This window comes from Aquarana catesbeiana, linkage group LG03, assembly GCF_042186555.1.
Source record: "Aquarana catesbeiana isolate 2022-GZ linkage group LG03, ASM4218655v1, whole genome shotgun sequence".
NCBI lineage: Eukaryota > Metazoa > Chordata > Amphibia > Anura > Ranidae > Aquarana > Aquarana catesbeiana.
Window position 1 is genome coordinate 181,652,895 of NC_133326.1, and position 144,179 is coordinate 181,797,073.

Consider the following 144,179-nt stretch of genomic DNA (forward strand, 5'->3'; position numbering starts at 1 on the left):
CCATCACATACAGCCACTTGTACCCATCAAATGCAGCCACTTGTGCCCATCATATGCAGCAACTGGTGCCCAATTAAATGCAGCCACTCATGCCCATCAAATGCAGCTACTCGTGCCCATTATATGCAGCTGCTTGTGCCCATCATATGCAGCCACTTGTTCCCCCTAATATGCAGCCACTCGTGCCCATCACATGCAGCCGCTCGTGCCCATCAAATGCAGCCACTCGTGCCCATCAAATTCAGTCACTCTCATCCATCATATGCAGCCCCTTGTGCCCGTCATATGCAGCCATTTGTGCCCCATCATAAGCAGCCACTTGTGCCCGTCATATGCAGCCACTTGTGCCCATCAAATGCAGCCACTTGTGCCCCTCATATGCAGCCACTTGTGCCCATCAAATGCAGCCACTTGTGCCCGTCAAATGTAGCCACTCCTGCCCATCAAATGTAGCCACTAGTGCCCATCAAATGCAGCCACTAGTGCCCATCAAATGTAGCCACTCGTGCCCATCAAATGCAGCCACTTGTGCCCATCAAATGCAGCTGCTTGTGCCCGTCATATGCAGCCACTCATGCCCATCAAATGCAGCCACTCGTGCCCATCAAATGCAGATACTCATGCCCATTATATGCAGCACATACAGCCACTTGTGCCTGTCACATACAGCCACTTGTGCCCGTCACATACAGCCACTTGTGCCCGTCACATACAGCCACTTGTGCCCATCACATACAGCCACTTGTGCCCATCAAATGCAGCCACTTGTGCCAATCACATACAGCCACTTGTGCCCATCAAATGCAGCCACTTGTGCCCGTCACATACAGCCACTTGTACCCGTCACATACAGCCACTTGTGCCCATCAAATGCAGCCACTTGTGCCAAACACATACAGCCACTTGTGCCCATTAAATGCAGCCACTTGTGCCCGTCACACACAGCCGCTTGTACCCGTCACCTACAGCCACTTGTGCCCAACAAATGCAGCTACTTGTGCCTATCAAATGCAGCCACTTGTGCCCATCACATACAGCCATTTGTGCCCATCAAATGCAGCCACTTGTGCCGTCACATACAGCCACTTGTGCCCATCAAATGCAGCCACTTGTGCCCGTCACATACAGCCACTTGTGCCAGTCACATACAGCCACTTGTGCCCATCAAATGCAGCCACTTGTGCCAATCACATACAGCCACTTGTGCCCATCAAATGCAGCCACTTGTGCCCATCACATACAGCCACTTGTACCCGTCACATACAGCCACTTGTGCCCATCAAATGCAGCCACTTGTGCCAATCACATACAGCCACTTGTGCCCATCAAATGCAGCCACTTGTGCCCATCACATACAGCCACTTGTGCCCGTCACATACAGCCACTTGTGCCCATCAAATGCAGCCACTTGTGCCCGTCACATACAGCCACTTGTGCCCATCAAATGCAGCCACTTGTGCCCGTCACATACAGCCACTTGTGCCCGTCACATACAGCCACTTGTGCCCGTCACATACAGCCACTTGTGCCCATCAAATGCAGCCACTTGTGCCCATCACATACAGCCACTTGTGCCCATCAAATGCAGCCACTTGTGCCCGTCACATACAGCCACTTGTGCCCATCACATACAGCCACTTGTGCCCATCAAATGCAGCCACTTGTGCCCGTCACATACACCCACTTGTGCCCGTCACATACAGCCACTTGTGCCCGTCACATACAGCCACTTGTGCCCGTCACATACAGCCACTTGTGCCCATCATATGCAGCCACTTGTGCCCATCATATGCAGCCACTTATACCCATCACATACAGCCACTTGTACCCGTCACATACAGCCACTTGTGCCCATCATATGCAGCCACTTGTATCCGTCACATACAGCCACTTGTGCCCGTCATATGCAGCCACTTGTGCCCGTCACATACAGCCACATGTGCCCATCAAATGCAGCCACTTGTGCCCGTCATATGCAGCCACTCCTGCCCATCAAATGTAGCCACTAGTGCCCATCAAATGCAGCCATTCGTGCCCATCAAATGCAGCCACTTATACCCATCACATACAGCCACTTGTACCCATCAAATGCAGCCACTTGTGCCCATCATATGCAGCAACTGGTGCCCAATTAAATGCAGCCACTCATGCCCATCAAATGCAGCTACTCGTGCCCATTATATGCAGCTGCTTGTGCCCATCATATGCAGCCACTTGTTCCCCCTAATATGCAGCCACTCGTGCCCATCACATGCAGCCGCTCGTGCCCATCAAATGCAGCCACTCGTGCCCATCAAATTCAGTCACTCTCATCCATCATATGCAGCCCCTTGTGCCCGTCATATGCAGCCATTTGTGCCCCATCATAAGCAGCCACTTGTGCCCGTCATATGCAGCCACTTGTGCCCATCAAATGCAGCCACTTGTGCCCCTCATATGCAGCCACTTGTGCCCATCAAATGCAGCCACTTGTGCCCGTCAAATGTAGCCACTCCTGCCCATCAAATGTAGCCACTAGTGCCCATCAAATGCAGCCACTAGTGCCCATCAAATGTAGCCACTCGTGCCCATCAAATGCAGCCACTTGTGCCCATCAAATGCAGCTGCTTGTGCCCGTCATATGCAGCCACTCATGCCCATCAAATGCAGCCACTCGTGCCCATCAAATGCAGATACTCATGCCCATTATATGCAGCTGCTTGTGCCCGTCATATGCAGCCACTTGTGCCCCATCATATGCAGCCACTCGTGCCCATCATATGCAGCCACTTTTGCTCGTCATATGCAGCCACTTGTGCCCATCAAATGCAGCCACTTTTGCCCATCATATGCAGCAACTGGTGCCCAATTAAATGCAGCCACTTATGCACATCAAATTCAGCCACTCTCATCCATCATATGCAGCTACTTGTGCCCGTCATATGCAGCCATTTGTGCCCCATCATATGCAGCCACTTGTGGTCATAAAATGCACTTGTGCCCGTCAGATACAGCCATTAGGGATGAGCTTCGAGTTCGAGTCGAACCCATGTTCGACCGTTCCTCGAAATGCGAACGATATGGGCAGTTCGCACCAAATTCAAGTGGCGCGTCACGGCCCATAATTCACTGTGGCATCACAGTGCATTGCTGGCTGATGATTGGCCAAGCATGCACTATGACCCGCATGCTTGGCCAGTCACAGTGCCGTCTGTACAGAGAGCTGTAGTTGGCCAAAGCCAGGGTGGCTTTGGCCAATTATGGCTCAGGGGGTTTAGTACATGCCCCACACTATATAAGGCCACCTGCACGTCGGCCCTGTGTAGTGTGTTCCGGCGTTGAGAGAAAGATGGAGAGAGAGAGACGATGTCATTTGATTTAAGTTAGATAGAGTAGGCAGGCGAGTCAGTTAGCTGCACTTACAGTGTATTGTGTATATACAGTCGTATGCAAAAGTTTAGGAACCCCTGACAATTTCCATGATTGTCATTTATAAATATTTGGGTGTTTGGATCAGCAATTTCATTTTGATCTATTAAATAACTGAAGGACACAGAAATATTTCAGTAGTGAAATGAGGTTTATTGGATTAACAAAAAATGCTCAATATGCATTAAAAACGAAATTAGACAGGTGCATAAATTTGAGCACCCCAACAGAAAAATCACATCAATATTTAGTAGAGCCTCCTTTAGCAGAAATAACAGCCTCTAGACGCTTCCTATAGCCTGTAATGAGTGTCTGGATTCTGGATGAGTATATTTTGGACTATTCCTCCTTACAAAACATCTCCATTTCAGTTAGGTTTGATGGTTGCCAAGCATGGACAGCCCGCTTCAAATCACCCCACAGATGTTCAATGATATTCAGGTCTGGGGACTGGGATGGCCATTCCAGAACATTGTACTTGTTCCTCTGCATAAATATCCGAGTAGATTTTGAGCAGTGTTTTGGGTCATTGTCTTGTTGAAATATCCAGCCCCGGCGTGTAACTTCAACTTTGTGACTGATTCCTCAACATTATTCTCAAGAATCTGCTGATATTGAGTGGAATCCATGCGACTCTCAACTTTAACCAGGTTCCCAGTACTGGCACTGGCCACACAGCCCCACAGCATGATGGAACCTCCACCAAATTTTACTGTGGGTAGCAAGTGTTTTTCTTGGAATGCTGTCTTCTTTTGCCGCCATGCATAACGCCCCTTCTTATGACCAAATAACTCAAATCTTTGTTTCATCAGTCCACAGTACCTTATTCCAAAATGAAGCTGGCTTGTCAAAATGTGCGTTTGCATACCTCAAGCGACTCCGTTTGTGGTGTGTGTGCAGAAAAGGCTTCTTTCGTATCACTCTCCCATAAAGCTTCTCCCTGTACAAAGTGCGCTGAATTGTTGAAGGATGCATAGTGACACCATCTGCAGCAAGTTTATGTTGTAGGTCTTTGGAGGTGGTCCGTGGGCTGTTTTTGAACATTCTCAACATCCTTTGCCTTTGCCTCTCCAATAATTTATGTGGCCTGCCACTTCTGGCCTTAACAAGAACTGTGCCTGTGGTCTTCTATTTCCTCACTATGTTCCTCACAGTGGACACTGACAGCTTATATGTCTGCAATAAATTTTTGTAGCCTTCCCCTAAACCATAATGTAGAACAATCTTTGTTTTCAGGTCATTTGAGAGTTGTTTTGAGGCCCCCATGTTTCCACTCTTCAGAGGAGAGTCAAAGAGAACAACAACTTGCAATTGGCCACCTTAAAAACCTTTTCTCATGATTGGATGCACCTGTCTATGAAGTTTAAGGCTTAATGAGCTCACCAAACCAATTGTGTGTTCCAATTAATCAGTGCGAAGTAGTTACAGGTATTCAAATCAACAAAATGACAAGGGTGCCCAAATTTATGCATCTGTCTAATTTCGTTTTGATGCATATTGCGCAACTGAAATATTACTGTGTCCTTCAGTTATTTGATAGATCAAAATTAAATTGCTGATCCAAACGCCCAAATATTTATAAATGACAATCATGGAAATTGTCAGGGGTTCCTAAACTTTTGCATACGACTGTATATGCATCCTAGGTGTTGTACACATATATACACTGTAATCAGTTTAGCTAGATCCGTTCCTGTTATTCTCTTCCTACTGACAGGCAGACAGGTGTTTTTACAGTATTTACAGCTACCTGAAGAAAATTGCTGGTGTTCCTCTGATCCTATTAGCTACGGTATTTACAGTTAGTGTAGTGCGTCCTCTGCACAGTGTGCACCTAAAGCTACCTGAAGAAAATTGGTGGTGTTCTTCTGATCCTATTAGTACCGCAGGCAGCTGCAGTATTTACAAGTTAGAGTAGTGCGTCCTCTGCATAGTGTGCACCTAAAGCTACCTGAAGAAAATTGGTGGTGTTCTTCTGATCTTATTAGTACCGCAGGCAACTGGAGTATTTACAAGTTAGTGTAGTGCGTCCTCTGCACAGTGTGCACCTAAAGCTACCTGAAGAAAATTGGTGGTGTTCCTCTGATCCTATTAGTACCGCAGGCAGCTGCAGTATTTACAAGTTAGTGTAGTGCGTCCTCTGCACAGTGTGCACCAAAGCTACCTGAAGAAAATTGGTGGTGTTCTTCTGATGCTATTAGTACCACAGGCAGTTGCAGTATGTGCAGTTAGTGCTGTGCGTCCTCTGCACAGTGTGCACCTAAAGATACCTGAAGACAATTGCTGTTGTTCTTCTGATCCTATTAGTACCACATGCAGCTGCAGTATTTACAAGTTAGTGTAGTGCGTCCTCTGCACAGTGTGCACCTAAAGCTACCTGAAGAAAATTGGTGGTGTTCTTCTGATCCTATTAGTACCACAGGCAGCTGCAGTATTTACAAGTTATTGTACTGCGGTCTCTGCACAGTGTGCACCTAAAGCTACTTGAAGAAAATTGGTGGTGTTCTTCTGATCCTATTAGTACCGCAAGCAGCTGCAGTATTTACAAGTTAGTGTAGTGCGTCCTCTGCACAGTGTGCACATAAAGCTACCTGCAGAAAATTGGTGGTCTTCTGATCCTATTAGTACCGCAGGCAGCTGCAGTATTTACAAGTTAGTGTAGTGCGTCCTCTGCACAGTGTTCACCTAAAGCTACCTGAAGAAAATTGGTGGTGTTCTTATGATCCTATTAGTACCACAGGCAGCTGCAGTATTTACAAGTTAGTGTAGTGCATCCTCTGCACAGTGTTCACCTAAAGCTACCTGAAGAAAATTGCTGTTGTTCTTCTGATCCTATTAGTACCGCAGGCAACTGCAGTATTTACAAGTTAGTGTAGTGCGTCCTCTGCACAGTGTGCACTTAAAGCTACCTGAAGAAAATCGGTGGTGTTCTTCTGATCCTATTAGTACCGCAGGCAGCTGCAGTATTTACAATTTAGTGTAGTGTGTCCTCTGCACAGTGTGCACCTAAAGCCACCTGAAGAAAATTGGTGGTGTTCTTCTGATCCTATTAGCACCGCAGGCAGCTGCAGTATTTACAAGTTAGTGTAGTGCATCCTCTGCACAGTGTGCACCTAAAGCTACCTGAAGAAAATTGGCTGTGTTCTTCTGATCCTATTAGTACTGCAGGCAGCTGCAGTATTTACAAGTTAGTGTAGTGTGTCCTCTGCACAGTGTGCACCTAAAGCTACCTGAAGAAAATTGGTGGTGTTCTTCTGATCCTATTAGTACCGCGGACAGTTGCAGTATTTACAAGTTAGTGTAGTGCGTCCTCTGCACAGTGTGCACCAAAGCTACCTGAAGAAAATTGGTGGTGTTCTTCTGTTCCTATTAGTACCACAGGCAGTTGCAGTATGTACAGTTAGTGTTGTGCGTCCTCTACACATTGTGCACCTAAAGATACCTGAAGACAATTGCTGTTGTTCTTCTGATCCTATTAGTACCACATGCAGCTGCAGTATTTACAAGTTAGTGTAGTGCGTCCTCTGCACAGTGTGCACCTAAAGCTACCTGAAGAAAATTGCTGTTGTTCTTCTGATCCTATTAGTACCGCAGGCAACTGCAGTATTTACAAGTTAGTGTAGTGCGTCCTCTGCACAGTGTGCACCTAAAGCTACCTGAAGAAAATCGGTGGTGTTCTTCTGATCCTATTAGTACCGCAGGCAGCTGCAGTATTTACAATTTAGTGTAGTGTGTCCTCTGCACAGTGTGCACCTAAAGCCACCTGAAGAAAATTGGTGGTGTTCTTCTGATCCTATTAGCACCGCAGGCAGCTGCAGTATTTACAAGTTAGTGTAGTGCATCCTCTGCACAGTGTGCATCTAAAGCTACCTGAAGAAAATTGGCTGTGTTCTTCTGATCCTATTAGTACTGCAGGCAGCTGCAGTATTTACAAGTTAGTGTAGTGTGTCCTCTGCACAGTGTGCACCTAAAGCTACCTGAAGAAAATTGGTGGTGTTCTTCTGATCCTATTAGTACCGCGGACAGTTGCAGTATTTACAAGTTAGTGTAGTGCGTCCTCTGCACAGTGTGCACCAAAGCTACCTGAAGAAAATTGGTGGTGTTCTTCTGTTCCTATTAGTACCACAGGCAGTTGCAGTATGTACAGTTAGTGTTGTGCGTCCTCTACACAGTGTGCACCTAAAGATACCTGAAGACAATTGCTGTTGTTCTTCTGATCCTATTAGTACCACATGCAGCTGCAGTATTTACAAGTTAGTGTAGTGCGTCCTCTGCACAGTGTGCACCTAAAGCTACCTGAAGAAAATTGGTGGTGTTCTTCTGATCCTATTAGTACCACAGGCAGCTGCAGTATTTACAAGTTATTGTACTGCGGCCTCTGCACAGTGTGCACCTAAAGCTACTTGAAGAAAATTGGTGGTGTTCTTCTGATCCTATTAGTACCGCAGGCAGCTGCAGTATTTACAAGTTAGTGTAATGCGTCCTCTGCACAGTGTGCACCTAAAGATACCTGAAGACAATTGCTGTTGTTCTTCTGATCCTATTAGTACAACATGCAGGTGCAGTATTTACAAGTTAGTGTAGTGCGTCCTCTGCACAGTGTGCACCTAAAGCTACCTGAAGAAAATTGGTGGTGTTCTTCTGATCCTATTAGTACCGCAGGCAGCTGGAGTATTTACAAGTTAGTGTACTGCGTCCTCTGCACAGTGTGCACCTAAAGCTACCTGAAGAAACTTAGTGGTGTTCTTCTGATCCTATTATTACCGCAGGCAGCTGCAGTATTTACAAGTTAGTGTACTGCGTCCTCTGCACAGTGTGCACCTAAAGCTACCTGAAGAAAATTGGTGGTGTTCTTCTGATCCAATTAGTATCGCAGGCAGCTGCAGCATTTACAAGTTAGTGTAGTGCATCCTCTGCACAGTGTGCACCTAAAGCTACCTGAAGAAAATTGGTGGTGTTCCTCTGATCCTATTAGTACCGCAGGCAGTTGCAGTATTTGCAAGTTAGTGTAGTGCGTCCTCTACACAGTGTGCACCTAAAGCTACCTGAAGAAAATTGGTGGTGTTCTGATCCTATTAGTACCACAGGCAGCTGCAGTATTTACAGTTAGTGTAGTGCGTCCTCTACACAGTGTGCACCTAAAGCTACCTGAAGACAATTGCTGTTGTTCTTCTGATCCTATTAGTAGCGCAGGCAGCTGCAGTATTTACAAGTTAGTGTAGTGTGTCCTCTGCACATTGTTCACCTAAAGCTACCTGAAGAAAATTGGTGGTGTTCTGATCCTATTAGTACCACAGGCAGTTGCAGTATTTACAGTTAGTGTTGTGCGTCCTCTGCGCAGTGTGCACCTAAGTCTACCTGAAGAAATTTGGTGGTGTTCTTCTGATCCTATTAGTACCACAGGCAGTTGCAGTATTTACAAGTTAGTGTAGTGCGTCCTCTGCACAGTGTGCACCAAAGCTACCTGAAGAAAATTGGTGGTGTTCTTCTGATCCTATTAGTACCACAGGCAATTGCAGTATGTACAGTTAGTGTTGTGCGTCCTCTGCACAGTGTGCACCTAAAAATACCTGAAGACAATTGCTGTTGTTCTTCTGATCCTATTAGTACCACATGCAGCTGCAGTATTTACAAGTTAGTGTAGTGCATCCTCTGCACAGTGTGCACCTAAAGCTACCTGAAGAAAATTGGTGGTGTTCTTCTGATCCTATTAGTACCGCAGGCAGCTAAAGTATTTACAACTTAGTGTAGTGCGTCCTCTGCACAGTGTGCACCTAAAGCTACGTGAAGAAAATTGGTGGTGTTCTTCTGATCCTATTAGAACCACAGGCAGCTGCAGTATTTACAAGTTAGTGTAGTGCGTCCTCTGCACAGTGTGCACCTAAAGCTACCTGAAGAAAATTGGTGGTGTTCTTCTGATCCTATTAGTACCGCAGGCAGCTGCAGTATTTACAAGTTAGTGTAATACGTACTCTGCACAGTGTGCACCTAAAGCTACCTGAAGAAAATTGGTGGTGTTCTTCTGATCCAATTAGTATCGCAGGCAGCTGCAGTATTTACAAGTCAGTGTAGTGCGTCCTCTGCACAGTGTGCACCTAAAGATACCTAATGAAAATCGGTGGTGTTCCTCTGATCCTATTAGTACCGCAGGCAGCTGCATTATTTACAAGTTAGTGTAGTGCGTCCTCTGCACAGTGTGCACCTAAAGCTACCTGAAGAAAATTGGTGGTGTTCTGATCCTATTAGTACCACAGGCAGCTGCAGTATTTACGGTTAGTGTAGTGCGTCCTCTACACAGTGTGCACCTAAAGCTACCTGAAGACAATTGCTGTTGTTCTTCTGATCCTATTAGTACCGCAGGCAGCTGCAGTATTTACAAGTTAGTGTAGTGCGTCCTCTGCACAGTGTTCACCTAAAGCTACCTGAAGAAAATTGGTGGTGTTCTTCTGATCCTATTAGTATCGCAGGCAGCTGCAGTATTTACAAGTTAGTGTAGTGCGTCCTCTGCACAGTGTGCACCTAAAGCTACCTGAAGAAAATTGGTGGTGTTCTTCTGATCCTATTAGTACCGCAGGCAGCTGCAGTATTTACAAGTCAGTGTAGTGCGTCCTCTGCACAGTGTGCACCTAAAGCTACCTGAAAAAAATTGGTGGTGTTCTGATCCTATTAGTTCCACAGGCAGCTGCAGTATTTACGGTTAGTGCAGTGCGTCCTCTACACAGTGTGCACCTAAAGCTACCTGAAGACAATTGCTGTTGTTCATCTGATCCTATTTGTACCGCAGGCAGCTGCAGTATTTACAAGTTAGTGTAGTGCGTCCTCTGCACAGTGTTCACCTAAAGCTACCTGAAGAAAATTGGTGGTGTTCTTCTGATCCTATTAGTACCGCAGGCAGCTGCAGTATTTACAAGTTAGTTTACTACATCCTCTGCACAGTGTGCACCTAAAGCTACCTGAAGAAAATTGGTGGTGTTCTTCTGATCCAATTAGTATCGCAGGCAGCTGCAGTATTTACAAGTCAGTGTAGTGCGTCCTCTGCACAGTGTGCACCTAAAGATACCTGAAGAAAATCGGTGGTGTTCCTCTGATCCTATTAGTACCGCAGGCAGCTGCAGTATTTACAAGTTAGTGTAGTGCGTCCTCTGCACAGTGTGCACCTAAAGCTACCTGAAGAAAATTGGTGGTGTTCTGATCCTATTAGTACCACAGGCAGCTGCAGTATTTACGGTTAGTGTAGTGCGTCCTCTACACAGTGTGCACCTAAAGCTACCTGAAGACAATTGCTGTTGTTCTTCTGATCCTATTAGTACCGCAGGCAGCTGCAGTATTTACAAGTTAGTGTAGTGCGTCCTCTGCACAGTGTTCACCTAAAGCTACCTGAAGAAAATTGGTGGTGTTCTTCTGATCCTATTAGTACCGCAGGCAGCTGCAGTATTTACAAGTTAGTGTACTGCGTCCTCTGCACAGTGTGCACCTAAAGCTACCTGAAGAAAATTGGTGGTGTTCTTCTGATCCTATTAGTATCGCAGGCAGCTGCAGTATTTACAAGTTAGTGTAGTGCGTCCTCTGCACAGTGTGCACCTAAAGCTACCTGAAGAAAATTGATGGTGTTCTTCTGATCCTATTAGTACCGCAGGCAGCTGCAGTATTTACAAGTTAGTGTAGTGCGTCCTCTGCACAGAGTTCACCTAAAGCTACCTGAAGAAAATTGGTGGTGTTCTTCTGATCCTATTAGTACCGCAGGCAGCTGCAGTATATACAATTTAGTGTACTGCGTCCTCTGCACAGTGTGCACCTAAAGCTACCTTTAGAAAATTGGTGGTTTTCTTCTGATCCTATTAGTACCGCAGGCAGCTGCAGTATTTACAAGTTAGTGTAGTGCGTCCTCTTCACAGTGTGCACCTAAAGCTACCTGAAGACAATTGCTGTTGTTCTGATCCTATTAGTATCGCAGGCAGCTGCAGTATTTACAAGTTAGTGTAGTGCGTCCTCTGCACAGTGTTCACCTAAAGTTACCTGAAGAAAATTGGTGGTGTTCTTCTGATCCTATTAGTACCGTAGGCAGCTGCAGTATTTACAATTTAGTGTACTGCGTCCTCTGCACAATGTGCACCTAAAGCTACCTGCAGAAAATTGGTGGTGTTCTTCTGATCCTATTAGTACCGCAGGCAGCTGCAGTATTTACAAGTTAGTGTAGTGTGTCCACTGCACAGTGTTCACCTAAAGCTACCTGAAGAAAATTGGTGGTGTTCTTCTGATCCTATTAGTACCGCAGGCAACTGCAGTATTTACAAGTTAGTATAGTGCGTCCTCTGCACAGTGTGCACCTAAATCTACCTGAAGAAAATTGCTGTTGTTCTTCTGATCCTATTAGTACCGCAGGCAGCTGCAGTATTTACAAGTTAGTGTAGTGTGTCCTCTGCACAGTGTGCACCTAAAGCTACCTGAAGAAAATTGGTGGTGTTCTTCTGATCCTATTAGTACCGCGGGCAGTTGCAGTATTTACAAGTTAGTGTAGTGCGTCCTCTGCACAGTGTGCACAAAAGCTACCTGAAGAAAATTGGTGGTGTTCTTCTGTTCCTATTAGTACCACAGGCAGATGCAGTATATACAGTTAGTGATGTGCGTCCTCTGCACAGTGTGCACCTAAAGATACCTGAAGAAAATTGGTGGTGTTCTTCTGATCCTATTAGTACCACAGGCAGCTGCAGTATTTACAGTTAGTGTTGTGCGTCCTCTGCACAGCGTGCACCTAAATCTACCTTAAGAAATTTGGTGGTGTTCTTCTGATCCTATTAGTATCGCAGGCAGCTGCAGTATTTACAAGTTAGTGTAGTGCATCCTCTGCACAGTGTGCACCTAAAGCTACCTGAAGAAAATTGGCTGTGTTCTTCTGATCCTATTAGTACCGCAAGCAGCTGCAGTATTCACCAGTTAGTGTAGTGTGTCCTCTGCACAGTGTTCTCATAAAGCTACCTGAAGAAAATTGGTGGTGTTCTTCTGATCCTATTAGTACCGCAGGCAGCTGCAGTATATACAATTTAGTGTACTGCGTCCTCTGCACAGTGTGCACCTAAAGCTACCTGTAGAAAATTGGTGATTTTCTTCTGATCCTATTAGTACCGCAGGCAGCTGCAGTATTTACAAGTTAGTGTAGTGCGTCCTCTTCACAGTGTGCACCTAAAGCTACCTGAAGAAAATTGGTGGTGTTCTTCTGATCCTATTAGTACCGCAGACAGCTGCAGTATTTACAGTTAGTGTAGTGCGTCCTCTGCACAGTGTGCACCTAAAGCTACCTGAAGAAATCGGTGGTGGTGTTCTTCTGATCCTATTAGTACCGCAGGCAGCTGCAGTATTTACAATTTAGTGTAGTGTGTCCTCTGCACAGTGTGCACCTAAAGCTACCTGAAGAAAATTGGTGGTGTTCTTCTGATCCTATTAGCACCGCAGGCAGCTGCAGTATTTACAAGTTAGTGTAGTGCATCCTCTGCACAGTGTGCACCTAAAGCTACCTGAAGAAAATTGGCTGTGTTCTTCTGATTCTATTAGTACCGCAGGCAGCTGCAGTATTTACAAGTTAGTGTAGTGTGTCCTCTGCACAGTGTGCACCTATAGCTACCTGAAGAAAATTGGTGGTGTTCTTCTGATCCTATTAGTACCGCGGGCAGTTGCAGTATTTACAAGTTAGTGTAGTGCGTCCTCTGCACAGTGTGCACCAAAGCTACCTGAAGAAAATTGGTGGTGTTCTTCTGTTCCTATTAGTACCACAGGCAGATGCAGTATATACAGTTAGTGTTGTGCGTCCTCTGCACAGTGTGCACCTAAAGATACCTGAAGAAAATTGGTGGTGTTCTTCTGATCCTATTAGTACCACAGGCAGCTGCAGTATTTACAAGTTATTGTACTGCGGCCTCTGCACAGTGTGCACCTAAAGCTACTTGAAGAAAATTGGTGGTGTTCTTCTGATCCTATTAGTACCACAGGCAGCTGCAGTATTTACAAGTTAGTGTAGTGCGTCCTCTGCACAGTGTGCACCTAAAGCTACCTGAAGAAAATTGGTGGTGTTCTTCTGATCCTATTAGTACCGCAGGCAGCTGCAGTATTTACAAGTTAGTGTAGTGCGTCCTCTGCACAGTGTGCACCTAAAGATACCTGAAGACAATTGCTGTTGTTCTTCTGATCTTATTAGTACCACATGCAGCTGCAGTATTTACAAGTTAGTGTAGTGCGTCCTCTGCACAGTGTGCACCTAAAGCTACCTGAAGAAAATTGGTGGTGTTCTTCTGATCCTATTAGTACCGCAGGCAGCTGCAGTATTTACAAGTTAGTGTACTGCGTCCTCTGCACAGTGTGCACCTGAAGCTACCTGAAGAAAATTAGTGGTGTTCTTCTGATCCTATTATTACCGCAGGCAGCTGCAGTATTTACAAGTTAGTATAGTACATCCTCTGCACAGTGTTCACCTAAAGCTACCTGAAGAAAATTGGTGGTGTTCGTCTGATCCTATTAGTAACACAGGCAGCTGCAGTATTTACAAGTTTGTGTAGTGCTTCCTCTGCACAGTGTGCACCAAAGCTACCTGAAGAAAATTGGTGGTGTTCTTCTGATCCTATTAGTACCACAGGCAGTTGCAGTATTTACAGTTAGTGTTGTGCGTCCTCTGCACAGCGTGCACCTAAATCTACCTTAAGAAATTTGGTGGTGTTCTTCTGATCCTATTAGTACCGCAGGCAGCTGCAGTATTTACAAGTTAGTGTAGTGCATCCTCTGCACAGTGTGCACCTAAAGCTACCTGAAGAAAATTGGCTGTGTTCTTCTGATCCTATTAGTACCGCAAGCAGCTGCAGTATTCACAAGTTAGTGTAGTGTGTCCTCTGCACAGTGTGCACCTAAAGCTACCTGAAGAAAATTGGGGGTGTTCTGATCCTATTAGTACCGCAGGCAGCTGCAGTATTTACAAGTTAGTATAGTGTGTCCTCTGCACAGTGTGCACCTAATGCTACCTGAAGAAAATTGGTGGTGTTCTTCTGATCCTATTAGTACCGCAGGCAACTGCAGTATTTACAAGTTAGTATAGTGCGTCCTCTGCACAGTGTGCACCAAAGCTACCTGAAGAAAATTGGTGATGTTCTGATCCTATTAGTACCACAGGCAGTTGCAGTATTTACAGTTAGTGTTGTGCGTCCTCTGCACAGTGTGCACCTAAATCTACCTGAAGAAATTTGGTGGTGTTCTGATCCTATTAGCACCGCAGGCAGCTGCAGTATTTACAAGTTAGTGTAGTGCATCCTCTGCACAGTGTGCACCTAAAGCTACCTGGAGAAAATTGGCTGTGTTCTTCTTATCCTATTAGTACCGCAGGCAGCTGCAGTATTTACAAGTTAGTGTAGTGCGTCCTCTGCACAGTGTGCACCTAAAGCTACCTGAAGAAATTTCGTGGTGTTCTTCTGATCCTATTAGTACCGCAGGCAGCTGCAGTATTTACAAGTTAGTGTAGTGCGTCCTCTGCACAGTGTGCACCTAAAGCTACCTGAAGAAAATTGGTGGTGTTCCTCTGATCCTATTAGTACCGCAGGCAGCTGCAGTATATACAAGTTAGTGTAGTGCGTCCTCTGCACAGTGTGCACCTAAAGCTACCTGAAGAACATTGGTGATGTTCTTCTGATCCTATTAGTACCGCATACAGCTGCAGTATTTACAGTTAGTGTAGTGCGTCCTCTGCACAGTGTGCACCTAAAGCTACCTGAAGAAAATTGGTGGTGTTCTTCTGATCCTATTAGTACCGCAGGCAGCTGCAGGATTTACAAGTTAGTGTAGTGTATCCTCTGCACAGTGTGCACCTAAAGCTACCTGAAGAAAATTGGTGATGTTCTTCTGATCCTATTAGTACCGCAGGCAGCTGCAGTATTTACAAGTTAGTGTAGTGTGTCCTCTGCACAGTGTGCACCTAAAGCTACCTGAAGAAAATTGGTGGTGCTCTTCTGATCCTATTAGTACCGCAGGCAGTGGCAGTATTTACAAGTTAGTGTAGTGCGTCCTCTGCACAGTGTGCACCTAAAGATACCTGAAGAAGATTGGTGGTGTTCTTCTGATCCTATTAGTACCGCAGGCAGCTGCAGTATTTACAAGTTGGTGTAGTGTGTCCTCTGCACAGTGTGCACCTAAAGCTACCTGAAGAAAATTGGTGGTGTTCTTCTGATCCTATTAGTACCGCAGGCAGCTGCAGTATTTACAAGTTAGTGTAGTGCGTCCTGTGCACAGTGTGCACCTAAAGCTACCTGAAGAAATTTGGTGGTGTTCTTCTGATCCTATTAGTACCGCAGGCAGCTGCAGTATTTACAAGTTAGTGTAGTGCGTCCTCTGCACAGTGTGCACCTAAAGCTACCTGAAGAAAATTGGTGGTGTTCCTCTGATCCTATTAGTACCGCAGGCAGCTGCAGTATATACAAGTTAGTGTAGTGCGTCCTCTGCACAGTGTGCACCTAAAGCTACCTGAAGAACATTGGTGATGTTCTTCTGATCCTATTAGTACCGCATACAGCTGCAGTATTTACAGTTAGTGTAGTGTGTCCTCTCCACAGTGTGCACCTAAAGCTGCCTGAAGACAATTGCTGTTCTTCTGATCCTATTAGTACCGCAGGTAGCTGCAGTATTTACAAGTTAGTGTAGTGCGTCCTCTGCACAGTGTGCACCTAAAGCTACCTGAAGAAAATTGGTGGTGTTCTTCTGATCCTATTAGTACCGCAGGCAGCTGCAGTATTTACAAGTTAGTGTAGTGCGTCCTCTGCACAGTGTTCACCTAAAGCTACCTGAAGAAAATTGGTGGTGTTCTTCTGATCCTATTAGTACCGCAGGCAGCTGCAGTATATACAATTTAGTGTACTGCGTCCTCTGCACAGTGTGCACCTAAAGCTACCTGTAGAAAATTGGTGGTTTTCTTCTGATCCTATTAGTACCGCAGGCAGCTGCAGTATTTACAAGTTAGTGTAGTGCATCCTCTGCACAGTGTGCACCTAAAGCTACCTGAAGAAAATTGGCTGTGTTCTTCTGATCCTATTAGTACCGCAGGCAGCTGCAGTATTTACAAGTTAGTGTAGTGTGTCCTCTGCACAGTGTGCACCTATAGCTACCTGAAGAAAATTGGTGGTGTTCTTCTGATCCTATTAGTACCGCGGGCAATTGCAGTATTTACAAGTTAGTGTAGTGCATCCTCTGCACAGTGTGCACCAAAGCTACCTGAAGAAAATTGGTGGTGTTCTTCTGTTCCTATTAGTACCACAGGCAGATGCAGTATATACAGTTAGTGTTGTGCGTCCTCTGCACAGTGTGCACCTAAAGATACCTGAAGAAAATTGGTGGTGTTCTTCTGATCCTATTAGTACCACAGGCAGCTGCAGTATTTACAAGTTATTGTACTGCGGCCTCCGCACAGTGTGCACCTGAAGCTACCTGAAGAAAATTAGTGGTGTTCTTCTGATCCTATTATTACCGCAGGCAGCTGCAGTATTTACAAGTTAGTATAGTGCATCCTCTGCACAGTGTTCACCTAAAGCTACCTGAAGAAAATTGGTGGTGTTCATCTGATCCTATTAGTAACAAAGGCTGCTGCAGTATTTACAAGTTTGTGTAGTGCTTCCTCTGCACAGTGTGCACCAAAGCTACCTGAAGAAAATTGGTGGTGTTCTTCTGATCCTATTAGTACCACAGGCAGTTGCAGTATTTACAGTTAGTGTTGTGCGTCCTCTGCACAGCGTGCACCTGAATCTACCTTAAGAAATTTGGTGGTGTTCTTCTGATCCTATTAGTACCGCAGGCAGCTGCAGTATTTACAAGTTAGTGTAGTGCATCCTCTGCACAGTGTGCACCTAAAGCTACCTGAAGAAAATTGGCTGTGTTCTTCTGATCCTATTAGTACCGCAAGCAGCTGCAGTATTCACAAGTTAGTGTAGTGTGTCCTCTGCACAGTGTGCACCTAAAGCTACCTGAAGAAAATTGGGGGTGTTCTGATCCTATTAGTACCGCAGGCAGCTGCAGTATTTACAAGTTAGTGTAGTGTGTCCTCTGCACAGTGTGCACCTAATGCTACCTGAAGAAAATTGGTGGTGTTCTTCTGATCCTATTAGTACCGCAGGCAACTGCAGTATTTACAAGTTAGTATAGTGCGTCCTCTGCACAGTGTGCACCTAAATCTACCTGAAGAAAATTGCTGTTGTTCTTCTGATCCTATTAGTACCGCAGGCAGCTGCAGTATTTACAAGTTAGTGTAGTGCGTCCTCTGCACAGTGTTCACCTAAAGCTACCTGAAGAAAATTGGTGGTGTTCTTCTGATCCTATTAGTACCGCAGGCAGCTGTAGTATATACAATTTAGTGTACTGCGTCCTCTGCACAGTGTGCACCTAAAGCTACCTGTAGAAAATTGGTGGTTTTCTTCTGATCCTATTAGTACCGCAGGCAGCTGCAGTATTTACAAGTTAGTGTAGTGCGTCCTCTTCACAGTGTGCACCTAAAGCTACCTGAAGAAAATTGGTGGTGTTCTTCTGATCCTATTAGTACCGCAGGCAGCTGCAGTATTTACAGTTAGTGTAGTGCGTCCTCTGCACAGTGTGCACCTAAAGCTACCTGAAGAAATCGGTGGTGTTCTTCTGATCCTATTAGTACCGCAGGCAGCTGCAGTATTTACAATTTAGTGTAGTGTGTCCTCTGCACAGTGTGCACCTAAAGCTACCTGAAGAAAATTGGTGGTGTTCTTCTGATCCTATTAGCACCGCAGGCAGCTGCAGTATTTACAAGTTAGTGTAGTGCATCCTCTGCACAGTGTGCACCTAAAGCTACCTGAAGAAAATTGGCTGTGTTCTTCTGATCCTATTAGTACCGCAGGCAGCTGCAGTATTTACAAGTTAGTGTAGTGTGTCCTCTGCACAGTGTGCACCTATAGCTACCTGAAGAAAATTGGTGGTGTTCTTCTGATCCTATTAGTACCGCAGGCAGCTGCAGTATTTACAAGTTAGTGTAGTGCGTCCTCTGCACAGTGTGCACCTAAAGATACCGGAAGACAATTGCTGTTGTTCTTCTGATCTTATTAGTACCACATGCAGCTGCAGTATTTACAAGTTAGTGTAGTGCGTCCTCTGCACAGTGTGCACCTAAAGCTACCTGAAGAAAATTGGTGGTGTTCTTCTGATCCTATTAGTACCGCAGGCAGCTGCAGTATTTACAAGTTAGTATAGTACATCCTCTGCACAGTGTTCACCTAAAGCTACCTGAAGAAAATTGGTGGTGTTCATCTGATCCTATTAGTAACACAGGCAGCTGCAGTATGTACAAGTTTGTGTAGTGCTTCCTCTGCACAGTGTGCACCAAAGCTACCTGAAGAAAATTGGTGGTGTTCTTCTGATCCTATTAGTACCACAGGCAGTTGCAGTATTTACAGTTAGTGTTGTGCGTCCTCTGCACAGCGTGCACCTAAATCTACCTTAAGAAATTTGGTGGTGTTCTTCTGATCCTATTAGTACCGCAGGCAGCTGCAGTATTTACAAGTTAGTGTAGTGCATCCTCTGCACAGTGTGCACCTAAAGCTACCTGAAGAAAATTGGCTGTGTTCTTCTGATCCTATTAGTACCGCAAGCAGCTGCAGTATTCACAAGTTAGTGTAGTGTGTCCTCTGCACAGTGTGGACCTAAAGCTACCTGAAGAAATTTGGGGGTGTTCTGATCCTATTAGTACCGCAGGCAGCTGCAGTATTTACAAGTTAGTGTAGTGTGTCCTCTGCACAGTGTGCACCTAATGCTACCTGAAGAAAATTGGTGGTGTTCTTCTGATCCTATTAGTACCGCAGGCAACTGCAGTATTTACAAGTTAGTATAGTGCGTCCTCTGCACAGTGTGCACCTAAATCTACCTGAAGAAAATTGCTGTTGTTCTTCTGATCCTATTAGTACCGCAGGCAGCTGCAGTATTTACAAGTTAGTGTAGTGCGTCCTCTGCACAGTGTGCACCAAAGCTACCTGAAGAAAATTGGTGATGTTCTGATCCTATTAGTACCACAGGCAGTTGCAGTATTTACAGTTAGTGTTGTGCGTCCTCTGCACAGTGTGCACCTAAATCTACCTGAAGAAATTTGGTGGTGTTCTTCTGATCCTATTAGCACCGCAGGCAGCTGCAGTATTTACAAGTTAGTGTAGTGCATCCTCTGCACAGTGTGCACCTAAAGCTACCTGGAGATAATTGGCTGTGTTCTTCTGATCCTATTAGTACCGCAGGCAGCTGCAGTATTTACAAGTTAGAGTAGTGTGTCCTCTGCACAGTGTGCACCTAAAGCTACCTGAAGAAAATTGGTGGTGTTCTTCTGATCCTATTAGTACCGCAGGCAGCGGCAGTATTTACAAGTTAGTGTAGTGCGTCCTCTGCACAGTGTGCACCTAAAGCTACCTGAAGAAAATTGGTGGTGTTCTTCTGATCCTATTATTACCGCAGGCAGCTGCAGTATTTACAAGTTAGTGTAGTGTATCCTCTGCACAGTGTGCACCTAAAGCTACCTGAAGAAAATTGGTGATGTTCTTCTGATCCTATTAGTACCGCAGGCAGCTGCAGTATTTACAAGTTAGTGTAGTGTGTCCTCGGCACAGTGTGCACCTAAAGCTACCTGAAGAAAATTGGTGGTGTTCTTCTGATCCTATTAGTACCGCAGGCAGTGGCAGTATTTACAAGTTAGTGTAGTGCGTCCTCTGCACAGTGTGCACCTAAAGATACCTGAAGAAGATTGGTGGTGTTCTTCTGATCCTATTAGTACCGCAGGCAGCTGCAGTATTTACAAGTTGGTGTAGTGTGTCCTCTGCACAGTGTGCACCTAAAGCTACCTGAAGAAAATTGGTGGTGTTCTTCTGATCCTATTAGTACCGCAGGCAGCTGCAGTATTGACAAGTTAGTGTAGTGCGTCCTCTGCACAGTGTGCACCTAAAGCTACCTGAAGAAATTTGGTGGTGTTCTTCTGATCCCATTAGTACCGCAGGCAGCTGCAGTATTTACAAGTTAGTGTAGTGCGTCCTCTGCACAGTGTGCACCTAAAGCTACCTGAAGAAAATTGGTGGTGTTCCTCTGATCCTATTAGTACCGCAGGCAGCTGCAGTATATACAAGTTAGTGTAGTGCGTCCTCTGCACAGTGTGCACCTAAAGCTACCTGAAGAAAATTGGTGATGTTCTTCTGATTCTATTAGTACCGCATACAGCTGCAGTATTTACAGTAAGTGTACTGCGTCCTCTGCACAGTGTGCACCTAAAGCTACCTGAAGACAATTGCTGTTCTTCTAATCCTATTAGTACCGCAAGTAGCTGCAGTATTTACAAGTTAGTATAGTGCATCCTCTGCACAGTGTTCACCTAAAGCTACCTGAAGAAAATTGGTGGTGTTCGTCTGATCCTATTAGTACCACAGGCAGTTGCAGTATTTACAGTTAGTGTTGTGCGTCCTCTGCACAGCGTGCACTTAAATCTACCTGAAGAAATTTGGTGGTGTTCTTCTGATCCTATTAGTACCGCAGGCAGCTGAAGTATTTGCAATTTAGTGTAGTGCATCCTCTGCACAGTGTGCACCTAAAGCTACCTGAAGAAAATTGGTGGTGTTCTTCTGATCCTATTAGTACCGCAGGCAACTGCAATATTTACAAGTTAGTGTAGTGTGTCCTCTGCACAGTGTGCACCTAAAGCTACCTGAACAAAATTGGGGGTGTTCTTTTGATCCTATTAGTACCGCAGGCAGCTGCAGTATTTACAAGTTAGTGTAGTGCATCCTCTGCACAGTGTGCACCTAAAGCTACCTGAAGAAAATTGGCTGTGTTCTTCTGATCCTATTAGTACCGCAGGCAGCTGCAGTATTTACAAGTTAGTGTAGTGTGTCCTCTGCACAGTGTGCACCTAAAGCTACCTGAAGAAAATTGGTGGTGTTCTTCTGATCCTATTAGTACTGCAGGCAGCTGCAATATTTACAAGTTAGTGTAGTGTGTCCTCTTCACAGTGTGCACCTAAAGCTACCTGAAGAAAATTGGTGGTGTTCTTCTGATCCTATTAGTACCGCAGGCAGCTGCAGTATTTACAAGTTAGTGTAGTCCGTCCTCTGCACAGTGTGCACCTAAAGCTACCTGAAGAAAATTGGTGGTGTTCTTCTGATCCTATTAGTACCGCAGGCAGCTGCAGTATTTACAAGTTAGTGTAGTGCGCCCTCTGCACAGTGTGCACCTAAAGCTACCTGAAGAAATTGGTGGTGATCCTCTGATCCTATTAGTACCGCAGGCAGCTCCAGTATTTACACGTTAGTGTAGTACGTCCTCTGCATAGTGTGCACCTAAAGCTACCTGAAGAAAATTGGTGATGTTCTTCTGATCCTATTAGTACCGCATACAGCTGCAGTATTTACAGTTAGTGTAGTGCGTCCTCTGCACAGTGTGCACCTAAAGCTACCTGAAGACAATTGCTGTTCTTCTGATCCTATTAGTGCCGCAGGCAGCTGCAGTATTTACAAGTTAGTATAGTGCGTCCTCTGCACAGTGTTCACCTAAAGCTACCTGAAGAAAATTGGTGGTGTTCGTCTGATCCTATTAGTAACACAGGCAGCTGCAGTATTTACAGTTAGTGTTGTGCGTCCTCTGCACAGCGTGCACCTAAATCTACCTTAAGAAATTTGGTGGTGTTCTTCTGATCCTATTAGTACCGCAGACAGCTGCAGTATTTACAAGTTAGTGTAGTGCATCCTCTGCACAGTGTGCACCTAAAGCTACCTGAAGAAAATTGGCTGTGTTCTTCTGATCCTATTAGTACCGCAAGCAGCTGCAGTATTCACAAGTTAGTGTAGTGCGTCCTCTTCACAGTGTGCACCTAAAGCTACCTGAAGAAATTTGGTGGTGTTCTTCTGATCCTATTAGTACCACAGGCAGTTGCAGTATTTACAGTTAGTGTAGTGTGTCCTCTGCACAGTGTGCACCTAAAGCTACCTGAAGAAAATTGGGGGTGTTCTTCTGATCATATTAGTACCGCAGGCAGCTGCAGTATTTACAAGTTAGTGTAGTGTGTCCTCTGCACAGTGTGCACCTAAAGCTACCTGAAAAAAATTGGTGGTGTTCTTCTGATCCTATTAGTACCGCAGGCAGCTGCAATATTTACAAGTTAGTGTAGTGCGTCCTCTGCACAGTGTTCACCTAAAGCTACCTGAAGAAAATTGGTGGTGTTCTGATCCTATTAGTACCACAGGCAGTTGCAGTATTTACAGTTAGTGTTGAGCGTCCTCTGCGCAGTGTGCACCTAAATCTACCTGAAGAAATTTGGTGGTGTTCTTCTGATCCTATTAGTACCACAGGCAGTTGCAGTATTTACAAGTTAGTGTAGTGCGTCTTCTGCACAGTGTGCACCAAAGCTACCTGAAGAAAATTGGTGGTGTTCTTCTGATCCTATTAGTACCACAGGCAGTTGCAGTATGTACAGTTAGTGTTGTGCGTCCTCTGCACAGTGTGCACCTAAAAATACCTGAAGACAATTGCTGTTGTTCTTCTGATCCTATTAGTACCACATGCAGCTGCAGGATTTACAAGTTAGTGTAGTGCGTCCTCTGCACAGTGTGCACCTAAAGCTACCTGAAGAAAATTGGTGGTGTTCTTCTGATCCTATTAGTACCACAGGCAGCTGCAGTATTTACAAGTTATTGTACTGCGGCCTCTGCACAGTGTGCACCTAAAGCTACTTGAAGAAAATTGGTGGTGTTCTTCTCATCCTATTAGTACCGCAGGCAGCTGCAGTATTTACAAGTTAGTGTAGTGCGTCCTCTGCACAGTGTGCACCTAAAGCTACCTGAAGAAAATTGGTGGTTTTCTTCTGATCCTATTAGTACCGCAGGCAGCTGCAGTATTTACAAGTTAGTGTAGTGCGTCCTCTGCACAGTGTGCACCTAAAGATACCTGAAGACAATTGCTGTTGTTCTTCTGATCTTATTAGTACCACATGCAGCTGCAGTATTTACAAGTTAGTGTAGTGCGTCCTCTGCACAGTGTGCACCTAAAGCTACCTGAAGAAAATTGGTGGTGTTCTTCTGATCCTATTAGTATCGCAGGCAGCTGCAGTATTTACAAGTTAGTGTACTGCGTCCTCTGCACAGTGTGCACCTAAAGCTACCTGAAGAAAATTTGTGGTGTTCGTCTGATCCTATTAGTAACACAGGCAGCTGCAGTATTTACAAGTTTGTGTAGTGCTTCCTCTGCACAGTGTGCACCAAAGCTACCTGAAGAAAATTGGTGGTGTTCTTCTGATCCTATTAGTACCACAGGCAGTTGCAGTATTTACAGTTAGTGTTGTGCGTCCTCTGCACAGCGTGCACCTAAATCTACCTCAAGAAATTTGGTGGTGTTCTTCTGATCCTATTAGTACCGCAGACAGCTGCAGTATTTACAAGTTAGTGTAGTGCATCCTTTGCACAGTGTGCACCTAAAGCTACCTGAAGAAAATTGGCTGTGTTCTTCTGATCCTATTAGTACCGCAAGCAGCTGCAGTATTCACAAGTTAGTGTAGTGCGTCCTCTTCACAGTGTGCACCTAAAGCTACCTGAAGAAAATTGGTGGTGTTCTTCTGATCCTATTAGTACCACAGGCAGTTGCAGTATTTACAGTTAGTGTAGTGTGTCCTCTGCACAGTGTGCACCTAAAGCTACCTGAAGAAAATTGGGGGTGTTCTTCTGATCCTATTAGTACCGCAGGCAGCTGAAGTATTTACAAGTTAGTGTAGTGTGTCCTCTGCACAGTGTGCACCTAAAGCTACCTGAAGAAAATTGGTGGTGTTCTTCTGATCCTATTAGTACCGCAGGCAGCTGCAATATTTACAAGTTAGTGTACTGCGTCCTCTTCACAGTGTGCACCTAAAGCTACCTGAAGAAAATTGGTGGTGTTCTGATCCTATTAGTACCGCAGGCAGCTGCAGTATTTACAAGTTAGTGTACTGCGTCCTCTGCACAGTGTGCACCTAAAGCTACCTGAAGAAAATTAGTGGTGTTCTTCTGATCCTATTATTATCACAGGCAGCTGCAGTATTTACAAGTTAGTGTACTGCGTCCTCTGCACAGTGCGCACCTAAAGCTACCTAAAGAAAATTGGTGGTGTTCCTCTGATCCTATTAGTACTGCAGGCAGCTGCAGTATTTGCAAGTTAGTGTAGTGCGTCCTCTGCACAGTGTGCACCTAAAGCTACCTGAAGAAAATTGGTGGTGTTCTGATCCTATTAGTACCACAGGCAGCTGCAATATTTACAGTTAGTGTAGTGCGTCCTCTACACAGTGTGCACCTAAAGCTACCTGAAGACAATTGCTGTTGTTCTTCTGATCCTATTAGTACCGCAGGCAGCTGCAGTATTTACAAGTTAGTGTAGTGTGTCCTCTGCACAGTGTTCACGTAAAGCTACCTGAAGAAAATTGGTGGTGTTCTGATCCTATTAGTACCACAGGCAGTTGCAGTATTTACAGTTAGTGTTGAGCGTCCTCTGCGCAGTGTGCACCTAAATCTACCTGAAGAAATTTGGTGGTGTTCTTCTGATCCTATTAGTACCACAGGCAGTTGCAGTATTTACAAGTTAGTGTAGTGCGTCTGCTGCACAGTGTGCACCAAAGCTACATGAAGAAAATTGGTGGTGTTCTTCTGATCCTATTAGTACCACAGGCAGTTGCAGTATGTACAGTTAATGTTGTGCGTCCTCTGCACAGTGTGCACCTAAAAATACCTGAAGACAATTGCTGTTGTTCTTCTGATCCTATTAGTACCACATGCAGCTGCAGTATTTACAAGTTAGTGTAGTGCGTCCTCTGCACAGTGTGCACCTAAAGCTACTTAAATAAAATTGGTGGTGTTCTTCTGATCCTATTAGTACCGCAGGCAGCTAAAGTATTTACAAGTTAGTGTAGTGCGTCCTCGGCACAGTGTGCACCTAAAGCTACGTGAAAAAAATTGGTGGTGTTCTTCTGATCCTATTAGTACCGCAAGCAGCTGCAGTATTTACAAGTTAGTATAGTGCATCCTCTGCACAGTGTTCACCTAAAGCTACCTGAAGAAAATTGGTGGTGTTCATCTGGTCCTATTAGTAACACAGGCAGCTGCAGTATTTACAAGTTTGTGTAGTGCTTCCTCTGCACAGTGTGCACCAAAGCTACCTGAAGAAAATTGGTGGTGTTCTTCTGATCCTATTAGTACCACAGGCAGTTGCAGTATTTACAGTTAGTGTTGTGCGTCCTCTGCACAGCGTGCACCTAAATCTACCTGAAGAAATTTGGTGGTGTTCTTCTGATCCTATTAGTACCGCAGGCAGCTGCAGTATTTACAAGTTAGTGTAGTGCATCCTATGCACAGTGTGCACCTAAAGCTACCTGAAGAAAATTGGCGGTGTTCTTCTGATCCTATTAGTACCGCAAGCAGCTGCAGTATTTACAAGTTAGTGTAGTGTGTCCTCTGCACAGTGTGCACCTAAAGCTACCTGAAGAAAATTGGGGGTGTTCTTCTGATCCTATTAGTACCGCAGGCAGCTGCAGTATTTACAAGTTAGTGTAGTGTGTCCTCTGCACAGTGTGCACCTAAAGCTACCTGAAGAAAATTGGTGGTGTTCTTCTGATCCTATTAGTACCGCAGGCAGCTGCAATATTTACAAGTTAGTGTAGTGCGTCCTCTTCACAGTGTGCACCTAAAGCTACCTGAAGAAAATTGGTTGTGTTCTTCTAATCCTATTAGTACCGCAGCCAGCTGCAGTATTTACAAGTTAGTGTAGTCCGTCCTCTGCACAGTGTGCACCTAAAGCTACCTGAAGAAAATTGGTGGTGTTCTTCTGATCCTATTAGTACCGCAGACAGCTGCAGTATTTACAAGTTAGTGTACTGCGTCCTCTGCACAGTGTGCACCTAAAGCTACCTGAAGAAAATTAGTGGTGTTCTTCTGATCCTATTATTACCGCAGGCAGCTGCAGTATTTACAAGTTAGTGTACTGCGTCCTCTGCACAGTGTGCACCTAAAGCTACCTGAAGAAAATTGGTGGTGTTCATCTGATCCTATTAATAACACAGGCAGCTGCAGTATTTACAAGTTTGTGTAGTGCTTCCTCTGCACAGTGTGCATCTAAGCTACCTGAAGAAAATTGGTGGTGTTCTTCTGATCCTATTAGTTCCACAGGCAGTTGCAGTATTTACAGTTAGTGTTGTGCGTCCTCTGCACAGCGTGCACCTCAATCTACCTGAAGAGATTTGGTGGTGTTCTTCTGATCCTATTAGTACCGCAGGCAGCTGCAGTATTTACAAGTTAGTGTAGTGCGTCCTCTGCACAGTGTTCACCTAAAGCTACCTGAAGAAAATTGGCTGTGTTCTTCTGATCCTATTAGTACCGCAAGCAGCTACAGTATTCACAAGTTAGTGTAGTGTGTCCTCTGCACAGTGTGCACCTAAAGCTACCTGAAGATAATTGGGGGTGTTCTTCTGATCCTACTAGTACCGCAGGCAGCTGCAGTATTTACAAGTTAGTGTAGTGTGTCCTCTGCACAGTGTGCACCTAAAGCTACCTGAAGAAATTTGGTGGTGTTCTTCTGATCCTATTAGTACCGCAGGCAGCTGCAATATTTACAAGTTAGTGTAGTGCGTCCTCTTCACAGTGTGCACCTAAAGCTACCTGAAGAAAATTGGTGGTGTTCTTCTAATCCTATTAGTACCGCAGGCAGCTGCAGTATTTACAAGTTAGTGTAGTCCGTCCTCTGCACAGTGTGCACCTAAAGCTACCTGAAGAAAATTGGTGGTGTTCTTCTGATCCTATTAGTACCGCAGGCAGCTGCAGTATTTACAAGTTAGTGTACTGCGTCCTCTGCACAGTGTGCACCTAAAGCTACCTGAAGAAAATTAGTGGTGTTCTTCTGATCCTATTATTACCGCAGGCAGCTGCAGTATTTACAAGTTAGTGTACTGCGTCCTCTGCACAGTGTGCACCTAAAAGTACCTGAAAAAAATTGGGGGTGTTCTTCTGATCCTATTAGTACCGCAGGCAGCTGCAGTATTTACAAGTTAGTGTAGTCTGTCCTCTGCACAGTGTGCACCTAAAGCTAAATGAGGAAAATTGCTGTTGTTCTGATCCTATTAATACCACAGGCAGGCAGCTACAGTATTTACAGTTAGTGTACTGTGTCCTCTGCACAGTGGGAACCTAAAGCTACCTGAAGAAAATAGGTGGTGTTCTTCTGATCCTATTAGTACCGCAGGTAGCTGCAGTATTTACAAGTTAGTGTAGTGCGTCCTCTGCACAGTGTGCACCTAAAGCTACCTGAAGAAATTTGGTGGTGTTTTTCAGATCCTATTAGTACCGCAGGCAGCTGCAGTATTTACAAGTTAGTGTAGTCCGTCCTCTGCACAGTGTGCACCTAAAGCTACCGGAAGAAAATTGGTGGTGTTCCTCTGATCCTATTAGTACCGCAGGCAGCTCCAGTATTTACAAGTTAGTGTAGTGCGTCCTCTTCACAGTGTGCACCTAAAGCTACCTGAAGAAAATTGGTGATGTTCTTCTGATCCTATTAGTACCGCATACAGCTGCAGTATTTACAGTTAGTGTAGTGCGTCCTCTGCACAGTGTGCACCTAAAGCTACCTGAAGACAATTGATGTTCTTCTGATCCTATTAGTACCGCAGGCAGCTACAGTATTTACAAGTTAGTATAGTGCGTCCTCTGCACAGTGTTCACCTAAAGCTACCTGAAGAAAATTGCTGTTGTTCTTCTGATCCTATTAGTACCGCAGGCAGCTGCAGTATTTACAAGTTAGTGTAGTGCATCCTCTGCCCAGTGTGCACCTAAAGCTACCTGAAGAAAATTGGTGGTGTTCTTCTGATCCTATTAGTACCGCAGGCAGCTGCAGTATTTACAAGTTAGTGTACTGCGTCCTCTGCACAGTGTGCACCTAAAGCTACCTGAAGAAAATTAGTGGTGTTCTTCTGATCCTATTATTACCGCAGGCAGCTGCAGTATTTACAAGTTAGTGTACTGCGTCCTCTGCACAGTGTGCACCTAAAAGTACCTGAAAAAATTGGGGGTGTTCTTCTGATCCTATTAGTACCGCAGGCAGCTGCAGTATTTACAAGTTAGTGTAGTCTGTCCTCTGCACAGTGTGCACCTAAAGCTAAATGAGGAAAATTGCTGTTGTTCTGATCCTATTAATACCACAGTTAGGCAGCTACAGTATTTACAGTTAGTGTACTGTGTCCTCTGCACAGTGGGAACCTAAAGCTACCTGAAGAAAATAGGTGGTGTTCTTCTGATCCTATTAGTACCGCAGGCAGCTGCAGTATTTACAAGTTAGTGTAGTGCGTCCTCTGCACAGTGTGCACCTAAAGCTACCTGAAGAAATTTGGTGGTGTTTTTCTGATCCTATTAGTACCGCAGGCAGCTGCAGTATTTACAAGTTAGTGTAGTCCGTCCTCTGCACAGTGTGCACCTAAAGCTACCGGAAGAAAATTGGTGGTGTTCCTCTGATCCTATTAGTAACGCAGGCAGCTCCAGTATTTACAAGTTAGTGTAGTGCGTCCTCTTCACAGTGTGCACCTAAAGCTACCTGAAGAAAATTGGTGATGTTCTTCTGATCCTATTAGTACCGCATACAGCTGCAGTATTTACAGTTAGTGTAGTGCGTCCTCTGCACAGTGTGCACCTAAAGCTACCTGAAGACAATTGCTGTTCTTCTGATCCTATTAGTACCGCAGGCAGCTGCAGTATTTACAAGTTAGTATAGTGCGTCCTCTGCACAGTGTTCACCTAAAGCTACCTGAAGAAAATTGCTGTTGTTCTTCTGATCCTATTAGTACCGCAGGCAGCTGCAGTATTTACAAGTTAGTGTAGTGCATCCTCTGCCCAGTGTGCACCTAAAGCTACCTGAAGAAAATTGGTGGTGTTCTTCTGATCCTTTTAGTACCGCAGGCAGCTGCAGTATTTACAAGTTAGTGTAGTGCGTCCGCTGCACAGTGTGCACCTAAAGCTAAATGAAGAAAATTGCTGTTGTTCTGATCCTATTAATACCACAGGCAGGCATCTACAGTATTTACAGTTAGTGTACTGTGTCCTCTACACAGTGGGCACCTAAAGCTACCTGAAGAAAATAGGTGGTGTTCTTCTGATCCTATTAGTACCGCAGGCAGCTGCAGTATTTACAAGTTAGTGTAGTGCGTCCTCTGCACAGTGTTCACCTAAAGCTACCTGAAGAAAATTGGTGGTGTTCTTCTGATCCTATTAGTACCGCAGGCAGCTGCAATATTTACAAGTTAGTCTAGTGCGTCCTCTGCACAGTGTGCACCTAAAGCTACCTGAAGAAAATTGGTGGTGTTCTTCTGATCCTATTAGTACCGCAAGCAACTGCAGTATTTACAAGTTAGTGTAGTGCGTCCTCTGCACAGTGTGCACCTAAAGCTACCTGAAGAAATCGGTGGTGTTCTTCTGATCCTATTAGTACCGCAGGCAGCTGCAGTATTTACAATTTAGTGTGGTGTGTCCTCTGCACAGTGTGCACCTAAAGCTACCTGAAGAAAATTGGTGGTGTTCTCCTGATCCTATTAGCACCGCAGGCAGCTGCAGTATTTACAAGTTAGTGTAGTGCATCCTCTGCACAGTGTGCACCTAAAGCTACCTGAAGAAAATTGGCTGTGTTCTTCTGATCCTATTAGTACCGCAGGCAGCTGCATTATTTACAAGTTAGTGTAGTCCGTCCTCTGCACAGTGTGCACCTAACGCTACCTGAAGAAAATTGGTGGTGTTCTTCTGATCCTATTAGTACCGCAGGCAGCTGCAGTATTTACAAGTTAGTGGAGTGCGTCCTCTGCACAGTGTGCACCTAAAGCTACCGGAAGAAAATTGGTGGTGTTCCTCTGATCCTATTAGTACCGCAGGCAGCTCCAGTATTTACAAGTTAGTGTAGTGCGTCCTCTTCACAGTGTGCACCTAAAGCTACCTGAAGAAAATTGGTGATGTTCTTCTGATCCTATTAGTACCGCATACAGCTGCAGTATTTACAGTTAGTGTACTGCGTCCTCTGCACAGTGTGCCCCTAAAGCTACCTGAAGTTAATTGCTGTTCTTCTGATCCTATTAGTACCGCAGGCAGCTGCAGTATTTACAAGTTAGTATAGTGCGTCCTCTGCACAGTGTTCACCTAAAGCTACCTGAAGAAAATTGCTGTTGTTCTTCTGATCCTATTAGTACCACAGGCAGCTGCAGTATTTACAAGTTAGTGTAGTGCATCCTCTGCACAGTGTGCACCTAAAGCTACCTGAAGAAAATTGGTGGTGTTCTTCTGATCCTATTAGTACCGCAGGCAGCTACAGTATTTACAAGTTAGTGTAGTGCATCCTCTGCACAGTGTGCACCTAAAGCTACCTGAAGAAAATTGGTGGTGTTCTGATCCTATTAGTACCACAGGCAGCTGCAGTATTTACAGTTAGTGTAGTGCATCCTCTACACAGTGTGCACCTAAAGCTACCTGAAGACAATTGCTGTTGTTCTTCTGATCCTATTAGTACCGCAGGCAGCTGCAGTATTTGCAAGTTAGTGTAGTGTGTCCTCTGCACAGTGTTCACCTAAAGCTACCTGAAGAAAATTGGTGGTGTTCTGATCCTATTAGTACCACAGGCAGTTGCAGTATTTACAGTTAGTGTTGTGCGTCCTCTGCGCAGTGTGCACCTAAATCTACCTGAAGAAATTTGGTGGTGTTCTTCTGATCCTATTAGTACCACAGGCAGTTGCAGTATTTACAAGTTAGTGTAGTGTGTCTTCTGCACAGTGTGCACCAAAGCTACCTGAAGAAAATTGGTGGTGTTCTTCTGATCCTATTAGTACCACAGACAGTTGCAGTATGTACAGTTAGTGTTGTGCGTCCTCTGCACAGTGTGCACCTAAAAATACCTGAAGACAATTGCTGTTGTTCTTCTGATCCTATTAGTACCACATGCAGCTGCAGTATTTACAAGTTAGTGTAGTGCGTCCTCTGCACAGTGTGCACCTAAAGCTACTTGAAGAAAATTGGCGTGTTCTTCTGATCCTATTAGTACCGCAGGCAGCTAAAGTATTTACAAGTTAGTGTAGTGCGTCCTCTGCACAGTGTGCACCTAAAGCTACGTGAAGAAAATTGGTGGTGTTCTTCTGATCCTATTAGTACCACAGGCAGCTGCAGTATTTACAAGTTAGTGTAGTGCGTCCTCTGCACAGTGTGCACCTAAAGATACCTGAAGACAATTGCTGTTGTTCTTCTGATCCTATTAGTACCACATGCAGCTGCAGTATTTATAAGTTAGTGTAGTGCGTCCTCTGCACAGTGTGCACCTAAAGCTACCTGAAGAAAATTGGTGGTGTTCTTCTGATCCTATTAGTACCGCAGGCAGCTGCAGTATTTACAAGTTAGTGTACTACATCCTCTGCACAGTGTGCACCTAAAGCTACCTGAAGAAAATTGGTGGTGTTCTTCTGATCCTATTAGTATCGCAGGCAGCTGCAGTATTTACAAGTTAGTGTAGTGCGTCCTCTGCACAGTGTGCACCTAAAGCTACCTGAAGAAAATTGGTGGTGTTCTGATCCTATTAGTACCACAGGCAGCTGCAGTATTTATGGTTAGTGTAGTGCGTCCTCTACACAGTGTGCACCTAAAGCTACCTGAAGACAATTGCTGTTGTTCTTCTGATCCTATTAGTACCGCAGGCAGCTGCAGTATTTACAAGTTAGTGTAGTGCGTCCTCTGCACAGTGTTCACCTAAAGCTACCTGAAGAAAATTGGTGGTGTTCTTCTGATCCTATTAGTACCGCAGGCAGCTGCAGTATTTACAAGTTAGTGTAGTGTATCCTCTGCACAGTGTGCACCTAAAGCTACCTGAAGAAAATTGGTGATGTTCTTCTGATCCTATTAGTACCGCAGGCAGCTGCAGTATTTACAAGTTAGTGTAGTGTGTCCTCTGCACAGTGTGCACCTAAAGCTACCTGAAGAAAATTGGTGGTGTTCTTCTGATTCTATTAGTACCGCAGGCAGCTCCAGTATTTACAAGTTGGTGTAGTGTGTCCTCTGCACAGTGTGCACCTAAAGCTACCTGAAGAAAATTGGTGGTGTTCTTCTGATCCTATTAGTACCACAGGCAGCTGCAGTATTTACAAGTTAGTGTAGTGCATCCCCTGCACAGTGTGCACCTTAAGCTACCTGAAGAAAATTGGTGGTGTTCCTCTGATCCTATTAGTACCGCAGGCAGCTGCAGTATTTACAAGTTAGTGTATTGTGTCCTCTGCACAGTGTGCACCTAAAGCTACCTGAAGAACATTGGTGATGTTCTTCTGTTCCTATTAGTACCGCATACAGCTGCAATATTTACAGTTAGTGTAGTGCGTCCTCTGCATAGTGTGCACCTAAAGCTGCCTGAAGACAATTGCTGTTCTTCTGATCCTATTAGTACCGCAGGTAGCTGCAGTATTTACAAGTTAGTGTAGTGCGTCCTCTGCACATTGTGCGCCTAAAGCTACGTGAAGAAAATTGGTGGTGTTCTTCTGATCCTATTAGTACCGCAAGCAGCTGCAGTATTTACAAGTTAGTATAGTGCATCCTCTGCACAGTGTTCACCTAAAGCTACCTGAAGAAAATTGGTGGTCTTCTTCTGATCCTATTAGTACCGCATACAGCTGCAGTATTTACAGTAAGTGTAGTGCGTCCTCTGCACAGTGTGCACCTAAAGCTACCTGAAGACAATTGGTGATGTTCTTCTGATTCTATTAGTACCGCATACAGCTGCAGTATTTACAGTAAGTGTAGTGCGTCCTCTGCACAGTGTGCACCTAAAGCTACCTGAAGACAATTGCTGTTCTTCTGATCCTATTAGTACAGCAAGCAGCTGCAGTATTTACAAGTTAGTATAGTGCATCCTCTGCACAGTGTTCACCTAAAGCTACCGGAAGAAAATTGGTGATGTTCCTCTGATCCTATTAGTACCGCAGGCAGCTCCAGTATTTACAAGTTAGTGTAGTGCGTCCTCTGCACAGTGTGCACCTAAAGCTACCTGAAGAAAATTGGTGGTGTTCTTCTGATCCAATTAGTATCGCAGGCAGCTGCAGTATTTACAAGTCAGTGTAGTGCGTCCTCTGCACAGTGTGCACCTAAAGATACCTGAAGAAAATCGGTGGTGTTCCTCTGATCCTATTAGTACCGCAGGCAGCTGCAGTATTTACAAGTTAGTGTAGTGCATCCTCTGCACAGTGTTCACCTAAAGCTACCGGAAGAAAATTGGTGGTGTTCCTCTGATCCTATTAGTACCGCAGGCAGCTCCAGTATTTACAAGTTAGTGTAGTGCGTCCTCTGCACAGTGTGCACCTAAAGCTACCTGAAGAAAATTGGTGGTGTTCCTCTGATCCTATTAGTACCGTAGGCAGCTGCAGTATTTACAAGTTAGTATAAGTAGTATAGTGCGTCCTCTGCACAGTTTGCACCTAAAGCTACCTGAAGAAAATTGGTGATGTTCTTCTGATTCTATTAGTACCGCATACAGCTGCAGTATTTACAGTAAGTGTAGTGCGTCCTCTGCACAGTGTGCACTAGGGATGAGCCGAACACCCCCCGGTTCGGTTCGCACCAGAACCCGCGAACGGACCGAAAGTTCGCACGAACGTTAGAACCCCATTGACGTCTATGGGACTCGAACGTTCGAAATCAAAAGTGCTCATTTTAAAGGCTAATTTGCATGGTATTGTCCTAAAAAGGGTTTGGGGACCCGGGTCCTACCCCAGGGGACATGTATCAATGCAAAAAAAACTTTTAAAAACGGCCGTTTTTTCGGGAGCAGTGATTTTAATGATGCTTAAAGTAAAAAGAAAAAGTGAAATATTCCTTTAAATATCGTACCTGGGGGGTGTCTATAGTATGCCTGTAAAGTGACGCGTGTTTCCCATGTTTAGAACAGTCCCTGCACCAAATGTCATTTTTAAAGGAAAAAATCTCATTTAAAACTGCTTGCGGGTTTAATGTCATGTCGGGTCATGGCAATATGGATGAAAATCAGTGAGACAAACGGCATGGGTACCCCCCAGTCCATTACCAGGCCCTTTGGGTCTTGTATGGATATTAAGGGGAACCCCGCACCCAAATTAAAATAAGGAAAGGTGTGGGGCCACCAGGCCCTATATACTCTGAACAGCAGTGCAAACAAGACAGGGACTGTAGGTTTGTTGTTAAGTAGAATCTGTTTGTAATTTTGAACATTTTTAACGTGTTTAGCTCCAGCCAAAAAATCTTTTCTAAGCTTTTTGGAAAACATAGGGAAGGGTTATCACCCCTGTGACATTTTTTTTGCTGTCTTTCCTCCTCTTCAGAAGATTTCACCTCACTTTTTTGTCCCAATGAAAAATGTTTTTTGAAAATTTGGGTTTTTTTGTGGAACAAGGATTGGAAAGCATCAGTGGAAAGGAGAAATTGTTTTCCCATATTAACTCTTACAGGAGAGAATTTCCCTTCCTAGGGGTAGATTTCATCTCACTTCCTGTTGTCTCCTTCCGTTTGCAAGTAGGAGTCATTTGTAAGTTAGATGTTTGAAAGTAGGGTCCTGCCCTATATACTCAGCAGAAATTTGGGCCTTAGGTATTGCTGTGGCCACAACACTGTAAGCCCTCACAGGGCCCTGCTGTGAAATATTAGATCAAGAATTGTAATTACATGCCCCTGTTGAACAGGAGCTGAAAAATTAGGCCTTAGGCACTGGTGCTGGTGCCACAACACTGCAACCCCTCACAGACACTCTAGTTGGAACGCAGGAATGAGCCCTGCTGCAAAGTATTGCTTCAAAAATTGTAATTACACGCCCCTGTTAGACAGGGGCAGAAAAATTGGGCCTTAGGCACTGGTGCTGGTGCCACAACACTGCAACCCCTCACAGACACTCTAGTTGGAACGCAGGAACGAGCCCTGCTGCAAAGTATTGCTTCAAAAATTGTAATTACACGCCCCTGTTAGACAGGGGCAGAAAAATTGGGCCTTAGGCACTGGTGCTGGTGCCACAACACTGCAACCCCTCACAGACACTCTAGTTGGAACGCAGGAACGAGCCCTGCTGCAAAGTATTGCATCAAAAATTGTAATTACACGCCCCTGTTAGACAGGGGCAGAAAAATTGGGCCTTAGGCACTGGTGCTGGTGCCACAACACTGCAACCCCTCACAGACACTCTAGTTGGAATGCAGGAACGAGCCCTGCTGCAAAGTATTACATCAAAAATTGTAATTACACGCCCCTGTTAAACAGGGGCTGAAAAATTGTGCCTTAGGCACTGGTGGTGGCGCCCAGAACCAAAAATGTTCTTACAAGCTATCAGCGTGATGATTGAGGAGGAAGAGGATAATTACTCAGGGATAGTCACTCAGCATCAGCATAGGCAGTCTTTGAAGGGATCTGAGATTTCAAAAAAAATTATTCGGTTACATCAGCATCAGGTGCTTGGTAGCTGGTGGTGATCCAAGACTCATTCATTTTTATGAAGGTCAGCCGATCGACCGAGTCGGTGGACAGACGCACCCTGTGATCGGTTACCACGCCTCCAGCAGCACTGAATGTGCGTTCCGAAAGAACGCTGGATGCAGGACAGGCCAGTAGCTCAATTGCATACTGTGCAAGCTCTGGCCAGTGATCCATCCTCAAGACCCAGTAACCCAGAGGATTTTCGGTGGGAAAGGTGTCCAAGTCTGATCTTGCCCCTAGGTATTCCTGCACCATATAAAACAGACGCTGGCGATGGTTGCTGGAACCGATCATACCTTGGGGCTGCGGACCAAAAAATTGTCTGAACGCATCGGTCAGACGGCCACCTTCTCCACCGCTCCTTCTTTGACTGACCGAAGCCTCAGCAACACGTTGTCCAGAAACAGGAGTTTGTAACCTCCCAGTCTCTGGGAACGCGTTGCACAGACCTTTCTGCAAGGCCTCCCGAAGATGTTTCATCCTCTGCTCCCTCTGCGATGGCAAGATAAGGTCCGCAACCTTACCCTTGTAACGTGGATCAAGGAGGGTTGCCAGCCAGTATTGGTCCTTCTCCTTGATACCACGAATACGAGGATCCTTACGCAGGCTTTGCAGGATCAGGGAGGCCATGCAGCGTAGGTTTGCTGAGGCATTCGGTCCGGAGTCCTCTGGGTCACTAAGAACGACATGGTCCGCAGCCACCTCCTCCCAGCCACGTACAAGTCCATGTGTTTCTTGGGGCTGATCCCTTAAAGACTGCTGCTGATGCTGAGTGCCAGGCTCCACCTCCATACTGACACAATCTTCCTCCTCCTCCTCTTCCTCCTCCTCCTCTTCCTGTGTGATCGGCGGGCACGCAGGAACACTGTCTGGATAAAGGGGGCCTTGAGAGCTAAGGAAGTCCTCCTCTTCCTGCCTCTGTTCTGCCTCAAGTGCCCTGTCCATTATTCCACGCAGCGTGTGCTCCAACAGGTGGACAAGGGGGACAGTGTCACTGATGCATGCACTGTCACTGCTCACCATCCTCGTGGCCTCCTCGAATGGTGACAGGACAGTGCATGCATCCCTGATCATGGCCCACTGGCGTGGGGAAAAAAAACCAAGCTCCCCTGACCCTGTCCTGGTGCCATAGTCGCACAGGTACTCATTGATGGCCCTCTGCTGCGTGTGCAGCCGCTGCAGCATGGCCAACGTTGAGTTCCACCTGGTGGGCATGTCACAGATTAGGCGGTTCTTGGGCAGGTTAAACTCCTTTTGGAGGTCCGTCAGCCGAGCACTGGCATTATATGACCGGCGGAAATGCACACAGACTTTCCTGGCCTGCCTCAGGACATCCTGTAAGCCCGGGTACCTGCCCAAGAACCGCTGCACCACCAAGTTAAGGACGTGAGCCAAACAGGGCACATGGGTCATTTGTCCCTGTCGGAGGGCAGAGAGGAGGTTGGTGCCATTGTCGCAAACCACCATTCCTGCCTTAAGTTGGCGTGGCGTCAACCACCTCTGAACCTGCCCCTGCAGAGCTGACAAAACCTCTGCCCCAGTGTGGCTCCTGTCCCCCAAGCACACCAGCTCAAGCACCGCATGGCATCTTTTGGCCTGCGTACTTGCGTAGCCCCTTGAACGCCTACGGAGCACCGCTGGTTCCGAGGAAGAGGCCATAGAGGAAGAAGAAGAGGAGGGGGTGGAGGAGAGAGGTGTGTCACAATCAGCATTTTGGAGGCGTGGTGGCGGAACAACCTCCAACACTACTGCACCTTGTCCTGCATCCTTCCCAGCTGCCAGCAGAGTCACCCAATGCGCCGTGAAACTTAGGTAACGTCCCTGTCCATGCCTGCTGGACCATGAGTCAGCGGTAATATGCACCTTACCGCTGACCGCCCTGTCCAGCGAGGCATGGACATTGCCTTCCACATGCCGGTAGAGAGCCGGAATCGCCTTCCGTGAGAAAAAGTGGCGTTTGGGTACCTGCCACTGAGGAACCGCACATTCCACAAACTCACGGAAGGGGGCAGAGTCTACCAACTGAAAAGGCAGCAGTTGAAGTGCTAGCAATTTTGCCAAGCTAGCATTCAACCGCTGGGCATGTGGATGGCTGGGAGCAAACTTCTTTCGGCGGTGCAGCAGCTGGGGCAGGGAAATTTGCCTGGTACAATCTGACGTCGGTGTACCAAAAGCAGATTGCCCACAAGTACTTGGCTGTGACACACCTAATTCTACACCTTCATTCCTCTCACTGCAGGTCTCAGAGAGGACTGAAGGTCTAGTGGGGTTGGAAATCTCAGCTGATGAGGAGCAAGGAGAGATCCTCTTTGTTCTTTGGTGTGGGTCTTTTAGATACGCTTGCCAACGAACTGCATGGCAGGTCAACATATGTCTGGTCAAGCATGTGGTACCCAAGCGGGAGATGTTTTGGCCACGCGAGATACGCTTGAGACATATGTTGCAAATAGCAGCGGTGCGATCTGATGCACTCGTCTCAAAAAAGGCCCACACCAAAGAACTTTTTGAATAACGCGCAGAGACTGCAGCGCCCTGCACATGTGGAGCTTTGGGGTGTGATGCAGTCAATGTGCTGCCCTTAGGCTGGCCCCTGGAGGGCATCCTGCCTCGTTGGTGATGTGCCGCCGCCTCCTCCTCCTCCTCCTCCTCCTCCTCCTCCTCTCTCCTATCAGGCACCCACGTTGAGTCAGTGACCTCATCATCCCCTCCCTCCTCATCACTGGAGCAAACCTGGCAGTATGCTGCAGCAGGGGGAGCATGACTGCCAGATTGCTGTCCTTCTTGGGCACCCCCTCTGTCCGTGCTCATGTTACTGCCTTCATCGAGCTCAGTATCGTCATCAGAGCCTTCCAAACGCTGGGCATCCTCCTGGAGCATGTACCCAACACTGTGGTCAAACAGTTCGAGGGAATCCTCATGAGGACATGGTGGAGCTAGGGAAGGAGTCACTGATGACATTGAGCTGAGGGAAGAGGCCGCTGCTTTGCCAGACAAAGCACCCTGGGCATGGGTGAGAGAGGATGAGGAGGATGAGGACGGCTTGGTCATCCACTCGACCAAGTCTTCCGCATGTTGCGGCTCAACACGGCCAGCTGCCGAAAAAAAGGCCAAGCGTGTCCCATGGCCACGTGCTGATGAGGATGCACCGTCTCCACGACCAGCACTAGACACAGAGCCTGCTTGCCCTCTCTTATTGGCTTGTGACTGTCTGCCTCTCCTTCTTGGCCTTCCAGACATACTAATGGCCTGTAGCTGCACTAAGCTGGGATAGAACACCTGTAATTTTCTTCAAGTAGCTTTATATACTGTAACCAGACAAGCCTGCCTGTCAGTAGGAAGATAACAGGAACGGATCTAGCTGAACACTGTGAGCAGGACGCACTGTACTAAATGTAAATAGTCTAGCTGCCTGACCGTGGTACTAATAGGATCAAATAGAACACCTGTAATTTTCTTCAGGTAGCTTTATATACTGTAACCAGACAAGCCTGCCTGTCAGTAGGAAGATAACAGGAACGGATCTAGCTGTACACTGTGAGCAGGACGCACTGTACTAAATGTAAATAGTCTAGCTGCCTGACCGTGGTACTAATAGGATCAAATAGAACACCTGTAATTTTCTTCAGGTAGCTTTATATACTGTAACCAGACAAGCCTGCCTGTCAGTAGGAAGATAACAGGAACGGATCTAGCTGAACACTGTGAGCAGGACGCACTGTACTAAATGTAAATAGTCTAGCTGCCTGACCGTGGTACTAATAGGATCAAATAGAACACCTGTAATTTTCTTCAGGTAGCTTTATATACTGTAACCAGACAAGCCTGCCTGTCAGTAGGAAGATAACAGGAACGGATCTAGCTGAACACTGTGAGCAGGATGCACTGCACTAAATGTAAATAGCAGGAACGGATCTAGCTGAACACTGTGAGCAGGACGCACTGCACTAAATGTAAATAGCAGGAACGGATCTAGCTGAACACTGTGAGCAGGACGCACTGCACTAAATGTAAATTGCAGGAACGGATCTAGCTGAACACTGTGAGCAGGACGCACTGCACTAAATGTAAATAACAGGAACGGATCTAGCTGAACACTGTGAGCAGGACGCACTGCACTAAATGTAAATAGCAGGAACGGATCTAGCTGAACACTGTGAGCAGGACGCACTGCACTAAATGTAAATAGCAGGAACGGATCTAGCTGAACACTGTGAGCAGGACGCACTGCACTAAATGTAAATTGCAGGAACGGATCTAGCTGAACACTGTGAGCAGGACGCACTGCACTAAATGTAAATAGTCTAGAAGATAACAGGAACGGATCTAGCTGAACACTGTGAGCAGGACGCACTGCACTAAATGTAAATAGCAGGAACGGATCTAGCTGAACACTGTGAGCAGGACGCACTGCACTAAATGTAAATAGCAGGAACGGATCTAGCTGAACACTGTGAGCAGGACGCACTGCACTAAATGTAAATAGCAGGAACGGATCTAGCTGAACACTGTGAGCAGGACGCACTGCATTAAATTTAAATAGTCTAGATAGAAGATAACAGGAACGGATCTAGCTAAACTGAATACAGTGTATATATATATATGCAACACCTGGGATGCATATATATACACAATACACTGTAAGTGCAGCTAACTGACTGACTGTTCTGCCTAATCTATCTAACTCAAATCAAATGACACTGTCTCTCTCTCTCTCTATCTCTCAGCACACCGGAACACACACTACACAGGGCCGCCGTGCAGGCGGCCTTATATAGTGTGGGGTGTGTACTAAATCCCCTGAGCCATAATTGGCCAAAGCCACCCTGGCTTTGGCCAATTACAGCTCTCTCTACTGACGGCGCTGTGATTGGCCAAGCATGCGGGTCATAGTGCATGCTTGGCCAATCATCAGCCAGCAATGCACTGCGATGCCGCAGTGAATTATGGGCCGTGACGCGCCACACGAATTTAGCGCGAACGGCCCATAACGTTCGCAATTCGGCGAACGATCGAACAGCCGATGTTCGAGTCGAACATGGGTTCGACTCGAACACGAAGCTCATCCCTAGTGTGCACCTAAAGCTACCTGAAGACAATTGCTGTTCTTCTGATCCTATTAGTACAGCAAGCAGCTGCAGTATTTACAAGTTAGTATAGTGCATCCTCTGCACAGTGTTCACCTAAAGCTACCTGAAGAAAATTGGGGGTGTTCGTCTGATCTTATTAGTACCACAGGCAGCTGCAGTATTTACAAGTTTGTGTAGTGCTTCCTCTGCACAGTGTGCACCAAAGCTACCTGAAGAAAATTGGTGGTTTTCTTCTGATCCTATTAGTACCATAGGCAGTTGCAGTATTTACAGTTAGTGTTGTTCGTCCTCTGCACAGCGTGGATGATGGGATGATGAGGTCACTGACTCCACGTGGGTGCCTGATAGGAGGATGAGGAGGCACATCTCCAACGAGGAAGGATGCCCTACATGGGCTTAAGGGCAGCACACTGACTGCATCACACCGCAGAGCCCCGCATGTGCAGGGCGCTGCTGTCTCTATGCATTATTCCAAAAGTTCTTTGGTTTGGGCCTTTTTTGAGGCGAGTGCATCAGATCGCACCACTGCTATTTGCAACAAATGTCTCAAGCGTATCTCGCGTGGCCAAAACATCACCCGCTTGGGCACCACATGCTTGACCAGACATATGTCGACCTGCCATGCAGTTCGTTGGCAAGCATACCTAAAAGACCCACACCAAAGAACAAAGCGGACCTCTCTTTGCTCCTCATCAGCTGGGATCTCCAACCCCACTATACCTTCAGTCCTCTCTGAAACCTGCACTGAGAGGAATGAAGGTGTATGATTAGGTGTGTCACAGCCAAGTACTTGCGGACAATCTGCTATTGGTACACCGAAGTCAGATTGTACCAGGCAATATTCCCTGCCCCAGCTGCTGCACCGCCGAAAGAAGCTAGCACTTCAACTGCTGCCTTTTCAGTTGGTAGACTCTGCCCCCTTCTGTGAGTTTGTGTAATGTGTGGTTCCTCAGTGGCAGGTTCCCAAACGCCACTTTTTCTCATGGAAGGCGATTCCGGCTTTCTACCGGCATGTGGAAGGCAATGTCTCGGCCTCGCTGGACAGGGCGGTCAGCGGTAAGGTGCATATTAACGCTGACTCATGGTCCAGCAGGCATGGATAGGGACGTTACCTATCTTTCACCGCGCACTGGGTGACTCTTCTGGCAGCTGGGAAGGATGCAGGACAGGGTTCGGTAGTGTTGGAGGTTGTTCCACCACCACGCCTCCAAAATTATACTAGTGGTGATTCTGCCACACCTCTCTCCTCCACCCCCTCCTCTTCTTCTTCCTCCATGGCCTCTTCCTGTACTGATTTGTCCTTGGAACCAGCGGTGCTCCGTAGGCGTTCAAGGGGCTACGCAAGCACGCAGGCAAAAAGATGGCATGTGGTGCTTGAGCTGGTGTGCTTGGGGGACAGGAGCCATACTGGGGCAGAGATTCTGTCAGCTCTGCAGGGGCAGGTTCAGAGGTGGTTGACGCCACACCAGCTTAAGGCAGGTATGGTGGTTTGCGACAATGGCACCAACCTCCTCTCTGCCCTCCGACAGGGACAACTGACCCATGTGCCCTGTTTGTCTCACGTCCTTAACTTGGTGGTGCAGTGGTTCTTGGGAGGTACCCGGGCTTACAGGATGTCCTGAGGCAGGCCAGGAAAGTCTGTGTGCATTTCCGCAGGTCATATAATGCCAGTGCTCGGCTGGCTGACCTCCAAAAGGATTTTAACCTGCCCAAGAAACGCCTAATCTGTGACATGCCCACCAGGTGAAACTCAACGTTGGCCATGCTGCAGCGGCTGCACACACAGCAGAGGGCCATCAATGAGTACCTATGCGACTATGGCACCAGGACATGGTCAGGGGAGCTTGTTTTTTTCTCCCCACGCCAATGGGCTATGATCAGGGATGCATGCACTGTCCTGTCAACATTTGAGGAGGCCACAAGGATGGTGAGCAGTGACAGTGAATGCATCAGTGACACTGTCCCTCTTGTCCACCTGTTGGAGCACACGCTGCATGGAATAATGGACAGGGCACTTGAGGCAGAAGAGAGGGAGGAAGAGGAGGACTTCCTTACCTCTCAAGGCCCCCTTTATCCAGACAGTGTTCCTGCGTGCCCGCCGATTACACAGGAAGAGGATGAGGAGGAGGAGGAGGATTGTGTCAGCATGGAGGTGGAGCCTGGCACTCAGCATCAGCAGCAGTCTTCAAGGGATCATTTACAGTCTGAAGAAACTCATGGACTTGTACGTGGCTGGGAGGAGGTCGCTGCGGATCATGTCATCCTTAGTGACCCAGAGGACTCTGGACCGAATGCCTCAGCAAACCTACTGTCACGTACCTGGTAGGTTGTGAGCCTGAAGTGCAGGAAGAGACCTCCCTTACAGCTCCCACTCCCGTTCCCCTGGAATGGAGACAGAGGGCCAGGAGTGAAGAGTGGTATGGGTGCCTGGCAGGATCAACAGTTGCTGAAAGTCCAGTAGTGGTGGCACCCTCTGGAGTCAGTAGTCTGAGGAGTAGACTGAGGACAGAGACTGGAATGCAGGACTAGAACCAGGAACAACAGCAGGTAATAGCAGATGGAAGCTGGACTGGAACAACAGCAGAAGATAGCCTGGAACACTGGACTGGAACCAGGAACAACAGCAGGTAATAGACTGGAATGCTGGACTGGAACACAGCAGAAGATAGCCTGGAACGCTGGGCTGGAGCACAGCAGAAGGTAGCCTGGAACGCTGGACTGGAACCAGGAACAACAGCAGGTAATAGACTGGAACGCTGGACTGGAACACAGCAGAAGATAGCCTGGAACGCTGGGCTGGAACACAGCAGAAGGTAGCCTGGAACGCTGGACTGGAACCAGGAACAACAGCAGGTAATAGACTGGAACGCTGGACTGGTACACAGCAGAAGATAGCCTGGAACGCTGGGCTGGAACACAGCAGAAGGTAGCCTGGAACGCTGGACTGGAACCAGGAACAACAGCAGGTAATAGCAGACTGGAAGCTGGACTGGAACCAGGAACAACAGCAGGTAATAGACTGGAAGCTGATGAACACAGCGGAGGGTCAACAAGCCGGTGGTCAGTAACGATCGGACAGCAGAGGTACCAGGGGTAATGCAGAGGGATGGTCAGGCAAGCCAAGAGGGTCTGGTGCAGGCAGATAGCAGGATCGTCAAACAGGAAGCCGGGTCAGATAACAGGAAACACAGATCAGATCAGGTAACACTCACAGAACGCTGTAGAGCAGACAGCGGGGATGGAGTGTGACAGGCAGGTTTAAATAGCCCGCCTGACACCAGCGGGAGTGCGCGCGCGCGTGCCCATGCGTGACCGCACCCGTGAACGCGCGCGCATGCGCAATGGGACCCGTGACCGGGTTCCCGTGCGCCTGGGACGCCGGTTACTGGCAGGATCTTCGTGACACCTACGCTGCATGGCCTCCCTGATTCTGCAAAGCCTGCGGAAGGATCCTCGTATTCGTGGTATCAAGGGGAGGGATGATTACTGGCTTGTAACCCTCCTTGATCCACGTTACAAGGGTAAGGTTGCGGACCTTATCTTGCCGTCGCAGAGGGAGCAAAGGATGAAACATCTTCGTGAGGCCTTGCAGAAAGGTTTGTGCAACGCGTTTCCAGAGCCTGGGAGGTTACAATTTTCTGGTCCTCCTGGATAACGTGTTGCTGAGGCTTCGGTCAGTCACAGAAGGAGCGGTGGAGAAGGTGGCCGTCTGACCAATGCATTCAGACAAATTTTTAGTCTGAAGCCCCAAGGTCTGATTGGTTCCAGCAACCATCGCCAGTGTCTGATTCACATGGTGCAGGATTACTAAGGGGCAAGATCAGACTTGGACACCTTTCACAATGGAAAATCCTCTGGGTTACTGGGTTTTGAGGATGGATCACTGGCCAGAGCTTGCACAGTATGCAATTGAGCTACTGGCCTGTCCTGCATCCAGCGTACTTTCGGAATGCACATTCAGTGCTGCTGGAGGCTTTGTAACCGATCACAGGGTGCGCCTGTCCACCGAATCTGTCGATCGACTGTCCTTCATAAAAATGAATCAGTCTTGGATCACCAGCTACCAAGCACCTGATGCTGATGTAACGGATTGATTTTTTTTTTATGTGAGATCCCTTCAAGACAGCCTATGCTGATGCTGAGTGACTATCCTGTTATGCTGAGTCACAATCCTCTTCCTCCTCAATTTTCCTGCTGAAAGCCTTTAAGAACATTTTTGGTTCTGGGCACCACCACAAGTGCCCAAGACCCAATTTTTCAGCCCCTGTTTAACAGGGGCGATAATTACAGTTATTGATGCAATACTTTGCAGCAGGGCTCATTCCTGCGCTCCAACTACAGTATCTGTGAGGGGTTGCAGTGTTGTGGCACCAGCACTAGTGCCCAAGGCCCAATTTTTCAGCCCCTGTTTAACAGGGGCGTGTAATTACAATTTTTGATGCAATACTTTGCAGCAGGGCTCATTCCTGCACTCCAACTAGAGTATCTGTGAGGGGTTGCAGTGTTGTGGCACCAGCACCAGTGCCCAAGGCCCAATTTTTCTGCCCCTGTTCAACAGGGACATGTAATTACAATTCTTGATCTAATATTTCACAGCAGGGCCCATTCCTGCGCCCACCAAGAGTAACTGTGAGGACTTACCATGTTGTGGCACCAGCACCACCACCACCACCAAAGGCCCAATTTTTCTGCCCCTGTTCAACAGGTGCATGTAATTACAATTCTTGATATAATATTTCACAGCAGGGCCCGTTCCAGCGCCCACCAAGAGTAACTGTAAGGACTTACCGTGTTGTGGCACCAGCACCACCACCACCACCAAAGGCCCAATTTTTCTACCACTGTTCAACAATGGCATGTAATTACAATTCTTGATCTAATATTTCACAGCACGCCCATTCCTGTGCCCACCAAGGGTAACTGTGAGGGCTTACACCTAAGGCCCCAACTTCTGCAGAGTATATAGGGCAGGCCCCTACTTTCAAACATCCAACAAATGACTCCTTCTTGCAAACGGAAGGAGATAACAGGAAGTGAGATGAAATTTACCCCTATGAATGGAAATTCTCTCCTGTAAGAGTTATTATGGGAAAAACGTGTCTCCTCTTCACTGATGCTTTATCACCAATCCTTGTTTCCCTAAAAACCCCAAATTTTCAAAAAACATTTGTCATTGGGACAGAAAGTGAGGTGAAATCTTCTGAAGAGGTGCACAGACAGCAAAACAAATGTTACAGGGGTGATAACCCTTCCCTATGTTTTCCAAAAAGCTTAAAAATAGATTTTTTGGCTGGAGCTACACTTTAAAAATGTACCAGTTCAAAATTACAAACAGATTCTACTTAACAACAAACCTACAGTCCCTGTCTTGTTTGCACTGCCTGTATACTGCTGTTCAGAGTATATAGGGCCTGGGGACCCCACGCCTTTCCTTTCCTTTTTTCAATTTGGGTGTGGGGTTCCCCTTAATATCCATACAATGCATTTGTCTTCAGCCCCCTTTACTCTGATACCCCTAACTAATATCTAGTGGAACCAATTTCCATTTAGAAGTCACCTTATTAGTAAATAGAATCCACCTGTGTGTAATTTAATCTCAGTATAAATACAGCTGTTCTGTGAAGCCCTCAGAGGTTTGTTAGTCAACCTTATTGAACAAACCGCATCACAAAGGCCAAGGAACACACCGGACTGATCAAGGATAAAGTTGTGAAAAAATTTACAGTAGGATTAGGTTATAAAAAAATTTTCCAAGCTTTGAACATCTTATGGAGCAATGTTCAATCCATCATCCAAAAATGGAAAGAATTTGGCACAACTGCAAACCTACCAAAACATGGTCGTCCACCTAAACTGGCAGGCTGGGCAAGGAGAGCATTAATCAGAGAAGCAGCCAAGAGGCCCATAGTAACTCCGGAGGAGCTGCAGAGATCCACAGCTCAGGTGGGAGAATCTGTCCACAGGACAACTATTTGTCGTGCAGTCCACAAATCTGGCCTTTATGGAAGAGTGGCAAGAAGAAAGCCATTTTTGAAAGAAAGTCCCATTTGCAGTTTGCAAGAAGTCATGTGGGGGACACAGCAAACATGTGGAAGAAGGTGCTCTGGTCAGATGAGACCGAAATGGAACTTTTTGGTCTAAAAGCAAAACGCTATGTGTGGCGGAAAGCTAACACTGCACATCATCCTGAACACACCATCCCCACCATGAAACATGGTGGTGGCAGCATCATGCTGTGGGGATGCTTTTCTTCAGCAGGGACAGCGAAGCTGGTTAGAGTTGATGGGAAGATGGATGGAGCCAAATACAGGGCAATCTTAGAAGAAAACCTGCTAGAGTCTGCAAAAGACTTGAGACTGGGGCGGAGGTTCAAATTCCAGCAGAACAACGACCCTAAACTTACAGCCAGAGCTACAATGGAATGGTTTAGATCAAAGCATATTCATGTATTAGAATGGCCCGTCAAAGTCCAGACCTAAATCCAATTGAGAATCTGTGGCAAGACTTAAAAATTGTTGCTCACAGACACTCTCCTTCCAGTCTGACAGAGCTTGAGCGATTTTGCAAAGAAGAATGGGCAAAAATGTCACTCTCTAGATGTGCAAAGCTGGTAGAGACATTCCCAAAAAAAGACTTGCAGCTGTATTTGCAGCAAAAGGTGGTTCTACAAAGTATTGACTCAGGGGGCTGAATACAAATGCATGCCACACTTTTCACATATTTGTAAAAAAATGTGAAAACCATTTATCTTTTTCCTTCCACTTCACAATTTTATGTGCCACTTTGTGTTGGTCTATCACATAAAATCCCAATAAAATACATTTACGTTTTTAGTTGCATTACAAAATGTGGAAAATGTCAAGGGGTATGAATACTTTTTCAAGGCACTGTATATGCCTCTAACTTTACCCCATTGCTCTCCACCATAAGAGCAAACCTACAAAAATGGCAGAGGGTGACTTTCTCATGGATGGGCCGAGTCAGTGTGTTAAAAAATGAATGTGTTACCACGGATTCGCTCCTTTACCCAGATCCTTTTTCTTGACCCTCAACAGTCTGTTTTCGAAATACATATTGTATGGATGAAGCCCATGTTTGACTCTTCGTACCTTGCAATGCTCAAAGCAGATGGGAGGCATGGGATGTGCCTGTCATTCGCAAGTAATATGAGGTTATCGTCTTGCAGCGGATAATGGACTGGCATCATGGTGTATCGGCTAAACTGTGGGTTCTTCTGGAAAAATTCCTGGTGGGTCGGAACTTAGCTGTGTTATATGGGATGCTGCATTCGTTGGAACCCAGGAGGAAACCCCTATACATAAGGGAGTGAGAAAGAGACCTGCAATATGAATTCGCCAAACTACAACTTGACCATCTTTACCGCTTTACACATACCGGCTCTGTAGATGCGAAAATGCAAGAGAGCGGGTTCAAATTACTTACTCGCTGGTATAGCGTCCCCTCCAAACTTGCTAGAATTTATCCAACACTGATGCAACTGATGCTTGCTGGAGGGGTTGCGGGCTACGGGGCACATTTCTACATGTTTGGTGGGAGTGCCCCAGGCTGTGACCTTACTGGCAAGATAAATAAACGAATAAAATGCTGCGCTATCCAAATGTAATCATGTGGTCATCGTACTAAATACTGACATTGTTGACTCCAATTAAATAATAAAAAAATTTACAATCCTATGCGATTAATAAATGTACATATATTACAATCCTATGTAATTAAAAGTTGCAATCCTATCTGATACTACCAGTGACAACCTGTGCATTTATATGCAACTCTATATATATTTGTTGCAATCATATGCGATGAAAAATTGCAACCCTATGCGATAATTCCATTGACAACCTGTGAACTATACAAGTCTATATATAAATAAAGTTCATCAACATAAAATAATCAATATGCAATATATTAAACCGTGTTTAAAGTGCTCTTGTGCAAAAAATATTCATGCATTAATGTGTCTAAAAAGGAACGCAACAAAAAGCCCATTCCTAATTAATCCTGATTCTCATTACAGATAATATAACAGTAGGTGCTCGTGTCCACTCTTGTGCTCCCTCTTTGGTGTATGTGCTCACCTTAGAGTGTGTGTCCTTGCACCTAAGCTCGGTCAGAACACGCTTTTAAACCATCTCTGGGTTTATTGTCAGCATTCAGGTCCTTGGATAGTTGCCTGCACATATATCCATATAGAAAACATAGGAAACTGGATAGTGTGATACCATTTTCTAAATTTATTAAAATTACAGTCTTCCTGTTGCTAACTATAAGATGCTATGACAGAACATATATCTCTATGCTGACATGATACTAGTAGAAATGTATACAGGGGTTCCCTTTTTCCCTCCCTCTCCCTACCCTTCCCAATCCCCCCCCCCTCTTTATTTCCCTTCCCTCTGTTCCTTACAACATACATTTTTCTCCCTGTGCAAGTCATTCCTAATGCTAGAAGTTAAAGTAGCTTGCAACCACTAAAGTAGCTTGCAACCGCTTCCTATTCGGTTAGAAATGTATTTTTTGACTCTACAGTGAATGACTTAACAAAAAAAAAAAGAGGGGAAAAAATTGTTATTGTGTTACATGTTAATTGGCACTCCTGCCAAACGCATTTTGCTTTGAGTTTGCTCTGTTTCTTATCCAAAGGTTCTATGTTTATGATTATTTGAAAAAGTAGCACTACTTGAGGGTGCTTGATTTTCATTACTGTTTTGTCACTTGTGCCTTATACAATATTGTTACCTCAATAAACATATTGAAATATAAAAATACAATCTTCCCTATATTAGGGTACTCACATTTCATAGGTGCTACAGCGCACCACTCTATACAAGCCAAAAAATCTTAAAAACGCTGTACTGGTGTGTCCTCTCCTGCACTGAGATCACTCCACCTTCTCACACACCGTCCTGTCCCCTCCCCAACGCATGTCGATACCGGGAAATGACGTATCTTCCTCAGGGGGAATTATTGGCAAGATATCAGGACCCATGTTAAAGTGATCTTAGATATTGAGCTACCGGACTCCTTGTTGGAGCACTTGCTGCATGTCCTCTCCCCCCCATTCCTCCCGGCTATTACTGTAAATCAGTACTGCCCCATCTTCTGAATGCAGCTAGGCGACTGATCCCAGTTTACTGGAAATCAGCTCAGATTCCCAGTCGGGAAGATTAAATATGGTTAGTGAACAGTAATATGGCTGCAGAGGAATGGATGGTGATATGCAAGGATATACATAACAAGTTCTACAGTATATGGGCTGCTTGGATTCACTATACAAGCACAACCCCATGGAACTCTCAACCAATGTCTTCTTGAACGTTGGACTTTGTTGACTGTTTAAGCTTTAGGCTGGGTTCACAAGAGAAAAAACAGCTGTTCAGCGGTGCCTCTCCGTTCTATCTGTGGATCAGCTGAGCAGGGAGAGGGGGGAGGTGTAGTGAGGAGGGGAGAGAATTTGTGTTCAGAACGGAATGCATCTGCAAATCAGATGCATTCCCATAGAAGATAATGTGCTTGTAATTCGCACCGCAATGCCCAGAAAACGCACACGTTTTTTGGGCAATGCGTAGTGCGAATGCAACGCACATATGTGAACCAGCCTCATTCTAATGAAGGTATTTTAAAATGTCCTGTGAATTGGATGTGGTGTAAGCCGCATGTAATTCGCATAGGTGTGAACCGGGCCTTATTGGATTAGATCCACAGAGAATTTTATTGTTTACTTAAAATCATTTATATTAGAGTGCTGTTTCTGTTACCTCCCTCCTTTGCTTCTCCTTCTCCCCACCCCATTCCCCTTTCCCCTCCTGGTCATGCTCATATGATCTTCCCTGTTGGGTTAGTTACCTCTGATATTGCTCTTTATCTCCCACATACACACGGATGGGTGTTTCCATTGATACATAGTTACAGAGATTTGTTGATAGGAATAAGGTTTATCAATGTAGGATGGTCAATCTGACCTTTTGTTATGTATCAAGACCAGAACCTATTTGGGCCTGTTGACAAATGGATACGTTTCTTTTGCCTTTTTCTGTTTTCCTGCTTATACGACTTATGTTTTATTTTTTTAATTAAATAAATAAAGATTACACAAATAAATAAATAGCTCTTTTTGAGGAATAAAGTCTTAAAGTGGTTAAATAATGCAATTTTTTTGTGAATAAAATATTTTCTTAAAAAAATAATCAATAAAATTACAGATGCAACTAAATTAACTTGTACAGCTTTGATAGTTGACCCTATAGACAAATATAGTTATATGCAAACGTTGACTATATGACTTTGGCCCTCTCATCTTCCATGCCTCCCTATGAACAGCCTTTCCCTTTCTGTTTATTAGGTTCAGGAAGGGCCAGGGCCCAGTTTGACATTGCAAAAAATGTCAGCTTCCTGTATCTCTGGATTTACAAATATTTTTTTTTTATTTGGCCATGAAGTTGACCCCTACCTGTGTGTTTTTTATTTATTTATTTTTTGTTTTTTTTTTTTGTTTTTTATAAGCTTAGTTTGATTTGCCAAGGTTTATGACAGGTTTACTTTAATCAGCTTGGTAAAATGTTTTTCTTTTTTAATTCATTCGGGATATTGATTCAAGAAGAAGCCAGGACCATAAAATGTATGTGTTCAGCCAGTTGCAATCTCCTCTCCCACACATATGTGCCCTTGTGAATCTACGATCGGAAATAATACAATACAGTATAACAATACTGGATGGCGTTCAAACAAGGAAATGCTCTGAAGGATGCAACAAATAATGAGAAAGGAACATGAAACAATATGATCATTGTGAAGACCTGAATGTGTGTCACATTGTATTAACTGTTTGTTAGCTAAACATGGCTAAGCCCTCTTGTATAAAAAATACACTTCTAACAATAACTATATAACCCCACATAATAGTAGCAAGTCCTTAGTCCATCAAATTTCCTGTTAGTAAAATAAAAATGACAGGTGACAATACTCATTTATTTCTTCACTGAGATATCCACTGCTTACCAAACCAGCAAGAATATTTATCTATTCTATGCACAGCTGGAAATAAAATTTCAACTTCATTGTCATCAGCACAGATAATTTCTATGCATTCTCTTTAACGGATATAATTACTGGGAACTGTCCCTCAATTCGTATTCTTTCTTACAGTCACTTTTGCCTTCAAATCAGCATAATGAGCACGTGCGTAGCAGTCAATCACTGTCAGGTTGTGGATAACAAGGTTTATTGTGAGAAGAAGACTTGAAAATTTGACACAAGCAATACAATAAGCATACTTCTAGATTTCAAATATTTTTATTCTTTAACCATTTGCATTTGCGGACTGCTCGCCCACAAGATACTGCAGACAGGCAAAGCGATGTAATCATACGTTGCTGCCTGCTTCCAGGTATAGGGCACGTGCATGCATGCTCCCCTCAAGACACCTGCTGTGATTATACACAGTGGGAGTCTGTCACCAAGTTCTGGCCAATAATTCATGGCCGTGACCTTCTAATTGATTGTGTGCAATCACAGCCCAGAGCCCTCTGTTGACAATCAGCACAGGGCTCTGTACAGCGGGAACAATCTCTCTGTTTCTTATTCCTGCTAAGCAGGGATAAAAAGAAAAGAGACATTTAGTAAAAATGAAACATGTTACTTATTGTTAGGCACACATTTAACTCCTTGATCATCCTAGATGTTAACCCCTTCCCAGCTAGTGTCATTAGTACAGTGTACAAAAAAAGTGGCAACTACCCCAACCTATAACTGGCCTTTGCAGCAAGGTGCACATGGAAGGGCAATGCACATCACAAACACACAAAAGATTTCCCAGCACACTTACCAGTCAGCCTGCAAAACAACCAAATTGACTCTAACAGTTTACGTTAACAGAGGGTTTTGTTTGCACACAATTGGAAATATATGCGTAAGCCACAGTGCCAAGGGACCCCTGTATAACTCTAACTTTCCAGAGCCTCCATAGCAGGAACAGATATAGGAATGGATATATTAAGGCCAAGTATACCTGGAGGGAGCCCACCATCCCCCCCCCACCCCCCCTAAAGGCACAGGGACGCATATGACGCCCAGCAAAAGCACAATTGTAACGCAGGCATCAAGTGCGTCCCTGCACCCAGTTCAATCGACTGTACAAAAAAGTGCAAACTACACCAACCAATAACTGGCCTTAATTTAGAGTTAGGACCACAGTATATACAGAGGTCCCTTGGCATGGGCATTGCAGCTTATGCATATACTTACAAATGTGTGCAAACAAAACCCTCTGATTTTAACGTAAACTGCTAGACAGGTAATTCTGTTGTTTTGCAGGCTGTCTGGTAAGTGTGCTGGAAAATCTTTTGTTTGTTCAATAGTACAGTGATAGTGTATAATATTATCATTGATCACTGTATTAGTGTCACTCGTGAGGTCAGTGGCAGTTAGTCAGTTCCCCCCCCAGCGTCAGTTTGTGTCAGATTTTCGATGCACTATCGCAGTCCCATTATAAGTTGCTGTTTACCGGCATAGTAGTATAAAAGAAAATTAGAATATATACTGTATACCATAATTTGTACTGTAGATGTTCATGCAAACCAATCAATATACACTTACTGTGATTTCTTTTACCAAAGACATGTAGCAGAATACATTTTGGGCAAAATTTATGAAGAAATTTGAATTTTTAAATTTTTAGTGGATATGTTTTGTCAGAAAGTAAATTTAGTTTTATTTATTTGTTTTTTTTTTAATTTTCAGTCTTTTTTTTTGCTTATATCGCAAAAAATAAAAAAACCCAGTGATGATCAAATACCAACGTTGGGCACAATGTTCCATGACCCCGCAATTACCAGGTAAAGTAGCACATTGCTAAAAAACAAAAAAATGGCCTGGCCATGAAGGGGTAAAACCTTCCAACGTGAAGTGGTCAATGGAAAATGTCACTGTTTGTTCAGCTTTTATTTTAAGATCCTATTGGATTCTTCACTTTCACCAGCAATGTGGATTTTCACTTGAAACCCACTTAAGTGAAATGATAATTTACACTGATATCATTTTCCTCACTTTCGTGGGGAAAAAATTTGCAAATAAAGAAAATAATAATATAGCGTATATAACAGTGACAAAAGTCATGTTGTAATTGAATTTTATTCAGGAAGGAATCACCTTTCCTTTTCAATCTGCAGTCGCTGTAATTTTCTGAAAATTCAATATGGCTACCTGGAGTTGTTCTGTACACAGAATGTGTACTGAGCCCCGCCCCAGGAACCTCAGATCCTGCTTGTGTGATTGGCTCGCCAGTTTTCCCAGAAGTCTGCACTAAGTCAGATTTCAGGCATCCCCTGCAACAAAAATGTCATTTTTGGTGAGATTCTTCCAATAGGAACATGTCTAAAGGGATGCAAGCCCAGCAGATTTCCTCATTAGTGCTCTGCAGCTGCACAGCTGAGTGAGAATTATGAAACCACTAACATTAGACCTACTTAGCATGGGGCACAGAGGAACAAACATTTCTTCAGAATAATAAAAGGTAGGAATCTGCAACAAACGTTGTTGTAATCCTTGCAATGTACATCGATCACCCAGAGGGGAATGTTTTTTTTCTCAACAAAAGTGAAGTTACTCTTTATGTTAGAATCTGAATTTTTTTCCACTGATGAACTCTTTATTTACAGTAGCATTGAACTACAGTACATCATGTTTACACCTGAGGCTGACTTGCTCTCACCTTTCTATTCTAAAGGTCAACAACAGCCTATTAAACTTTGTAAATGGAAAATTAAAAGCAACAGTATCAGCAGCCGCTTACTGCAAATGGTATTTCGTGGTTGTAAAGGCTGAAGGTTTTTTGCTGCTCCCAATAAGGCTGTAGCAACTCTAACCAGCATTCTCTGGGCCTGAGAACGCTGGTTAGAGTTACCACAACCACTATCGGCTGATGGTATGAGGACGTGTGACTATGATAAGTTTTAGGCTGGGTTCACATATGTGTGGCCGCGGTTTCCAGCCTGGGGTCCGGTGCATTCCTGTTCACCCATCAGGTGCCATTCGGGTCTGAATTTTTGCCTGAATTCACACCTGACCCAAACCCAAAAACGCACAGGACCCTTTTGGAATTCACACTGTGGCCGCCCTGGACATGTGTGAACAGGCTCCATTGAGAGTCGATCACACTTGCATGTCATGCGAATTGGATGCGATGAAATCCACATCGTACATATGTGAACCCAGCCTAAAGGTGCAATTCTTTTTGGGGAAAAGATTAAGTGCCGGTTCACACAGGGGCGGCACGACTTGCAGGTCGCCTCAGCGAGGCGACCTGCAAACGACTTCTGAGGCGACTTGCAAAACGACTTCTGTATAGAAGTCTATGCAAGTCGCCCCAAGTCGCCCCCAAAGTAGTACAGGAACCTTTTTCTAAGTCGGAGCGACTTGCGTCGCTCCTATTAGAACGGTTCCGTAGCACAGAACGGGAGGCGACTTGTCAGGCGACTAGGTCGCCTGACAAGTCGCCCCTATGTGAACCGAGCCTAAGTGCAACTGGGGCAGCCAGCAAACTTCAGCTGAGGAATAACTACAGAAAAGGTGCGGCTCAACTGTTTTAAATAGATAGGTAAAAGAAGACGATCTGCAGGTGGAAGATGATGGCATGTTTGTAACTAACATGGAACCCGTTTTGGAGTGTGGCGATCTGAGAGTGGATTCCGTGTGCTTGTATGAACGGCTGATTTTGCATGCTAATATCCATTAGCTGTCTGGTGAGTGCATAAGGGTGAAGGATTAGTACACTTTGGTGACACAGTAAACTAACTACTACACTGAGAATCACAATATGTTAAGTTCTCAAGTGGATTCTTTTTATGATTCTGGGACTTTTATTTGGACTTTTGGATAACTGTAGAGCACTAGCACTTTATAGTTACTTTATTTGCACGTTATACATTTTCTGTATATTGCCACATATGGCTATAGATTGATGCACTTTAATGTTTTTGTAATTTATACACTTTATTATTCTATTCATATCATATTTTGATGCACTTTATATTGAAACGCTGTACACTTTTTGGTTTATTTTTGTCATAAGGTTGGTGTGTCGCCTTTTTGTGTGAGCTACTTTCGCCTCTGAGCGCTCATTTGTGTTTTTTATTTGAAGTAATAGAGATATGTTGAGCATAACAACCAGTGTGCGGATACATCAATATGCATTACAATTCTTATTAGGATTCATTTCAGTCCATCAGAATAGCAAATGTAAAGTTTTTCCCTGATTAGAAGATATATCAGTGAGATTACCTATATTTATTACAATGTGCAACACTTTGTGTGGGTTTAAAGGCAATATAGTGGCTCGGACTAAACTCCAAACTAAATATCACTCTGAGCAGTTTTTTTAAAGTAGATGTAAACCCTAATTGAATGACAGTTAGTTTTCCTAAAGGAGAAGTATGGCCAAAGCTATGTTGGCCATACTCTTTCTGGGCATCACAGGAGTGCAATTCCTTCTGCACTCCCATGATCCATTTTCAGCCAACAGTGGGCTAACATCCGCTGTCAGGTGAAGTCATGCAGCCTGTCCAGGCTCTAGAAAGATCCTGACTTTACAGTCGGAATCCACCCAGATGCCTGGACCGGCAGCTGGCTCAGCCTCTCAGCAAGTTGCTGGGAGACTGAGCCAGCCGCTCCCGCCCTCTTTACTGCCCGGCATTTGCTGGAGGGACAGAGCAAGAATCAGTCACCAGCTCTCTGCAGACTGAATACTGAGAACTGAGCAATCAACGTTTTATGATCGCTTATTTCTCAGTGAAGAGCCGCCAGGGGACAGCTGCAGCCATTAAGGTAAATATGATTGTTTATTTTTTTTGTATTTCAGAACTTCTCTTTTAAAGAGGAACTGCAGCCTGCTCACATAATTTGTAATAAAAACATCTTTGCCATTCTTTGTATATTATTTTATATATACTGTGATTCTGTCCTTGCCAAATATGCTGCAGAAATCTCCCTCCACGAAGTCTGGCTGCATCCATTCTAACTGTGGGCAGGTGAAGCTGCTGCCTGTTCACTTCCTGGATTTACACAGACACATAGAGGCACACCTCCAGCCCCGCAGCTCTCATTGGCCCTCTTATGACTCACCCCCCCCCCCCACCTTCCTGGCAAACTCTCACGAGACTGAGAGAGAGAGAGCTGTGCATGATGTTATCAGCCTAGGCTTTTTTTCCAGACAAGAAACAGGAAGGCTTCATGTACATGGGACATTTTTACAAACTCTCCTGAATGATTTAACTTGATAGATAGTAACCGACATTTAAAATGTCAGTTTTGCCACGTTTACATGCCGTGTTTAGCAGCGTTTTGCCACATTGTGCCCTGTTTGCGTTTAGAAGCGTTTTTTTTTTTTTAATTATTTTTTTTTGGTTTTTAGATAGCCAAAATTTAGAAACACCTGTAAATGAAACACGGCTAAACGCGAGTTACCGCGTTTACAAGCTGTTACAGGCATTTGGCCTTTCAAATGCCTCTGAACATCCGTCCTGAACGCATTTTTTTTAAGATAACATAGAGGAGAGTTCAGGGGCAGCTGAAAAAAATGCCCAACTGCTCCTAAACATCTATTTACCAGCAGCAGTGTTCATGAGGCCAAAGTGGGCTGTATAAGGTATTTACTGGAAAAAAAAAAAGTTTTAGGACTCATGCCCGCGGGCGTTTTTACAGCCGCGTTTAGGAGCTTTTTTTACAGCTTAAAAACGCCTCATATTCAATGGCCTCATACCCATAGAGGCATTTTTAAGCTCCAAAAAAAACCCAGGACCAGCATGTTCTAAAGCTTCAGCACTATAGCTGTAAAAATGCCAGATGCCGGTAAAAGATGTTAAACAAGGCTTAATGCTGGATACACAGCATTAAGCCTCGTCAGGCGTTTCTCTGCCTCTATTCAAAATCAATGGTTCCCTATGGGATCCTATTGATTTGAATAGAAGTTGCACCAAAAGTCGGATCATGATGATCCGACTTGCGGTGCGACTTGTGTGATGGTGATCTTGAAGAGGAACCCCCCCCTGCCAAAATGAAAAAAAATTGGTGTAGGATTCCTCCCCAGGACGAAGGTATGGATTTTGGGGAGGAACCCACACAATTTTTTTTTTTTTCATTTTGGGGGGTTCCTCTTCAAGATCCTCAGCACACAAGTCGCACCGCAAGTGCAAGTCGGATTATCGTGATTGACTTCTGGTGCGACTTCTATCCAAATCAATGGGCTCCCTTAGGGAACCATTGAATTTTAATAGAGACGGAGAAATGCGGCTGAAAGCTAGTATGGCTAAACGTGTATTGCTGCCAATGCAAAACGCTGATAAAACCGCATTTTTAACACTGCTTTTTTCTTGGCGTCGTTTTTTTATAACGCCGTGGGCATGAGGCCTAACTATTCAAAGTTAAAACAACAAGGGCAGAAGATTTAATAAATGGAAAGATGAAAAAATTACTGGAGTTCTGCTTTAAGCACTGTTTAGTATAACAAATTGTGCTTTTTTTGTATAAAATGTTTGTATATATTGCATATCATTATAATTATTGCATATTCTTGCATTGTTAGAGGCAGAAGACATCAGCGGAGGAGACAGAAGATGTCACCAGAAGAGGGAGAAGACCTGGAGAGGGGAGAAGTCGTCGGAAGAGCCCCCGGAGCTGTATGGCTGAACTCGCATCGCTCAGAGATCGCATGTGATCGGCACCTGCGGTGCGGGTGTGAATCACTTGCGATCTCTGAGATCGCGTTAGTGTGAACCCAGGCTCAGGTTACAAAAGGAATACATTGCTCATTGTGCTTTCTACTCCTGTTGGCATGTCCAAGGTCAAGCAGCAGTGCTTGGTTGGCTCATAGAGCTGCTCCTTTTTGTTCCTTTTTAAAGGAATATACAACTATTAAATTATGATTTTTTTACCTTTCTGGAGTTCATCTTTAAGATCTCATCCACACAAAAGGTTTTTCTCTCATAGAATGCTTCCTCCTGGCACCAGTGTTATTGCAGAACAAAAACACCTGATACTTGTAAAAGTGTCTAACGCTTTTTCAAGCATTTAAGCTCTTTTACAGGCATTAAGCACATGGGCGTTAAAGTGATTGTAAACAATCACCTTGTAAAACAACTCATTCAGTTTAAAGGAGAAATGAGAGGCAAACCATTTTTGGATAGATATCAAAAAATATATATATAAATACCTTTTTTTATAAGTGATTGCATTCCCTCTGTTCTCAGCTGCATAAGCGCTGGGGGGAGGAAAAGCCGCAGCACACAGAGCTACCCAGTGAATAGCTGTGCAGGGGGGGGGGACGTGTCAGGACAAGTCTGATCATTGGAGGAGAGCAGGCTTAATTAGGTATAGGGCAGGTTGGGGTAATATAGGGCAGTTTAGGGTGGTATAGGGCAGGTAGGGCAGGTTAGTGTGGTATAGGGCAGTTTGGGGTGGTATAGGGAAGGTTAGTGAGGTATAGGGCAGTTTGGGGAGGTATAGGGCAGGTTAGTGAGGTATAAGGCTGGGTGGAGTAATATAGGGCAGTTTGGGGTGGTATAGGGTAGGTTAGTGATGTATAGGTCAGTTTGGAGTGGTATAGGGCAATTTGGGGTGGTATAGGGCAGTTTGGGGTAAAATAGGGCAGTTTTGGGTATAGGGCAGGTTAGTGAGGTATAAGGCTGGGTGGAGTAATATAGGGCAGTTTGGGGTGGTATAGGGCAGATTAGTCAGGTATAGGGCAGTTTGGGGTTATATAGGGCAGTTTGGGGTGGTATAGGGAAGGTTAGTGAGGTATAGGGCAGTTTGGGGTGGTATAGGGCAGGTTAGGGAGGTATAGGGCAGTTTAGGGTGGTATAGGGCAGGTTAGGGAGGTATAGGGCAGTTTGGGGTGGTATAGGGCAGGTTAGTGAGGTATAGGGAAATTGTGGGTGGTATAGGGCAGGTTAGTGAGGTATAGGGCAATTTGAGGTGGTATAGGGCAATTTTGGGTGGTATAGGGCAATTTTGGGTGGTATAGGCCAGGTTAGTGAGGTATAGGGCAGTTTGGGGTGGTATAGGGCAGTTTGGGGTGGTATAGGCCAGTTTGGGGTGGTATAGGGCAGTTTGGGGTGGTATAGGGCAGGTTAGTGAGATATAGGGCAGGTTAGGGATCTATGCAGCGACAGTTTGCAGTACTTTGAGGCTGCTGTGTCCTCGCCTCTTTCTCCTCCTTCAGCCGTGGGATCAGCTGAGTAAAGAAGTCTGTGGGAGGAGTGGAGGAGGCAGCCAACCAACCCCTGCTGAAGGAGATATGGGAGATCCCCGAGGGTTAGCTTCACTGACTGGGGAGTATTCTAGGCAGCCTCCCTCGCACCGCTCCGCTGCAACTCTGCAAGTGCACACAATATAGTGCACTGTGTAGCGGCACCCCGGTGTTACCCCTTTGGCGGGTGTCACCCGGTGCGGGCCGCATCCCCCGCTCCCCCATAGCGACGCCACTGCATGTCAGGAATATAAAGTGTTGGGGTAACAAATGTTTTTAGTATTTATTCTGGCCAATAAAATGAATTATTTCTGGCCATTAAAATGAATTAACGCTCAATTGCTAAACGCACCTAGCGCTAACGTGTGCTTAGAAGCATTTACATACGTTTACAAGTGACAAGTGTTTTTTAACTGCCTCTAAACACTGCTAAAAAGTCTATGTGTGCATGGACACAAGGCTAACTGGCAGGGGAGTTTAAAGGCAGGAAAAAAAACCATGCCAGACGCCCCTAGGAGCAGCTGTAAAAATGTCCAGTGTGGGGGGGTGTGGTCTGGAGCTGCATGGAATAGGACGTGCAGTGTGAGAGCTCCGCTCGAGGCCTATCCTGCTACCTAATCCTGAGGGCTACATTTATCGCAAATCAACACCATAAAGCACCGGACTGCCGTCCTGATCCTGTGCTGGCATGTCTCCCCCTAAAAGATCCGGCGCCATCGCCAAATTAGTATCGCCACAAGGAGCGGGACCCGGGTGAGGAAGATGGCGCCGACCCACTCCCTGAGGAGGAAGATCAATTGTCTAGGGACACTGCCAAAGTACTGGAGGCCATCGCCCTCTGCCAATCCACCCTCACCTCCAGGATTGAGGAGGTGAAGGTAGACATCTCCTTAATCCGGCAAGACATCCATAAATTGCGGGATCGGGTGTCAGAGACGGAGCGCCGCATCGGCCACGTGGAGGATGACCTGCACCCGCTCCAGATTACCACTGAGCAACTACAACATCAGTTGAACACTGTCCTCTCCAAGCAGGACGATATGGAGAATCGCCTCCGCAGGTGCAACCTCCGCTTCGTGGGGCTCCCCTAGAGGTCCAAGGGCGCAGACCCCCCCACGTACCTGGAAAACCTGCTAATCAAGTCCTTTGGCAGGGAGGCCTTCTCCTCCACATTTGTGGAGGAGCGCGCCCACCGCCTTGCAGCGAAGCCCCCACCTGCTGGAGCCCCCCCACGGACATTCATCGCCAAGTTTCTGAACTATCGTGACCGTGATACCATCCTGCGACTTACCTGAGAAAGAGGAAACGTCCCAGTCGGAAATGTGACGGTGGCGGTTTTCCCGGACTTTTCGGCTGAAGTCCAGAAGAGAAGAGCGAGGTTTACCGAAGCGAAGCGGCTACTTCGGGTGCGCCATCTGCCGTACGCAATGCTTTTCCCAGCCCGTCTCCGTGTGGTAAGCGATGGCAAGACGCACTTCTTTGAGGACCCGCAGACTGTTCCCTCCTAACCCGCACTCTCCATGCATTGATCTTGTGGACCCCTGCAGCCGAGGCTGGAAGACTATCACCCTCACACAGCTCGCATCTCCCTCATACATCCCAGAAATGTGAGTTGGTTATGTGCTGCATTCATCCCCTTGTTTGCCTCCCTCTTTAATTTTTTCTTTGTTGAGGCTCCGTGCTGACATTGCATCTTTTGTATCCGAGCTGCAAGATACTTTCCTTCCCCCTCACTACTAAGCCTAACCCATATGCCTTGGGCGGCTCACCTGCATCCACATCCCTTAAGACTGGATACCTCCCCTGCATTGCTGTGCACCGTCCAGTTTGTTCGTCCCCCAGACCCTGACGGTCACCTTAGAGCAGTGGCTTTTATGTCACCCGTGACTCTTATCTCCAGGCCATTGTTTCCCTGGCCGGCCTCTGCCCCTCCACTGTTAGTGGTTGGCGGAGTGTTAAATCTGCTAAGCCGGTCCAGTGCCTTTGCAGTACGTTTGTTATATATTGTTTTACATACCTTTTTTCACCTTTTTTTCGTTCTCGAATCCAAGCTGACGCACCATATGTACTCTGCTGTATTTATATTATTAATGCTACCTATGTATATAACAATCTGTTTGTTTGAGTCTGCTGGGATATCCCCCAATGCATGCTGGTCCCGCATGTATCAGACCTTCGCAATGTTGGTCCAGCATCACATAAATGGTCATTTTGTCCTTTGGATGCCCAGCAGACAGGTTTACCTTAACAAGATGCATTATGGGCTGATTGCACTGTCTAATGTTACCTGCCGCCCCCTGAGTGTCCGACTGCACGCACTGAGTCTCTCTCATGCAACATGGCCTCCTTAAAAATTGTTACTTGGAATGTCCGGGGCTTGAGTGAGAGGGCCAAGCGCACGGTGGTCCTCTCCCACCTCAAATCTCAGCGGGCGGGCGATCCTCATCGCTAAAACGGTACGCTTCAAACTCCACACATTGCAGTCGGACCTCCAGGGTCGGTCATTGTTTCTGCATGCTTCCATTGGAGGTCTGGAGGTTCTCCTCCTTGCGTTTTATATCCCCCCGCCATTCACTTTCGCTATGCTGCAGACAGGGGTAACTTTCATGGCCCAACACCCATTAATTCCGGCTATTTGGGCCGGTGATTTCAACATGGTTATTACCCCAAGCCTAGACCGGTTGAGCTCGGCTATCCCTTCGGCCCCTGCACCCAGTACCACCAGATTTGGGAGATTTCTATCGGAATTCGCCCTTATAGATACATGGAGACACAAACACCCACAACAAATACGTTTCTCCTGTTTCACCCCCTCACGCTCAGCCATGTCCCGGATAGACTATATTTTTCTCACTCCCTCCCTCCTTCCCCATTTCCTAGACGAAGGTTTTGACGCTAGGATATTATCGGACCACTCCCCATATTGGATCAAACTGCGCTTGCCAGATCCCCCTGCAGTGCGTATCTGGAGACTAAACCCATTTTGGCTTAATATCCTAACGGATTTGGATTCTGTCCAACTCGAGTTGGACCACTTCTTTCGCATAAATAATGGCTCCGCTCCATTCAGATCCGTCTGCGAGGCATTTAAAATGCATGCCCGTATGATCCTGTCTATGCGCATCAATAGACATAAAGCCACCTCTAAACTTCTGCTTGGACAAGCAGATGAATGCCTAGACACCCTGGAGCAGGCCTTCCAAAATGACCCATCAGCCACCAATGCTTCTCTCCTGCGCATGCAGATCAGGCTCACAGACCAACTACATCTCAAGAAAGCCAAACAGGGCATCTTCTTTAACAAACAGCGCATATATGAGCTTAGTGAACGAGCTGGCAAGCTCTTAGCCTATATGGCACACCTAGATCACAAACCCCCATAACAATAACAGACCCAGATCAGGTGGCCGAGGAGTTCAGGGCCTTTTATTGGGACCTGTACTCCTCCACCACACATCATTCCCATGACAAGCTCTCAGCATTCCTACGGGACAACGCTTTCCCAACACTCACCCCTTCCCAGGTCGCCCAGCTTGAAGCACCTATCACCACTGACTGCATAGCAGAAGCCCTGGCGCATCTCCCTGCCTCCAAGACACCCGGCTCGGACGGTCTCCCCCTCAAATTCTATAATCAATTCAGCGAAACTCTGCTCCCCAAACTATGTAAGTTGTACACACACATATTTGATTCCATGGGCGAAGCCCTCATTGTTCTCATACCCAAGCCAGGTAAGGACCCACTGCTCCCCGAATCATATAGATCTATATCCCTACTCCAATTAGACGTTAAAATATTGCCCAAAATCCTTGCCCTGCGTTTAAACAAAGTAATCCTTAGTTTAATACACCCCAACCAGACTGGGTTTATGCCCAACAAAAATACAGCTTTTAACCTCAGGCAGCTTCATATGAATCTTCAATCCCAACATACAGACATTGGCTCCAGAGTAGTGGTCAGCTTAGACGCCGCCAAGGCGTTTGACTCCGTGGAATGGAGCTATCTTTGTGAATGCCTACGTAGATTCGGCTTTGACCCAAAATTTATAAAGTGGCTTCAACTTTTGTATCAAGCCCCCACAGCTCGCATACAAGTCAATGGTAGAACCTCCCGCTCATTCCCACTCTCCCGTGGCACGCGTCAGGGTTGCCCCATATCACCCCTATCACCTTGCCGTAGAGCCCCTGGCTATTGCCCTAAGAAACCACCCTGGCATCAAGGGTCTTCACTGTGGCCAGTTGACAGAGGTCATCAGTCTGTATGCGGATGACATGCTCCTCTACCTCGCTGATGCTGGCCCCTCACTTCAAATAGCCCTTCAAACTATCACAGCCTTTGGAGTATTCTCCGGGTTTCAGATTTATTGGACCAAATCCCAAATTCTCCCACTAGATTTGGGCGCCCCTACTGCTGATCAAGATATGCTCCCTTTAGTTAGAACCAATATCATTAAATACCTTGGTGTGTTTGTCTCCAGATCCCTTCGGGACTACATCACCCTCAATGTTGAACCCTTATTCACTGTCCTTAAATCCAAAACCCAAACATGGTCCCGTCTCCCCCTAGGTGTAATGGGTCAAATAAACTTAGTTAAAATGATCTTCCTCCCCAAACTCCTCTATGTCTTCTGACAGGCCCCACTATACCTCCCCCCACGTATATTTAAAGCCATGGAATCCATCATCAACACATTTATTTGGGGCTCCTCCCGCCACAAGTTGCCATGGCGAGTCCTAAAGTGCCCGACCGATCTGGGTGGCACCGCACTCCCCGATCTTTTTCTTTATTATATAGCGTCTCAAATCTCTCATTTCTTTCACTTTAATTACTTTGATAGAGAACGATACTCCACACTAGTTTGCTTCCAAACCCCTGGCCCACTGTTCCACCCCTTCCAGATCTTATTTTGCGGCCCTCGCTACTCACTTCATTGACCGCAAGAAACAAATGCTATTCCACCATTGTAAGATCTGGCAACTCGCTATGCGTACCGGAGAGGCACCCTGCCCCCATTCTCACACACCCCTCTGGGACAACCCACATATGCCCGAACTAACCTCTATTCCTGATTATGGAGTATGGGTTGATAAGGGCATCACATACTTGTCGCCGGTGGTGGCGTATGGGTTGGTTAAATCTTTCCAGGCCCTCAAAGACAATTTTGCCTTACCTAACTATATGCTATTCAGTTATCTTCAACTCCAACACGCACTCAACACGCAGTTCAGGGGTTCTATTCCGAATCTTGAGATCCCGCTACTGGTAGACATTGTGCTGGGTAAGGACCCCCAAAAACGAATATCCTTATTATATGCATACCTCATGACGCCCACAGCAACGGCTACCGCCTACCAGTTGAAATCTCGTTGGGAATCCGACCTGGGCGCAGTGTCAGATGAAGACTAAGTACAGACCAGGACACAGCCCTAACTGCCCCAGCTGTGGTCACCCTAACGCATCATTCTATCATCTACTCTGGACTTGCCCGTCCGTACAGGGGTTTTGGACCCAGGTGGTCTGGTTTCTTCATGACCGCATGGGCTCCCCACTGTCCCTCTGCCCCCGGCTCTGCGTGTTGGGGCTCCTCTCACTCCCTGAAGGAGAGAAATATCTGAATATCCTTTTGCAAGAAACATTATTTATTGCTAGACTGCAGATCGCCAAGACGTGGATGAGGGGATCCCCTCCTACGCTACAACAATGGATCAGAGCAGTCAACATCACCCTTCCCTATAAAAAAACTGCTCCACACCCACAGGGGCTGCCCTGATAAATACCACAAAATTTGGGACAGATGGTTGGAAGACGTTTCCACATGTGATGCGGTGGACTAGATGCACTCCCCCTGGATAATCCCATGAGCCCCTTTCGTAACTCTCTCCTTCCCCCTGCGCAGGCCCTTTGCTCACACACTACTTCTCCTTTCATGACACGTAGAGTACCTTACTGTTTATGATATGTTTTCATATATGTCAATTGGATTGATTCGACATTATGGTGCCTGTTGCACCAATTACCCGTATGTCTGTATATCTTTCTTTCGTTTATGCTCAATAAACGTTGTTTTGATTAAAAAAAAAAAATGTCCAGTGTGCATGAGGCCTAAAACACCTTGGAGAGGTGATACTCCACATACAAATGAAAGTGAGTAAAGACCTACTATACCAAAAATGGTACCTGATTTCAGACTATTTTCAAAATTAGTTATTATAAGCAGGGAGCAGGGCAAGCAAAGAAAAACAAAGGCAGACACAAAAAAAGCTAATTAGATGCCTCCCCTTTTTCCTTGGCAGAGGTGTCCCTCTTTTGAATCACTGCCCATCACCATTTTTATACAGGACTGCTGAATAGCTTTGAGATGACCACCACGTGGTAAGCTGCTTATCTTTTTTCAGCTAGAGACAATCCAGACTAGGAAATGCATTATTCAATATAGGTTGTGTCATAGTGCTGCAAATCAGCTATAGAAATCCAATGAAATGCAATGTGTTTTTTTTTCGGCTGACCTGATATGCATTAAATAGAGCTGAGCATCTCCAAGCACAGATGGCATCAGCAATACAGTTAAAACAGCCAAATAAGAAAACCTTGGTGAACCGCAGTGAAAGGCATATGATCGTTTTTCAGTTTAGTGTCTGAAAGTGGAAAATCTCTTTAAGATATGTCTGTGAATGTTCTCATTTATCCAAGTCATGGTATGGCTAGTTTTTTTTTTTCCGTTGAACAAAGGTTTTTATTAATCAAGCGTTGCATACATGTTATGTTGACTTTTACATATAAACTTGATAACTGTTACATTGCACATTATCCATATTATAAGTAAGAAAACAGGTACATTAAACTTGCCATGTGGATATGTTCTATGAATGTATATATTACAAATAAAGACTATATAAAGAGGTATTTGCCTGAGTATTCATTTCAAATTGATATGGTTTTACTACACACAGGTATCAGACTCTTGTAGCCAGCGGTCCCATACCTTGTTATATTTGTTGGGGCAACCTCTGTTGACATATATACACTTCTTGTATGGCAAGGTATTATTTACTTCCAGTTTCCATTCCACTATCTTGGGAGGTGTTTGTCTCATCCATTTTTTGGCTATAATTTTCCTAGCTGAAAATAGTGTCTTGTGAAGAAATATTTTTGTATATTTATCAATTGTATCCAGTAGTATTCCAAGGAGGCATTGTTTTGGGTCTAATGTTATGAGTGAGCCCATGGTATCATGCAGAAATGTCACGATTTGCTTCCATAAGCCTTGTATCTTGGGGCATGACCAGATCAAGTGAAAAAATGTGCCTGTCTCTAGTCCACACATCAGACATGTTGTAGATTGAGTGCGTTTGTATCTTGCCAATCTAAGGGGTGTAAGGTATGCCCTATGTAGAATATAAAGCTGTGATAGTCAATCAGATAATTTGGGGGATACTGCCTTGTAGGACTCCAGTGCCTCCTCCCACTCCTCATCCTCTATTGGGCCCACTTCTCTCTCCCATCTGGGTTTCAGATCATATGCTATTTTGGTAGAGATGGGGGTGGATAGCATATTGTAAAATGCCGAGATTAGTTTGTGAGGGTTTGTGTTCTTAATCACTGCCATAATAACATTGGGTGTAGGGTGTGGGACGGATTCAGGAAATTGAGATTGTGTCGCATGGCGGAGTTGTAAAAATCTAAAAAACATTTGGTTTTGGATCGGAAATTGTGAATTGAAGGTTTTGAGGTGTCCATCTTTTAGGATGTGATGTAGATAAAATACTCCCTGCTTGGACCATACACTTGTGTCCTGTATTTTGGTAAATTCTGGTAAATTTTTGTTGTGCCATATTGGTGTGTAATCGTTATGTCGTGGAATTTCGAGTTTAGAGGAAGCCAAGTCCCATATTTTCCTGTAATGATATAGTGTGGTTTGCCTATTTTCCCCTTGTTCAACCCCTCCTGAGCCCGATGCTATCGCGTATATCGGGTCTTTGGTGTGTTGTGCCCACTTTGGACTTAGGAGAGCAAGGAATCTCTCACCATCCGTCTTATCTATGTGGAATAGCTGTGACAACTGTGATGCGATGTAATATAAATTTAAGTCAGGGAGAGCCGTGCCTCCCAGGTCAGTTGGATTCTTAAGAGTCTGCCACGCTAATTTGTGTCTACTGGCGCCCCACACAAAGCGCTTTAAAAGGGCCTCTAAAGATTTGAAATGTTTCAGGGGAAGATATACTGGGGTGTGCCATAGTACATATAGTATCTGAGGGAGTAGAACCATTTTAATTAAATTTATGCGTTCCCAGATCCCAAGTGGGAATGGTATGGCTAGTTTTAGTTTGTCACATGCAACTGGATTTGTTCTGTAATGTTAAAAGCACCGCCCATCTAAGCAGCTTTTTCAGTTCCAATGAGTCAGGAATATACTCCAGCATTTCTAACCACACGATTAAAGTGATTGTAAACCTTAGTTTTTTTTTTTAAATAGCAAACATATCATACTTACCTCCACTGTGCAGTTCACTTTGCACAGTGTGGTCCCGAACCTCATCTTCTGGGGTCCACGGCTCCTCCTCGCATCGGTAAACCCCCTGGGAGAATAGCTCTCCATGGGGGTTACTGTGCGGTCACGCACCCAAGTCAAACACTTGCGTGTATAGACAAAGAATGCTGGACACCGTCCCGCCCCCTGGCGCCCGCATCACATAATATTAATCCCTATTTGTGAGACAACCTCAGCCTAAAAAAATCCCACTATGTAGTTTAAATTATGACAACGTTGTCAACACCTCTTGAAAATTCCCATGGAGCCCAAAATATATGAAAACACATGGTCAAAATGCAGCATGCCCCCAAAGCGAACTTGCTGCCAAATGAACATCTATGATAAGCAAAATGAGAGCAGATGAATGAACATCCATACATGTGACAAATCCAGTACGCTGGATACTTTTTATGCTGCTCCATCTAACTGTCCCCTACTTAATTGGCAAATTAAGAGGAGTTGTCTTCTCTAGGTACTCTACAGATATTACAGCTTTCTCATTTTCTATGGTCCCTACCTGTTCCTGTTAAATTTTCACACAAATTAACGTTCTTCGAACAGGAGAGCCAAACTGAGGGGCCTATTGCTCATGCCCTCTTGCTGGCCCATAAATGGCTCTATTCGGGGCATCTACCACAATGCCACAATATAGAGATCATTGGGAACAAGACCTGGGAATCACTCTTCAGATCCTCCATAGGTAACAAATATCAGGAATCGGGGTACAAGTAAGTTGTGTGTACTGCACTCCTGCCCTTCTCCATTCTATCTACCCTACAGAATCTGTTGGCAATGTAGACAGGGTAGAAGCAATTTACTGCACATTTTCTGGTCCTGAACAGGTTAATGACAAATCCCAAAAATGTACTGATTGGGAACCCCCTAAAAACCTGAATTTGTACTCCTACATCACAATCAAATACCGACATCGGCCTACAAAAAAATCAGGGCTGAGCCACCTAGTGAATGCGGTACAGTGATGCATACTGGCTTTGTGGAAACACCCCCTCCCGTCCACAGTCCAACAATGGATCAGAAGGGTTGAGGATGTCAGGGAGATGGAAAATCTCGGAAGCTCAATTAAAGACATGCATACTAGATTCTGCAATACATAGTTCTACTGGATAGAGTTTATTTGTACTGATGAATTCAAATGATTACTGGCAGCTTGATTGAGTTGGTGTGGTAGTGACACAGAGGTGGGCTGTTGGGGCCCGTGAGCTTCCTTTGAACATTCACGCATTCAACATAAACACAGCTGAGGTCCCTCTCTGTGGCTTTGTGGTGTATATCCCTGTCGATTGCACCCTTCCCCCTACTGTCCCTCCCTTTTCACCCCCCTTAGTCATTGTAAAGGGTGGGGGGATCCCTCTAGCCACCATACAACACTACTCACGAGAGGTGATTGGATCGCCTTTTATAGAGATCACCCCCTTTGATTTTTTTTTTCCGCTATGATGAGTTTTGTTTGCTGTCAGGCCTCATATACAAACTTATCATTTGACTCAACTTCTACTGCCATTTGTAGCCCCCCAGCTTATTTTACATGCCTGTGTGATGATTCACACTTTTAAAGTGATACTAAACCTCCGACCCTGCATTCACTATATTGGGTCTCCCACAGTACACAGAACATGGAAATGCAATCATTTTAGTAAATATAAATGGCTAAATACCTTCTCTCATCAGCAGTATATAGCAGTCTTGTGACTTCTATCAGTTCCTGGTAAAGCTTGAGGAGGAGTTTTCATACTACACTGAGCTGTCCTATCAGAATCCAGGACCCCTGACCCTCTGTCTGGACAGTGCTGATTGGCCCTGTGCTGATCACATGCACTCTCCCAAGAGAAGAAAACTCTATAGCAATACACACCAAACTGAGCATATGCAGCCTGACTCCAGTAACTCTGTCTTATCCTGACCTGTTCTGGAGTCAGTGGAAGAAGAGGAGGATCTGTGCATACAGGATCAAACTGCGTTTTTGCACAATGCAGAGTATTAACCCCTTTGGTTCCACAGTGGTTACAACAAGCATGCTTTACTGCATATACAGACTGATTTTACTGTTGTGGGTTTAGTAACACTTTAACTGTTTTGTAGAGATTGGATCTTCTGACCACCCTTTTTTCCCATGTTCTTTTATGTTCTTCTCTTTGTATATGTATATTGGAAAACTTATAAATAAAGAACGCAAAAAAGAAAAATCCAGCATGCTGTGAAGTAAAAGCAAAAAATTCCAGATCAATAGAAAACACAGTATTGAGCACACAAGCACTATAATCAATTGGTGCAGATAAAGCCTGCCAAATACGTAGGTCACAATGTATCCAGCATTGAGCAACAGGATCCTGTTTTCATATGCAGACAGCCTGTTAATTAGGAGGATGGTATGCTGAGTTTCATCTCCTTGCGCTGACCAGCAGAGAGTTGAATAACTTTGTATCAGATCAGCTTGTAAACAAACTACGGCAGACTGCAACACTGCACCGCTTCAGGCTAGGTTCTCATTTATGCGGGTGCAGGAATGCATGTAAATTGCACTCTTTCTTGTACATGCAGGCAAAATGCATAGCTTTTTAGCAGAGATGCAGGGTGCCATTAAATCTTAACAGCATCCCCATCTGAAAACGCAGAGCGCAAAAATAGGATTTTTTACTTACCGTAAAATCAGTTTCTCTGAGTTCATTGACAGACACAGCCTTCTTTATTCAGAACGGTAGGGTTATATCATCTCCGCAGGAGTAGGACTAGGCAGAACAAAAAAACAACCCCTGGCTACGCCCATGGGCTGTCCTCCGTCAGTATATAACCCCCTCCCTGCTCTAGGTATTCAGTTTAGTAGCAAGCAGTAATAGAAGTATCAAAAAACTCCATAGAGGGATGGGTGCTGTGTCTGTCAATGAACTCAGAGAAACGGATTTTATGGTAAGTAAAAAATCCTATGTTCTCATTCGTTCATTGACAGACACAGCCTTCTTTATTCAGAATGGTAGGAACGTCCCAAAGCAGTGGCGAACATGAGGGGTGGGACAGCGAAAAATCCCAAGGCTAACCCAAAAGCCAACTAGGTAAGAGGAGCTTCACACAGGACAAGCTGGAACCCAACCTGAACGATACCCCTTCAAGAGGGATTAGACCCTCTTAACAGCAGCCTGCAAAAAACTTGCAGCCAAAAAAAGGCATCCGCAGAATGTGCAGATTTTTTGTAAAAAATGTGCCACGAACGCCTGAAGGCCCAAGACGCACTAGGCGCCCGAGAAGAATGCGCCATAACAGGGAAAGCAGGAACCTGTTGATCATCTGTCTGATCCATCCAAAAGAAGGTCGCAGAAGAAGCAGACAACCCCTTTCTTGGCCTGTCCGTGAGTACAGAGAGCCTGACCTCCAAATACTGGCAAATACAACTGAATACCCCAAACCACATCCTGGGCAGATAGGGCAAATTCCTTGGGATGTGTTGCAAGGGACACAAGAAAGGAAACACATGTGCTTGTTCATATGAAAACCCAGGGACAGAACTATAGAAAAGGGCGAAGCACCGCCTAAACCTGGGTAAGGTGAACGAGAAGATAACGCCACCATTTTCGACACCCTGTGAGCAGAGGTGAAAGCCACCAAGAGGCCACCTTCCGAGACAGAGTAAGCAGTGGAATCTCCCGATATTTTGAGAGAGGGAGAGAGAGAGAGCGGCTCCTGGAGAACTGAAAACACCAAGTTCAGATCCCACAGCGGTAGAAGAAAACTGCACCTGTGGAAACAGACATCTAAGCCCTTAAATAAAAAGGGACGCACCAGGGAGCGCGAGACCAGGGGATGCTGAAGACAACCACCAAGGCTGACACCTGGCCCTCAATGGTACTCGAGGAACATTCCTGCTCCTCGAGTACCATTGAAAGAACAAGGATGAATGCCCGGTGATTCACACCAGGATATATTCACTCTCCACATCCGGGGGGTTAAAACCTCCTAAAAGATGGACTCCCTAGCCATCGACAGTGTCGGAACTGCCGCACCTGGCTCAACACAGCCAGGCTGTTAAAATCAGAGACTCTAAGGCAGGATGGAAGAACGGCCCTGGGACCATAGATCCTTCCTGAGAGGCAGTCGACAAGGAACACCGGCGGCGTACCCAGACCGACTGGACCCATCCGGAGATAATAGAATGACCGGAACCCCCGCAGCCGTGATCCTGCGTAAAAGCCACAACAGAAGCTGGAGAGGAGGAAAGGCATAGAGAAACATCACTGGCCCCATGGGCCACCAGAGCAACCCGTGACCTTATCAGAAACCTTGGTACTGTCCAGTTGAACCAGGACACCAAGAGAACTACCTCATGAGTGTCCCAGCGGGAACAAACCCGAAGAATACACGGTGAAGGGCCCATCCATGGTCCAACCCTCCCCAACTGAGGTATCCGCCTGTCAGCATTCCACTCCTGGAATGCATACATCAGAAAAGGGCCGGACGAAACGTTCTGCCTACCGGGGAATACTGGCAACAGCCAGGGCCACCACAGCCTATTTGACGCGCTCTGGCAAAGGGCATAAGCCATCGTGGTTGTCTTGTCCGACTAGAACCGTACCGGGAGCTCCCGAAGTCGAACTGTCCATGATCCAGACCTAGCCTGATCGCTCGAAATTCCAGTATATTACCTGGTAGTCCGGATTCCACCAGCGTACAATGACCCAGAGCAGAGCTCAGTCCCAGGACATCCTACCCGGACCGTCTGGCATTGGGCAGTCACCCTGTTTAATACAAGGGGAGAAAGGATGTAGCCCGCTGAAGAACCGGAGAGCAAGCCACCAGACCGGGGAACCCTGGTTTCCTAACTTAGCTGAATCCGATTGTCCCTAGACCCTGGGCATTTGTCTCATGCCAGGATCTCCCCGAAGGAAGCTTGTATGGAACTGCGCAAATTAAATCGTTTCAAAAAGGTTAAAACTCTCAGACCCAACACCCACACGCAGGTCCGCAGAGGGCCTACCTGCCGGATAGAAAAATAAAAAATGCAACATGCAACTTCTGGAGTTTGTCCAAGAGAAGAAAACACGCTGGCCAGAGCTGAAGCTCGGGCTCAGATAATCCGACGTTCTGGAAGGGTCCAAGCAGACTTCAGATAGTATAGATGCCTACTGAAATCAGTCAAGGTCTGTATAGAAACTACATTGCCCCTCGGGGTAGTCGAGGAGTGGCGGAAGAAGATCGTCCAGGTCAGCCAGGACCGCAAACCCCCACTGATGCAACCACGCCCGTTTCGGGGCCAACACCTCGCTAATACCCGAGGAGTGGTGGCCAGACTGTGCGCTGATCATGTGCCACACCCACAGCAAAACGGAGGAAGTGCTGGAGTCGGTATGCGTAAACAAGCATTCATGATGTCAATAGAAACCAGAAGGTCCCCATGATGAAGGTGTGCTACCGCCGCACTAACGGACTCCATCCTAACCCTCTGTACCCACACAAGGCAGGTCAGGGCCTTAAACTGTTCCCGACACGGGAACCGTGACAACCACACTCTGCAGCAACGGAGCTTGCACATCCCTCTGTGGAGAACAGCAAGCGGTCCAGCAGTAGACACCCATTGGAAGTATTGACATGCAGGGTACCCCCCAAAATACCTGTCTAAGCACCACTGAGGAGACTTTAGAAGCTCAGCAACCAGGGGAACTACAGCCAAGAGGCGTAGCTGACATACTGCAGTGCCTAGACCAATAGGTCCGGCAATGTAGCAAAGGCAGAGGAATTCCCAAATGGGTACCTCACAGCAAGCGTTTTTTTTTTTTTTTTTAGAAACACAAATGCACTCTAGACCCTCCCAGTCTTCAAGGACATTTTTGTCAAGCTAAGAGGAAAAAGGGAACGCTTTTGTAGCGTAAGACGGTTTATGAGGTATCGGCTCTCCGCCGCAGCCACCGCTGCATCCCCCATCTTGAAAGGTTCCTGCACAGCTGTAATAAGTGCGATAACCAGTGCTTTTTTGTGCCCTACTGCAGTCATCCTCACTCCCTAGGATAGGGAGCGTGGCCACCACCCCGTAAGGTGGGCCACGTCCTCAGAGCCAGATAGGAGACAGAGGGGGAGGGGATATACTAGGCTATATGTCTAAGCGCTACCCCAAAAAACACAGGGGGAGGGGGCCACCAACTGGAACCCCCCCGCCTGAGGTCCACGTATGGGATGTCGACCGAGGCCTTGCACAGCGGGCACAGACCAAGGCCCCCACAAAACAGAGCCCCTAACAGGGGGCGCAGACTGGGGCCCCTCACAGGGGGCTCAGACTGGGGCCCCTCACAGGGGGCGCAGACCAAGGGCCCCTCACAGGGGGCAAATACCGTTGCCCCACACAGGAGGCGCAGACCGAGGGCCCCTCACAGGGGGCAAAAACCAGGACCCCTCACAGGGGGCGCAAACTAGGGCCCCTCACAAGGGCGCAAACCGGAGGTGCAAACCGGGGCCTCTCACAGGGGGTGCAAACCAGGGCCCCTCACAGGGGGTGAAAACCGGGGCCCCTCACAGGGGGAAAACATCGGGGCCCTCACAGGGGGCAAATACCGGGGGCCCTCACAGGGGGCAAATATTGGGGGCCCTCACAGGGGGCAAATACCGGAGGCCCTCATGGGCAAATACTGGGTCCCCTCACAGGGGGGAAAACCGGAGCCCCTCACAGGGGGCAAATACCAGGGCCCCTCAAAGGGGGCACAGACCGGGGCCCCTCACCGAGGGCACATTCTGGGGCACCACACAGGATAACAGACCGGGGCCCCTCACAGGGGACACAGATCGGGCCCCTCACAGGGGAGTTGATCCAGGAGGCCACAAAAACCGGCCCAGTAGGCACTGCGAGTGCGGTAGGCTGCAAAGCCGCGGCCTAAATTTTCGGCCGCTGGGTGCAAGAGCGGTCACCTAGCTGGTAGGCCGCAAAGCCACGGCATAAATTATGGCAACCACTCACCTCCCAGTCCCAACCACTAGATGACCCCCCAGTAACAACCCAAAGATGGAAAAGGGGGACATGTCCACAAAGCCCCTAGGCCGGGAGCCTGGGCCTCACCTGGGATAGGGGTGAAGGAAGGGGGGAGAGGGGTGGAGGAGAACCCCGGAGGGAACAACCACCCCAGGGAGTACCCGCGCCCCACACCACTCCAGGGAAGGAGAGGAGAGGAGAGCACGGGTAACTCTCCCAGACAGATCCTCCTCACCACCGAAGTGGGGGGGCTGTCGGCCATGAGGAATGCTGTGACACAGGCCGAGACCCGGTCGTATGCGACCTTGTGAAACGTTTAACTTGCAGGGCCAGCCCCTGTCCAGTGGGGCTATATCGCAGCCAACCTAGCGCGTAGCTGTGGCCTGCGCATGCTCGCTGGCCAGACTGGGGTGACCACTGGATCAAGCATCCAGGTGGTCGCCCAGCCCAGCAGTTGATTGTAAATCTCACCGGAAAAAAATCCAGGAAAAAGAGAAAATAACAAACAAAAAAAAAATCCCAGGACAAGAGATCCCAGTAGGGAACTAAATCCTTACTCCTGACTAGGCAGAAAAAAATTGGATACCTAGAGCAGGGAGGGGGTTATATACTGACGGAGGACAGCCCATGGGCGTAGCCAGGGGTTGTTTTTTTGTTATGCCTAGTCCTACTCCTGCGGAGATGATATAACCCTACCGTTCTGAATAAAGAAGGCTGTGTCTGTCAATGAACGAATGAAAAAGCACCATTTTTAAAAAGATGCAGGGACCTTTTTCCTATGATTCCCTCAGGTACAGTAACCCATTCAAATTAATTAGCTGCTGTGCCCGTGCAAACGTGAGCTGCACCTACCGCACGTGTGTGAACCTCCAAGAGAGCAAGGATAACTTGCCACAAATTTGTGGCAGTGTTGAATTGTAAGTCTGTTAACTTGCTGCAGATTTTCACTGGCAGGTTGTACTCTTGCAGAGGACTTAAAGCACAAGTTCTAGTTGACACTTTTCCAATTTGTAGCAAATTTGCATGGCATATCTCTAGCAAGAGCAAAGTTGCTGTGGCGAGCTTACAGCAAGAGCTCTGCAAGTCTACAGCAAGGAGCAAAGATGAAAATCCAGCCACAGTGACCCTTGTGGTGGGATAACACAATATAACTGAACCAGAACTTGCACAAGACTTGCAGAATGTTTGAAAATAAAGTTCACCTGGAGTCATGCAATGCGGACTTGCTTGTATAACAAATTTGACAAATTTGTGAAGCCTGGCAAGTCTAGCAATAGCTTAACAAGTCGTTTTCAAACTTGTAGCACAATTGCTTGCTATCTGGGCTATCTGAACCTATCTTCACTGCTGCCACATGTTAGGGAATGATGAGCGTACACAGGCAGACTAACCAGCATGAGTAGCAGAGACGGGGAGGGGGTATAATATTTTACCCAGCAGAAGAAAAGAAAAGCCAACAATTTAGTGATTCCCACCCTTGCTTGCTAGCAACACAGTGCTAGATTGCCAGGACAGGCTGTACTGATATAGGCATGTGACAACAGCAAACTTATGTTAGATGTCTTTCCTGGTTATCAGTGAAGTGACATTAAAGTATATACGATCAGAAAATTGGATGAAAAATACAGATTTCAAAGAGATTGTGCAATAATCTGAGTGTTAGTACACAGCTTTCAAAAGCTGATCACGACAGTTCATCCGAAATTATCTGAAGGGACAAATATGAAAGTTTTTCTCATACAAAACTAGATTGTATGATTTTAATTTAATCAGTACAGTTTTCATCCAAATAAAATAGGAAGTGAAAGATTACGCATGCTCAGAAACAAAAGAATACATTACAACACAATACAATACATTACATCACTTCCGAAGCTCTACTCTGTCGTCTGAGAATTTTCGTAAGTTTAGAAACCTCTACATTTTTTATATCAGACTAGCATGCAAAAAAAATGGACGATCATTAGTTTGATATTCTCATCATGTGCACAAGGCTTTAAGCCTTGAAACAGCCTGTCATCTCTGTCCCATCTAGTATATGGTTGCACTGGATGTCCCAAAAGAGGGTTGGCTGAAGACAAAGATCATGCCGGTAACTATTGTCAGTCTTTCCTGCCATGCAATGCTAAATGCTATATGCATGTGTGTGTGTATGTGTATATATATATATCTATATATATATAGATATATATCTATATATATATATAGATATATATCTATATATATATAGATATATATATATATCAGTGTCAGTAGGGCAGAAATTGGTGTCAGTAAGGCAGTTGCTGGGCTCAGTAGTTTTTATTATTTTATTTATTATTTTTTACAATTTTATTTCTTTCATTTTTTTTTTTTTAGGAGCCCCTTTAAGGGGCTTTGGTGAAAAATCAGGAGGCTAAACAGGGGGAATCTGCACCACATGGGTGATTAGGGTGTGCCTGGGCACACCTGGCACACCCTGTGTGCATGCCTATGGTCGGGACATGCAGTTGCAATATAGGCATACAAAGATAGCACACTTATGGAACCAGTATCCTTCCCAATTATCAGCAGAGTGGAAGTAAAAACTTGAAACAGAATGTCATCTCAGCATCCTCTAATGATCGGCTGCACTGTGTATCCCAAAGAAATATCTGCTAGAGAAGGAAGTTTGTTGGATTTCAGTCATCAGCCCAGAGCTCTGCCAGGTATGGGTTCCATGTGATCACTGTGATAGCTCCCTCTTACTATCCTGGGTAGTACATTAGGCAAGATGGCATAGAAGTTGCATCCAGTTGTTCTTTTTATACCAATGAAATCCCAGATCATTATCATTATGCCTTACTGACACCAATCTCTGCCCTACTGACACCGTCATTATATATATATATTTTTTATGTGAATGAGTAGGGTACTGTGTACCTCTTATTCAATCACCTTAGGGGTGGTATCTGAGGGCCCTATTATTGTTAAGGGGGACTTTCAGATTTAAATATGCCCCTAATCCGCAGACTCCCACAACCCCACAACCACCAGGCCAGGGTCGTTGGGAAGAGTCCCTTGCCCTCATCAACATGGGGACAGGGTGCTTTGCCAGGGGGGGTCTTCCCTGGCATAGTACCCCCCATTTTGAGGATGTGTGGCCTTGTATGGCTCAGGGCAAGGGAAGCACGTTTACCCCCCCCCTCTTTTCCACGCCTGCCAGACTACATGCTCAAATAAGGGTCTCATATAGATTTATGGGCAGAGCCCCTCACTTTTTTAAATATTTTGTTTGCATAGGGTCCATCTTGACAGCTATATCAGGCCTTCATCGAGGATAAGGGTCTGATATGTATTTTTAACTCCATGCCATTTTTTTGTAGAAGTCACCCATTAATATCTATATCAGACCCTCATGTAGGATGGAAATCCTCAGATGTTTGTTTATAAACAGAAGTAAAGCAGCCAAAGCTGTTATTTTCCAGCAATTTAAACAGCATTTATTTTATTTTTGTAAATATCAGTTTTTGCCAAACAAAATAAAAAAATAAATTTGCTTTAGTACATGTTCCCCAGGACAGTGCCCAGACCCACATTCCATTTGTTTGTCAATCTCTTACTTATTAGCCTAGAAAATGGCAGTTACTGTTTTTTAATATTCGGCAGCTATTGATTTTAGTGGGGTTTGGATTCAGCACATGAACTTTACCCACGTCTTGCGAACCTGCCTCAAACCAATTGCAGGTACAATAAGCTCATCCCTACTTGGGACCTACATGTTCCATTTTTTCCATTTTTCAGTTTTATTACTCCCCTATGTTCCTCAGAACTACGGGGCTTGGAGCGGGGGGGTTTGCTTTTTCCCTAGCAACACCTGTAGAACATTGTACTTCTCATTTTAAAGGTGAGGCGAGTGTACATTGATGGGGACTCATGTAGCCTGGACCCTTACTGTCTCCACTGTGCAGGTCCCTGCATATTGCTGGATGAATAAGGCCTTTGTACCTCCCCCTTTGGGCACTTTTTGGATTCCCTGGTCAGATGCCTGGACACCATTTCCTCACCTTTTCCAACTGGTACCTTCCATGCTTGCAGCAACATTTTTAGAGGTTACATACCACACCATGTTTCACCTGCCCTTTTTGGGGGCTTTTCTATGATATTGATCCATCAACCAAATCCAACAGCACCCCATGAGCCCATAAAGAAGCTAATAGTGTGAAATGCTTTGGATAGTCACACTCCTCCTTGATACATGTGATATCCTACTATTTTTTGGTTTCTCTACACAGTATTATAAAGTGTATACTAATAATAATAATAGTGTATACTAATAATAGATACCATTCTCTATTGGTATCTTTGTTAAGTGTCTATATGTATCTACATGCAAGATATGGGGGGTGCCTCTTTGGGGGGCTGTAAAGTTGTATGTGGCTGCTGTTTACCCGTATATAATGTTTTTAAGGGGGTTGTACCCCAATACATTTTTACTATGCCGATGTAATAAAATTATTTCCTTTATTCATATATACGGTTGTAAGTTTATTCTATGAGGAGGACTCAAGATAAAAAAAATCCCATTTTGGTTTATGCTTGGTTTTCTATATATTTTTTGGGATGTGGTATTGAATAATACAACTGAACCTATTATTGATCTTTTTTACAGTTGCAGTATATTTTAATTCTTTGAGGGCAAATATTATTATAATATTATATCACATATTATCCTAATTAATATGTTACAGAACAATTCCTTAATTATTTACCAGAATCTGCAGTCCCCACATAGATTCCCTGAAAGAAAAATGTCAATGCTAAATTAAATAGCTTACACAGTATTGTACAGCTCTGTCATTTTGTGAATGATCAGTATTAAAATTCTCTATAAATATACTCTTATGAAAATCATGCAAACTGGCTTTATCGTAAAAGTATCGTATCCAGTTCTAGGCCTGCAGATGTTTAAAAAAAGAGCAGTAGAGGAACAATTTTTCATCAAATTACGCAGCTAGACAGACAAACACATATACATCTTAGTTTCTTGTATTCAAGTTCAAATTGCTATGGTTACAAAGTTTTACAGCGTTTCTAGGCATCTTGGCAACCTTCAGAATCTTGGCTAGTTAGTGTCCATAGTAACCATGTTCCACTTCAATGCTCCATTATAGATATTTATTCGTTTCTGAGTAACGAGTATATTCAGCTCACAGCATCATGTCCGATTTGATGGCTGGGATAATAGTGTTGTATGTTACTATATGAGGTGGAAAAAACTTGCAACTATACAACACAGCACCTAAAACACAATCAATTGTCACAGAAAATAAACTAATGATTTCTTTTTTTTTATCAGGAAAAATCTATTTAGTTTCTTTTAGGTACAGTGTTGACTCCAATAATATTTTATTGTTGATATTCCCTCAAACAATTAACAGCAAAATGACTGTGAACATCACTATTCTAGGGTGTCATTTTCAGATGCATGTCAAATAACTAAAATTGGAAGTAAAATTCCTAAATAATGTCAGCAAAAGACACCATGAATATGGTTTAGAATGTTTTACTCTAGATCGATTTTGACAGTTTTTTACAGTGTCGTAAAAGGGGAACCTGAATGGGGCAAATGCTGCACAGGGAAACCTAAGGTGTGCAATCTGCATGTTATTGGCTACAACCAACAATGTATGTATCCAACTCTATAATTTTGTTGAAGGTACCAAGTATATGTTGCAGTGTATGTAGCAGTATAAGCAGCCATCTCAAAAGCATGATCAGGTTTGTTGTGCGCGGCCGTAAAAAAGCCAATGGATATGAGACCATCTTTGGTGAATACTATCCTCTTGTGATGTTTTCATATTACAGGACAACTAATATATTACCATAAAGTGGTTGCAACCTTAAAAAAAAAAATCCTGATCCTTTAAAGCATAATAGACAGCACAGTGCTTGTGCTGTGTCATTTACCCCTCTCTATGTTCTAAAAAAAACCTGGCTGATCCTGCCAGTTCCCGTGTCCCCCTGTCTGTGCTGACCACTGTAGTCATTGCTGCTGATTACCGTGGTCAATTTACGTGCCTTCGTCAGCCACTGGTGTCCTCTCTGCCACCTCTCCCCCTCCCTCCCTGCCTGTCAGCTTGGGAGTCTGTAATATTACTATTGAGAAATCCTGTAATCTGCTGTGTTGCAGGATTATATAATGTCCAGTGTATGTCTTTGTTTAAAATTATTGCTGAAAATACTTTAATAACAGGGCCGCTGGTGGCTCACGTGACCTCCCGCTGTTCTCCTCCTCTCCTCCCGGCTGACGTTAGCGGGGAATCTCGGCCATACTGACTTTACAGCCACTTTAAATAGATGCACGAGCACAGAAATAGCTTCTTGCTAGGAATAAATATACTCCACCAAGCTTCTTTCTGTCCTGTTTAGCCACACAAGTATGCAAAGTGTTGTTCCTTTTTACACAAGTTATAGAGAAACCCTTTTATTTTCTCAAGCATAATATACTTTGTCTGCTTACTCGGATACACCTCAACTGCAGTCAAACTCACGATGACACATAGCTAATAAAGTGGTCATCACTTGCAGGACCAATTAGCTGAGTGGGGAAGAAAGGTAAGGGATAAACTGTATAGCTGAAAATGCAGAAACTCTGTGACTAGTAGTAGCACTGACTCTTCCCTGGGCACACAGAACAGTTGATGCAGTGACTTTTTGGGTAGTCAAGGTTCCTATTGATTTCTTGCCCCTCGTTAATAGCAACAGGCCTACTGTAAAGGTTATTGTGGATTACTAAAAATGCTTGCTCAAGGTCTGCTAGGCCAAGGTCAGATTCCATAAGCACACGTGAGCTCTCAGAGGAAGCCGCACTGAAGCTTTATAGGAATATTAGTGTCCAAAATATGGATAAATTGACCAGCGCAGCACATGGGAGTAATATCAATAGTAATTGGTTAGTAAATAATCATAACTTCTACCATTAACTATTCTGGCCCAGTCTAACAAAACCAATTAAGGTTTAATTTGTGTTCAACTTTAGAGAAACCTCAGTGGTTCAAAATACTAAGGCAATGTATCACTTACTGGCACAGGGTCGCTATATTTTAAACTGTATCTAACCCTAAAAGCAAAAAAGGAAATATATTGGAGTACACCAGTCCCTTGTTTTGGTGGCTACAGTTTCCAATCACACACTTCCTGTCCTAGGACTTGTTTTTTTTTTTGTTTTTTTTTTGTTTTTGTTTATACGTGATCTTCTGTCCTTTTTTAAATTGTCTTTTAGGCTAGGTTCACACTACTACGATCTGATTTTACTCCAATTTTCAGTGCGATTATGTAATGCAACTGAAATCTTACTAGTGTGAACCAGGCCTTGAAATAAAAATATTATGTATTTTGATAAAACGTTTGGCTAATCATTTCAGTGTTTTTCTAAAAGAAATTTAAATTTAAATTTTTTTTCATTCATACATTACTTTGTAATTGTATTAGCTCTATAGATTTGAAGAATAAGCCTCTAGATTTGCAATGTGAAAATAAGCAGTGAAACATATTCATTGTGTAGCACTTTAAAGAAGGGAGTATGCATAGAAAATAAGCAAATATGGCTGCCCCTATGAACACATGCCAAAGTTCTACCACAAAAATGCACAAACTGTGCAGAAGCAACAACTGTACTGTATGTGAAAGCCACAATAACACCACCATCGTATTTCTTTGTGTCATACATTAGGCACAATTTGTCATATTTTGATAGTAACCCAAAAAAATAATATACGTATGTATCCTAGTATAACAAATACAATTAAATATAAGTGACACCTCGCCAGAAAGACTGAGAATTCTCAATGTGACGGTATTCAAAAATACTGTAATACGCCTGTAGTTCACTTTAGTTATCAATACTTTCATCTCCAGTGGCTATGAGTTTGCATAAAAGAGATTATATGTTTTCCCTTCATGAAAGGTGAAACACAAAGCACAGTGCTGTTGAAACTAAGATTACAATTGTCACTAAGAAAGAATTTTAATACTCTTTTGTTGTGAAACATTTAGATAATTTCCATAAATGTTTGCCCTGGGTGTTTTACGTTTTCTGAACAGGTACCATAAAGTACCTGCTCTTACCTATGCCTTGCTCCCTTGCCACTAAGATATACTGTAGCTGCTGAAAATGCCTGATTTCTCCAGGTAGACATGTACAACCTCTCTGCCTCTCATGAAGCAGCACTCACTGCTTGAGTGGCCAAACCAAGGCCCATCATTGGGTAGGGGAGTTTGTTCAGCCCTATGGTAGTTATGACTAGGGTTGCCACCTGTCCAGGATTCACCCGGACAGTCCAGGTTTTGAATCATGTGTCAGTCCACCTGAAACCCAGACACATTTTTCAGACAGGAATGTGGCTCAGAACAGGGCCTGACAGGAGGGTGAGGGGGCACTAGGCACAGGAATTGCTTGGGAATTTGGTGACATAATGTTTAAATCTAGAAAGCACACCTGAACACAAGTGTCTCTTGCTTTGTATTTGAAAGCTATTCCTGTGATTGCGTTCATCTGCTTCTTTCGTTACAGTATGACTTGCCTATGGTACCATTTGTCGAGAGTACACCTCTAAGGACACAAATTTTAAAAACCCCAGGCCATTACAAGCATACTGGCTTATATTTAATAAAATCATTACTGAGAGAATGTGAAGGCTGCAACTGCTGGCCTCTCCTACTTGAAGACCAAGCCTTTTCTGGCACTTTTTGTTTACAAGTTTAAATCAGTATTTTTGGTTGAAAATTACTTATAACCCCTAAACATTATATATATATACATATATTTTTTTTTTAGCAGAGACCCTAGGGAATAAAATGGCAATCATTGCATTTGTTTATGTCACACAGTATTTGCTCAGCGTTTTTTCAAAAGGAAATCTCTGGGAAAAAATACACTTTAATAAATTAAATAAACACAAAACATAACATATACCCAATTTTTGTAAAATATGAAAGATAATGTTACGCTGAGTAAATAGATACCTAACATGTCACGCTTTAAAATTGCACACAATCGTGGAATGGCGACAAACTTACTATACTTAAAAATCTTTATAGGCGACGCTTTAGAAATGTTTACAGGTTACCTGTTTAGAGTTACAGAGAAGTCCTAGCCCTAGAATTAAGGCTCTTACTCTAACATTTGCAGCGATACCTAACGTGGGGTGCGAACACCGTTAACATATACGTGCGCTTCTGTGCGCGAGCACGGAGGGAGGGGGGGCACTTCCATTTTTTTTTCTTCTTTTTTTTTTTTTTTTACACAGTTCCTTTCATTTTTTTTAATCACTTTTATTCCTATTAAAAGGAACATAAACATCCCTTGTAACATAAATAAGGATGACAGGTCCTCTTTATGGAGAGATCTGGGGTCAAAAAGACCCTAAATCTCTCCTTTACCTTTAAAAGCTAAAAAAAATAAAAAAAATTGTTTACTTCCGTCATGACGTCACTCTGGTCCTCCAAAGCCATAAAGACAATCAGAGAAGATCTAGTCTCTCAGTGCCTCTGTGATCGGATCATTTCTTCGGCGCAGCGGTGAAAACGGTAATCCCGAGGTACACTGGCGACAGGGAGGGGGGTGTCTGCTGAAAAAAAAGATACTGGGGTTATGGCTGACAGCTTCAGCCATAAAAAAAGATACTGGGGTTATGGCTGACAGCTTCAGCTAAAGTGGTATACCACATTCAAACCGTAACGTATATACAGTGGGGAAATTAATTATTTGATCCCTTGCAGATTTTTTAAATTTGCTCAATTACAAAGAAATTAAGGGTCTATAACTTTTATAGTATAGTTGTATTTTAAATGATAGAGAAAAATATTAACCAATTATCCAGAATAAAACATATGATGCAAATGTCATAAATTGAGTTGCAGTTCAGTGAATATAATAAGTATTTGATCCCCAAGCAAAACATGACCTAGTACTTGGTGCAGAAAACCTTGTTGGCAAGCACAGAGATAAGACATTTCTTGTAGTTGGTTACCAGGTTTGCACACATCTCAGGAGGGATTTTGGTCCACTTTTTTTTACAGATCTTCTCTAAAACCTTAAGGTTTCCTGGCTGTCGCTTGGCAATTTGAAGTTACAGCTCCCTCCATACATTTTCTATAGGATTACAGTCTGGAGACTGTCTAGGCCACTCCTTGACCTTAATGTGCTACTTCTTGAGCCACTCCTTTGTTGCCTTGGCAGTATGTTTTGGGTCATTTTCATGCTGGAAGACCCATCCATGACCCATCTTCAGTATTCTGGCTGAGGGAAGAAGGTTCTCATCCAAGATTTTACAATACATGGCCCCATCCATTGTCCCCTCAATGCGGCAAAGTCAGTCTGTACCTTTAGCAGAGAAACAGCCCCAAAGCTTAATGTTTCCACCTCTGTGCTTGACTGTAAGGATGGAGTTCTTGGGGTCACAGTCAGCGTTTTCTTCCTCCAAACACGACAAGTCCCCCTCCTCAAGAAGGCACATGTACAGTCATGCCAATAAACATCTAAATGATTCAAAGAAGGAATGGGAGAAAGTGCTGTGGTCAGATGAGTCCAAAATTAAGCACTTTGGCATTAACGTGACTCCATGTGTTTGCAGAAAGAAAAATGCTGACTATGACCCTAAGAGCACCATCCCTACAGTCAAGCATGGAGGTGTAAACATGATGCTTTGGGGCTATTTCTCTGCTAAAGGTACAGAATGTGTACAAAAAATACTAGCTGACATTCTGGCCGTGTGTATGTTGGTCTGTCCGACAGAAGCTGGCCGTATGGCCGTTGGAAAAACAGCAGCCATCTGACTCCCGATCAATGCTCTCAGTCAATGGCAGAGAGCACTGATTGGAATGTTCTGGCGAGGGGGGGGCGTCCCCCTGTCAGAACACAAGAGCTCAGCGGGGCAGATCGCTGGACTAACCTCACAAGATTAGTACAGTGGCTCCCAACCGGAGCTGTCAGTTTCTGTAGTGTGTACCAGGGTTGTCACTTGGCTTGTCACTTCCTTGTCTGGCAACACAGCCAGATCACCTTCCCACCCCTATACAGGTGGTTCCCGGTTTACAAACAAGATAGGGTCTGTAGGGTTGTTCTTAAGTTGAATTTGTATGGAAGTTGGAACAGGTGCATTTTTTAAAATGTAGCTCCAGTCAAAAAAAAAATATTTTTAAGCTTTTTAGATAGTATAGGGAAGGGTTAACACCCCTGTAACATTTGTTTTGCTGTCTGTGCCCCTGTTCAGAAGATTTCACCTCACTTTCTGTCCCTGTGACAACTGGATTTTGAAAATTTTGGGTTGTTGCGGTAACAAGGATTGGTGATAAAGCCACAGTGGAGGTACCTTTTTCGAATGATAACTCTTACAGAAGTGAATTTACCTTGCTAGGGGTAGATTTCCTGTTATCTCCCTCTGTTTGTAAGTAGGAGGCGTTTGTAAGTCAGATGTTTGTAACCTGGGGACTGCCTGTACTGTGATCGGATAGCAAAGGAACCTCAATAAATAATGAGATTATTTCTATGCTTTCTTCTCCTGTCAGCATGTTTTTGACAGAACACCTAATTGGCCTTTAGTGCCCCCCCTTCCCTTTTTCTTTATCAGTGAGTGCTATGTATGGGATTTACAAGACGATTAAATACTTATGCTAGTTCAAAAATCATTATTAATCATCCTCACGCTCTTTTTTACTATATACTTATGTTTATATGTTTATTTATTATATTTATTTTATATGTGTGCTAGTGTGTGTTTTGTCTAGATCAGTGGTTCTAATCCACCAGGTCATGGCTCAATGCCTTGCCATATCCTTCCTTCTGCCGGGTCGTATCTTCCATACTGTTTTGTGAGCTAAAAATTTCAGCGTGGATAAAACAGATATATTATTTTAACATTGTTTTTTTTTTTTTTTTTATCTACAGGCAAGTGGTGTTTGGCTCTATACCTATGTGCATTTACAGCATTTTGGAAGGAATTAACTCAAGAGGAGCGTGCACCTGAAGCCTGCAGAGCATATTGTGGCAGTCCCAAGAGCGCTACCAAGGGATTTGTGGGTACTGTTTTGACATTCACTGTTGTCATATGACAATGTTTCCATTACAAATCAATGTTCCAGTACTCGCAGAAAAAAGAGTCTACATTGCTACATTGATGCTGTAAACTCTGTTCCACTGATTTATCAAGGGGTTTGAATTAGGAGGGAATTAGGAGGGAAGCTGGTCAGTGTTTGATTTCTACTTAGTGCACATCATCCTGCACAGCCTGACAGTTCCTGCTTGCTACCATGAACTCTAAAATTAAGTATGTCTTGCCTTGGGTTTGATGTGTTTGCTTGGCAATCACTCAAATTAGATTTGGCTAAATCCATAACGCACACTGGTTTTGTCTTACATTTTCTTTTCCCATTCAAGATGGGAACAAGATAACGTTGGATCAGGTTCACCAGCCTTAAATGGACAGTGTCTGTTAAGCATTTGGTACAGTCACATTCTATTCTAGGTAGGTGGTGACATATGTGATTCCCAGCACCCTGTGGCCTGCAAAATAAAATAAAAAATACATTATTATAATACAGTATAACTGCACATTTGATCCAGTTTTGAATCTATGTGGGTTTTTAAAACTTTAACAGGAGAATGCTTGCTGGGAACAAATGACATCATCACAGTTACAGCCTTGGTATCATTATTTGTGAAATTGATTCTATTGCTGTGTATTTGTAGGCTTCAGATGAACTTCTTTTATCTCAGGGATCTTTGAAGACTACTATAGGTGCAAGATGGGGTGGCTAATCTGGAACATATGAAGATTCTGACTAACTATTTTAGAACAGGCATGATGTGTGTTTTCTTCCACCAATCCACCTTGTTTTGCTGTTAGAAAGTGGTTGTGACTTGCAAACCAATCAGTGTACATGTCATGTAGCCAAGGTTTATAATAAAAAAAACCTCATGTTAGGCTCAAGTTATAAAAAGATTGCTTCACTTTAAAAGCCCTGAATTCTGGGTAAAATTACAAAAGGAACCCAAAACGTGCACTGCCCCTTTAAATGTACTCACACCTCCAAAACGTGTGCATAACCCAAAAATGACAATAACGATATAAAGCTGAATAAACCTTAACTCCTAATCAATGCAAAAAAAAAAAACAACCAACAACAAACGTACTGTGCAAATACAAATATGTGCAAAATCAGCTATATCAAGTAAAAAACAATATTCAACAAATGTGCAAATTTGCTCAGAATACTATTAATATGCAAAAAACACATAATGGATGATTATATATAAACAAGGCAATATATCATACAAATGTTCAAAGTAAGCAATTATATATTATTAAAATAAATACAATTCATAGAATCTGATACAGTTCATTTCAATCATATCCAGTCCATCCAAGTGCTCTTAACCACTTCAATACCGGGCACTTTCACCCCCTTCCTGCCCAGGCCAATTTTCAGCTTCCAGCGCTATCGCACTTTGAATGACAATTGCGCGGGCATGTAAAACTGTATCCAAATTAATTTTTCATCACTTTCTTCCCTCAAATATAGCTTTCTTTTGGGGTATTTAATCACTGCTGGGTTTTTTATTTTTTTGTTAAAAAAAAAAAAAAAACAAACAAAAAATTTTTTTTTCTTAGTTTCTGTCAGAAAAATTTGTAAATAAGTCATTTTTCTTCTTCACTGATGTGTGCTGATGAGGCTGCACTGATATGCACTGATGAGGTGGCACTGATAAGGCAGCACTGATGGCCACTGATGGGGTAGCACTGATCAGAAGCCAATAACTAATATGCAGTACTAATGGGCACTAATAGGTGGCAATGATAGGCAGCACTTAAGGGCAATGATAGTTGGCCCTGATGGGTGTCACTGCTGGGGACCGAAAGGCAGCATTGATTAGCATCACTGATGGGCACAGATTGGCCTCACTGATGGGCACAGACTGGTGTCACTGATGTTCAGTGCCCTGATTACCTATACAAGTCTCCCCTGTGAGGAGATGCTGTGATCGGCTCTCCTCTCCTCACACTCTGTCAGTATGGCATCTCCTTGTATACATGTGATTGGCTGTGATTTGACACAGCCGATCACATGGGTAGAGAGCCACGGCTGTTTGCCGAGAATGGGGGTTGCACTGTGTCCCAGGGACATGGCACACCAGTGATCACAGTGAGACTGGGTGCTGTCATATGACGTTGTCCCAGAACGAGAGCCTCCCCGCTCTGCCGTCATTTCTCTATATGGTGGGAGGCAGTTAACCGATTGCGGCAGGTTGGCTCCGCTGCGCGAAATCATGTAACCGTACATGATCTCGCTAGGTCCAGATAGCAGGCTCTGTATACGGGAGTGGTGATCAGTGTCTTGTCACACATAGCCCATCCCCCCACAGTTAGAATCACTCCCTAGGACACACTTAACCCCTGCAGCGCCCCCTCCTGGTAAACCCCTTCACTGCCAGTCACATTTACACAGTAATCAGTGCATTTTTAATCGCACTGATCGCTTTATAAATGTGAATGGTCCCAAAATAGCACCAAAAGTGTCCAATCTCTCCGCCATAATGTTGAAGTCACGATAAAAATCGCTGATTGCCACCATTACTAGTAAAAAAAAATGATTAATAAAAATGCCATAAAACTATCCCCTATTTAGTAGACGCTATAACTTTTGCGCAAACCAATCAATAAACGCTTATTGCGATTTTTTTTACCAAAAATATGTAGAAGAATACGTATCGGCCCAAACTGAGGTAAAAAACATTTTTTTTATATATTTTTTGGAGATATTTATTATATCAAAAAGTAAAAAATATTGTTTTTTTTCAAAATTGTCACTCATTTTTTTGTTGATAGCGCAAAAAATAAAAACAGCAGAGGTGATCAAATACCACCAAAAGAAAGCTCTATTTGTGGGGAAAAAAGGATGTCAATTTTGTTTGGGAGCCACGTCGCACGACCGCGCAATTGTCAGTTAAAGCGACACAGTGCCAAATCACAAAAAATGCTCTGGTCAGGAAGGGGACAAATCCTTCCGGGGCTGAAGTGGTTAAACAAGCGCCAGGTGCTTTTTATGCAAAAGTGCTCCAGTGCAAAAAGCAAAGCCTCTTACCAGACCGAAGTGATCTCAGAAAACAGAGATCATTAACTCTTAAAATGCCTCAGGAAAATAAAGCCGATACTCTCACCACCTAATCCTTTGTCAGCCAGTGACTCCTTCAGCCAGTTTCGTCAACTCTGTCACCACCACAGGGCTATACGTTCTGGTCTTTGCTCCACCAAACACTCCCCTGCAATGGATGTGTTAGATGCAAGAAAGAAGATGTCTCATAGCGTATTATGTCCAAAGGAGGTTTTAATAAAAGGTTATTGAACTTATAAGCATAAGAAGATTGGAATCTCCAATCCCAGAGGACGCCTGTTACAGTGAAATGCATTGGCCGGAGTTAAGGCAGTGACGTCATCACGTATGGGCGTGCCAGAACATATAGCCCTATGGTAGGGACAGAGTTGCTGAAACTGGCTGAAGGAGTCACTGACTGAAGGAGGGATCCAGTGGGAGAGAGCATCGGCTCTATTTTCCTGAGGCATTTTAAGCGACAATGAGCTGTTTACTGAGATCATTTGGGTCCAGTAAGAGGTTTTGCTTTTTGGTGAAACATTCACAAGCGCCGGAGCACTTTTTGCATAAAGAGCACCTGGCACTTGTTTAAGAGCACTGGAGTTATACTCAGTTTCTAGACAAGACACACACCTAAATAACAGGAGGGAGAGAAATAATAATTATTTAAAGAAGGCGTCACTCCCCAAGATTACAGATGCGGTTAGGGAACTCTTGGAAATGCCAATTTCTGAAGAGGAAATAAGAAAAGCACTAGCAGGAACGACCCCTGGGAAAAGTCCTGGCCCGGACGGGTTCACACTGTTCTATTATAAAAAATTCAAAGAGGTATTAGTCCCTAGGTTGAGTCACTACATGAATGGGTTGGGAGATAGCTATGAGATGAGTAGGGAGGCCCTGAAGGCTTCCATCACAATCATACTGAAAGAGGGTAAAGAGAAAACACTATGCTCAAGTTATCGCCCTATCTCTCTCCTCAACACCAATACAAAATTATATGCAAAGGTCTTGGCAGAGAGATTAAAGGAGTTAATGAACTCCCTGGTTAATCCAGACCAGGTGGGGTTTGTCCCTAAAAGGGAAGGGAGGGACAACGGGGTCAAGACGCTACTCCTGCTGCAAAAAATAAAGGAGAGTGGACCCCCAGGGCTACTTCTGTCAATTGATGCCGAAAAGGCCTTCGACAGAGTAGACTGGGGGTTCATGATACAGACTCTAGAGACTATGGGACTAGGACCTAAAATGATCCAGAGGATTAAAACTCTGTATCACCACCCTACCGCCGTAATAAGAGTGAATGGCTTAATGTCTCAACCATTTGAGATGGAAAACGGCACGAGGCAGGGGTGCCCCCTGTCCCCATTGCTCTTTGTCCTGACTATGGAACCCCTCCTGGCAACAATACGTAGAGACCCCGACATAAGAGGTATTAAGGTGGGAGAGGATGAACATAAAATCGCAGCATTTGCTGATGATGTGCTGTTTTATATAATGGACCCTGTGACTTCTATGTCCAAGCTAGTAAAAGCCCTGAGGAAATATGGAGAAGCATCTAATTTCCAAATAAGTTTGGTAAATTCGGAAATATTAAATATAAATCTAAGCATGGTAGAAGTAGAGATCTTGAAAAAAGAGTTTAGCTTTGGGTGGACCAAGGAACTAAGGTACCTAGGAATCAAACTAGCTAACTCAATTGAGAAGATATTTTCCATAAATTATCTACCCTTACTTGACATAGTCAGACTCGATTGTAATAGATTCGCCAATAAGCCCCTCTCATGGATAGGCCGCATCAATGTCATCAAAATGGTCCTACTCCCTAAAATTATGTATCTATTCCAGATGATTCCACTACCACTCCCCCTATACTACTTAAGAAAACTAAAAAAGATAATAATGAATTTTATATGGAAAAATAAAAAACCGAGAGTCTCCTTCCAGATGTTAAAACAAAGGAAAATAAATGGTGGCCTGGCCGTGCCAGATGTCCAGAACTATTATAAAGCCGTGGTTCTGTCAAGAATGGTTGAATGGGCAAAGCGAGAAAACGAAAAAAGGTGGGTAAAAATAGAGGAAAGCCTTAGTAAAGCACAATTGGGAAGTATTATTTGGAATCCTCCACACTTTAGAATTTTAGATAATAGCACACATGTAATTACACGAAACGTCTTTAAAATTTGGGATGGGGTATACAAGAAAGTTAATGGGAAATATAATTCACCGTTACTAGCACTAAAAGACAATAATTTTTTTGCACCGGGAACAGAAATCATAGGAGGAAAGAAAGCACTTTGGGGGATTACACAATTAAGAGAAATCATTAAAGAAGGTAAAATCATGACACTTCAACAACTTAGACACGAGAGGGCGGCACAGGGGATGGACGAGTGGCGGTACCTCCAATTGAGCCATTTTGTGAACAAACTACCACATCCTATTAGGTCTGGGGAAAAATTGACAGACTTTGAAAGGTTGTGTGACATGGAAGACCCGAGAAATATAGTTTCCAAAATATATAAAATCTTGATGATGACAGAAAAATTGGAGATACCGCCATATATGGGCAAATGGGAGAGGGAACTTGGCACAAAGAAGGACGAAAACACAATTAGAAGAATTTTGAAAATGATTTTTAACTCAGCAGCAGATGTACTAACGGCAGAAATGAATTATAAATGCATAAGTAGAAGTTATTTAACTCCAGAGATAACAAGTAAATATCAGAATGGGCCGGCACGCTGCTGGGGGGGCTGCCAAGAAGTAGGAACAATGGGGCACCTTTGGTGGAATTGCCCTAAAATAAAAAATTTCTGGAAGAGGATTCTCGCTCTAATTGAGAAAATTATGGAAATAGAGGTGGTAGAAGACCCCTGGGAGGTTTTGTTTCATGGGGGAGAAGGAGATATAAATAAATATAAGCGGTCACTGGTTCCTCATATTTTAAACACTGCAAAGAGATTGATACCGAAGAGTTGGCAGAGGAGGGAGAGTCCAGAGACATGGGAGTGGATAGATGCAGTAGAGGAAACATACAATATGGAGACTCTGGTGAGCACGATAGACGAAATAAGAAGTGGGAATTTAGACGTCTGGGAGTGTTGGAAAAAATGTAAAAAAAACTTGGAGCTACGCTAAAGAACTGAAAGCCTTAGACTAGAGTAGGAGAGTAGAAGAGGAAAAGACCTTGGAGAGGAGGGGAAGGGGATGGTTTGGGGCAGAGAGGGAGGGTGTGGGCGGGAAGGGAAAATAAGAAGAGAGGAGTTCGGAAATGGTAATTGGGCCTGTTTAAACTCTTTATGGGATGTGTCATGTAATAGATATATATTTTTTTGCTTTTACTAATTTGATATGGCAAAGTGCTACGATGATGAGACATTGAGAGGGAGATTAAGGAAAAATGAACTGCAAAGTTGATTTAAGCCCCTCGAAAAGGTCGACTGAAGTGGCAAAAAAAAAAAAAAAAAAAGAAAGAAAAAAAGAACACTTGGATGGACTGGATAAGATTGAAATGAACTGTATCAGATTCTATGATTTTTTTATTTAATTTAATAATATATGATTGCTTACCTTGTACATTTTGCACATTTAAATGATATATTGCACTGTTTATATATCAGCATCCATTAATGCATATGAATGCGTTTTTTGCACATTAAGTATTCTGAGCAAATTTGCACATTTATTGAATTTTTTTTTTACTTATATAGCTTACTTTGCTAATTTTCTTTTTGCACAGTACATTTGCTACTTTTTTTTGCATTGATTTGGAGTTAAGTTTATTCAGCTTATTATTGTTGCACAATCTTTTTGATTAGCCAATAGTTATTGCCAGTTTTGGGTTATGCATACGTTTTGGTGGTGTAAATACATTTGTCCCACTAAAGTTGAGGAAAACTGGTCTAGATTTTATTATTGTTACTACCTGGACCTGTGTACCTTCTTGTGTTCTCTTTCATGTACAATACAACAAGTTCTAGAACAGCGTTACTCAACCAGGGTGATGTCGGGGGTTGTCAGGGGTGCTACGTTGTTTGCAAACACAATATTTGCAAAATTGTTTATCAAACTATTATAGACAGTTGTGCTCATAAGTTTACATACCCTGGCAGAGTTTATGATTTCTTTGCCATTTTTCAGAGAATGTGAATGATAACACAAAAACTTTTCTTTCACTCATGATTAGTGTTTGGCTAAAGCCATTTATTATCAATCAACTGTGTTTACCCTTTTTAATTCACAATGACAGCAGAAACTACCCAAATGACCCTGATCAAAAGTTTTCACACCCCAGTTCTTAATACCGTGTTTTGCCTAACATCAAGTCTTTTGTGGTGTTTTGTGGTATTTGGGGTATCTTTATCTTCTCAGATGGTAAAGCTGCCCATTCCTCTTGGCAAAAAGCCTCCAGTTCCTGTAAATTCTTGGGCTGTCTTGCATGAACTGCACGTTTGAGATCTCCCCAGAGTGGCTCAATGATATTGAGATCAGGAGACAGGTGACCACTCCAGAACCTTCACTTTATTCTGCTGTAGCCAATGACAGGTCGACTTGGCCTTGTGTTTTGGATCATTGTCATGTTGGAATGTCCAAATACGTCCCATGCAAAGCTTCCTGGCTGATGAATGCAAATGTTCCTTCAGTATTTTTTGATGACATACTGCATTCATATTGCCATCAATTTTGGCCAAATTTCCTGCGATTTTGTAGCTCACACATCCCCAAAACATCAGCGATCCACCTCCGTGTTTCACAGTAGGAATGGTGTACCTTTCATCATGTTGACTCCTCTCCAAATGTAGGGTTTATGGTTGTGGCCAAAAAGCTCAATTTTGGTCTCATCAGTCCAAATGACTTTGTGCCAAAAGGTTTGAGGCTTGTCTCTGTGCTGTTTTGGCGTATTGTAAGCAGGATACTTTGGGGAATTTGCATAGTAATGGCTTTCTTCTGGCGATTCGACCATGCAGCCCATCTTTCTACAAGTGCCTCCTTATTGTGCATCTTGAAACAGCCACACCACATGTTTTCAGAGTCCTGTATTTCACCTGAAGTTATTTGTGGGTTTTTCTTTGCATCCTGAACAATTTTCCTGGCAGTTATGGCTGAAATGTTAGTTGGTGTACCTGACCGTGGTTTGGTTTCAACAGAACCCCTCATTTTCCACTTCTTGAATAGAGTTTAACCACTTCAATACCAGACACTTTTCTCCCTTCCTGCCCAGGACAGTTTTCAGCTTCCAGCACTGTCGCACTTTGAATGACAATTGCTCAGTCATGCAATACTGTACCCAAATTAAATTATCATTTTCTTCCCACATATAGAGCTTTCTTTTGGTGGTAGTTGATCACCTCTGGGGTTTTTATTTTTTGCTAAACTAAAAACGACCGACATTTTTTAAACAAAAAAAAGTTTTTAGTTTGTGTTATAAAATATTGTTTTCTCCTTCACTGATGGGCACTAATGAGGCAGCAATCATGGGCACTAATGAGGCAGCACTAATGGGTACTGATGAGTTGGCACTGATAAGGTGGCACTGATGGGCACTGATGAGGAGGCACTGATATGTAGAATTGATGGGCACTGATATGCTACACTGATGGGCTCCGATAGGCAGCCCTGATGGGCACTGAGAGGCGGCATTGATGGGCACTGAGAGGCAGCACTGATGGGCACTGACTGGCGGCACTGAGTGGCACTGACAGGTAGCATTGATGGACACTAATAGATGGCACTGATGGGCAGCACTGACTGGGCAGGTACTGTCAGGTGTTAATGCTGGGCACTGATTGGCACTATGATGGGCACTGATTTGCACTTTATTGGGCACTGACAGGAGTTAATGGGGCACTAACTGGCAGCTGCTGGGCACTGATTGGCAGCTGATGGGTACATTTGATGGGGGCTGTGCTGATAATCAATGTGCTGATTATCAGCACAGACCCCACTCTGACAGGAAGAGCCGCCAATCAGCTCTCCCTGTCAGCGCAAACAGAGGAATGCCGTTTACTGGCACTTCCTGGTACACGCGATGATCAGCTGTGATTGGTTACAGCTGATCACGTGGAAAGAAGCCTCCATCAGAAGCTCCTTACCATGATCGGAGATGTGGCGTGTCAGACCGACACGCCGCACTTGCGATCACCGCGGAAGTGCGCCGGCATGTTACCCCGCTGGACGTCATATTTTGCCCAGTCAGGATAACAGAAACACTTCCCGGCCGTCATTCTGCTATAGGCCGGGCAGGAAGTGGTTAAACACTGCTGATTGGCATTCTCAATACCTTGGATATCTTTTTATATCCCTTTTTATACAGTTCAACTACCTTTTCCCATAGATCCTTTGACAATTCTTTTGCTTCTCCATGACTTAGAAATGTCAGTGTAGCACTGGATGAAAGATGCAAGGGTCTGTCAGGAGTCCAGAAACTCATTGACCTTTTATACACACACTAGTTACAAACAAACAGATCACAGGTGAGATTACCTTTAATAGCCATTCAAACCCCTTTGTGTCAACTTGTGTGCATGTTATCAGGCCAATATCAACAGGGTATGTAAACTTTTGATCAGGGTCATTTGGGTAGTTTCCGTTGTCATTATGATTTAAAAAGAGTAAACACAGTTGATTCATAGTAAATTCAGCCAAACACTAACCATGAGTGAAAGAAAAGTTTTTTGTTATCATTTAAATCCTCTGAAAAATGGCCAAGAAATCATGAATTCTGCCAGGGTATGTAAACTTATGAGTACAACTGTATGTTCTAATTGTGCCTGTTCAATGGTTTTCTACATGGAGCACATATATATATCTTTAAAATCAGGGGAAAATCATGGGTGCGTGTTATACGCCGATCCCCACTGTCTGTGAAAAAAAAAGAAAAAAAGCTCGCAGTCACGCCACCCTGCCTTCCTGCTGTTTCAGAGAGGATGAGAGGAGCCGAAAAAGACTGAGCCGAGTGTACTGTGTACTCGGCTCGGCTCGGCTCCGCTCGCAGTCCTGCCATTGGACCAGCTCCTATGATGGACATAACACAGGTCCAATGGCGGGTCTGTGAGCAGAGCCGAGCCAAGCCAAGCCAAGCCGAGTACACAGTACACTCAGCTCGGTCTTTTTCGGCAGCGCTCGTTCCTCTTATCCTCTCTGAAACAGCAGGGAGGCGGGGCGGCGTTACAACCCGAGTACACAGGCTATATCGGCGGCAAATTTAGACAATTAAATGTTGCAAACAGCACACGAAACTTGGGCAAGGCTGCACTGGGCAAGGCTGCACTGGGCAAGGCTGCACTGAGCAAGGCTGTACTGGGCAAGGCTACACTGGGCAAGGCTGCATATGACAATGGGCAAGGCTGCAAATGGACACTGTTCATTCTGCAATGATGGACAAGGCTGCAGATGAACTCTGATGAGGCTGCATTGATGGGCATTTAAATGTAAGTTTTTTTCCTTAAACTTCCCTCCTAAAAGTTTCTTTCCTTAAAATGCCCTCCTAAACTTGGGGTGAGTGTTATACGTCGGTGCGTGTTATACACCGATAAATACGGTATATATATATATATATATATATATATATATATATATATATATATCTTGTTCTTTATTTATATACAGTAATATGCACCATACGTTTTAAAATTATAAACTGTTTAGGCATATCATCCATTTATTTCACTAGCTGTTTTGGAGAGATAAAAATAAAATTCCAGATGTACTAAGACCAGAGGAAGAATCTACATACATACAAATGATCCCACTGATTTGTAGATGTATTTTGAATGTATTTTAAATTGCAAATCTCCTATTACACCAACTCCCTCTGTATTCATCCACCTATAATAGTGTAATGAACTGTTTCTTGATAAGCTGTGAATAGTACAAGGTTTACATAATATCTCATCTATTGAACCAGATGATGTATTACACTGCTTTAAAATGTAATTAATGTGCAAACATAGTCTAATACGGTACAGTGAAAAAGTGAACTTTGTTATACAGTATTTACAGCATAATGTTGACACTGTAAACATTTATAAGATAGGTTTGTGTGACACAGATGACATTTTATGTAATTATTCGACCTGATATTGCCAATATAAGCAGGTGTATTTGCTGTCAGCAGCATTATTAAAGGGGCATTCCACCCTTTACCAGTTTATTTTGAAACATTGAAAAATGGCAAAAATACATTTTAATACATTTTATATAGTTAAGTAAGATATGTTGTGAGAGAGTATAAGATTAAATACACAAACAATCTATTTCTTATTATTTTCTGCAACACAGAGGGCAACAAGCTTTATGCCACAATATGAGATGTTCTAAATCTAAAAGTCCTTAGTGACACGAGAGACTGAATGACCAGTAAGTGTTTCTGCTGGCTACTAGTGTTTTTAAACCACAGAAGGGACATCTAACAGGAATAATTAAAATTGAAACAGCCTTAAAGATAACAATAGACAACTTGGGGTCAACTCTCCTCTTTTCCCTCTACATTCTGCATATACTATACTCTACTTACCTGAAATCAGCTGGTGACCTCCTCTACTGTATGCAGCCTACGCTGGCCCTGCCAGTACTTTTCAGTAAACTTTGTGTGTATCTTTCTCACTACGTTGTACAGGAGATGTCTTACTTGTAAGCCTATAGGAAGACCATTTTTGCTTTAGAACCTATGGAGAACTGTTTTACATGAACAATTTGCCAAAGCCATTGGCTCAATGAAGAGAACTGCTGAACCATCAGGGCAGACAAAAAACAACAGCACACCAGTGCTAAATAATGGAGACCTGCGGATCAATCAAAATGATAGGAAATAGAGTCAATGGGGAGGGCTCCACACCCAGTGCAGCTGGAAAGAAACATCAGGGCAGGCAGAGGCCGTGGATAGTGGAGGTGGCCAATAACTGATGGTGAGTAGTATGGGATTTAGTGTATATGGGATGGGATAGGTGGGGGGTAGTTGGCATCAAAGTTTGCATGTTTTAAAGATAACATGCTTTTAAAAGGGTATCTACTCAAAAGATAAAACTGTAATCTTTCCACTTTATAAAACTCTGGTTCGGCCATATCTGGAGTATGCCATCCAGTTCTGGTCACCAGTCCTCAGAAGGTTGTGCTGAAAGTGGAGAGAGTCCAAAGAAGGGCAACAAAGCTAATATGGGAATTGGAGGACCTCAGTTACGACGAACGACTACAAATATTAAACTTTTCCCCCCGGAGAAGACGATAGCGATTAACAAATATCTTAATGGTGATACTAGCATAGGAAATAAAGTATTCAATCTTGGGGAGGGAAAGAAGACTTGGGGCCACACAATGAAATTGGAGGAGAAATGATTTAACCTTAAACTGCATGGGAGGTTTTTCACGTTCTGGGTGGTAAGGATGGGAAACTCACTTTCACTATCGGTGGTGTCTGCAGGAAGTATTATTAGTTTAAAAAAACTCTTGGATGGGCATCTTAGTGAACACAGTATACAGGTTTATGGAAATTTTTTTTTTTTTTGTCATGAACACACACCCACACAGATTGAACTGGATGGACTGGTGTCTTTATTCAACCTTATCAACTATGTAACTATGTTTGTTAGCCTTTTTCAAACAAGTACACATTTTGCACACAATCATCTGTTTTTTTACCATCATCAGCAGACAGAGAGCTTATGTGTTTTATTATTTTTAAAACTATTTCTTCATGGCCACCTAAACATGGTATGCAACATTTCTAGTTTAGACTAGTTTGCAGGTTTATACGGACAGCACAAACAATCAATATGGACATTCTCTGATAGTATTTTGCTATGCTGAAGCCAAGCTAAGAAAAAAATTCTAGGAACTCACTTATATTTACTTGAAATTTGCCAGGACTGACATAGGTAATGATTGATTGATTTATATATAACCAGAAACAAAGAGTACAAAGCATGGAACGTGTCAAGGTAACAATGCAAATCACAACATGATTCAAAGTTCTCAGTCAAGGAGAATATAAACACATTATAAAACAAATTATATGTAAACAATTTTCTCTCACAAACATAAAAAATATAGTATTTAAAGTAAATACTCTATTTGCACCCTTTTGTACAATACAGGTTTGCTCATTTTAACAGAGGATAAGTGATTTTGCTTAGAATATGAATACTTAATTTCGGTAAATACAGAATCAGAGCAAATTCTTTACTTTTCGTGTTTCTGACTAGGGATGAGCCGAACACCCCCCGGTTCGGTTCGCACCAGAACCTGCGAACGGACCGAAAGTTCGCACGAACGTTAGAACCCCATTGACGTCTATGGGACTCGAACGTTCGAAATCAAAAGTGCTAATTTTAAAGGCTAATTTGCATGGTATTGTCCTAAAAAGGGTTTGGGGACCCGGGTCCTACCCCAGGGGACATGTATCAATGCAAAAAAAACTTTTAAAAACGGCCGTTTTTTCGGGAGCAGTGATTTTAATGATGCTTAAAGTAAAAAAAAAAAAGTGAAATATTCCTATAAATATTGTACCTGGGGGGTGTCTATAGTATGCCTGTAAAGTGGCACGTGTTTCCCGTGTTTAGAACAGTCCCTGCACCAAATGTCATTTTTAAAGGAAAAAATCTCATTTAAAACTGCTTGCGGGTTTAATGTAATGTCGGGTCCTGGCAATATGGATGAAAATCAGTGAGACAAACAGCATGGGTACCCCCCAGTCCATTACCAGGCCCTTTGGGTCTTGTATGGATATAAAGGGGAACCCCGCACCCAAATTAAAATAAGGAAAGGTGTGGGGCCACCAGGCCCTATATACTCTGAACAGCAGTATACAGGCGGTGCAAACAAGACAGGGACTGTAGGTTTGTTGTTAAGTAGAATCTGTTTGTCATTTTGAACGGGTACATTTTTAACGTGTTTAGCTCCAGCCAAAAAATCTTTTTTAAGCTTTTTGGAAAACATAGGGAAGGGTTATCACCCCTGTGACATTTGTTTTGCTGTCTTTCCTCCTCTTTAGAAGATTTCACCTCACTTTTTGTCCCAATGACAAATGTTTTTTGAGAATTTGGGTTTTTTTGTGGAACAAGGATTGGAAAGCATCAGTGGAAAGGAGAAATGTTTTTCCCATATTAACTCTTACAGGAGAGAATTTCCCTTCCTAGGGGTAGATTTCATCTCACTTCCTGTTGTCTCCTTCCGTTTGCAAGTAGGAGTCGTTTGTAAGTTAGATGTTTGAAAGTAGGGGCCTGCCCTATATACTCAGCAGAAATTTAGGCCTTAGGTGTTGTTGTGGCCACAACAACGTAAGCCCTCACAGGGCCCTGCTGTGAAATATTAGATCAAGAATTGTAATTACATGCCCCTGTTGAACAGGGGCAGAAAAACTGGGCCTTTGGTGGTGGTGGTGGTGGTGCTGGTGCCACAACACTGTAAGTCCTCACTCGCTCTTGGTGGGTGCAGAAATGGGCCCTGCTGTGAAATATTAGATCAAGAATTGTAATTACATGCCCCTGTTGAACAGGGGCAGAAAAATTGGACCTTTGGTGGTGGTTGTGGTGGTGGTGGTGCTGGTGCCACAACACTGCAACCCCTCACAGACACTCTAGTTGGAACGCAGGAACGAGCCCTGCTGCAAAGTATTGCATCAAAAATTGTAATTACATGCCCCTGTTAAACAGGGGTCCAGAAAAATTGGGCCTTAGGCACTGGTGCTGGTGCCACAACACTGCAACCCCTCACAGACACTCTAGTTGGAATGCAGGAACGAGCCCTGCTGCAAAGTATTGCATCAAAAATTGTAATTACACGCTCCTGTTAAACAGGAGCTGAAAAATTGTGCCTTAGGCACTGGTGGTGGTGCCCAGAACCAAAAATTTTCTTACAAGCTATCAGCGTGATGATTGAGGAGGAAGAGGATAATTACTCAGGGATAGTCACTCAGCATCAGCATAGGCAGTCTTTGAAGGGATCTGAGATTTCAAAAAAAAATATTCGGTTATATCAGCATCAGGTGCTTGGTAGCTGGTGGTGATCCAAGACTGGTTCATTTTTATGAAGGTCAGTCGATCGACCGAGTCGGTGGACAGACGCACCCTGTGATCGGTTACCACGCCTCCAGCAGCACTGAATGTGCGTTCCGAAAGAACGCTGGATGCAGGACAGGCCAGTAGCTCAATTGCATACTGTGCAAGCTCTGGCCAGTGATCCATCCTCAAGACCCAGTAACCCAGAGGATTTTCGGTGGGAAAGGTGTCCAAGTCTGATCTTGCCCCTAGGTATTCCTGCACCATGTAAAACAGACGCTGGCGATGGTTGCTGGAACCGATCATACCTTGGGGCTGCGGACCAAAAAATTGTCTGAACGCATCGGTCAGACGGCCACCTTCTCCACCGCTCCTTCTTTGACTGACCGAAGCCTCAGCAACACGTTGTCCAGAAACAGGAGTTTGTAACCTCCCAGTCTCTGGGAACGCGTTGCACAGACCTTTCTGCAAGGCCTCCCGAAGATGTTTCATCCTCTGCTCCCTCTGCGATGGCAAGATAAGGTCCGCAACCTTACCCTTGTAACGTGGATCAAAGAGGGTTGCCAGCCAGTATTGGTCCTTCTCCTTGATACCACGAATACGAGGATCCTTACGTAGGCTTTGCAGGATCAGGGAGGCCATGCAGCGTAGGTTTGCTAAGGCATTCGGTCCGGAGTCCTCTGGGTCACTAAGGGCGACATGGTCCACAGCCACCTCCTCCCAGCCACGTACAAGTCCATGTGTTTCTTGGGACTGATCCCTTAAAGACTGCTGCTGATGCTGAGTGCCAGGCTCCACCTCCATACTGACACAATCTTCCTCCTCCTCCTCCTCCTCGTCCTCTTCCTGTGTGATCGGCGGGCACGCAGGAACACTGTCTGGATAAAGGGGGCCTCGAGAGCTAAGGAAGTCCTCCTCTTCCTGCCTCTGTTCTGCCTCAAGTGCCCTGTCCATTATTCCACGCAGCGTGTGCTCCAACAGGTGGACAAGGGGGACAGTGTCACTGATGCATGCACTGTCACTGCTCACCATCCTCGTGGCCTCTTCAAATGGTGACAGGACAGTGCATGCATCCCTGATCATGGCCCACTGGCATGGGGAAAAAAAACCAAGCTCCCCTGACCCTGTCCTGGTGCCATAGTCGCACAGGTACTCATTGATGGCCCTCTGCTGCGTGTGCAGCCGCTGCAGCATGGCCAACGTTGAGTTCCACCTGGTGGGCATGTCACAGATTAGGCGGTTCTTGGGCAGGTTAAACTCCTTTTGGAGGTCCGTCAGCCGAGCACTGGCATTTTATGACTGGCGGAAATGCACAGAGACTTTCCTGGCCTGCCTCAGGACATCCTGTAAGCCCGGGTACCTGCCCAAGAACCGCTGCACCACCAAGTTAAGGACGTGAGCCAAACAGGGCACATGGGTCATTTGTCCCTGTCGGAGGGCAGAGAGGAGGTTGGTGCCATTGTCGCAAACCACCATTCCTGCCTTAAGTTGGCGTGGCGTCAACCACCTCTGAACCTGCCCCTGCAGAGCTGACAGAACCTCTGCCCCAGTGTGGCTCCTGTCCCCCAAGCACACCAGCTCAAGCACCGCATTGCATCTTTTGGCCTGCGTACTTGCGTAGCCCCTTGAACGGCTACGGAGCACCGCTGGTTCCGAGGACAAAGCACAGGAAGAGGCCATGGAGGAAGAAGAAGAGGAGGGGGTGGAGGAGAGAGGTGTGTCACAATCATTAGCATTTTGGAGGCGTGGTGGCGGAACAACCTCCAACACTACTGCACCTTGTCCTGCATCCTTCCCAGCTGCCAGCAGAGTCACCCAATGCGCCGTGAAACTTAGGTAACGTCCCTGTCCATGCCTGCTGGACCATGAGTCAGCGGTAATATGCACCTTTCCACTGACCGCCCTGTCCAGCGAGGCATGGACATTGCCTTCCACGTGCCGGTAGAGAGCCGGAATCGCCTTCCGTGAGAAAAAGTGGCGTTTGGGTACCTGCCACTGAGGAACCGCACATTCCACAAACTCACGGAAGGGGGCAGAGTCTACCAACTGAAAAGGCAGCAGTTGAAGTGCTAGCAATTTTGCCAAGCTAGCATTCAACCGCTGGGCATGTGGATGGCTGGGAGCAAACTTCTTTCGGCGGTGCAGCAGCTGGGGCAGGGAAATTTGCCTGGTACAATCTGACGTCGGTGTACCAAAAGCAGATTGCCCACAAGTACTTGGCTGTGACACACCTAATTCTACACCTTCATTCCTCTCAGTGCAGGTCTCAGAGAGGACTGAAGGTATAGTGGGGTTGGAAATCTCAGCTGATGAGGAGCAAGGAGAGGTCCTCTTTGTTCTTTGGTGTGGGTCTTTTAGATACGCTTGCCAACGAACTGCATGGCAGGTCAACATATGTCTGGTCAAGCATGTGGTACCCAAGCGGGAGATGTTTTGGCCACGCGAGATACGCTTGAGACATATGTTGCAAATAGCAGCGGTGCGATCTGATGCACTCGTCTCAAAAAAGGCCCACACCAAAGAACTTTTTGAATAACGCGCAGAGACTGCAGCGCCCTGCACATGTGGAGCTTTGGGGTGTGATGCAGTCAATGTGCTGCCCTTAGGCTGGCCCCTGGAGGGCATCCTGCCTCGTTGGTGATGTGCCACCTCCTCCTCCTCCTCTCTCCTATCAGGCACCCACGTTGAGTCAGTGACCTCATCATCCCCTCCCTCCTCATCACTGGAGAAAACCTGGCAGTATGCTGCAGCAGGGGGAGCATGACTGCCAGATTGCTGTCCTTCTTGGGCACCTCCTCTGTCCGTGCTCATGTTACTGCCTTCATCGAGCTTAGTATCATCATCAGAGCCTTCCAAACGCTGGGCATCCTCCTGGAGCATGTACCCAACACTGTGGTCAAACAGTTCGAGGGACTCCTCAGGAGGACATGGTGGGGCTAGGGAAGGAGTCACTGATGACATTGAGCCGAGGGAAGAGGCCGCTGCTTTGGCAGACAAAGTACCCTGGGCATGGGTGAGAGAGGATGAGGAGGATGAGGACGGCTTGGTCATCCACTCGACCAAGTCTTCCGCATGTTGCGGCTCAACACAGCCAGCTGCCGAAAAAAAGGCCAAGCGTGTCCCACGGCCATGTGCTGATGAGGATGCACCGTATCCACGACCAGCACTAGACACAGAGCCTGCTTGCCCTCTCTTATTGGCTTGTGACTGTTTGCCTCTCCTTCTTGGCCTTCCAGACATACTAATGGCCTGTAGCTGTACTAAGCTGGGATATATATATATATATGTATATATATATATATATATATATATATATATATATATATATATGTGTACTGATACTGCAGCTAGCAAAATCAACTGCCTGCCTGTAGTATGAGAACACCACCAACCTTCTACAGGTAGCTTTAGCTGAACACTGTGAGGTGGACGCACCCCACTAACTTGTAGGTTTAGCTGAACACTGTGAACAGGACGCACCCCACTAACTTGTAGGTTTAGCTGAACACTGTGAGCAGGACGCACCCCACTAACTTGTAGGTTTAGCTGAACACTGTGAGCAGGACGCACTGCACTAACTGTAAATAGTCTAGCTGCCTGACTGTGGTACTAATAGGATCAAAAGAACACCAGTAATTTTCTTCAGGTAGCTGTATATACTGTAACAAGACAAGCCTGCCTGTCAGTATGAAGATAACAGGAACGGATCTAGCTGAACACTGTGAGCAGGACACACTGCACTAACTTGTAGGTTTAGCTGAACACTGTGAGGTGGACGCACCCCACTAACTTGTAGGTTTAGCTGAACACTGTGAACAGGACGCACCCCACTAACTTGTAGGTTTAGCTGAACACTGTGAGCAGGACGCACCCCACTAACTTGTAGGTTTAGCTGAACACTGTGAGCAGGACGCACTGCACTAACTGTAAATAGTCTAGCTGCCTGACTGTGGTACTAATAGGATCAAAAGAACACCAGTAATTTTCTTCAGGTAGCTGTATATACTATAACAAGACAAGCCTGCCTGTCAGTAAGAAGACAACGGGAACGGATCTAGCTGAACACTGTGAGCAGGACGCACTGCACTAAACTTGTAGGTTTAGCTGAACACTGTGAGCAGGACGCACCCCACTAACTTGTAGGTTTAGCTGAACACTGTGAGCAGGACGCACCCCACTAACTTGTAGGTTTAGCTGAATACTGTGAGGTGGACGCACCACACTAACTTGTAGGTTTAGCTGAACACTGTGAGCAGGACGCACCCCACTAACTTGTAGGTTTAGCTGAACACTGTGAGCAGGACGCACCCCACTAACTTGTAGGTTTAGCTGAACACTGTGAGGTGGACGCACCACACTAACTTGTAGGTTTAGCTGAACACTGTGAGCAGGACGCACCCCACTAACTTGTAGGTTTAGCTGAACACTGTGAGCAGGACGCACTGCACTAACTGTAAATAGTCTAGCTGCCTGACTGTGGTACTAATAGGATCAAAAAAAACAGTAATTTTCTTCAGGTAGCTGTATATACAGTAACAAGACAAGCCTGCCTGTCAGTAAGAAGATAACAGGAACGGATCTAGCTGAACACTGTGAGCAGGATGCACCCCACTAACTTGTAGGTTTAGCTGAACACTGTGAGCAGGACACACCCCACTAACTTGTAGGTTTAGCTGAACACTGTGAGGTGGACGCACCACACTAACTTGTAGGTTTAGCTGAACACTGTGAGCAGGACGCACCCCACTAACTTGTAGGTTTAGCTGAACACTGTGATCAGGACTCACCCCACTAACTTGTAGGTTTAGCTGAACACTGTGAGCAGGACGCACCCCACTAACTTGTAGGTTTAGCTGAACACTGTGAGCAGGACGCACCGCACTAACTTGTAGGTTTAGCTGAACACTGTGAGCAGGACGCACCCCACTAACTTGTAGGTTTAGCTGAACACTGTGAGCAGGACGCACCCCACTAACTTGTAGTTTTAGCTGAACACTGTGAGCAGGACGCACTGCACTAACTGTAAATAGTCTAGCTGCCTGACTGTGGTACTAATAGGATCAAAAGAACACCAGCAATTTTCTTCAGGTAGCTGTATATACTGTAACAAGACAAGCCTGCCTGTCAGTAAGAAGATAGCAGGAACGGATCTAGCTGAACACTGTGAGCAGGACGCACTGCACTAACTGTAAATAGTCTAGCTGCCTGACTGTGGTACTAATAGGATCAAAAGAACACCAGTAATTTTCTTCAGGTAGCTGTAAATACTGTAACAAGACAAGCCTGCCTGTCAGTAGGAAGATAACAAGAACGAATCTAGCTAAACTGAATACAGTGTATATATATATATATATATGCAACACCTGGGATGCATATATATACACAATACACTGTAAGTGCAGCTAACTGACTGACTGTTCTGCCTAATCTATCTAACTCAAATCAAATGTCACTGTCTGTCTCTCTCTCTCTCTCAATGAATGCCGGAACACACACTACGCAGGGCCGCTGTGCAGGCGGCCTTATATAGTGTGGGGCGTGTACTAAATCCCCTGAGCCATAATTGGCCAAAGCCTCCGTGGCTTTGGCCAATTACGGCTCTCTGTTCAGGCGGCGCTGTGATTGGCCAAGCATGCGGGTCATAGTGCATGCTTGGCCAATCATCAGCCAGCAATGCACGGCGATGCCGCAGTTAATTTATGGGCCGTGACGCGCCACACGAATTTGGCGCGAATGGCCCATATCGTTCACAATTCGGCGAACAACCGAACAGCCGATGTTCAAGTCGAACATGGGTTCGACTCGAACACGAAGCTCATCCCTATTTCTGACATATACAAATGTAAGAATATGTTTCCTGATTTTATTTGTTCTTACAAATCAGAGTACAAAAATTATGTTTCATAAATATGTAACAAGAACTTACTATACTGTGGCTATGCATGTGAAGTCTTTTAATGACCTCCATTTGCAGCAGTACTTGCTAAAAAAGTTTCTAAAAACAGAACATCAATGGTCCATTTATTACCATATCTGTAGAAAGGACAGGTTTTTTTAATTTGATTTTTTTTAAAGGTATTAATAAAATTAATAAAAAGAGTAAAAGAAAAAACAAAAACAAAAGAAGCAAGACTAAAACAATTAAAATTATAAACATGCATAGATGTACAGTGCAATATACAAGTATGAAGTCAGATAAAGCAATTTATTGAGGAACACAACTTTTTTCAAACTTTTATGTAGTTAAATGTTAAAAATAAAAACATTAAAAAAATTAAGGTGTACAAAAAGCATTGAGCCATTCAACACATCTATGTACATTTAGGACCCCTTCACACTTTTGCGAGTTGATGGAATGATAGAAATTAATTTATGAAATAACTGAATATTCTTATACTGATGTTTTATTCTTATGAGAGATATGAAGATAATGGTGAAAATGCACATCTAACCTTAATAATAATTTGAAGACCATACCATCTGGTGAGCGATCCTTTCTGAACGTTGTGGTGGATAAAACAGTTGGAACACATTTTATGGGTAGTTCAGAACCCATTGCGGTGCTGTGGATAATTTATATGTTTAAAGGGTGACAGATCTATTTCCAAGGCCTTTTTTATTTGGTAAAGGAAACAAAGTTTCTGGATTTTGCAACACTGTATGTATTATTTGTAGCACATATCTGGACTTTAGTGCCTGTGGTGTAGGTTGATAAAATATTAAAGGAAAAGATCCATAAGCCGCAAATCATAAAGCAGACCCAATTGCATGAAGTGAGATGAATGGCAGCCTCAGCCCAGACTCCAGCCAAGCCACGCACCAACGTGTTTTGCCCTGCCCCTTGGAGCTTAATTATGATTAAGCTCCAGAGGACGGAGCAAAACATATTGGGGGCGTGGCTGCCAAATGCCCTGCAAATTTGCGTGTTTGCCAAACAAGTAATGTTCAGGCCAAACTTTTGCTCGGCCCGAACCATACTAAACACAAAACCAAAAGCTATGCTAGAGCTGTTTAAAACCAATAACCCTAATGTCTTAGAATGGTTCAGTTAAAAAAACTAGACCTTAGTTCAGTGAAGAATCTGTAGCAAGACCAGACAATCTGTCCACCAACTATCCCTATCTAAGATGACCAAGCTTGAGCATCTTTACCAAGACTCGTGAAAAAAATTGCCTATCCAGACTTCCAAAGCAGAAGGAGACTTAGCATGGCCATACACTGTTACTTTTTCTTTGTACGTTTGTTCAGATTCCTTCATCTGCACAACTGAGGTGGATGAAGGATTCCTCCCCACTGGGACATTCTATTCTGACAGCAGGACCTGTTGATGGCAGAATTCATTTGATCAGTGGCTGCGGCCACACACTGTTTCAAATTCAGCTGGTTCAGCGTGAAAGGGGCAAATTTTGATAAGTGCAGGGTAAGCTTTACTCCAAAAGACCCCCAGCTGTGACTGTAGCAAAACATGTTTGTACAAAATATTGTCTTTAGAGGATATGTACTTATACAACCAAGTGCCTGCCTTTTTAAATTAACTAATGTTTGTGTGTACTTTGAAATTTTAAGTATTTTGTGTAAATTAAATTGTTAGAAATTGAGTTTAATCCTTTTTAATTCCAGGTAGCAACATTACAAAATATTACAATTTTACAAAAATACAATACAAACATTTTCATGGGGGGGTCAATTTTTACGCAAAGCACTGTAGCTGCAGAGAATGATCTTACCTGCTCCAATACATAACCGCCAGTGACCACATGGATTATTGGATCTGCAGACCAGTGATCTGAACTATACCAGTTTTGCAAATTTTGATTGGCTCACCTTTTTCTATTCCTTATGTTGCACTTGTAGATTAATTTTGATTGCTGACCTTCATGTTCAAAAGAATAGAATACATTGGTATGCATCTATTGGATATCCTTTGTTATGCTACAATACAATACATAGAGGAATGCATCTATTAAGACTTGTACAAAGAAAACAGTCTGACTCTTTGGAGAATGACCTTCACTGTGTTCTGCATGTACTGTATGTTCTTTTGTATTCAATGTCATGAATAGATTTAGTTTTTTCTAACTAGGGGCTTGTATATGTGTAGGGGATATACAAGCTCACCTTTTGACATAATACTTCAAGCTGATCTCCAGGCAGATATTATCAGGAACCATGAATCAGACTGAGACAGAAGTAAAGTTAAATCACACTTGTTTAATAATAATAATAATAATAATAATAATAAGGTAAACAGAGTAAGCGTAGTCAAAACAAGCCAGAGTTCAGTAACCGGATCGGGTAGTCAGCCAAGCAAATGTCAGAGAGCCAGAGATAAACGTAGTAGTACAGCAAGCAGGATCAGGAGCCAGAAGGAACGTCAGCTGAGCAAGTCTTCAACAGGAAGGCAGGAGAAAGTCTCTGTGATGTTGACAAAGGCAAAGGCAGAGATCAAGTGAGTTGGATGACTTTAAGTAGGCAGGACTGATGAGCAGAATCAACAACAGCTGGGTAACTGTGGAGAGAGATGGGAGCTGGCAATTAGCTGTCAGCTGATCGGCCAGCTCAGAGAAGAAAGGGCTGAGCCCAGCCCTGACAGTACCCCCTCCTCAATGACCCCTCCCCCTCGGAGAACCACCGGGCTTGAGGGGAAAACATCTATGGAAATCACAGAGGAGGACAGGGGCATATATATCCGAGGATGAGACCCAAGAGCGTTCCTCCGGACCGTACCCCTTCCAATGCACCGGGTACTGTATGCGCCCACGGAACCTACGGGAGTCAACAATGGATTGTACTTCATACTCCTCCTGGTTCTCAATCTGTATAGGGTGAGGACGTGGCACCAAGGTGGTAAAACGATTGCAGACCAAAGGTTTCAATAAGGAGGCATGAAACACATTTGTGATGCACATACTAGGAGGAAGGTCCAAGACGTAAGCCACTGGGTTAATCCTGCGAAGGATATGGAAAGACCCAATAAAACGAGGTGCGAACGTCAAAGAAGTAACACGAAGTCGGAGGTTGTGAGACGACAGCCAGACTCTGTCCCCAACCTGGTAGGAAGGTGCAGGCAGGCGTCTGCAGTCAGCATGGAGTCTGTACCTATCATTAGCATGTTGCAAAGCCTCCTGAACTTGTGCCCAAGTGGAACAAAGACCACAGAGATGCTCCTCCAATGCAGGAATACTCTGCGGAACAAACAAATCAGGCAACATGGAAGGTTGGAAGCCATAATTCGCCATAAATGGGGACAATCGGGAAGCAGAATTCAAGGCACTGTTGTGAGCAAACTCTGCCCACGGTAGAGTTTATATAGCAAATATAGCAACGTAAGAATTGCTCCAAGGACTGATTGGCTCGTTCTATGGCCCCATTAGACTGCGGGTGATACGCAGAGGAGAAAGCAAGCTGAATTCCCAACTATGCACAAAAGGCTCGCCAGAACCAGGAGACAAACTGACTACCTCTGTCTGAGACAATCACCTTGGGTGGTCCATGTAAGCGAAAGATCTCCCGAGCAAAAATGGAAGCCAGTTCCTTAGAAGTAGGAAGCTTCTTAAGTGGAATACAATGACACATCTTTGAGAACCGGTCAACCACCATAAGGATAAAAGTGTTGCCTTGGGAGTTGGGTAACTCCACAATGAAATCCATAGACAGGTGGGTCCAGGGCCTCTCTCCATTGAGTATGGGTTGTAGGAGGCCTACTGGAAGGTGTCATGGAGTCTTATTCTGAGCACACAGTGAACAGGCAGCTACGAAGGCAGTTACATCAGCCTGTAGACTAGGCCACCAGAATTGTTGGGAAATGGCCCAAATGAGTTGATTCTTCCCAGGGTGGCCAGCTGCCTTGGGAGAATGGTAAGTCTGGAGCACGGCAGTACGGAGACTCTCTGGGACAAAGCAGCAGTCACAAGGTTTCTCAGGAGGAGCTGAGCAGCAAGAATTTTGTCACCCAAAGGAGAAGTAAGACCAGTGCGAACCATAGCCAGGATATGATCAGGAGGAATCACCGGAAATGACTCCAACTTGTAAGTGAAGGAAAATTGTCATGACAAGGCGTCAGCCCTTACATTCTTAGTACCGGGTAAGAATGAGACAATGTAATTAAAACTCGACAAGAAAAGAGCCCATCGCGCCCCTCTGGGAGAGCCTCAGACAAGAATGTGAGAATCTTATGGTCAGTAAGAATGAGAGCTGGCACAGTGGTATCTTCAAGGAGATGTCTACATTCTTTCAGGGCTAAAATGATCGCCAACAGCTCTCTGTCACCAATCTCGTAATTGCACTCTGCAGGTGACAGTTTCTTGGAAAAGTAGCCACACGGATGCATAGCGCTCTCAGAATTAGGATGTTGAGACAGAAGGGTGCCATTTCCAGTCTCAGAAGCATCAACTTCTAGGATAAAAGGCAATGTAGGATCAGGATGTGCCAACACAGGAGCAGAAACAAAGGCAGCCTTGAGCCTCCCAAAGGCCTTAAAGCGGGGTTCCACCCAAATTCTGAACAATATCTGTATGTATTCTCTTCCTTGCCTAGATGCTGACATGCCATTTAAAAAAATTTAAATCGCCGTAATTACCTTTTATTTTTCTATTCTTCTTTGCACTTTGTGTTTCTAGCCTCTCCCAGACTCCTGGGAGCTAGTCTCAGGCTTCCCAGGATGCCACTGAGCATGTGCGGGAACGAGCGGTGAATGCTGGGAGCACAGCATTCACCACATCCAGGAAATAAATGCTTGTGGGCTTCAAATGCCCACACTGAAGATGGAAACTGCCTGCAGTGAATAATATAAGTTATTCTTTCCGACGAAATCTGACACAGGCGGACATATTACACACAATATGTGAGTATGTAATGCTGAGAAGAAAAGTTTGTGAATGAACTCAAAAAAAAAAAAAAATAGATAGGTGGACCCCGGCTTTAATGGACTCCGGAGACCAACTCTGGGGTTTACCGTCCTTTCTGGTCATATCAGTCAGGGGCTTGACCAGAGACGAGAAGTTACGAATAAACTTCCGATAATAGTTGGCAAAGCCCAGGAAACGCTGCAGAGGACGTAAACCCACGGGTCGGGGCAACTGTAGGATTGCCGAAAGTTTCTTTGGGTCCATCGAAAAACCAGCAGTGGAAATGACATAGCCCGAACAGACAGACATAGAAAAACAAAAGATAAACAAAAGATCATACATAAACATCAACCATTTAGTGCTTAGCAATTATCTGCAGGGTTAACATGTTGTTAGATCGTTTATGTCTCTATGTATGTTTACTTGGTGTGCTGCTGGGTAGCTGATTACTGACGTCTCATTCTACTTTCAGAGTCAGCTATTGGCTGTTCAGGCACACTTCCTCTGTTTACATATTTAGGCACATATGAATATATGTTTACATGTATAGCTTATTCAGTAACCTCTTCTCTCGATCTTCAAGCCGTAGTAGGTTCAGCCAGCCACGCACTCCAGATTTTGTCATATTTCAGGGGGCATCCTCTATTTATATATGTATCTTTGTATAATGGAAGGCTCTCGTTAATGAGATGTTTCCATTTAGTCAAAGAAGGCATTGTAGGCTTTTTCCAATACATACAGTAGTTATGTTCTTCTGGGCATAAAAGAGCAGCAGCCCAATCAACGTTCTTTTTGCAACAGTTGGCACTATTGTTTCTATCAGGCCCAAGAGACACACCTCCATCTTCATTGGTACCGTGATCGAGGCGACCAGAGTAATCATCTCTAGCACCTCAGTCCAATACCGCTGAATCTTAGGGCAGGCCCAGAAAATATGTGTAAAATCTCCGGGGAGGTGTTGCACCTCCAGCATTCTGCGGAGTGTTCTGGTTTCATTTTATGAAGCCTGTATGGTGTGAAGCATGCTCTATGCACTATTTTGAACTGTACAAGTCTGTCCCTTAGTGAGACCAGGGAGCTAAAGGGGAAATCCCACACGTCATCCCAGTCATCGTTGTCCAGTGTTGGAATGTCTCTTTGCCAGCAGGACCAGAGTTTATTCATGGGCGGGAGAGACACAAATATCAGATAGGTATGAATAGAATACTGCGCTAACAACCTAGGTAAAAATAATGTTAAAGCAGCGACTAAAGTGTTATACAGCACAAAACAGAATAATGAAAAAAAAAGTCGCGCTAGTAAAGTGTGATAAAAAAACACAGATAAGTGCCACAAAATTGAATTAAATAAATATTGAAAGAACCCAAATGGTGTCAGAGTACACCAATAGTCGAACACACGAACACATAAATTATTTAGAACAATGTCCATCCAATTAGTCCACAGCAAAGTGACATAAATTGCAAAAATCATACTAGTCCATAAATTGAAAAAAACATCCCCAAAGGTGATAAGTGATGAAAATTCTCGTTGCAGTGAACAAAAGTGCATAGGTGGGACCTCCACCTTGATGAAAATGCTGCCGCTTACCAGAGAGAGTTGGTCCCTGATTAAAGGGGACCGTACTGAGCAGACGGCTGTAACCCCAGCCCGGGATCTCACAGACAGGCACTAGATGACATCACATCCAACAGGCTCCTCGTCATATATCCCAGCAGAATATTGCAGAGTGACGTATTTATCATAAGAAACAACAAAATGCTCCACATAGCGTAAAACCATACGACATTTATTGAATAAAAATTAGCCAAATGAATACTTATGGATCAGCAGATAAATAACAGCATAAAAAGAAAAGCCGGCCGGCTCCAATATCAGCCCGTAGCTTCCGGGACTACACGAATAGCGGTGATGTCAGGACGTGGCTCCTCCTCCCTCGGGACTACACGAATAGCGGTGATGTCAGGACGTGGAGGAGCCAATTTATGGACTAGTATGATTTTTGCAATTTATGTCATTTTGCTGTGGACTAATTGGATGGACATTGTTCTGAATAATTTATGTGTTTGTGTGTTCGACTCATTGGTGTACTCTGACACCATTTGGGTTCTTTCAATATTTATGTAACTCAATTTTGTGGCACAAATATCAGATGTTCATAAAGATGGGAGGTTGGTTTTTTGGCGCATCTGGAGCAAAGTGTCTTTTCCAACCCTGACTGGACCACCATGCGGGAGGATCGTGGGAATTGTGTGTTGAAGGCATGAGATAATTGCATACAGCGAAATATATAGTAATTTGGTAGATTACGCGTCTGTAAGAGCTGGGATAAGGGGATTAATGTGTTATATGAAGTTATTTGTGATATTAGTTTGATCCCATGTTTGGTCCATGCATATGGATTTAGCATTTTGTGGAAGTGTGGGACATTAGGATTCAGCCAAATTGGGGCGTTGGGTGAGATTTCATTATGTCGATATTTTTCTACCACCAGCCCTGCCCTCCACGCACGTAATGTGGTTTGCATGGAGGGGGTCAGGGGGTATGGGGCATGAGGTCCCCTGTAGATCAGCAATTTAAGTGCTTTCAATGATCCCATCACCGCCGCCTCTAGGGCTGTAGCTGAATTAGATTTGTCCGGATCTAGCCACCATGTCGCCGTTACCAGCTGCTTAGCAAGATAGTATTTATAGCAGTCTGGGAATGCCATACCTCCCTGTGTTTTTGGTCTCATCGGGGTGCTTAGCTTATATCTTGGCGGGGATAGGCCCCATAGAAAGGAAGAAAAGATCTGATTAAGCTTTTTAAAGAAATATTTGGGAATCCATTGCGGGGAATGTCTAAAAAGGTATGGGGATGACTTTCATTTTAAGAATGTTAACTTGGCCCCATAGTGACAACGGCAATTTTCCCCATGACTTAAGTTTGGTCTTTATTTCTAGTATAACTGGGTCTAAGTTGAGAGGAATGAAATCTGTGGCTCTAGAGGAAACAATGACACTTAAATATTTGAAAGTGTTTACCCACTGAAGGGGAACATCCGGAGGGGAGCCTGTCCTTGTGGCTTGGACTATTGGGAATAGTAAAGATTTGGACCAATTTACCCTTAACCCGGTGACTTTGGCAAAGGTCGGGTAGGCATTCTTAATCGTGAAATGATTGAGACCCCTATAATCTATAAAAGGTCTCAGTTCACTGCTCTTCTTCTTCACAAACAAAAAACCAGCACCAGCAGGAGATGAGGATTTGCGGATGAAAGCTTGAGAAAGTGCGTCTGCAACAAACTCCTCCATGGCCTTATCCTCCAAGACCGACAATGGGTAAACCCGGCCCTGAGGGGGTATGGCACCAGGTTGAAGGTCAATTGCGCAATCATAAGGCCGGGGTGGAGGTAAACTACCGAGTTGACCTTTGTCAAAGACATCACTAAAATCGCGGTACTCCTCTGGCAGGGAGGAGAGTAGGGATGAGCTTCGAGTTCGAGTTGAACTCATGTTCGACTCGAACTTCTGCTGTTCGCAAGTTCGCCGAACAGCGAACAATTTGGGGTGTTCGCGGCAAATTCGAATGCCACGGAACACCTTTTAAAAGTCTATGGGAGAAATCAAAAGTGCTAATTTTAAAGGCTTATATACAAATTATTGTCATAAAAAGTGTTTGGGGACCTGGGTCCTGCCCCAGGGGACATGGATCAATGCAAAAAAAGTTTTAAAAACGGCCGTTTTTTCAGGAGCAGTGATTTTAATAATGCTTAAAATCAAACAATAAAAGTGTAATATAACTTTAAATTTCGTAGCTGGGGGGTGTCTATAGTATGCCTGTAAAGGGGCGCATGTTTCCCATGTTTAGAACAGTCTGACAGCAAAATGACATTTCAAAGGAAAAAAGTCATTCAAAACTACTCGCGGCTATTGCATTGCCGGTCCGACAATACACATAAAAGTTCATTGATAAAAACGGCATGGGAATTCCCCACAGGGGAACCCTGAACCAAAATTAAAAAAAAAAATGACGTGGAGGTCCCCCAAAATTCCATTCCAGGCCCTTCAGGTCTGGTATGGATATTAAGGGGAACCCCGGCCAAAATTTAAAAAAAAAATGACGTGGTGGTCCCCCTAAATTCCATACCAGACCCTTCAGGTCTGGTATGGATTTTAAGGGGAACCCCGTGCCAAAATTAAAAAAAAAATGGTGTGGGGTCCCCCCAAAAATCCATACCAGACCCTTATCCGAGCACGCAACTTGGCAGGCCACAGGAAAAGAGGGGGGACGAGAGAGCGCCATGCCATGGGTGCGGAGCGGCCCAAGGAGAAGAAGATAGAAGACACCGCGGAGGAGATGCTGGACAAGAACACCGGAGGAAGAACCAGAAGAGCCAGAAGAAGCAGAAGAAGAAGAAGAAGAAGGAAGATAGAAGAAAGAAGAAGCATTTAAATAAAGGAATCGTGAAAAACTGTCTCTTGTCATTTTTAACATTTTTGACAGTTTTTTAGTGAAATGGTAGGGGTACAAACTTTACCATTTCACACAGGGGGGGGCCGGGATCTGGGGGTCCCCTTGTTAAAGGGGGCGTCCAGATTCCGATAAGCCCCCCACCCGCAGACCCCCACAACCACCGGCCAGGGTTGTGGGGATGAGGTCCTTGTCCTCATCAACATGAGGACAAGGTGTTTTGGGGGCTACCCCAAAGCACCCTCCCAATGTTGAGGGCATGTGGCCTGGTACGGTTCAGAAGGGGGGGCCACTCTCTCGTCCCCCCCTCTTTTCCTGAGGTCCGCCAGGTTGCGTGCTCGGATAATGGTCTGGTATGGATTTTCGGGGGGACCCCACGCCATTTTTTTTTTAAATTTTGGCACGGGGTTCCCCTTAAAATCCATACCAGACCTGAAGGGTCTGGTATGGAATTTAGGGGGACCCCCACGTCATTTTTTTTTTTAATTTTGGCCGGGGTTCCCCTTAATATCCATACCAGACCTGAAGGGCCTGGTATGGAATTTAGGGGGACCCCCACATCATTTTTTTTTTAAATTTTGGTTCGGGGTTCCCTTGGGGGGAATTCCCATGCCGTTTTTATCAATTAACTTTTATGTGTATTGTCGGACCGGCAATGTAATAGCCGCGAGTAGTTTTAAATGACTTTTTTCCTTTAAAATGTCATTTAGCTGTCAGACTGTTCTAAACATGGGAAACATGCGCCCCTTTACAGGCATACTATAGACACCCCCCAGCTATGAAATTTAAAGGGATATTACACTTTTATTGTTTGACTTTAAGCATTATTAAAATCACTGCTCCTGAAAAAACGTCCGTTTTTAAAACTTTTTTTTGCATTGATCCATGTCCCCTGGGGCAGGACCCAGGTCCCCAAACACTTTTTATGACAATAACTTGCATATAAGCCTTTAAAATTAGCACTTTTGAATATTCATGTTCATGTCCCATAGACTTTAACGGTGTTCGCGTGTTTGAACGAACTTTTTTCCTGTTCGCATGTTCTGGTGCGAACCGAACAGGGGGGTGTTCGGCTCATCCCTAGAGGAGAGTGAAGAGGTGCACAGGACCTTGGCTACCTTCTGGAAGCATGTCTCACTACATTGTGGTGACCAGGAGAGAACCTCAGCACTGAGCCAATCAAAAGAGAGGTTGTGCCTCTGTAACCAAGGATAACCAATAACCAGCGGAAACCTAGGTGAGGAAATAACTTGGAATTGGATTATCTCATGGTGAAGAGCTTCTACGGCCCTGGACGATGAAACCGTCTCATGAGTCACATGGGCAGGCTGTAGAGGTCTCCCATAAAGAGCCTCAATGGAAAGTAGAATGTCACGCAGCTGCAGCGGAATCGAGTGTTGCGATACAAAGGCAGCATCAATGAACTGGCCTGCAGCCCCAGAGTCAATTAGAGCCTGTATCTCGATGGATGACTCAGCCCAAGAAAGGGTGACCGAAAACCAGGGGCTTATCCTTCTGGATAACTGGGGACTAAACAACGCCACCTAAGGTCTGTCCATGACAGGACCTCAAAGTTCGAGCGTTCCCTGGACAGGTAGGACAAGACTTCAAGAAGTGACCTGCTTGGCCACAATAAAGGCACAATCTCTCTCTCCTCCTAAAGGCTCTCTCATTCGCAGAGAGGCACGTGAAGCCCAAGTGCATGGGTTCATCTTCACTGACCGACTCGGTACCAGGAGGCATGGGAGGTGAGGGAAGCACGGGTGGGACTGCAAAGCTCGGAGGCAAACGTACAGGAGGCTTCTGCAAGCGCTCCTTAAAAGAGAGTCTTTCTCTGAGTCTGGAGTCAATGAGGATGGCAAACGTGATCAACCTTTCCAGCTCAGTGGGTATATCTTGGGCTGCTATCTCATCCTTGATGGAATCTGAGAGACCATGAGAAAAAGCAGCCACGGGGGCCTCATTGTTCCAAGCAACCTCTGCTGCCAGAGTACGGAATTCAATGGTGTAGTCGGCAGTTCTCATACTCTGTTTGATGGACATGAGGCACTTGGCAGCAGAAGCAGAGCATGCAGGATAGTCAAATACCCTTTTAAAGGAGGCCACAAAGTCAGGGTAAGGCAAGACAACAGGTTTTTGCATCTCCCGTAGAGGGTTTGCCCAGGCCAAGGCTCTCTCAGAAAGCAAATATATCACGAAACCTACTTTGCTTCTGTCCGTGTGAAACGCCTGGGGCAGCATCTCAAAGTAAATCTCAACCTGGTTGAGAAACCCTCAGGATTGGACTGGATCACCCCCAAATTGCTGGGGAAGCGGAGTGGAACCAGACATGCCTCTTATAGAGGTAATACTCGAGGCACGTTCCTGCACAGAGACTGGCGCAGCAGTAGGGACGTCCTGCAACTCAGGTTGTACCGGAGCAGCCACAGTGGGAGTTTCCAGGTGAGCCGTATGACTCAGGAGCATTTGTAATGCTATGGCAAACTGATCCATGTGGTGATCTTGCTCATCCAATCTGGAAAAAAAATTACCAACAAGTGGATTGACTGTATCTTCTGAATTCATGGCCTTTGTCTACTATGAGGAACCATGAATCAGACCGAGACAGAAGTAAAGTTAAATCACACTTGTTTAATAATAATAAGGTAAACAGAGTAAGCGTAGTCAAAACAAGCCAGAATTCAGTAACCGGATCGGGTAGTCAGCCAAGCAAATGTCAGAGAGCCAGAGATAAACGTAGCAGTACAGCAAGCAGGATCAAGAGCCAGAAGGAACGTCAGCCGAGCAAGTCTTCAACAGGAACGCTGGAGAAAGTCTCTGTGATGTTGACAAAGGCGAAGGCAGAGATCAAGTGAGCTGGACAACTTTAAGTAGGCAGAACTGATGAGCAGAATCAACAACAGCTAGGTAACTGTTGAGAGAGATGGGAGCTGGCAATTAGCCGACAGCTGAGCGGCCAGCTCAGAGAAGGAAGGGCTGAGCCCAGCCCTGACAGATATAAAAAAAACTGAAATTACTGCAGTTTTCTATTCATTATAACATAATTAAAGGTATTTTCTGAATGCAAGCAGTGTAAGTGCCTGAATCTGACTTCGTATCCTTGTAGTTCCTGTACAGCAAAGTTCAGACTAGGGGAGAGAGAAACTGCCCAGGGAGTCAATCAGTTTGCTGCAGTGCTGTTGGGTGGAGAGAACAAAGTGACAGAGAGGAGCTCATTAGTTAATGTCACAGGCTGGTGGTCAGGAGACCCGATAGTGAAAATGAACTGCAACAGCTGTGCAAATGAACTGAAATGCAGAAGGTAAAACAGCTTCCTTCTTTATATATCACCTGTGTATTTAGCTGTTTGCCCGGAGTTGAGCTTTGGGGTAAATAAACTTTAACATGTTATGGTGGTTATAAAGTAGATGTTTTTTTACTTTAATGCAAACTTTGCATCAAGGTAAAAAAACCATATGTGCACAGGATTCCCCCTAGCCCCCCCCCCCCCCCCATTTTTACTTACCTGAGCTTGATCTTGATCCAGTGCTATGCCAGAGAGCAGTCTCTCAGTCTCTCTCTCTCTCTCTCTCTCTCTCTCTCTCTCTCTCTAATAGCAGAAACCTTTGGCTCTAGCTGCTGTCAATCACAGCCTGTGAGGAAAGAGCAGGGCAGGGCCGAGCTGCACTCTGTGTGTCTATGAAGCGATGTCGGGGACCGCCAGAAGAGGAGTATTGGGGCTGCTTTGTGCAATACCATTGCAGGTAATTTTGACATGTTTGTTATTCAACCACTTGCCGACCAGCTGCCATCATTATACTGCGGCAGGTTGGCACGATCCCACGAGCCGTCGTAGCTGTACGTCGGCTCCTTTAAGCGGGATAGCAGGCGTGCGCATCCACTGCACTGTGGGGGTGCTGATGCTGGTGACCGGCGGTCGCGATGACTGCCGGCCATGAGCGACCATGGGCACGAGAGGCAGAACAGGGACATGTGTATGTAAACACACAAATTCCTGTTCTGAGAGGAGATGCAGATCGTGAGTTCCTAATAGCTAGGAACCACCATGGAACCATGTTGCAGTCAGTCCCCTCCCCCTAAAGTTAGAAGACACAGTGAGGGAATATAGTTAACACCTTGATCACCCCCTAGTGTTAACCCCTTCCCTGACAGTGACATTTAATTGGTGCATTGGTGCATTTTTATAGCACTGATCGCTGTATAATTGTCAGTCGTCCCAAAAATGTATCAAAAGTGTCCGATGTGTCCGCCATAATGTCGCAGTCACGATAAAAATAGCAGATCGCTGCCATTACTAGTAAAAAAAAATAATAATAATAAAAATGTCATAAATCTATCCCCTATTTTGTAGAGGCTATAACTTTTTGCGCAAACCAATCAATATACGCTTGATGCAATTTTTATTACCAAAAATTTGTTGAAGAATACATATCGGCCTAAACTGAGAAAAACTAGCATTTTTTTTTTTTTTATATTGGGGATATTTATTATAGCAAAAAGTACAAAATATTTTTTTTTTCAAAATTGTCGCTCTTTTTTTGTTTATAGCGCAAAACATAAAAACCACAGAGATGATCAAATACCACCAAAAGAAAGCTCTATTTGTGGCAAAAAAATGACGTCAATTTTGTTTGGGTACAGCATCGCACGACCCTGCAATTGTCAGTTAAAGTGATACAGTGCCATATCGCAAAAAAGTGCTCTGGTCATTGAGCAGCCAAATCTTCCGGGGCTGAAGTGGTTAAAAACAAATATGTTTACAATGACTTTATGTGACAATTAGAGATGAGCTCTGGCATCCTCCAAACTCATCTCTCACTCAAAATGCTAAACTCCCAATTTTTCGGACTCCAGTGAACTGTAGTCTGGGTCATTCCTCACCCCACAGCTCGTTTAAGCTACCGGTTGGGAATAGCCTGGCCTTCAGCTCATTGGACTACAAAAAATCGTGAGTTCAGGCCTGGTTCACACCTATGCTTTTTTAGTGCATTTAGCATTTGCATAAACGCACTACAGTCCATTTAACATGGTTTCCTATGGGACACGTTCACTCTATGCGTTTTCCAGCCACTGTGTTTTAGAAAAGGGAAGGGGACTTTCTTAACCGCTTGCCGACTGCTGCACGACTTTGTACGTCGGCAGAATGGCACGGCTACGCAAATGGGCATACCCATGCGTCCCTCCTTCATCGCAGGCTAGCGGACACGTGTACGCCACCCGGACTCGATGTCCCGTGATCGTGACACGGAGAGGTAGAACGAGGAGATGTAAACAAGGTATTTCCCTGTTCTGCCTAATGACATGACAGAGATCTACTGCTCTCAGTGATCGGGAGCAGTGATCTCGGGAGCAGTGATCTCGGGAGCAGTGATCGGGAGCAGTGATCGAGAGCAGTGATTCTAGTGAGCCCATCCCCCCTACAGTTAGAACACACTAAGGGAAGACACTTAACCCCTTAATCGCCCCCTAGTGTTTAACCCCTTCTCTGTGACATTTATACAGCAATCAGTGGCTATTTTTAGTTCTGATCGCTGTATAAATGTCAATGGTCCCAAAATAGTGTCAGAAGTGTCCAATCTGTCTGCCGCAATGTCGCAGTCACAATTAAAAATGCAGATCACCGCCATTACTAGTAAAAATAAAATAAATAATAAAAATGCCATAAATATATCCCCTATTTTGTAGACACTATAACTTTTGCACAAACCAATCCATATACGCTTATTGCAATTTTTTTTTTTACCAAAAATATGTAGAAGAATATATATCGGCCTAAACTGAGGAAGAAATTTGTTTTTTATATATTTTTTGGAGGGTATTTATTAGAGCAAAAAGTAAAAAAAATTTTTTTTTCAAAATTTCATTTTTTTGTTTTGTTTATAGCACAAAAAATAAAAAACGCAGAGGTGATCAAATACCACCAAAAGAAAGCTCTATTTGTGGGGAAAAAAAGGCGTCAATTTTGTTTTGGTACAACATCGCACGACTGCGCAATTGTCAGTTAAAGCGACGCAGTGTCGTATCGCAAAAAATGCTCTGGTCATTAAACGGGTAAATTCTTCCAGTACTGAAGTGGTTAAACGCAACATGGTGCATTTTTGGTTCAATAGACATGCTGAATTTTTCAATCTGCCTAACAACAAAAGCAATCAAAACATAAAAACACAAAACGCATAGAAAAAAGCATGAAAAACGCTTGTACAAAACCGCAAAACGCACTGCAAAAAGCACTGCAGAAACTGATCAATGAACAATGATCCGTTGCTTTTGACGCAGTGGTTGGGCGGGCCGTGCCTATTGCGCATGGGCGCCACGCATCACACCGGCGAGTGACACCCTCTGGCTGGCTCGGGGGGAGCCTCCACATGCCATTACTGCTCTGGCAGGAGTGCTCCCCCCTTTGGATCATGCCAGCATGACGCTGGGGGTGGACCCTGAGGCGGGCAGGTTGCCTACAAATATAACCATTGAGATCAGTTCAGTCCAGCTGATCATTGGCTGCTGCTTGTGGGGCTGCTGCACATCCATCCTACACTAGATCCTACCTCTGCACTATATTACTCAGGTACTTGTGGGATTTCACTTTTATCCCAATGAAATTTTTGTGTTTTTTTTTTTACTTCCCTTGGTGTATATCACCAATTTTCTTAGTATTGGGGTTTATTGCTTGGCAAGTTCTCTTTAAACATTTTTGCACTAATCTGTAATTTGTTTTTCTACTTCATCCTGGGGTCGGGTGTTTTCACTATATGGGAAGCTGTGGGCATCCTGGGGGTCCTTACCACCATAGCTCCTTGGACAGACACCCAAGATGTTTTCTACCTATTCAGCACCACGTGTTGATTCCCCGACTTCTTTTGCTCTTCTCCTTTTTTCCCGTCATTGGGGTTAATATTAGACCATGCAGGTATTATATATATATATATATATATATATATATATATATATATATATATATATATATACTCTCTTCACAGATATGTTGTATGCACCAGCTCCTGATGAGGTGCCAATGTCAATGAAACGCGTCAAGATATTTACAGGATGCATACATACATGTATTTACAATATGATTTACTATACAGTTGTGCTCATAGGTTTACATACCCTGGCAGAATTTATGATTTCTTTGCCATTTTTCAGGGAATAGGAATGATAACACAAAAACATTTCTTTCACTCATGGTTAGTGTTTGGCTGAAGCCCAGGCCCGGACTGGGACAAAAAATAGGCCCGAGCAATTAAGACTGAGCAGCCAATTTTCCAGCAACTGCCCGTTCGCGAGGGCGGTTGGTGACGGGATTTTCACAGAGTCCGTCCTCCGCACTGTAATGTAATGGGGCACTGTGATATAAAGGGGACTGCACTGTAAAAGAAACTGTAATGATTACAGTCCCCCTTTACAGTGCAGTTCCCTTTTCATCACAGTGCCCCTACCAATCACAGCCCCCCTTCACAATGCCCCTTGCAGTTATGCCCCCTCCTTTGTCTCTGTAATCACAGTGGTCCCTTTTACTCTCTGCCTCCCCTGCACAGTCCTACCTTTGGCAGGGTACCTGCAGGATTCAGCCTGTGTGTCCTCTACTGGCTCTCCCACCCCTCCAACGATGTCATCCTATCAGCAGAGTAGTCTTTATCCTTTTTTATTTTTCACTTGTATTTTTCTCTTAATTTCCTCTCCTTTGTCTCTCTTTTTCTGTTTCTTTTTTCCTTTTTTCTCTCTTTCTCTTCTTTTCTTTCTCTTTATATATCCCCCCTTTTTTCTATACGTTCTTCTTCCCTCCTTCCCCTCTTCTTCTACCTTTCTTATCTCTTTTTTGCCGCCATTCATCTTTATCTATTTACACTTTCCTGTGTTCTCCATTAGGCTGGATTCACACCTATGCATTTTAATGCTTTTTGCATTTTGCAGATTTGCACTACAGAACATGTTCCATAGGAAACCATGTTAAATGGACTGCAGTGCAAATCTGCAAAATGCAAAAAGAACTAAAACTGCATAGGTGTGAATCCAGCCTAACTCCTTGGTCTGCCTTTAATGGTTTACCTGTTTTCCTTCTGTGTCTCCTTTCCTTGTATGCACTCTCGATCTGATGGCTTCACTTCTCTCTGTGCACTTAAACTTCTCACGTTTACTGTCTCCTTTACTCCCTTTAGTTTTTTGAATGGATGTAATCTGCGTAGGTGGGTGAGGTCTCCTGACGTCATACGTTCCCATGACATCAGCGGCCCCAGCCCTGGCAGCGTCCCCCATTGCTTAGCTATCACCAGTTGTACCGCGCGTGCGCGAGCAACGATAGCTGTTTTAATTGGATCCAACCTGCTGCCTAGCAACCAAGGATCCCTGCACACACGCTGTTTAGTGTACAGATCTCCGGCTCCTCCCGCCCCTGCTCTGCTGATAGATGACATCATCGGCAGGGCAGGAGAGCCTGGAGAGGAGACACAGGCATGGCCGCATAGCGGGAGGTGAGCGCGCGACCACGGCCTGTGTAAACCCTCTCCAGGCCGCGGTCGCCACTTACTTCCCGCTGTGCGGCCTGGTCATCAACAGGCATCAAACCGTGGCCCCGAGGTTGGGCAAATGCCCTTTGTGCCCTATGGCCAGTCCGGGCCTGCTGAAGCCAACTATTATCAATCAACTGTGTTTACTCTTTTTGAATCATAATGAGAACAGAAACTAGCCGTTTACATACTCTGGTGATTTTTGCCTGATAACATGTGTCACAAGTTGACACAAAGGGGTTTGAATGGCTATTAAAGGTAACCATCCTCACCTGTGATCTGTTTGCTTGTAATTGGTATGTGTGTATAAAAGGTCACTGAGTTTCTGGACTCCTGACAGAAATTTGCATCTTTCATCCAGTGCTGCACTGACGTTTCTAGATTCTGAGTCATGGAGAAAGCAAAAGAATTGTCAAAGGATCTGCATGAAAAGGTAGTTGAACTGTATAAAACAGGAAAAGGCTATAATAAGATATCCACGGAATTGAGAATGCTAATCAGCAGTTTGTGGAAAATGAGGGGATTCTGTTAAAACCAAACCACAGTCAGGTAGACCAACTAAAATTTCAGCCACAACTGCCAGGAAAATAGTTTGGGATGTAAAGAAGAACCCACAAATAACTTCAGGTGAAATACAGGACTCTCTGAAAACATGTGGTGGGGCCTGTTTCAAGATGCACAATAAGGAGGCACTTGAAGAAAGATGGGCTGCATGGTTGAGTTGCCAGAAGAAAGACATCACCACGCAAATGCCACAAAGTATCTTAAAAAACGCCAAACAGCACAGAGACAAGCCTCAAACCTTCTGGCACAAAGTCATTTGGAGTGATGAGATCGAAATTGAGCTTTTTGGCCACCAATATAAACGCTACATTTGGAGAGTCAACAAGGCCTATGATGAAAGGTACACCAATCCTACTGTGAAACATGAAGGTGGATCGCTGATGTTTTGGGAATGTGTGAGCTACAAAAGGCGCAGGAAATTTGGTTAAAATTGATGGCAAGATGAATGCAGTATGTTATCAAAAAATACTGGAGGAACATTTGCATTCATTAGCCAAGAAGCTGCGCATGGGATGTACTTGGACATTCCAACATGACAATGATCCAAAACACAAGGCCGAGTCAACCTGTCATTGGCTACAGCAGAATAAAATGAAGGTTCTGAAACGGCCATTTCCTGACCTCAATATCATTGAGCCACTCTGGGGAGATTTCAAACATACAGTTCATGCAAGACAGCCCAAGAATTTACAGGAACTGGAGGCTTTTTGTCAAGAAGAATGGGCAGCTTTACCATCTGAGAAGATAAAGAGCCTCATCCACAAATACCACAAAAGACTTCAAGCTGTCATTGATGTTAAAGGGGGCAATACACGGTATTAAGAACTGGGGCATATAAACTTTTGATCAGTGTCATTTGGGTGGTTTCTGCTCTTGTTATGATTTAAAAAGAGTAAACACAGTTGATTGATAATAAATGGCTTCAGCCAAACACTAACCATGAGTAAAAGAAAAGTTTTTGTGTTATCATTCATATTCCCTGAAAAATGGCCAATAAATCATAAATTCTGCCAGGATGTGTAAACTTATCAGCACAACTGTATGTACTAATTGTGCCTGTTAAATGGTTTTCTATATGGACCAATTTTCGTTTATGACATCCCATACTGATAATGTCTTGTTTTTATCGTATAGATGTTTTACATTGGTCTATGGCCAATATACCAGCTTATCTTCCACATGGTAGCAGTATTGTATATGCCAAGAGATGTACACTTGTTTACAAGTTGTGTATATTTGTCAAAACTGCATATCTGGCATTGTTCATGTACTTCACTTAAAGTCCCAACCCCCCTTTTTTCTCCATAATTAATAGGAAAGCCATATGTCTGTTACTGTTAGCAGTACTATTCAGCTGCTTCTGTTTTGCCGCCTATTATCTGACCTACCCTATCTAAAGATTGCACAGATTTGTGTCCAGGGTTATTAAGAATCACTCTATTTGGTATTGGCACTATCTTTATTGTACTAGGAGTTCATATTTCCCAGAAAATGTTTTTAAAGATATTTCCTTTTTATCAGGTCAAGGAGTGTGGTTTAACCTGAAAACAAGCAAATAGCCCCTGAAAGCTTCTCTTAAAAGAGAAAAACCTATATTATACCAAAAAATATGTCAACCAACTTAACTTTAACATTATATTGACACCAACTTTTCTAGTGGTAGATGACGAAAGCTACAAGCTAGCTTTCTGCTCTCAAGTTGTCAATGTTTTTGAAAAACATGTTTTAAGGCTTGGTTCACACTAGTGTGAATTGGATGCAGGTATCACCGCATCCAATTCGCATGACAGGAGAGTGTGCCCAGCTTTCTATGGAGCTGGTTCACACATCTCCATGGCGGCTGTGCAGTAAATTTCACAGGGCTCATGTGCGTCTTTTGCTCTGTTTCAGGTCTGAATTCAGGCAAAAATTTTGGCCTGATTTGTCCCTGAAACTGAGAACAGGGATGCACAGGACCCCTGCTGTGAGCCACATGGGTATTAGGTGTGAACCCAGCTTAAAAGAGAAATGTGGGAAGTTTTTTATTTTTTAATCATACTTACCTAGGTGGATGCAGCTTTGGTCCGATGCTGCATCTTTCCCCATGAGCTCTAAGGCTAAGAACCAGTGGTGTTTGATCACTCGCTTCTCAGGAGCACCATGAGCAGAGAGTTGGTGACTCAGTCAATTACTTAACATTTTTCGAGGGAGCCAGGCTAAATACTGTCAGCCTAATGACATCTGCAGCCAATAAGCTTCAGGCACTGTTTGGATTTTCTGACAGCCATTGCTAGAGGGCATCAGAATACAATAGCCTGGCAGAGGGGATTCATTCTTCCACACCATTTGTGTGGATGGAGGAATCTATTAAATTTCCTTCATTCCGATTGCAGGCTGAACGAAAGAGATCTATAGGTGTATAGCCAGCTTAAAGTGTTTGTAAACCTTATTCATGAAACCTGACCTAAGCACATATATCTGCAGTGTTTTCTTATCTCTCTCCAAAGCCCTAAGTCCCGTGTCTTTCTGCTGCTTCATTCTTCTTTTATCAACATGATAACTTCTGACAAGTTCTCTGATAACCGAGATAAAACCAGCCTGTAATTTGTGCCAGGGTGGATGCTATAAATAGATTAGCAGAAAGCTGGTCTATTCACAGCACGGCTCTGCATGTTTCTTCCTTCCTTTGTCTATGTAGGAAGACGTACAGTAGACAAAGGTGCCTTTGGTGCCTTTCCTCCAATCAGCTACACACAGTGTATGCCAAGAATCCACACCCAGTGCTGAACAGGAAGAAAAAATCTCTAACACGATGTTTACTTTCTAAAGATTATAGCAGGCTGAAGACAGCAGATATACATGTAAAACTTATGCTGCGTACACAGGAGTGGACTTTCCGGCAGAAAAGGTCCGACGGAACGAATCCATCGGACATTCCGATTGTGTGTGGGCTTCATCGGACCTTTTCTGTCGAAAAATCTGACGAACCTTAGAAATAGAACACGTTTCAAATCTTTCCGACGGACTTGATTCCTATCGAAAAAAACGTTCATCTGTATGCTAGTCTGACGGACCAAAAATGACTCAAGGGCAGCTATTGGCTACTAGCTACTGAACTTCCTTTTCTAGTCCGTTCGTATGTCATCATGTTCAAAACGATCGTACTTTGGTGGGATCGCGTGTAGGCAAGTCCGTTTCGTCGGAACTCCGTCGGAGCTCTGTTGAAAAGTCCAATCGGAGTTCAGTCCGACGAGAAGTCCGCTCGTGTGTGCGCGACATCACTGTATGTAGGGGGATTTGTTTCATCCCTGTGTATCATCTGATGCTGTTCACTTCACTGGGTAAACGTGAGGGTTTACATCCACTTTAACTCTTTCTGTAACTTTAACACTGACCCCAGTTCGGTAAACTTAATTCCTTTTTTATATAGTTACCTCTCCTACACTGGGATCCTCTACACTAAATACTAACCTTCTTGTGTCAAAGAACATTGGTGCTGGCATCTCCTACTTCAGTGTGGATGAACGATATTAAAATACAACTCTGAAAGCACTCCTTGCAAAATAATTTCAGAACAAATAGAAAATTGAAAGTCTGCTCCTGTTCTTCTTGAAGCTGGACATGTCGACCAGAAATTTCCATATTAGATGTCATTGAGAGTTTAAAAAAATTTACTAGTAAATTTTTCTAATAAAATAAAATGAATGAAACAAAGCACCCGTTACTCCCAGCAATTATATATTTTTTTCTTATACCTTGATGGTAAAGAACATGTTCCTGGACATGGAGTCTAACATGTTTCAAAAAAATGTAAAAGTCAAGCAAGGTCAAGCTATTGGATTAAAGCCAATTGTAAGACAGCTGTTTGATACCACCAAGCACAACTGACTGACAACATTTTCATTTTTAAATAGTTGATCCTTGCAAAACATACTGTATTTACATATGTGCCAATCTTTATGGGAATAAAAATAAAGAAAACATTCTAAGTCCTTGTGTCCATCAGAGTAATCATGGGTATTTCTTGGAGGGGGTCCATTTCATTGTGTTGCTTTATTTATGTTTTAGAGAATTTATAGTTTTTAATACGCATTTATATCCTTTACAATTTGTTAGGAAAAGCATCAAAATAAATGGATTATGGGTCGCTATGGTTTCCCTACAGGTATCCACCTGATATTGCTGCTGATTTGTTAAAATGATATGTAAGTTTGGACTAAATGGCATTTTTTTTCTAATTATATGTGTATCATAAACAATGGGCATTTAAAAAATAAAATAAAATGCTGGTTGTGTGAAACTTCTAGAAGAGATTTCTAAGATAATAGTGAATCATGCTTACAAAATGTGTTGAACTTGTAGTCTCCATCGAAAGACCTTTTGACATGGTGGCAATGCATGAACAATTGGGGGATAAGGACAGAGAACTGTAATTCTATAACAAAAAGTGCCTGAACAAGTTCATTGCAGGATCAATGGGTTTTATTTTAATGAAAGCTACAGATTAAAAATTTAGAAAATTACTTTTTAAATTACATTCACAAGCTTTTAATAGATTTTAGTTATTCAGTATACAAGAGTCTGCTGTATATATGTTTGTACATGTTTGCTATTGCTGATGCCTTCATACAACCATGCCTGTCATGTTAAATGAGTGTCATGTGTCATTATCTTTATTTATTGCAATACTGGTAAACTATGCGATGTGGCAGGGCCACTCTTAACATTTAATAAGATGGTTTGATTTTTCTACATTAATCTCTCTTGTATAGCAAGGAATTTTTTTTACAGATAATTATCTAACTGAAATAGATGAAGTCAATTAATTTTGATATTTTCAAACTTTAAAAAAACTAAATGTGTTAAATAGTTCACCAAATTTCACTTATATAGGAAAGTAGCCATTTAGTTCAGAAGTGCCGACTGTTTATGTCATATCTCTCATTTGCTGCCAACCTCTCCTGACTGCCTGAGGCAATCTATGGAATTGATAGGGAGGAAAGCCATTTAACAGGAATTCTATTAAATATGCATATCTTCAAGCTGTGATAAAAAAGTTAAATAACTCATTATGGAATTCTGAGCAGAAAATCTATTTTTTATATATTTTTTTTCATATTGCTTCCTTTTTAAACTTAAATGTTAGTAACCAAAAGCAATCAATTTAATTTATAAACAGTCAAGGGTCCTAGCAGCACTATGGTTGTTGGTTCACTGCCCAACCATAGCACTACCTGCATAGAGTTTGCATGTTCTACCTGTGCTTGCCCACTTCAAAGACATGATTGTTGACATAAACCTTGTAGGTTAATTTGCTCTTCTCTAACATTGGCCCTAGTATGTGTATGTATGAATGTGGGTTAGGTACCTTAGATTGTAAGCTCCTTGAGGGCAGGGGCTGATGTTAATGTACAATACATATATATGTACATTGTTAAAGCAATATAAATACCTGAAATAGATAGTGATCATCCACCTAAGTGGTTCTGTAACATGCAAAAAAACTCTGTTAAGGTTAACACATTTGTATAAACAGTCAAGGGGCCTACCAGCACTATGGTTGTTGGTTCACCGCCCAACCATAGCACTACCTGCATAGAGTATTTTTTACTTTTTGCTATAATAAATATACCAAAAAAAAAAAAAAACAATGTCTTCATCAGTTTAGGCCAAATATGTATTCTTCAACATATTTTTGGTAAAAAAAATTGCAATAAGCCAATATTGATTGGTTTGTGCAAAAGTTATAGCGTTTACAAAACAGGGAATAGATTTATGGCATGTTTATAATTTTTTTTTTTTTTTTTTTTACTAGTAGTCTGACACTTTGACACTTTTTTGGACCATTGACATTTATACAGCGATCATTGCTATAAAAATGCACTGATTACTGTATAAATGTCACTGGCAAGGAAGGGGTTAACACTAGGGGTGATTAAGGGGTTAAATGTGTTCCGTGGGAGCAGTTAGAAACATTGTTCCTAATCACTAGGAACAGACGATCACTCTCTACTCCCCTGACAGAATGGGGATCTGTTTGTTTACATCGGGGTCAGCAACTTTTTTCCACTTATGGGCCGGATTCAATGTATGTGAATGCATGGAGGGCCGCATTCACCTGCTAATAAATGAAGTTGGGAGGGTACGGGGGGGATACAGAGGTGGCTTTGGACGGGAGGTTACAGAGGTGGCTGTGGACGGGGGGTACAAAGGTGGCTGTGGACAGGGGGGATACAAAGGTGGCTGTGGACAGGGGGAGTACAGAGGTGGCTGTGGACAGGGGTGTACAGTGTACACAGAGGTGGCTGTGGACAGGGGGATACAGATGTGGCTGTGGGCAGGGGGGATACAGAGGTGGTTGTGGACAGAGGTTAGACAGAGGTGGCTGTGGATGGGGGGTACAGAGGTGGCTGTGGACAGGGGGGTAAAGAGGTGGCTGTGGACAGGAGGGGTACAGAGGTGGCTGTGGACAGGGGGCAGGGGGTTCAGAGGTGGCTGTGAACAGGGAGGGATATGGAGGTGGCTGCGGACTGGGGGGATACAGAGGTGACTGTTGATGGGGGGGATACAGAGGTGGCTGTGGACAGGGGGGGCAGGAGGTACAGAGGTGGCTGTGGACAGGGAGGCGATACAGAGGTGGCTGTGGACAGGGGGTGTACAGCTGTGGCTGTTGACTGGGGAGTACAGTGGTGGCTGTGGACGGGGGGATACAGAGGTGGCTGTGGACAGGGGGCAGGGGGTACAAAGGTGGCTGTGGACAGGGAGGGATACAGAGGTGGCTGTGGACTGGGGGGATACATAGGTGGCTGTGGACTAGGGGGATACAGAGGTGGCTGTGGACATGGGGGGTAATGAGGTGGCTGTGGACCGGGTAGGGATACAGTGGTGACTGGGGGGATACAGAGGTGGCTGTGGACAGGGGGATACAGAGGTGGCTGTGGACGGGGGGTACAGTGTTGGCTGTGGACTGGGGGGGATACAGTGGTGGCTGTGGACAGGGGGTAGAGTGGTGGCTGTGGACTGGGGGGTACAGTGGTGGCTGTGGACTGGGGGGATACAGAGGTGGCTGTGGACAGGGGGATACAGAGGTGGCTGTGGACTGGGGGGATACAGAGGTGGCTGTGGACAAGGGGGATACAGAGGTGGCTGTGGATAGGGGGCACAGAGGTGGCTGTGGACAGGGGGGATACATTGATGGCTGTGGGCTGGGGGATACAGTGGTGGCTGTGGACTGCGGCATACAAACAATATTAAAGATGGCCCTGAATATTCCTATTATTCACTGTGTTTAATGCTGTTATCTGCAAAGTTGTCTGTTATATGATAAAACTGCAGCTATATACCTCATTAAGAGTGCCACTCGGCGCTCAGATCACTCACCGCCTCTCTTCTCCTCGTCTGACAATTCAGTGGGTGGGGCCGAGAATGACATCAGTCAGGAAGGGAGGAGGGGGGAGGAGAGAGGTGGCGAGTCATCTGAGCGCCGAGTGGCACTCTTAATGAGGTATATAGCTGCAGTTTTAACATATAACAGACACTTTTGCAGATAACAGTATTAAACATCCAATCACTTGTCTGGCTGGGTGGCTGGGTGCCTGTGAATCAGTCACGGGCAGTGACGGGCCGAAGATTTAGCGGCATCGGGCTGGGTGTGGCCCGTGGGCTGCGGGTTGCTGACCCATGGTTTACATTGACAGATCCCTGTTCTGCTCCTCTGTGAAGCGATCGCGGGTGGTCGGTGGACATTGCAGCCGCCGGCCACGCGCATCAGCTCCCCCACTGTGCACGTGCCTGCTATAGCTGTTTAAAGGGCTGACATACAGCTATGGCGATTCGTGGGAACGAGCCGACTTGCCGAAGTATAATGGCGGCGGCTGGTCGGCAATTGGTTAATGACTGATGTACCTAAAAGTGTATGTGTCTTGTAAATTTATAAAATTAATGTACCTTATTTGGCATATCAGTTTATATCATCACCGACATCTTGGTGTTCAATAATCGGGATGCACAGATCTAAGTATAGGACTGAGTTGATATTCTCAGAGTGTGCAAAGTAAATATGGATTGGTAAGGGTTAACAAATTGACCCCCTTTTTAAAATCTTTTGTACACATTCCCTCCCAAAAAAATATAGCTTTCACAGCTATACTTTTATACTTTCTTCCCAGCACTGTCCCTCACTGTCCCCTGCAAACTCAATTTTCTGTTATCAGGCACCATTCCTCTTCCAGTGTCATTCAACCCTCCTCCTGTGAGCCAATGGTATAATGAACTGACCTTGAGGGTGCATCATCACAGTACCCTGCACTCGCAGTACAAGGTTGCCAACAATGATGTTGTTGCATTAAGACCTCTTACCAATTTAACATTTTAAGTATATATTTCTTTCAGTTATAGACATGCGCATATACAGTAGGGATGGGCAAACGGTTCGGCCCGAGCATAAGTTCAGGCCGAACTTTCGTTGTTCAGGCGTTCGCCAAACAGCCGAACAAATGGGTCGTTCGACTGTTTGTTCGGCCCCCCCTGAACCGACCACAATGCATTGCGGCGCTGAACAGTGCATTGCAAGCCCTGATTGGCTGAAGCAGTAAAATCTTCAGCCAAGCAGGGCACAGAGCACTTTCAGAGTCATGATTGGACACTGTGATCATGACTTTATCCAATCATGGCTCATTACCGCCCCACAGTATAAAAGTATTCTTCCAATGGCAGCCATTTTCAGTGTGATTTTGGCGTGGAGAGAGATAGAACAGGGCTCTGTTCAGTGCTATTAGTTAGTTAGTGTGCTATACTGTGCTATTTTGCTTCAAATGTCAGTGTAGAATATTAGTTTAGTGTCCGTCTAGGGTTAGTGTGAGTGTAGTGAGGAGGGCCATCATTCAGCTTTGCATAGTGTGCAGCTAGAGTAGGGACAGCTCAGATAGTTTCACTGTAGTGTAGTGAGACCGTGTCATTCATACATACATTAGTGTAGCATAGGGACAGCTCATATAGTTTCAGTGTAGTGTAGCAAGACCGTGTCAGTAATCTTGACGTTAGTGTATAGCTAGGGTAGGGACAGTTCAGATAGCATCAGTGTAGTGACGGTTGAACACCATCTATTTGATTGCATTACTGCCAGTTTAACGCCATATAGTCTTGCGTGCGTTACTACTAATTTAACACCATATAGTTATGTGTGCGTTACTGACAGTTTAACGCCATATAGTTCTGTGTGCGTTACTGCCAGTTTAACGCAATATAGTTTTATGTGTTACTGTTAGTTTAACAACATTTACTTCTGTGTGCGTTACTGCCAGTTTAACACCATATAGTTCTGTGTGCGTTACAGCCAGTTTATTGCCATATCGTTCTGTGTGCATTACTGCCAGTTTAACGCCATATACTTTTGTGCTTTATTGTCAGTTTAACGCCATATAGTTCTGTATGCGTTACTGCCAGTTTAACGCCATATAGTTTTGTGTGCATTACTGCCAGTTTGACGCCAAATAATTCTGTGCGTCACTGTACTTTTGGCGCATTATATTGCAGTATATTATAGTGTATCCGTGGAGTGTGTCTGTGTAGTGTGAGTACTCAAATTAAAGTGAACCAAACACCTCTTTACATTTATTAAAGTGCATCTATGTACAGATTTCAACTTCTTCTTTACATTTGCTTATAAGCACTGCTCCCTTCCTCCCAATAATGTCTGGGAGGACAACAAGGAGAGGCAGATGTTCCCTTGGCACTGTTAAGGGGTCAACAACAAATGTGTCCACAGGCAAATGTGGACATAGTGGTCAGTCCTCAGGCAGGGCATCATTTCCACTGTTTAGTGAGTTTGCCCGTGCTATCCATCCACAGCATGCAGAGGAGGTGGTGGACTGGCTTACTAAACCTTCCTCATCCTCCTTATCCTCTGTCACGCAAGTAGAGACAAGTGTGCAGTCCCCTGCAGTTGCCAGAGTGGATAAACCTGCCTCCTTGTTCACATCTGTTCCTGCCATAGCCCCAACATCAACCATTGAGGAGTCAGCTGAGTTATTTGACCACAGCATCAGCCACTTGCTCCTTGATGATGCCCAGCCATTACTGGATTCAGATGTTGGTTCTGAGGTTGATGATGACAGGAACATGAGCCTAGAGAGAGGGAGGAACACTGGTAGACAAATTGGCATTCATGTTCCCCAAGCCGCAGCGTATTGCCAAGTTGTCTCCAGTGGCAATGATGAAGATTGAGGAGATGGAGATGGTGATGAGGATGATGAAGTCACTGATGTGACTTGGGTGCCAGGTAGAGCAGGGGAAGAAACTGAAGGTGAGGCGGCACAACCCCATGGAGGCCGACATCAAGAAAGAGTAGAGAGCAGCCACCCTATTCCATCACATTCTGCAGCTGTTATCTCCCGGCCCACTCCCCAAAGCTCAGCTGTCTGGGCCTTTTTCAGCACATCTGCACATCTGTTGCTATCTGCAAACTGTGTCTCGGGCACATCAAACGTGGCAAAAACACCAACCATTTGGGTACCACATGCTTAACAAGGCATTTAACGTCCAACCACTCAGCCCCTTGGCAAGAGCACCTAAAAGCCACACAAAAGGGGCACAAATCTCTCCCTCCTCCTCCTCCTTACCCAATTCAGTCTGCCCCTGCGATACCGAGTCATTACCTTTCAGCAGCCTCCACTGACAGGGATGATGGTATAGCACAGGATGTCCCAGGTCCTAGCAGCACATCTGGCAGCAGCACACCACCAGCTGTAGACTGTAGCCTGCAAATTTCTCTGCCCCATCTGCTGCAGCGGAAAAAAAAATATAGTCCCTGCCACCCACATTCCCAGCGTCTGAATGCAAGCTTGTCAAAGCTGTTGTCTCTCTAACTTCTGCCTTTCAGCCTAGTGGATTCTGCCCCTTCCATGAATTCGCACAATGTGCTGTACCACAGTGGCAGGTTTCCAGTCGCTACTACTTTTCAAGTAAGGCCATTCCATCTCTCTACCATCACGTGGAATGGAATGTTCTGGCATCGTTGGGCAAGGCAGTCATCCATAAAATCCACCTTACTGCTGACATGTGGTCCAGAAAGCATGGGCAGGGATGATATATTTTGTTCACAGCACACTGGGTAATGCTGCTTGCAACTTGAAAGGATGCAGGACAGGGCTCGCTGCTGCAGCTTGTTGTGCCCCCATGTCTCCATACAGCTGGTGGTGATGATGCCTGACCTGTGAGCTCTACCATCTCATCCTCCTCCGCCACCTCTATGCCCTCCTCTGCAGAATCATCCTATAAACATCAGGTAACCCCTTAGCGTTCAAAGGGCTATTCCCAGAGTCAGGCTAAAAGGTGCCATGAAGTGCTTTAGCTGGTGTGTTTAGGGAACAGGAACCACACCGGAGCAGAGATTCTTGCAGCTCTGCAGGGACAGGCCCAGATGTGGTTCACACCACACGAGCTGGAGCCAGGAATGATGGTGTCCGATAATGGCTCAAACCTCCTGTCAGTCCTTAGACAGGGAAAGTTGACACATGTGTCACGCCTGGTACATGTCCTCAATTTGTTGGTGCAGCATTTCCTAAGTACATACGTCCCCAGGGTTGCAAGATGTACTAAAGCAGGCCAGAAGAGTCTGTAGCCATTTCAGGTGGTCATACACAGCCAGTGCTCGGTTGGCTGAAATTCAGCGGGAATTCCACCTGCCCATAAATTGCCTGATTTGTGACATGCCCACCAGGTGGAACTCAATTTTGGGAATGCTGCAGTGGCTGTACATGCAGCAGAGGGCTGTCAACCAATACCTGTGCCAGTATGGCATGACGACAGGCTCAGGCCGCCTCTGCTTTTTTTCCCCACGCCAATGGCTGATCATTAAAGATGCATGCACTGTATTGTTACCATTTGAGGAAGCCACAAGGATGGTGAGCAGTGATAGTGCATACATCAGTGACACAATCCCTGTTGTATTCCTGCTGGAGCAGACTCTGCGTGGCATTATGGACAGGGCACTGGAATCAGAGCAGCAGGAGGAAGAGGAGGACTTCCTTTCCTCTCAAGGTCCACTTTATCCAGACACCATCATTCCTATGTCACAGAACACACAGGAGGAGAAAGGGGAGGAGGATGAGGAGGAGGATTCTGGCATTTTCATAGGCTTCGAAGAAGGGGAAGACATGCGTCAATCTGTAACGATGGCTTTCCAACCCCAGGACCCTTGGGAGTAGTACGTGGCTGGGAGGAGGAAGTTCCAGATGCTGACATTTTTTACAGCAAGGCCAATTCTTGCTTTCATCAAAAGTACCTCTATAGGGTTACGGTGGGAAGGTGAGCCCGACACCCAAAGAGTAATTTTTCTGCACCTGTTTGACAGATGCATATCATTGCAATTTTTTACAGCAAGGCCAATTCTTGCTTTCATCAATAGTACCTCTATAGGGTTACAGTGAGAAGGCACCCCCGACACCCAAAGAGTAATTTTTCTGCACCTGTTTGACAGGGGCATATCATTGCAATTTTTTAAAGCAAGGCCAATTCTCGCTTTCATCAAGATTACCTCTATAGGGTTACAGTGGTAAGGCGTCACCGACACCCAAAGACCAATTTTTACGCACCTGTTACTTCTATCCAAAGTCAAAGTGACACCAGAATGTATCCAAAAAATCTCTAATCTTGTTCCAAGTGCACTACATTGTGGCCTCATCATACACACTGACTCCCCAGCTGTTGCTGAGCAAAATAAAGGCAGCTTGCAGGGAAAATGTCATATTGTTTTTGGCTTTATAATTGCAATTATTGCTGCAGCAGATTCTAGATGTGGTACAGATCTGCCACTTTACAGGTAGAATTAAGGGGACCCCCCCCCCCCCCCCCAGGCACTGTAGGAATTTTTGATTTTTATGCTTTCACTTTAAAAAGCAAAAAATCACTGCTCATTTTAAAATTATGTTTTTCACACACTTTTTTTTATTGATACGTGTCCCCTGGGGCAAGACCCAGACCCCTATAACCATTGTATGCCCAATTACTTGCATATAAGCCTTCAAAATGGGCACTTTACATTTTTGACGTTCGGGTCCCATTGACTTTAATGGAGTTTGTTATTCGCATCCAAACTTTCACAGTGTTCGAAAGTTTTGGTGTGAACCGAACAGGGGTCCATTCTGCCACTCCCTAATATACAGTATATGTGTATATATATATATATATATATTTTTTTTTCTCTGACTGTAATATCAGTTTTTATATATATATATATATATATATATATATATATACGGTATATAATTCTTTTAACACGTGAGGATTTTTTTTTGTATTGAATTGTTTGTTTTCATGTGTTTTATTTTACATATATAATGGTAGAATTGCATCTACTAACCATGTAGAATAGGATATCATTAGTTTTGAAAATGAACCTATGACTTCATATCTGATATTTCCTAATTTCTTCATCTTCATTTCATCACATGTATGCATGTTATCTATGATGTTTTACGATTGTTAGGCCTATTATTTTATCAGCCACAATTTTTACATTATATTGTTATGTTATATTATAGCCGTGATGAAGGGGGAGTTCCTTTGACCCCCGAAACGCGTTCCTTTGACCCCCAAAAGTTGCTGTAGGGGACTACACACCCAAGCTGGAGTTGGCCTTTAGGGTTAGGACTTTTAGGATTAAGTGATGGGACAAGGGTTAATTTTAAGTCTTAACTATTAAGGATTAGGTAAACTTAAAGTGGAAATCTTGATTCAAATATATTTGCATGATCATGCTGAAAATGTGTGCAAATATTTTGTAGTAGATTTTTTTATACCTGTTGAGTTCTGGCTGCACTATGCAAATAAGATCCCCTGGCAGACCCAACAACCTAAATAATTAGTTGTTTGCATATGGCTTTGATGAAGGAAGGTAATTATGTACGTAGCTGCAGCCACAGTATCTCTAGTAAGCGCCATTTTTTACTGCTGCTGAAACAAACATTTGTTATCCAGCCAAGAGGTTTTCTTAAAACAATATCCATAATTCAGTTATTGCAGTTAACTCAATATAGGTTTGGTCTTGGCAATCTCTAATCTCCTTCATTTGCATAATACAGGGTCTTTAATGGTGTCAATAAGTATATTATTTCCTGTCCATTGAAAGTATTAAAAGTATTGATTGGTGTGCACATCTTTTTTTTAAAGAAATAATTTAAATACAGTACATCAATCTTGCAAAAGAGAACTCCAAACCCAAACAGATATCCATACAATAACTATACAGATTGCCAACAATCACATATTAAAGTAAAACATAATTTTTATGTTTAGCTATTATCTTTTACCAGTCTTCCTTAACCACTTTAATACTGGGCACTTTTACCCCCTTTCTGCCCAGGACAAATTTCATCTTTCAGCTCTGTCACACTTTGAATGACAATTGCAGTCATGCAACACTGTACCCAAACTACATTTTTATCATTTTGTTCATACAAATAGAGCTGTCTTTTGGTGGCATTTAATCACCACTGTTTCTTTTCTTTTTTTTTTTGCTAAATAAAAAAAATAGTTTTTCTTTGTTTCTGGTATAAAATGTTGTAAATATATAATCTTTCTTCATAAATTTAGCCCACAATGTATTCTGCTACATTTCCTTGGTGAAAATATCCTAAATCAGTGTATATTATTTAGTCTGTAGGAAAGTTATAGAGTCCACAAACTATGGTATATACAGTATCTGAAAATTGATGAATCCTGATGTACTGACTGACTCAGTACTCTGATCTGATTTCTTGAGGCCCTAAAATGGCAAGATAGTATAAATACCCCCAAATGACCCCCTTTTGCAAAATAGACAGTCCAAGGTATTTACTAAGAGGCATGGTGGGTTTTATGATGTTGTAATTTTTTTTTTTATATTTTTTTGGAATATGAAGAAATTATTTATTTATTTTTTTATAATTTGTCTTTTTTTTTTCTTTTTTTACATACTGTCACCAGTGCAGTACAGTGTCATCATATAACTGGTGTGGCGGTGATCAGTCAGGGACAGTGACTGGTGACAGTACGAAGAAAATTTTTTTTTGTAATTTTTTTTATAACTTGTTTTTATAATTTTTTTTTTACACACTGTGTTCAGAGAAATATAATGTTACCATAGTAACATTATACTACTCTGAGGAAGTGGTCAGGATTTTTATTTTTTTTTACACATTATGTTTACATACAGTAGTGAATTTCATTGTTATAAGCAAGCATTTTACTGAATGAAACTGATTTATTCAGTTTGTTTCATTTTGATTAGCTGTGATTGGTCAAAGCTAATCGCATGCTGCAGATGGGCTGTGATTGGCCCTGTCTGTACCATTTGATCAAATTGACCAATCACAGCTAGCAACATAATTGTACACAATGTATGGCATGAAAGGAAGGCATCCATTGTGTACAACTTTCATGAGACCTGCTGTGATTGGTCATGGCGGTCACATGGTACCAGCAGCAAGCTGGTACACTGATCAGTCATAGGCTGTGTCCCGTGGATGTCATATGATATCCAGTCAGGATGGGAAAGCCCACTGCCCAGCCGTCATCCTGCTATTGGCCAGGCGGGAAGGTGTTCAATCTCATTCCTAATATTTTTCTTGAAACAATGTACACTTCTTAGATAATTAAATATTTGGGATGTTACTTTTTGTTCTAAAATAAAGAAATATATGTAAATATTATACAATATTATACAAAATTCAACAAAACAAACAGAGCGCAGCTAAGTGTAGTATTAAAAGTGCTTTATTGTGAAAAAAAAAGTCATAAAAATGGCCACTCACAAACATGAAGAGGAATAGCACAAATCAGAAACCAGATGCTTTTCCATTGCACCAAGGTCCAGCACAGCAGAAGGATGCAACTGGCATAAATCATTGCTCTGAAGTGGCTCCAAACACATACAACCCAGCAGAATGCAGCAAGGGACAGCCAGACATCACAGGTAAATAAGGCTCCATGCACACTGGGCTTAAAAAAAGTGCCAGTTCCCTTGGCAGAAACAAAACGCTTATATATAATGTTTTTGTATGGAGTTTAGCATTTTTTCTGTCAGAAAGCTCCAAACAAAAACACAAACCAGAAGGATTTTTTTACAGCCTCTAAACGCTGAGCTCAAAATGTACATAGCACTTTTTATCCAAGTTATCTAGTCTAATAATCAATATTTGCTAAGTAACAGTTCTCTCCAACATAGTGACTGCAGAGAAGAGATATTGATGATGTTTGATGATAATGATATTTTTACATATTGTAGTGATAACTAGGGAAATGCTGCAGCATAACCTATAGAAACCTCTTACCATTTGAGCCATACATAAGTGTACTGTTATTTGGTGTTTTGGGTAAAACCTTTAACTTCGCATCCAGTTTTTTTAAATAAGTCTAAGGGTGGATATATATAGATATACTGTGTATATATCTATATATATAGATATATATCTATAGATATATATCTATCTATATATATAGATATATATAGATATATATATAGATATATCTATATATATAGTATCTCACAAAAGATGGGTAGTGGGGGGACCCCACTACCCATCCCTGACCATTCCGAGTACTCCCCATTTATCACCACCCTCTGAACTCACCCTTGTAGCCAGTTTTCAATCCATGTACTCACCCTATGGTCCATGCCAACGGACCTTATTTTGTACAGTAAACGTTTATGAGGGAACTGTGTCAAATGCTTTTGCAAAATCCAGATACACCATGTCTATGGGCCTTCCTTTATCTAGATGGCAACTCACCTCCTCATAGAAGGTTAAAAGATTGGTTTGGCAAGAACGATTCTTCATGAATCCATGCTAATTACTAGGGATGAGCCAAACACCCCCCCAGTTCGGTTCGCATCCAGAACATGCGAACGGACCGAAAGTTCTCGCGAACATTCGAACACCGTTAAAGTCTATGGGACTCGAACATGAGAAATCTAAAGTGCGAATTTTAAAGGCTAATATGCCAGTTATTGTCCTAA